Source organism: Alosa alosa, chromosome 10, assembly GCF_017589495.1.
Source record: "Alosa alosa isolate M-15738 ecotype Scorff River chromosome 10, AALO_Geno_1.1, whole genome shotgun sequence".
In the NCBI taxonomy this organism is placed as follows: Eukaryota; Metazoa; Chordata; class Actinopteri; order Clupeiformes; family Clupeidae; genus Alosa; species Alosa alosa.
The window spans coordinates 4,526,078-4,657,729 of NC_063198.1; the positions used below are offsets into that span (position 1 = coordinate 4,526,078).

Below are 131,652 nucleotides of genomic sequence, written 5' to 3' on the forward strand. Positions count from 1 at the left end.
TAAAGACAGACAGCACAGATGCAGTGCAGAGACAATGCACAGCCATATTTCAGTTCTTCTTTTTTTGAGATCAGTCATGGAATTTAAGGGCACAATCACAATAAACACATTTTGCATTTTATGATTCAGTAAGATTAGTGGATGTAAGCCTATGTTTTTCTATGAACATCTTGCATATTAATCATATACCTGGGTCATTCCACGTCAATTCAACCAGGGCCCACGCACTTAGGTCTCAAAAAATTCTGAAAAAATTACCAGGTGTACCTATGTTACCCAGGAAACACACTGTAAAATTACTCTTATGTAAGATCAATACTTTCCAAGATACAGCCAGTTTTACAGGGGGAGGGGGGTGTCGATTTTGTTCGGCCTCTTTTTTTTGTCAAAGTTCACAAGCCCACAGCGCAAGAACTAAACCATGTAGAAGGCTCAAATTTTGTATGCTGGTACATAAATAGGAATAGTATGTAGCAACATCGTCACGTTTGGTCTGGATAATCCTACATGGTCATAGCTGACCCTCAAAGTTGATACAAATTTTATTGGAGTTTTGGATGGGCTCTGTTTAAGCCTTCAGAAGACATATTTGTACTCAACATAGGCTCTTGATTTATTTTCCTTACTGAGATAAGTAGAAACAATGAACAGAAAATAAATTCCTTCAGGGTCTGAACAGCAGACTTTACAAGTCTAAAAAATCATTTTGGTTCTCATTTTCAGAGCACCCAAACACCTTGTGGGAATATACAAAGATTTTTTAAATATTTTTTTCTTACTTTTTTACTGTATTGCAGATCATTTTGAAAGCTACACTGATGTAAATTAAAGAAGCACTATGCAGGTCTGGTTATTCCTTCGCTGTTTCTGGGTTTTCGCCGGATTTGGGCTCACATTTTTCACTACACAGCACCCCCTGCAGCTTCGGTAGCAAGTGACTGCTAAGCTAAACCCCCACTAGCTAGCAAGCTAGCCATCAAGAAACCAAGCTAAGTTCACCCAAGGGTAGGCTACTTACAATTTCAACAGCATCAAAGCCAAGTCGGCGTCCGTTTTGCAGTCTTCTTCGAAACTACAATCGGACTACCTTTTTGAGGCGCGATTGGATACTTCCGCTGAGTCATATCCAATTTACCCGGACCGGGTCCAAAAAGTTGCATATTCGCTTTTTCCGCGGAGAAGCGATAGGGGGAGACGAAACACCCACCAAACGACCCAGAAAGTGTTGTAGAACCATCAGAACGACTCTCAACCTGCATAATTAAGGTCATTTTTGCTAAAATTGTTGCATAGTGCTTCTTCAAAGTTCATAATGTCAGCAAAGTTCATTCGATATTTATGTAATTCCAATTCCAATCAATTTGTATTACATCCTTATTGATGATAATATAATTGAATTAATTGAAAAATATATAATGTCCGCAACACTGCTTTGACTCCCAATTATTTAATGCAACGTTTCGACCCTGCTGGGTCTTCTTCAGGCAAATGGACCACCTGAAGAAGACCCAGCAGGGTCGAAACGTTGCATTAAATAATTGGGAGTCAAAGCAGTGTTGCGGACATTATATTTTGCCTGAAGAAGACCCAGCAGGGTCGAAACGTTGCATTAAATAATTGGGAGTCAAAGCAGTGTTGCGGACATTATATTCTTTCAATTGAGTGTAGTTTTCTTTTGTTCTGCACCTGCCAGAAGGTGGGATGTGCACACTATAACTGTTTGCTAAATATAATTGAATTAAACATTTATTTGCCCTACTCATGCAGCATGGAATGTCAAGTGACCAAAAAAGAAATTGACCACACAGCATTGTTAGTTCTTTGTTCTTTGTCCCCCACCTCGTCAAACAAATGTCATAGGTCTAGACAGACTTACAAATGATCACCTTGGACCGATGACTTCTGCAGCAGGGGTCCAGGTGGGCTTCAGAGTGACTCATGCCATAGTTAATTACACTTCAAAGTTCACACAGCTTACATATGTCCCACAACCCCCCACCCCCTCCAACTAGGCTATACAGAACAAACATGGTCTACCTATTCATTACATGATAGCACAGGGGGGAAAAACATTTAGCCTCAACTGGAATCAATCATGGCCAATTGGCCATGCATAACTGCTTGGCCCTAATCTTCTTTCATTAACTACATAAGCACACAAGATGTACAGACCACCAGAGGTCAATCTGGAGTCATAAATCTTTGCATATTTATGATAATGTGATCAAATATAGAGACAACTAAACTAATATGCACATGTTCCTAATTTCCCCTGACCAATTACAGTGGCATATATACGTTCAACGATGTTTCAGAAAATGAGGTAACAATGAGTTTGTAGCGTGCTTGACAAAATGTATGTCTATGCACACTTGCCATCCTGAGGCATGAGATGTGGTTTAGGAGATCAAACAGCATGTTTACCACTTGTTCTTTCAGCACATTTATGAAACTCCTCTCCGCCTCTCACGCAAGTGCGTTTTGTACGTTGTGTACACAACACAACGAGGGAGAGTGAGAGAGAGTGAGAGAGAGAGAGAAAGAGAGAGAGAGGAGAAAGAGAGAGAGGAGAAAGAGAGAGAGAAAGAGAGAAAGAGAGAGAGAGAGAAAGAGAGAAAGAGAGAGAGAGAGAGAGAAGAGAGAGCGCACACCTTAATTCCATTCAGCACTGTACATGAACGTACAGCCACACAACTCATAATGTCTGGCAGGTAATGTACATCAGAGTTGCCGCAGGCGACAGCTACCCCACACAGGCCACCCGGGCCTCTACGGGGAGAGTCCTCCCTCCGCTGTCAGACAAGGAAGCGGCAGAGTGGTGACAGTCCCACGCCAGCCCGACGCAGGGCATCGGCTCCTCCTCCTCCCCGGCCTCGTGCCAGCGCTGGGACACCCGTGACATTTGATGGCTCCAAGGTAACTGCCAGGCAGCCAGACAAAAGCACCAGGGAGGGGAGCGCGGCAGGGCCAGGGACGAGGAGAGAGAGAGAGAGGGTCACGGTGAGAATGGGAAGGTATAGGGGGAAAGAGAGGGAGGTGTGTCGGAGAGAGGGAATCATAAAAAGAGAGAGGGAATGTGTGTCTCTGTGTCACAGAGAGGGAATCATGTGGCAACTTCTCCTCTTTGATTTGCCTTTCTAGTAATCCTACATGCAGCTCTCTTTGAACGTTTTCTTGGCCTTCCAGACCCCAGTTTAACCACCACCTGGCCTGCTATTTCTTAATGTCATTCTGCATTCTGAGGAAAGAATGCCTGAAAATGTTTTGCTAACAGTTCTCTGACCATGTAGGCATCAATAAATGTTCAGAGTTCTAGGGTAGTTGCTCACAAGACCCCAAGGCTGCTGATTGTTGGAAAGGAAGAGGAGGAGGAGAAACAGGAACAGGAGGAAGTGATGAGGCTGGGATGGAGTATTTGGGCTGTTTGTCAAGCTTAAGTATCTCCTACTCATCAGTGTGGCCTTTTGCGCTCCCTGTCCAGTGAGCATCTGACCGTGAGATCTGGCTCACAGACTGATGGGGCGCCCGCATCTCCAAAGGGCCGACAGGCAGATGCAAGATCACTCTTCTCAAGAGTTAAAGGGTTGTGAAAGTAGCTCTGTGCATGTCAGTAATTTCCTCAACTCAAAGTGACATATAAAGTTTTCTGCCTTGCAAGTGTTCCTTGCTATGCTAACAACAAGGCTCACAAGGGACTGTGTGGGAGTGCTAGCACTGACACGCTGTTCTGAACTAGTACAGCAGATCTCTAAAACATGTCTGTGTTGGAGCATCGGTGTGCATCCTCTCCCACTAGTACACACACACACACACACACACACACACACACACAAGTTATTCCTTGGCACCTTTCCATCAGTTTTCGTGACAATGCAGCCAGTACACAAACAGACGAACAAACCACACCGGAAACCTCCTTGTGAACCCAATGTTCAGTGACAGTTTGAGTGCACACCTACAGCACAACCAAACTATTCAAACGTCAAATCTGAGTTCTTGGCATCTCAATGAAATGGAACATTTGGGTAATTTTGGTACATCCACTAATTATGGGTCAGTGATTGGATCTTGATCTTGATCCAGTGATCAGAAATGCTTGTCCTTGAACAAAGCAAAAGAAAGCACTGATAAATCTCAGTGATAAATCTCAGTGAGTAAATCAGAAGGAGCACAATCTTGGCAATCATTTCACAAGCTAAAGTGACCTTTGCTGATATTTCATTCCCATTGGCGGTTGAGCAGGGCTGTTTATCTGCTGTTGGCTGTGGGTGTGGCCATGGATGACGAGTCGGACTCCCAGGAATAATGATTGACATGTTGTGCCGCGGGTGTTTTACAGTAAGCACTACTCAGATCTCACATTTCTCACATCTGGATCAGCTGCCTGGAAGTCCCGTCTGGTCTCAACATGTCTGTTCACCTCAATGCATTGCACTGGTAGCGGACAACCCTGAGCAGAGGATTCCACAGCAGGAGAGCATGAACAGGAGCAGGAGCGCAGTAGAGTCTACATTTCAAATACATGTTTGTGCTTTGATCACAATGCTTGTATTTAACACCGCACATGAGTAAACATGTGGCTGTGTATGTGAGTGTTTGAGTGCAGACACATACTTGTGAGTGTATCAGTGCAAATGTGAAAGTGCATGTATGGACATGTGTGGGCGTGTGTGCGTGTGTGTGAGGATCTGCGTGTACTGTAGACAGCACAGCTTCAAAGAGACAGCACAGCTTCAAACTCTCCTGAGCCCAGCTTGAGCGTGCAGTCGAGCCTGTGATATAATCAGTGGCTCCAGCCATGAGATAAGCCAGGGCTCTCTTCCCTATTAAAATCAAGTTCTTTTATTTCACCCTGCTACCTAGAGGTAATCTGGAGCAGACGCTGCACTTTCCACAAGCTGTATCTTTTCAAATATATATATGTGTGTGTGAGCAATTGTTTGGATAGTGCTGAGTGCTGTAGCCTCAAATCCCCCTAGCCAAACGAGTGTGGCCAATCTGTGCCTGAAATCTGCTGGGATACAAGTGTGGGCATGAAAACAGAGACAAGAATCCCCAGCAAAATAACTCCCAAAATCTGTTCACAATTCATTGCTTTTGCTCCAATTATGCAAAAACAAAAAAAAACATGTTAAACCATGTTGTGCTAAAGACTTCACATTTCAAATGATATCACCATAACTATAAACGAGAGCTACGTAACTATCTAAGTATATATACTTATCTGTCTAACCTATGACAACGATATAAACAATAGCTTTGCAGCAACCTGGTTTTTCGACCAATCACCTTTCATGGCCAGGCTCTCAACCCAAAAAACTGGCAGCTTCTGCCCACGCCTCCAGAACCACCAATTAGTCAGTGGTGAGGTCACTCTTGCCAACAACCAATGCCTCCATCTGGCCAGCAGATCTGCCATGACTGTGAGTGTGTGTTTTGTCTCTCCTCCGCTTGTCAATCAGCCTTCCCACTCACTGGTCTCCCAGGCCTAGGCCCAGGCCATCATCCAGCAGGGGAGTTTGGAACATTCTAACAAAAGATTCCGCTCCACAACAAGACAAGGTTCTAAAATTCCATGCTGAATTCAATGAACCCAGAGCCAGTACCTTTTTACGGCTCTGAATGAACCCATATTCTTTAGAACATTCATTTTCCAACATTCTTGTCATTCCAGTGTGACGGTACCTGCTGAAGTAAAAGGAACCAGGACACATCTGGCAGACCTGGACGAGCCAGTGACCGGTGCTGCACTATTTGCTGCGAGTGCTTTTCAGGAACTTTCTGTCAGTCCTGGGTTCAGCACGCGCCAACTGTGCCAGCGAGCGGCACGCGGGTGAAGCCACACACGCGTGGCACAGACACACTGGAAATGGGCCTGAGTGACAATCCACATTTCTCAGTGCTCTGCTCGATCCCGCACCTGCAGTCTACAAGCACAGAGTGTGAAACGGGCATCTGAAATTGGTCACATTGAATATCCCCATTTCTCAAAAATTTCAATGAAATTACCTTCAGAGTACAGAATGCATCCCTGAAGGAGGCACTTTGGGTCACTTTGCACACAGGCATGTCACTTAATCAGCTGTCCATGAATGACTAATCAAGTAGTCTTGTTGAATGCTGCTAAATAATTACTTTCAGGCCATTGTGTTTGATGGGGTAATTAAGCCTTTAATTTCAGCACTAGAGCTCTCAAACACAATTCACAGGAAACCTTACAAGTAAACAAGACTATGTAGTTAGAAATGTTTTGAGGAAACTCAGAGACAACTTTAAAATTACTGTTGCACCATTTAAAAAAACACAACTCTTTCCCCAAATATGACGCATAATTGGACGGATAGTCATACCCACACTTCTCCGGAAAGCACCTGGAGCCTGGTGTTTCCTTGCGGATATGGGGAGATGAAGGAAACTGGAATAATGAACTGAAGGACGGTTCTGTTTTCTTTTAATTGCTCTATCCTCCATCTACCTGAAGTCTCAGGCTCTGTTCTCTTCTTGACAGGTGAACAGGGAAAATGAAACATCACTCAACCCTCATTCTAGTCTGATTGAAAGAATCTCTTTCTTTCCTTCTCTCCCTCTCTCTCTCTCTCGCTATCACACACACACACACTGACACACAAAAGCACATATAAAACACAAGGATACAGCACATTCACATGTGAACATACACAACATCTTTCCAACTCCAGAGGTTTGTGCGGGTTTTAATCAAATAAAAAAAAAAAATACATCAATCAATCAACAGGCTTATGTCAGACACACTCACACGATCCCATACCCTTATAAAACAGTGAGCCACTTGAGTAAACACAGACTCAACTGACAGCCACCATAAATAAGATAGGCCTACTTCTGAAGCAGAAAATAGAACAAAAACAATAAAAGTGTTCCGAGCCCAACACTGGAACTCATCCACCACTAGACCAGCAGCTGGATCTGCGTAATGAAAAGCGCCTTCCTGTGGCTAGACTAGCCGTTAATCTTCGGATACTGTGGTGTGGCGTTCTGGGTGCCTTTGCTGGTCATACATCTTTCACTGGCTCACAACATGCGAGAGTAACCATACAGTCCACAGCCATAAGAGTTGGAGAGGCCATAGTAGATTCTGCTCAAAGCTGGCATCCGTTATCAGGGCTTACAAAGCGTGAGAGTATGGCTCCTATACAGTTCACCTTAAAGCACATAAGAGAATGACCCACTAATAGGCCTTATAGAGATCAAATCTATGTATTCATAATAAACCCATGCACATGGTAAGCCCTATTCATAACAAACTACTTCACAATCTGTACCGACAAAAGTATCAGTAACATTATAAACATGAGCTTTTTCTGATACCAGGACATTGATATAGACACATAGGTGAACTACTGTCCACTGATTCAAAAAAACAAGCAAACTAATCAAGGATTCTGTTAGTACATTTCTGAGACATACTTGACTTTTCTTTTGGCATACTTCAGTACCTCTTCAAAACAAAGATCCAGACTCTCGACTTCTCACTTAAACTTTGCCTTGCTACTAGAGATAAGAGCTGCCTTATTGCAGCCATAAAACAAAAACAAATCATTGCACACACTTAGTCATCTTCTGTGCACTGTAAGAAAATCTGGCCTGCCTTAAGATGTTTTAGTGACCAGGTCATGTGAAGTTATCAGAGGAAGTGTATATTGCTGAATGTAAATAGCAGGCAAATAAGAAATGAAGACCTTTTCAAGTCTTTATTTTCAGCTAATTTATATTTATCTTGCCATTCACCATAACAAATTCCAAGGTGTAACTAGTTTGAACAGTACGTTACTGTAGCCTGTGTCTTCTGTTTCTGAGTAGCTAGCCTTGATGGGCAATAAACAAGTCATCCTGGGGCATGACTGAGGGATGAGCTTCATTTTCAGATTTACTGTCGGTTTTCCCGCTGACACAGAGGGTGAGTCAAAGGATGACCATGGTGTACCACCAAGCTGATGATGTTTGGTAATAGTGCGTTTGCATTGTACACAACTCAACATACAGAGAGAGAGAGAGAGAGAGAGAGAGAGAGAGAGAGAGAGAGAGAGAGAGAGAGAGAGAGAGATTATTTTTGGTGTAATGACTGCCCGCAGAATGCGGAATTGAATGCAGCGTGATCTGAGTAGAAAATTCCCTTATTGTTCCCAGTTCTCTACCCTGAAAATCTTAAATTGTCATAAACTACAATGGTCTGTACACATAATGTGACAGTGGCTCTGTTTTGCAAGTGGCAAAGATTCAACCAGAAAAAGGATCGTTTGTCAACCAAAGTTGCCCCACTTGGATTATCCAAGATGCCACCATCAAAGGGAGATGTGCGGTCTTTACTTATCAAATAGACTGAATTTGAATAATGTAAATGTAACCAATTAGGTTAACATCATGAATTCGCTGTGCATGTGCAGAGTTAGGAAAATCAAGCAAGATGACAGCTAAGACAACCAGCCACATGCTGGCTACCACAACTGCATAATCAAAACATTCCGTTACTAGTAACAGTCGGCTCTCTATTCATTGCATTGACGAACAGACGTACCCAACAAGAGCAGTTTCACCTCCCGCGCAGCCTTCTCTCCGTCTTCTCGGAGGTTCTTGTCGATCATTTTGGATCGCTCGGCAGCCAGCTTGTCCTCGGCGCTCACCGTGCAGCCCATGGCTTCCCAAATTTGGAGCGCACACCTGAGCCTTGCGCAATTGAAAAGAAGGTACCAAACACTGAATAACACAGGCTTTCCTCTTCTTCTTACCAGGCACCGATACGAGTTTCGAATTCACACCACGTAGCCAAAGCTACGAATAAAGTGAGAGTAGTAAAAGTAAGCTATTCAATTCCGGTGGCTGAATCTCTCACAAATCCACTTTGCAATGTAAATACAGGCTACTAGCCAACAGTCCATATGCCACCTGACATTAACCAATTAACACGCAGATATAACCCATTCAGTTCATCCCAGTTGCCCAGACTGTTGACCTAGGGTTATTTTTCATTTCATCCAGTTAGGCCTACCATACAGGTAATAGCTAGACTTCTCGAAAGCGGTCGAGCTCGTGAGATGACAAGAACTTAACGATTTGCAGACACTCTATCTAGCGCGTCGAATGGAATCCAGCTGCGGACTGTCGGACATCGAGGTGTCAATGTTGATTAGAACCTCTGGCACGCTGTTGTTCTTTCCGTTAAGCGACACTGTCATCACCTTGAACACATGTTGTTTTGAGTAGGCTGGTTAGACGCGATTTGATTAAACGTAGCCTACTGTTCCGCGTTGCCACGCCCGCTGTCCTCTAAGAAGTTGGCTCATAAATGCTACAGTGCACTCTGTGTTGAAGATTCACAAGGCTTCATGACCAGTTAGCTGATAGTCACGCTTCCACAGAATCCTGGGAAATGTAGTATATTGTTAAACTTGGCAGGCTGTAGCCTACCACACAGGTGTCACATCTCATGCGGCCAAGAGTTTTGATTTGTGATTTTGTTAAACCATCGTCTAAACCTTCAATGTGAGCAACTTTGCGCGGTAACTGCGCATGTATAGGTTGAGTGGGTGTCAAGGTGCACTTGTCAACTGGTGTGATCTATTCAAATACAGGCTTTTACAAGTCATACTGATAATAGGAATGGGACTGTGCTTCCCTCTAGTGTTTGGCTCATGCTAAACACACGAGACGCGTTTGGCAATGGACTCAGCAATGAACTTCCTCCAGCTACAGCTAGGCCTATATAATGTGGAAACACTTCAGTCATCTAGCCTTCATGCATGACGACGAAGTTACTGTTCACGTTGGTTGTTGATTGGCTGCTGTGAAGTCCCTGACCAAGAGCACAAGAAATGCAATGTGTTCCTGTGTAACTGAAATTGTAGGATGTCAGAGAATGGATTATCTCTCATTTTCACCGGTTCAAAGCAACCAATCACCGCGAATTCTGGGCGACCTTACAGTGTTGTCCACAACTTCTCCGAAAATGTGACTAATCATCATCAGTTGCCCGTGAAATTTCACCTACCACAACAGTCCCTCGCGTAGAATATTGAGATAGGTGCCACACTCAGACACCAGTCCTATACTTTCCTTCCTCTGCAGTTTTGATGTCAATACATTGAAGGCTAACGTTGATGATTTGCTTACTTACTTGGCATTGCTAACCTACCTAGGCTATGAAAGTAAGTTGGTTTACTGACATTCGAGTAGGCTAGGCTATGCAACCCATTGGCAAACTTTTACATCTGGAGATGTCCTTGTTAGCGCATGTTAGCTTATAGTTCGTGTAGTGATTACCAAAATCATAGAAATGAAAACATTGCAAGACATTTATCTCTTCTATGTTCCAACAAATATTTCATTCTAGTTATTTTGTAAAATTTATTTTAACTAATGGCATATTAGAAAACATCCCGAATTGTATCCACATTCTAACGCAATATGCAAAAAAATTATTTCCACTAGTAGCCGAAAACAGTTAGGCCAGTCAATCTAGCCCAAAAAGACAAAAAAATTGCAACAGAAATGCAGAAGCTACAGATCCTTGCACACAAAAACAACCAGAAACAAGAACAATTATTTTTCCACCGCCGTCACTCTCCTGAACTGCAGATAAGTGGGGTCATCCCCACTCTGACCATTCACCTGCACATTACATACTTTATCATTCCAAATGCTACTTGCACACTACATTTGCACTCAACATCCCACTCCCATGTGTACTTGTATTGGTATTATGTCTTATTTGTATAGTTGTTTTGTATATTGTGTTGGTATCTGCCACAATGTATTTTGTTGTCTCTATTGTAGGCCTACAGTATGTCTGTCTATTTGTTGAATGTATAGAGCACCTACCAAAGTCAAATTCCTTGTGTTAGTTTACTTGGCTAACACGGAGTCTGATTTATATATATAGTTTTAGACCTTTTATATTTTTTGTATTTTGATAATTTTATATTTTGTATTAAAGTTATAAATCCCATCAATTTTGCCTGTTAATTCCTGCCAATATATAATAATGTATTCCTGCTCATGCAGTTAGTTTAAAGTAATAATAAAATTGGTATGCAAAGGTTGCAACGTTAGGGGAATGTTCTCTAAAGGTTGCAACGTTTAGGAAACTTTCCATGGGAACCAAAACCTACTCAAAAACTAACCTTCAGGGAACGTTTGGGAACGTTCCCGTAACCAAAAACTAAGGGGAACCATAAATTGTTAGCTGGGTAGTTTTTATTGGTCTTTTTTTTGTTTGTTTGTTTGTGTTTGTTTTTTGTTTTGGTCTTTGGTTTTTATCGGTCTTCATACTCTCCTGAATCCTATACTAAAAGTCTTCCGCCGAAGATGGAGTGGAATTTTGTGCCCAACACTAAGTAATACAGGAAAAAAATTAATTAATAGCTATCACTATGAAACTTCTCCAGTTGATTAGTGACATCATACCAAAGAAAAAATGTATTACAAGTTTTTGAGATTTTATGTTTATATATGCAAATTAGGCATTTATTCATAAAATGTACCATAAAACACACACAATCTGAAAATTGGATGAAAAATGTATTGTTTCATTCTTGACACATTAGCTAAAAGACAAAATTAAAGAAGGGACTGTGGCTATGTTTCTACATTATCCCATACATTAGAAAATACTATTTTATCAAAAAATCTGTGTTCGTCATGTTTTTGGTATAAAAGGTTTTTGACCAAAAAAAAACACACACAAACACATACACACAGTAGGCTACAATTCCTGATCTGATGGGACTCTGACATTGGCAGCTCTATCTTACGTAACTATCGTAACTTGAAACAAAAGGTATGTTATTTCTTTATTTCTATCAAACATTATCAACTAGGCTTCTGTTTGGTTGACTATAGGCTGACAGGTTCAACTTTCAGCATCTTTACTCCTGTTAGCTGATGTTCAGTCCCTAAAGTAATTCACAAAAGAAAACATGCAAAAGATTGGAAGCAAAGCATGAGTTTGTTATATATTTTCTAGGATGAGATGGCTGAGTGTGTGTTTTGTGGGAACCAAACGTCTGATAAAGCACTGACAGTCAAATTAATTCAGAGGGGATGTGAAGGTATCCACAGAGCCAGTCAACAATGCAATGCTGACAACTGTAGTCTCTGGCCAAGTCGTTCTTGCAGAGTGCCGGTAGAATAGCACAAAATAAGAAATAGCAGCAAGCAGGGATAGTTGGTTGGTTGTAAGCGGAGGTCCTGCAGCCCCTTCATTTTCATACAAGTAGTATAGTAGTATAGTATACTCTTTTGATCCCGTGAGGGAAATTTGGTCTCTGCATTTATCCCAATTTGTGTAGTGAAACACACTAATCCCGAGCAGTGAGCAGTGAGGGGTTAGGTGCCTTGCTCAAGGGTACTTCAGCCGTTCCTACTGGTCGGGGGTTCGAACCGGCAACTCTTCGGTTACAAGTCCGAAGCACTAACCAGTAGGCCACGGCTGCCCAAATGTGTATGTGCAAATATGCTGGCAAATTTGTATGAGAATATTGATTGAACTTTTTTTGATGTTGCCACAGACTTATGGCCTACTGTACCTCCTGTTTTGTATTAAATTGCCTACTGGACTTTCTCTCCTACATCTGTCTCTTGAGTTGTGGTTTTGCCTACGTATTGTCTATTTACAGATTTCCGCTGAAATATGTATTCCCCTTCACTGTAATCTTTAAAGGGTGTTTTCTCAAAATTAGGTTTCCATACACTATGGAGGAGAAATATCCATTTCAGTAACACTATTATAAACTATTCATTACAGATTTCTTCCTATCTATATGTTGTGTTTGATTAGGGAGGAGTTATTTTCTACATGTTAATGTAGAAAAAGTAAGTTAATTCTACATTCTAGGAGATATTTTCTACATTTTATACCAAAAACATCTGACTCTAAATAGTATTTTCTAATGTATGGGACGATGGAGAAAAATAGCCACAGTCCCTTCTTTAATGTGTCTCAACATAATGAAACAATACATGTTTCTGTTGCAATTTTTTTGTCTTTTTGGGCTAGATTGACTGGCCTATTAGATGCAAGCCTTCCAATCAACTCAGATATGTAATTAGGGTAGCCTACTCTCACTTAGTTACAAATAAAGTGCTTAGTTTTTTGTAATCCTTTACTTTTATTATTATTTTTTAATAAGAATATCAACATGATCAGTGTGATTTTTGTCTTACTATCCTAGTTTCAACTCAATTTAAAAAAAAAGAAAGAAAAATCACAACTGAATCAATGTACAATTTTCACTTCCTCCCGCAATGTCTTTGCAAAAATGCCTAAAAACACAGCAACTTCCATGACAATTTTTTGGAAGATTTGCCGCGAAATCAGGCATTTTAGGCCGCAACAATCTCAAAAAAGGCCCGTGAAATCCTGGAGGGAGTGACTGCTAATACATTGCACATATTTATATTTAATTTATATTGCTGTAAACCATACCACTTTCTTAACTGTATACTACTGTCTACACAGCACTATATGTCTTACACTGTTTATACTTCACCAACTGTCTATAGACCCTTTCAACAATAAAAACAAAGACAATGCTTGAACGTTCTATTTGGGTCCTAATCTACTTCCTCTGCATTAGATAACATATGGAATGTTAAAAAGGAAGTCTTGTGGGACCAACTATGATGCTGATAATGGAACTCTCTTGAAAGGGTCAATACTGTGTACACATTGCACTATTCTGCTTTTTTCACTTCTGGTTAGACGCAAGCTGCATTTTGTTGTCTCTGTAAAGTTAGGTTTTAGTAAAGCAAGGTTTAGTAGAATCCCTGTGTTCCATACAGTCTTGTGTGCAAGCAGATTCCTTCAAATGCGCAGCTGACTATCAAAATACCCATGCGGTGTTTAAAGTTGTGCTGCTTGCTGTTAAAGGGAATGACAGATGTCATTATCATTGGTGTAAAGGATTTTAACCCCAAAACACACCCATGACTGATTAAGAAACATCAAGAACAACCCTTTTACGCCTAGGACATGTTCTCTCTAATAGAATAATGACCCAGAACACAGCTAAAAACACCCAAGAATGGCCAGCAAGTCGCAAAAGAGTGGAGATGAACAACACAAAGGAACACGTTCGGGTTTTTAAAAACAAATACATTTGTTTTTATTGTCAAACTACAACTGCTATTTACACTATACAAGCTAAATATTCTTGAAATATAGAGGCAGTAGTTTTTATATACATGGGACATAATTTACGTATGCAACAGGAGGAACCCAAAGATCCATAAACAATGTTTGTATTCATTTAAAATATATATTTTAAAAAATCAGTTACTAAATGTTGTACATACACAAGATCAATGAGAACAAAAACAGAGAAACATTTTATGAACAGATTATATGCACTCTGAAAAGAAGTGGGGGGAAAAAGTGGGCACGCTTTAAATTAAAAAGAGAATTGGAAGGAAGGTAAGTTCATTTTTTGGCACCACTGAAGACAATCATCAGTAAAGGCAGGTCATAACTGCTTACAGCATGAGGTATAATGACTGAAGTTCCAAAAAAAAGTGTTGAGTTTTTATTACTGGGTTAACAAAGACAACAGCCACTGTGGAGTGGCCATACTGAGCAGCAATGAGACATTTAATAGAACACAAATATACCAATATTTCATTGTACAGCAATCAAATATCCAATTGTGTTACACACTGACAGACCATTAACTGACATACATTTGAAAAAAATGATATCTTCTCCTGAATGTTACATGCAAATATTTTGTGAATGAAATAGCAGACACTGAAATTTGATTTTAGTACTGAGAGCTTTGTTAAACACCAGATACAGGGAGCCTATCATGTAAAAGTAGAGTTGTTATGTGTAAGAGTAACTATACCTGTTGTACATTTAAACAGCTCTACACTGTTGTATAGTCAACTGTGTGAAAAGATGTCAACCGTACCACACATTTGCTCCCCCAATCTGAGCAGTCTAGATCCGAACCTGGGCAGTAGGTGTGTGGAGTTGAACAACCATAAAAGTAGGACGCATCAATATACACAACTCAGTATCCACTGCTGGGACAGAACACATGTTTAGCGCTGCAATTAAAAATATATATATTCCTTAGCCAAAAATAATATTTGTCTGCCTGTCTACAGCCAAAAACTGAACTGGAATTGGGTGCGCATCACCTGCTCCAAGCAAATACTGGCTGGTGAGAGGTTGTTTTGCTTGTGGGCTGATGCCTCTCACAGGGGCCTCAGCAGTCTGGGAGCCCAAAGCAGGTCACCTGATCCTCACCCACCTGGCTACGCAACTCCACAGGTCTTCTATAATACTCTCAGGAGAGGCATCTTTTGCAATCTAGGTATAACACCCCACATCTTCTTACAGAGAAGGCCTTTATCTCACTATCTCTGTGGTTTTTGGGTATCCTGAAGCCAAACCCTTTGACCAGCAAATAATACTGAAGGCTTTTAGGGTCAGTCGTAAAAGTTCTAGATTATGTCTGTTTTTCTGAGACTGTTGTCTTGCACAAAGTGATGCATGTCATGCTCTCTCTTGCCTCTACACAATATACACAACAGGCACTGAAATAGATTATAAAGTATATGATCATAAAGTGCTCTTTACACACTATCTGATGAAATACGTATAACCTGTCTTGATACATATTAAAATAAATAGATATTATGTTTTTGAGGTTTTCATTATTTCTGTTTTTGAATCTCTTGAATAATTTATTATGTAGAGATCAGGAGGGCAAGGGCCTGACTCGGTTTATGATGGTTTAATGCTTAGGCACATAATGCAGTAGGTCTAGGACATATTGACACTGTCACAACTGACACCTCTCTCCCTTTTCTGCAAAAAATAGCATTAACTGAGACACTATTCAGCTAAAAAAATCACATTAGTTTCGATTCTGTAATAATAAAATAATGTAATTTAAGCTTCTGTGTCTATATGTGTGTGCGTATATACATATAAGTACCTAACACGACATACTGTACATACACACGTTGAAACAATAATATGAGTTTCCCTACCAAAAAGAAGTGTACAAAATTCTACTTAAGTTTGTGCTGTGCATGGGTGCTGCACTAGCTGTGGTTTGTGCTCATGTACATCCACAGGTTTGATATGGGGCCAGGGCCGGTGGCTGCCACCAAGAGAATGGGGTTGATGAAATGGTGAATTGGTAGACAGTAAGCAGGGATGTAGTGGTAAAATAAGAGGTGGGTAAACTATGATTTCTGTGATCTTGGTGAGGTGGACTGCGCTATGCTGTATCGGATTTTTTAAAAAGCCATTCAGATCATGTTTGATGATGGTGGAGGTTATTGTCCAATGTTTATATCACCAGTGGTATTAAATGGTTCCTAGAGTGTTGATGAGTGATGAGTCTAATAAGAGGTGGATAAACTCTATTAATGAAATTTCCGAGGTGGATAAACTGTGTTTACTTGCGTTTAGCCTCCACTACATCCCTGTCATTACTTCCCTCCTAGGGACAACCTGATGCTGTCAATGAGCTGTAGACCAGAAAAGCACTTTCTGAATTTTTCATCGTCCAGATCAGCATCATTCCCTACAGGGAAGTTTTGTTTTAATGTAGTGATTGGTGAATTTAAAGATGTGTGTGAGCAGCCCTTTGCAGCCCTTTAAAACATTAGGGAGATTAGAACTGACTTCTTTGTTGTTGTTTGTATTTCTTTGCTTGTTTTGCTATTCATTTCTTTGGCCAGACCTGATTACTGCCGTTTGGTAAGTTTATTTATCCAGGTCTGACAAAGAATTTAAAAGTGCAAGATCAACACTGATTATTCTATAACAGTATATAAAAGGCCTGCCCTAAGAGTGGATTAAGCCCTCTGGAGATTCTGAAAAAAAAATGACTGTTCTCTCTTTAACTGCTTTGGTGAAGAGAACATTCCGTGTGATCAGAGTAAAAACAAAATGCCCATGAAAAATGGGCATTTTGCCCCCAAAATGCCCCCTCAAACCCTTCATCACTGCTTCCATCCACTGACCCATCCCTAGCCCGGCCACTGCGCGTGCGCACACACACACACACACACACACACACACACACACACACACACACACACACACACACACACACACACACACACACACACTCACACATTCTCAGAAGCACTCATACACTTCACGCACGCATACACTTCATGCACACACCAAATGAAGAGCCCCCTAGTGGCCGCCTCCCGCATTGCTGGTGCCTGTTGTCCAGTCAATTATGATGAAGCTCAAGCTCATGGACATGAAGAGGACACCTAGAGCAGCAAAAGCCATTGCCTAGACAACAGAAAAAGAGAGAACAGTTTGAGAAGACCATTCCATGCCAAAATTGTTTTAAACACTTCTAATTGTAATGTCCTTCTATTTGCAGGTGGGTAGTAGCATACTTTTAGAATGTTTAATACATAACTGAACAATACCGAGAGAGAGAGTGAGAGAGAGAGAGAGAGATAGAGAGTGAGAGAGAGATAGAGAGTAAGATGAGAGGATATGTTATTCCTCACCACAATCTTAGGGGTGGAGTTCATGGGCTCTTTGTCTTTGGGAATGATGCGGATGTAGAAAACTGCAGGGAAGATGAAGATCAGGCATGGGGCAGAGGTGGCACCTGGAGAAGGAGAGAGAGGTGAAGACCATACTACATGAAGCCCTCATATGACAATGACTAAAGCGACACATCTGCAGTGACCTGCAGTACTGCATCAGACGTGCTGTACTGCCACACACTGGCACTCAGTCATGTGGAACAAGGGCAAAGGCATAACCGAGGCTTCTGACATAATTTAGTACACTTACAATAGTTGTTCTTAAAGGCACACAGTGGGAAAATTGATTTCTATGCTTCTTTTGGTGTCAATATTCAATGCCACCTCACATCTACACCAAAAGAGTGGCAAAGAAGGCCCAATCTATTGTAGCTGACCCCCGCCATCCCTTGTCCTGCCAGTTTAAGCTACTCCCCAGGCTGTAGGTACTCCATGCCCAGATGCAGGTCCAATAGACTCAGAAACTCTTTTATCCCGACTTCCATTTCCATTTTAAACAATCTGCCAGAACTGTTTTTTACTATAAAACTATATTTGTGTGATATGTATTGTTGTATTGTTATGTATTGTTGTGTGTCTTGTCCTTATGTCTGTCTGCTGGCTGTGCAATTAATTGCCCCTCGGGGACAATAAAGTTACCTTGACCTTGACCTTGACCTGCCATTTAGCATTAGTCAAAAACTGACTAAAAGGGTCACGAACCTAACCCATTCAGAGAGTACACAAATCCACAAAGCCAGCCTGACATGGGAGAGTGTGACCAGTGCTGGAAATGGCATGTATCATAGTACTTCTTGAACTCTGACCGCTTGTACCCTAATGCATGCACCATTTATCTGGGTGATGGCTGCACAAAAATATTGACTCAAAGTGTGTGTTGTTATCTATGCAAACAGGCTGGTCTTGGTCAAGGCTATAGGGAGGGAGTGAGCGAGAGTGGGTTGTCATTGGTGTGTGTCAGTGGCCCGGCAGAGACTCACCCTCTCGCCCCAGAGTGTAAACATGGCCATATGAACCTGCCACGCCAGACAAAACTTACAACGCACCACACAACCGACCAACACTGACCAATACGCTGACATACAGTATTCTGACACACAGGTCATATGTGTTTCTTTGAGTGACACTGACTCATGACTTACCAATAATGCCGAAGATGCCCAGGATGTTGGGTGCAAAGATGACAAGCATGTTGATGAAGGTGAGGAGGATGAGAGCGATGCCGATGTGACGGAGCCAGTTGAAGGCACTCGTCGGGAAGACCATCTGCTGGATCGCTCTACGCACCTGTGAGCCAAAGAACCATGAATTAGGAAGATAAATATGAAAGGATGAATACAAGAAAGAAAGAGAGAGAGATCATTCATGAGAGAGGATAAGAGAGGAAAGAGACGGGTGGAGACGGCAAGAGAGAACACAGTCCAGCCACTCTGAATGGATTATATACATTAGGAAACTACATGACCTAATAAGCCTAAACAGTCTGACATTAGCCAGGGACATCATTACTGCAGTGATGATCACTGTCACTGCCTCACCCCATTACATTACTGTCATCATTATCATCACCATCATCATCATCATCATGTCTACAGAGAATAAGGATTAGCACACCCATTTAGCCTTATGTGAAATAGGCGGTGGGCACACTCACCGGGAACAACACGATTGGCACAGTCAGAGTGACAGCAGTAAGCACAGCCAATCGGACGCACAGGATCAGCGTGTCAAAGGGGTCGATGCGGCTATAAGTGTGCAGCAGCTCTGGCTCTACTTTGTCTGTGGGTGTCAGGGAGAATATTTATATTTCATCATTATTTTAAATGAATTGAAATGTAAAAAAGAACTGAAAGAAAATACAAACTTCAGATCCACTATCAAATTCATAAAGAGACACTCCGCACATAAAAGTAAGATAATCTTTCTTTTTTAACATCATCAGTAGAAATGCAAACCATACTTGTGTGCTATTTTCAACTGTTGAGAAGTTCAAGCAACAATATGCAAGAGTTAGGGCAGCCGTGGCCCACTGGTTAGCACTCTGGACTTGTAACCGGAGGGTTGCTGGTTCGAGCCCCGACCAGTGGGCCGCGGCTGAAGTGCCCTTGAGCAAGGCACCTAACCCCTTACTGCTCCCCGAGTGCCACCGTTGTAGCAGGCAGCTCACTGCGCCGGGATTAGTGTGTGCTTCACCTCACTGTGTGTTCACTGTGTGCTGTTTGTGTTTCACTAATTCACCAATTGGGTTAAATCCAGAGACCAAATTTCCCTCACGGGATCAAAAAAGTATATATACTTAGTTTGCCACTTTTTGAGATATTTGATCAGGGAACTAGTTTTGGGATCATCTTCAGCTTTGATGATATACAGTATGGTCATGTGAAGGACAGATCAACACGTGTCACATGTGGCCACTACAGTTTGAGCATGACCATGACTTTGCCCCCAAAAACATGATCAAATCCCTTGACTTCCCCTGTCTGGAACAGACTTTTCAAATTCCAGTGGGTACCCCGTCACTAAATATCAACTTAAAGTTAAAAGTTCACTGATGTTTAGCAGACGCTTTTATCAAAAGTGTCACATACTTGCAAAGGTGAGTTTGGGAATCAAACATGGGCCAATCAACTGTCAGGCACTAACACTTCTGCACCACCAACTCATTTCAGCACTGTCTATGGTAAGGCATTTAATCCTTTTATGATAAGACATGACACAGCATCTAGTCCCCAAGTCATTGACCCTGGATGGTGTATTTTTACTTGGATATTCTGGCAGACGCAAGACTGACTGAGGCGCCACGTGTACAAGTTAACTTCTAGGACCAGAGAATGAAGACTGACCGTAGAAGGTAAGGTAGCCAAAGAGCGCAGCCAGGAAGTACATAGTGTACATGATGAGGATGGAGATGTTGGACACGTGCTGCATCTTCTTCTGGGTGGGGCTGGGGTCAAAGGTGAGAGGGTAAATGTCAGGCTTTGGAAAGCACCGATTTGTAGGGTGCAGGGTATGTTGAGTTTGTAGGGACTTACAGGCAGGCTACACCAGACACGTAACTGAAGCGATCCGTTAACGGAGCATCTGCTGCAACAATTACCTTCCACTAATGATCAATGGAACTAGCTACATCACACTTGATAGCGGCACATACATAAAAAATAATTAGACCAGTCTTCTAGAACTATTTTTATGTTCCACGAACAGTACGCTTCAATTGCGCACCCGGTGAAGCCCAGCTGTTAGGGTGATGCTCACTTGCGCAGTTCTGTGTAGATGGGCAGCACCTCAGGGTGGCACACAAAAGCAAATGCTAGGATGGGGATTGTGTACGCTGTCTGTAGATACACAATTGAACAACATTAATTCACACACACACACAAATAAATCAAATCTGCCCAATAATATTTGCTTTTAGTTAAATTAAATCTGATGCATACATGCATGCATTGGTTACATGCATCAGAAGAAAAAAGGTCACTGGAGAGGAAAAACTGAGGTTAGTGGCAATACGTATGAAATAATTTCTTTCTCACTACAAAAGAACTAAACCTGACTATTTCCACAATCTCTCCCTATGGTCACTGTGTAAGAAACCTGTGCCTGCTCATCAGTGTAGCTGGGTAGACCAAACCCTGCTCTAAATAACTGTGATGACCTTGGGTTTATTCAGCACATTTTGTACCCAACACATCTCACAGCTTCAAACCTAGTTTGCAGCCATCCACCTTAAAGGGAAGCTCACTGAGATTGCAAACCCAAAAAGTGTTATCACTAACATGATAAGAGGAAAGCCATGTGAGTTATATGGATGACCATAACAGTTGACTGTACAGTAACACTTTTGATTGTGATACATTCATGTGGCTTAAAATGTGTTGAATTACACTGAAGGCATGATTGAGATTAAGGCTTTATAGCAGTCCTAAAGTGAATTTATGCTTTTCTAGCACTTGTTGTTCATGCTTTTCTAGCACAGTCAACAATCTCAAAATGCCCTTGTATTTGATGTACAGTACTTGATGTACTGTATTTATTACTAGTAGTTACTACTTGTGGACTGCTTTGGTGTAAAGCAGCTGCTAAATGAATAGATGTAGAGGTAAAATTAGCACCCGCTCTGCCAGTTCTGGTCTGCTGAATGTTGCCATGGCAATACATGTAAATGCTAATGTATGGCGCATCTTTGTGTCATGGTAACGATCGACTCATTCTCCACGGTTCAGTTCAGCGTCTTGTTGTTGTGGAGACTTATTGATGTGCTACACTGTCACCGATGAGCCTCCCTGTACCTGCGAGTTGACCGTGAACAAGCGCGGGCCGCAGTGGGAGTCGTCCTCCACATGCGCGTTGTGGTAGGCGTGGCCATGGTCAACCAATGAGACGTTGGAGATAACGTGCACATTTGTGGCATTGCTCGTGTAGTCCTCAAAGGGGCAGGGGATCTGGAACTTCTTGTAGATGACCTGCCACAAAAAACAAAAAACAGAGGAGGGGACAGAGTAACAAAGAGAAGGAGGAGAGCAGGAGAGGAGAGGAGGAAAGGAAAACAGAATGAGTCCAGGAGCAGACGGACTGACCAGCACACCCAAATGAGAGGTAGTCACAATCACAAAGGATAAGCTGAGCTGGTCAGAAGACAGCTGCTGTGTGACCCATCTAACGCTATTAAAAGGCCATTTGTTATAATAGATGTCAAAGCGAATAAACACATATAGGGAGGCAGGACCGCAATAAACACCTCCGCAGATGGATGCAACCATAGCCAGGGAGTCTTATGAAACATTTTCCCACAGCGGCAGAGTGGCACGGTGCTCACTTTGAAGTCTGAGCCTGGCCCCCATGATCCTTTACCAGCCTATTCTGACAAGTCAAGGCCCTCCTACACGCCAGTCCCCACTATGATCTCCTGTGCGTGGGTGAAACGCTCAGAATATTTTGCCCAGGGGCTGAGTCCGGTCAGAGATAAGGGATTCGAGGGTAGGAGATTACAGCCAATAAATAAAAGCAGGAGCTGTGTCATAGTTTCTGCTAAGCACATGTAAAAATATGTGTACCCCATGTGTGTGTGTGAGTGTATATGTGAGTATGACTCTCTCTCTCTCTCTCTCTCTCTGTGTCCCCCTGTGTGTGTGTGTGTGGGGGGGTGTATTTGAGTGAGTGTGTGTGTGTGTGTGTGTGTGTGTGTGTGTGTGTGTGAACATACCGCAGTCAGGAAGAAGACCATACAGCTGAGTGAGAAGCCACTGGTGTAGCCCAGGTAACCTGTAAAAAGGAGTGGAAAGCAAAGTGTAAATGAATAGGAAAACCACATGTTATTGTATTTAACTATTCAAAATGCTATTGACTTACCAAGCTGTTTCATGAAGGCCAGAGGAAGAATAATGCAGATAGTGACCAGCACCACGAGGTAATTGCCATTTAAATACCACTCTCTGAAACAAGACAGAAAAGAGGGGGATTCTTTAAAACTACTACTTTTTTCAAACACACTTCACCAGGATATTCCAGAGACTGTTAAGACCATGATATACTGTGATATAAATAAAGACTGATTTATGAAGCATCTTTACGGTGGAGGATGTATGTGACTGTGCTTCTACGTATATTTAGCCGAGCACCAGGCATATGCATGGGTGGTGCATGCTGGCTCTGTGTGTGCGCATGTGAGTCGATGTGGGCATATTTAGCCTGCTGCTGAGTGATTTACGACCATGTCCCCATTAGGACCTCCAGCTAATCCCCGCGGAGGTCATGGAGACCCAGCAGCCGTCTCCATTCCCAGCCTGTATAAGTTCACCCCACGTCCTCCAACTCACGCTGGGGCTGGGCCTGAGCAAATGCTGCTGAGTCTGCCTGTGAACGCCTGGAGACCACGCAAGCCCGATTCACTGCTGATGCACTACACAGCTGTTACTAAATCCTGTCTCTTTCTCCAATGCAATGAGAACTGAGTTCAGCACATGGTCTCTCTAATGCCCATGTGTCTGCCTCACTGCCCATGTGACTCACCAGTGCCACCTCACCCTTTCTCATTCACCTCTGGAACATGGCTGCCTCACTGTTAGCATCCTGTTTCACATCAGTATGAGGTTTACAACAGCACAGGTGCTATTGAAATTATAAACAAGTGACTAGTAGCCCAGTGTATAGGCAATAGTGGCCTGAAATCTCCTAGGCAACCTCCTTATGGTCAGAGAGCTATGTCCTCCTTTGATTGGTCTGTGTCCTCGTGTCCGACGCCCATCAGGGCCTCAGGCCCTGTGAGTCCTGCCTGTACTCTCCTGCTGTATCTGGAGGCTCTTTGATGGAGGGAGAACCCCCCCCCCTTCTTCCAGCCACAGCAGACGTCTGTCATGCGATTCATGATTCACGTACAGAAACACACACATGCTCTAACGCCACGGTTGTCAAACTGGGGTACGCGTAACCCCCAGGGGTACGTGGACTGATTTCAGGGGGTACGCAAAAAAATTAGGGATGGGCAGAACGAGGCTTTGTGAAACAACGAAACGTTCAAAGCAATTGCGCCGAGGTTTCGAAACAATCCGACACGCGTAACTCCATGGTGACATCTAGTGGCCAGTTTTGCTAACATCACATTTTGACCGTGAAGCACAACTGCTTCAGACGAAGAATATAAATAGCCAACATGGAACGCAAGATTTCGGCCCATAGCCACGGTTCAGTGGTTAACACACTTGTATTCGGGCCGGAGCGCCGGTGTTCGACTCCTGCTGGTGCTTAGAAATTTCAGACTAGTATATGCGTTCAGTAACTAGAACATTTTTATATCTGCCAGTTAGATGTTTTGTTATTTCAGTTTCATAGTACATTATCCTTTGGAATATGCTGGAGAGGAAAATGCTAGAATGGTTTTAAAATGTAGGCTATGCTTATGGCCCAGGGTTTTTTTTGGGAACATGTTGTAGGGAAATAAAGGATACATGTGAAGCAGGTTAGACTAATCAGATACAACATGGGAAAAATAAACATTTTTTGTATGTCAACATACATTTTTATTTAGGAATAACAGTTGTTCTGCCGTCTTGGCATTTAATCTGTTTCTTGTTTTTGAATAAACCTCCCCAGCCTTGGAAAAAATTATTTCACAAGGCACACTTGTTGCTGGCATGCACAAATATTTTTTTGCCATCACAGTTAGGTTTGGATAAACCACTCTCCTCTCCTGCCAGTATTTCAAAGGGTCAGCTGTTCTTGAAATAAAGGCATCAGTCATATATTTTTTTTACTTCTGCTACTATCTAAATATTAACGTCACTAGACTATATCTATCTAAACTATCGCTTACTGTCTGTCTCTAGCCTGTCAATTAATCTATATCACTAACCGATCAATCACAAGAATGCACTATAAATCGCTATATCTCTATATGTCTCTATGTCGCTATATCTCTTAAAATCTCTCTCCTCACAAAAAAAACACAAAGATAGGAAGTTTGAATGACTTCTGGGACTTTGTAATTTAGATCAAACAGGTGTTTACTCGGGTAATTGGCTCGCGCGGCAAGTGTGCCACCTGTCCAAACCAAATTGAAACACCACGAAGCCTCACTAAGCCATGGTCACGTGACATGGGCGTTTTGAACCACACTTCGAAACACTGTTCGAAACACTTGCGTTTCGGAAGCTCGACACTGTTTCGAAACGTCAGCTTCGAGCGTCACATCCCTAGAAAAAATATCTAAGTCATATGCCTTTTCAAACGTTTCTCTATCCCACGTTGGTAACTTAACTTCCGCATTTGCACTGCACATTAAAAACTTATTTTCTCCGCATTAACAAAATATTCGAGAGTGGAGACAGAGAGGGTAAAACAGCGTTTCTCAAACGGTGGGCCGCGGAGACAAGCCAGGTGGGGCGCGAACTGACGTGAAAGAGTTTTTTTCTTTCTTTTTTTTATCTGTAGCCTTGGCCCAGGTAGCACCCGATGCGCAATGAACGCACTGTGTTATTCATAGGGAAGCGCTCGTGTCAAGGCAGCTTAGTTAGTCAAGACCTGAATGAGATTTTGAACGAGGTTGTGAGAGTGGTGAATTTCATCAAGACCCGACCCTTAAAAGCGTGTCTATTCTCCGCACTTTGAGAGGAGATGGGAGCTGACCAAAAGGCTGTACTGTTTCACAAGCGAGGCAAGGCTTTCCCGAGGTAAAGTGCTGTCGCGTGTTTGAGCTCCGAGCCGCCTCTTCTTGGAGGAAGAGCGCATGTTTGAATCTGCAAGCACGTTCACTAATGAACATTTCTTGACGAAGCTGGCCTATTTTAGCGTTATATTGGGAAAGCTCAATGAGTTAAATCTCCAGTTACAAGGCAAAGACAAGCACCTAGCAGATAAGATCACTGCATTCAACAAGACGGTTGTGTATGAGATTAGGTGCAGATCTATTTAAAAGCATTATATTCAGCACATTTGTAGGCCTATCATATGTTGACTATTGATGAGATTTGTATCATGTTTAAAGGTGCCATGTGTAATGTCCGCCAAAAAAATCAATTCATCCTCCACATTCCATAAAAAATGGGGGCAGTATACCTCCAGAAAGTAAGATGGTCTACCCTAGAGTAACAACCGGGAAACGTGTCTTGCAGTTTGGCTGGCGGTTATGTTGCCCGCATACTGCCTCCCATGGCCGAAACTGGTATTATGACACCTGTCGGGCTGTGGCTAGTAATTTAGCATGCTAATTCAGGTTGATATATCTGCAGCACTATACCTTGTCATTTTTTTAATGACATAATCGCCCTTATTTCTTCTCATTCTTTTGATGCGTGTAGCTCATTTTTTGGATATTTTTACCTCAATTCTTACACATGGCACCTTTAATGGCGTTTTACAAACGGAAGTTCGGGAGGAGCATGACGGAATTTGCAATGCCTCCTTCTTCAATCAGTCAGGCTATTTATTCGCAGCCTACCTGCTGAAGTTCCAGCATGCGTTACTCCGCTCGCAACCCACCACCTCCCCTCACGCCTCCCGTCTTCCATAGTTAAAGAATAAATGGGGTGTATGGCGGAATCCTCCTGCACGACTCCTGCCTGCGCAGTTGACTCCTGCACGATCCCGCTATTCACTTCAGGACCCTGGCCGGAGACTTCGCCAAACATGCTTTTCTATTACGCTATTATATCTTTTGCAAATTACGGAATGTGAACTAGTGAATGATCCTATTCACTATTCTCGACAAAATTTATAAAAATAAATATTAATAAAACAATTAAAAAAAAACTTGTTAACAATTGGTGGTGTTGGGGGTACTCCAGAAGATCATAATGTCTCAGGGGGTACATGCCTGTTAAAAGTTTGGGAACCACTGCTCTAACGTAAGCATGGACACACACTCTAGCAAGCAGCACTCTTTCTAACACACAAGGATACAAGTTTATTGTCACATGCATATAGTTACTGGATGTAAGAAATGCAGTGAAATTATGTCTGGTGTCAGCCTATTTGTGCATTTATGAGGGGGGGCACCAACAAGGAGCATCCAAGAGCAACAGGGGCAAGGAAAAACTCACACAGACAGACACACACACACACACACACAGACACACACACACACACACACACATGTGGACAGACTACATGCCCTGTGACTGACCCTTTTGTAAACAGTGTTGGGAGATTTCTCTATTAGGGACCACACTCATTAATCCTCCCCAGGCTTACGGTACTCTGTACCAAGCCTCAGACTAAACAGAGACAAGCCCACCTTGTAGCCCTAATCTATACCAGTTTCTGTTTCTGAAACATGTCTACAGACTATAGAAAACACATGCTTATATAAATGCACACATACTGTGTATGTCAACATCTGCAGTGGGTGAAATGTTCTAGGTATGCTATGTACATCTGGACGTATCTGGGGAGAAAGTGCAGTATATGCTGAATAAATCAGGAGGCTCTGTACTACTCTATGCTAATTTACACATAATGTGTAATGTCACACCATGCCTCAAGAGAGAGGCCATAGAGGCGTGCGGGTAATGTTCCTCGAGTCTGAGCTGATTGCATTGTACATGTGTGTGTTGTCAGGTCAAAATGGCTGGCTAGAAAAGATATGTTCCGATCCAGCTGTCACTTTATTTGCAGTCCACTTGAGTCACAAGACTGTCTCCATCACTGTTTGTGTACTGTTGTGCACTGTGTGTGTGTGTGTGTGTGTGTGTGTGTGTGTGTGTGTGTGTGTGTGTGTGACCTCAGATCTACCACAGGGCTCTCAAGACAGCTGTCACCATGTCACTGTGTGTATGTCTGGGTGTGTGCATGTGACAAATAAACAAACATATAAACACACACACACACACACAGATACACAAAATCATATATGTTCACTCTCCAATACTGAAAAAAATATTCATGGAATAAGTAGTGTTAAATAGTGTTACACATATACAGTCACATTGCCAGGGAGACACAATCACACAAGCAGGCATGAGAAGAACTGATTGGAGAGCCACATGGTACCACTCACAGGGTTTGTTTTTAGACACAGAGAGAAGGAGAGAAAGAGAGGAAGAGAACGGAAGAGAGAACAAGAGACAAGAGTCCTGTCCACCATGCCAAAGAAGAGCAATAGAAACACAACACACGTCCTCTGACGTCACAAAGTCGCCACGGCAACTGCCTTGTTTTGACAAAAGGTTGTTGGCAATGAAGGGAGAATGAAAGCTATGCGCTCGCCTGTCGACGGCAATCTCATCCATCCCCCACCACCACTCCCACAACACACACACACACACACACACAGACACACACAAACACACCCCTGCACACACACTTCTTGCAGTCTTTGTTCCACCAATCACATCAAGGTGTTCTGCAACCACCCTCCCTTCCCACATGGCCTCTTAGACATCGCGGAACGCTGAAGTCTGAAGGGTGAATGGGACTCCCTGGTGCTCGGTGTTCCAAAATACGTAAATAACAGCAGGTGGTGTGATTATGGTTTCATTCAGGAGCCTGAAGTAGGAGCGCTCTGACACTACAGTATGTAAAATGGCATTAGTCAGTGCTATCCTTTGCTCCTCTATGCTGCACTGGAGTAGATATTCACAGGCCAATCACAGACACATCAGTTAGGTGAACTAGGCTAGGCTCACTAACATATATGATGAACACATGTGGTGATCACTCTTGATGGGCCAACAAGACTACTCACGTAGATGTGTCTTCCGCCTTCAGGAAAGCCTGGATGACCAGTGGGAACTCAGACTTAACAATGTACAAGTAGCTGGACATGGCTGTTGGGACAAGAAAGAAACTGTCAGGGCAGAGAGAAGTAAATACATTTGGTCACGGCAACATTCTTGAGCATGGCAGTGGTAATGCCAAAGGCTCAGATTTCCCTGTGTACATCTGTGGTATTGTTTATTTTCATTATTGATCGTTGATATTGCATCGACATTATTGTTATCATTATTATTTTCCTTAATGTAGTCTTACCAACTTTTTAAAACTGTTTATTGTCCATTTCTAACAATTGTTTTGTTTTATGCTTTGGACAAAAGCATCTGCTAAATTCCATAACCATAACCATAACCATACATTGCACGGCTACAGTGTACTACTGTACAACTACAGCTGGTAACAGAGCTGTTGTACAAGTCTGTAGAATACCGTAAACACTTCAGGGGTGCGTTTCCCAAAACCATAGATGGTTAGTAATGGGAAATTGCATGGTCTAATTATGCCACATGCTAACTGGAAGTTAGCAACTATGGAAGACAGGGGAAGGTGATGTCATTGTGGCGGGAAAAGGGTAAAAAGAAGAAATGGAGAGGGGGAACAAGAATCCTCTGTCCTGTTGATTGACCTGGGCCCAACACACTGAAGCCATTATGGTTCGTTAAAGGGTGGTATTAGTGAAGTCAGGACAGAATGACGCGCAGGTGAATCATGCTAATTCCCAGATTGCTCTTAACCACTAACATTACACCCATTCAGTAGGGTGATAAACATCAGCGTGGGGTGCCAGTGAGGAGGGGGAGCAAGTGGAAACCAGGTGGAGAGAAAGAGAGGGAAAGGCAAAATATGAGGAGGAGGGAACATTCCAAGGAGAGGGTTTAATCCTCACCTCCAATGTTCTGCAGGGTGATGGCAATGCCAGCGGCCATCTTGCCAGGTGTACCAAAAGCCCTCTGGCCCAGTTGTTCATAGGCCCGGATCCCTACAGGCAAACGGAAAACACAACAGTTGAATAAAACAGAGAGGAAGCACTTTTACTAAACACACGTGGAAACTGCTTGCTGGAGGTTTATTCAGTACAATCACATACCCACAACTCCAGCAGACTTCAACAGCAAATGGACAGAGTACAATGAGAGTAAAGCCACTGCGGTCAGAAGGAACCTGGATATGAGTACACAGACGAGCACACGAGCACACACACACACACACACACACACACACACACACACGCACGCATGCACAGGAAAATTACATTAGACCTCATACATTAACACATTTAAGTTCAACAGTATACAACTAATACCAGGTATCCCTACAGTGCTGTGATCCCCCCAATCAGTACCATCTGTGATAGCGGTTACACTGGTCGCACATGTCAGTGTCAATGTCATCTTGTTTATGAGGCCAGCAGGTTCTAGTAGTCAGTGAGTTCACAGGGTAATATCCATAAACTGAGAGTAAGTTTAGGCAAACTTTCCAGATCCTTCTTTTTAAAACATTTCCATTGCCTAAAGGTACAAAAGGTCCTGTTTACTCTTCTTTAGCAATTTTTTAAATACATAGGAACACACACACGCAGCTCACTACAACCTGTGCTCATTACCTACTGACCCAACCAGTGGACTTGGGTGTAAAAGGGTGCATGGTGACCCTTTTCCCCTGGGCCTCAACTCTTTGAACCCAAACCAAGGATAAACCCACTGTTACAACCATAATCCCTATAGAACTGGACATGAGCCAGGGATAACAAAAAAAAACCTTTTGTTCCAATGTTATAAACCTTCAATAAGAAAAAATCTTCAAGTAGCAGTAACCATGTAAGGATTCCTTTGTGATTGCCTACTGGAAATTCTGACCGATAAAATCATAAAACACGAAACCAGAATCTTATAATTTCAAAAATGTGTTTCTCTATGTCTTTGAGAAAACAGAGCAAGTGCTAAATGTTCTCAGTGGCTAAACTGACCTCTACCCCATAATGACCTCCCAAAAGGGGGTCCATGGGACCTGTCAACACTCAGATCGAGCCTGGGCCAGGGGGCACTTCCACCTGACTTGGCCACTGACTGTAGAATGGATTCTATGTCTATTGACTTGGTGCACCCAACATTCCATATGTTCACAGGTCACAGGGGTCATGGTTGGCCACCCTGCTTCCCCTGACCCCATGCTGAAGGGATGGTGCATAGGCTTGCAGCCAATCCCAGAGTGGAGGTGTGTATGACTGTATGGGGTGGTATCTGGAGATTCTGTAGGCGTACAATGGCTTGGACTTGGGCTCCAACAAGTAGGGGCCAACCCAGGAACTGGACTAGTGAAACTGTGCCTAATTTGTCCTGTAGTATATTTTTTTTCCTGTAGTGTATTGCCGTGCTATATGTCTATTGTCCACCCAAGGAGCAAGGAACCCAGAATTCTGTGCAGGTCAAGTCCATGGACATTAAACCTGAAGCCATCTAGAGTCCCACAAACTGATGCCCTGATAGGGCCCATCTGAGAAATGAAGATGTATAGCTCGGTGCCTCTGAGTGGATGCCAAACAATGACACATCTGAGAGGGCTCCTCTGTGCTCCAGTGCCCTTAATATGTATTACATTTGCTATGTTTTATGGAAACTACACTCTTTGACCATAAGCCTGATAGTTGTTCAGCTGATGTTTGTAAGAAGACCCTCTTCTTTTGAGGACTATTCTGCCCCTTCTGGCTCTACTGCAGTGGGTATTACAAATAAGGCCCTGTTTACATCTCTTTTTAGAATGTGTCTTGGGTCATCCGATCACAAGTGGTCATCCAAGACACATCAGTGTTTACACAACGTGTACAGCCAGAGATGTTGCTGATCACTTGTACTTAGATACTGCTATTGCTGTCCGGCATGCATCAGAACAGAGTGTTTACACTGCAAAAGATATATGGTCAAATGAGTCTCAGACCACGTCCGCAAGTGGTTTGAGGGATTGGACCATCGAATTTGCACCACTGGTGATTGTTTACACTTGTATTTAGAACTGATCACTTTTGATAGGATCATCCAAGATGCATTCTACAAACAACTGTAAATGGAGTCTACCAGACATGGCAATGGCTACTGGCAAATAGTATTAACGATGGTTATTCAGAAGATTACATTGTGTTGATCCAAGTCTTGTGCTCAAAGGTGAATGGAAAAAAACACGGGTAAGGAAGACCTTTCTGAAGTAATCTCACTCCACTTTTGGCTGACCTTATTGGACATGATGAAATCTCATTGCAAGCTAACCCCTCCCCACCCCGTTCTCTTAAAATAAAGTTGTCCACTTAGGCAGCCCATCGGACGTGAGTAAGGCACAGGCTGGTGACACGGCATGGGGTGATAGATTTGAGCTAATTTTGGTTCCGATAGCCATCTGGAAATACTGGCCAGGGATATTTAAAGGCACCCTTAAGAGTTTTTTTTTACCTTAACATAACGTTTCCAAAAGCATTTTGATGGTCCATAACCTCATAACATGACAAACGGCACGTCTGTGCCATTGTCTGAGCTTTAGATTAGATTAGAATAGATTAGATTCAACTTTATTGTCATTGTGCCGAGTATGAGTACAGAGACAACGAGCGGCCCTCTATAAGCGATTACCGACCTAGCAACTTTCTGTGTTCGGGTAGGAACACTGCCCCAGCTCTGAAATCTAAATGAAAACAGCTGCTATGCTACAGGACACAATTCGAAGATCTATTTCTACAGACTGCTGTCGGTGCATTCCCTCTATATTATATTGGAGTTATGTTCATACTTTGTAACTTTATATTGGAGTTATGTTCATACTTTGTTTTGACGCATATTTAGTTTGTTTATTACAGTATTGTGCTTCTCAACTGCAGGGGGACCCTAAGAGCAAATCTTCTTTAGTGCTGCTTTAAAGGTGTTTCGAGTCGTCTCAAGCTTGATGCAATATTGTCCTTCATCACAAACCTCAGTTCATATTGCATAGGGTGTAATAGTATTGAACAAATAAAAAAAATCTGTTTCTGCATAATTCTAGCAGTGGACTGCACTGAGCAAACCCTTAAGCATGACAGTACCAGTTAAGATAAAAGGATGAAATACTTTCTTAGCAGCTCTCTGTGGAAGACAGGAGAAGCACTTAGCTCAGCTTAGAAGGAAAGAGCACTTCAGGAGATACTGTGCTAATTTAAAATTGCTCTGCTTTTGCAGGGAAACTTGGATAGAGGGCAAAATCTTCTGTATCTTATGTCATTTATGTAGAGATAAAGGCATAGCAGACTGAGAGCATTTTTTTTATCCTCTTTGGTTTAGGAAGCCTGGAGCCTTAATAGCCTTATAGTCTTGTAGCTCCCCCACAGCCTCTGAGGCGTCTCCTTCATCACAAACCTCAGTTCAGTTCAGTGTGAGGTACAAGACCAGACCAAACACAACAGTCTATCTATGTTTGGGGGGACAGATACAGAGGCATGGTATGATTGGCTGCGTAAGTGGGCATGGCCATTTGTGTGCGTGGTCGTCCAGAGAGCTTGCCTTTCCTGGGGTGGATGTATCGGTGAGAGGTGCAGCGGGGGTAGGGGGGAGGGGGGGTACACGAGTTTACCACATTCCCAAGCCTCAGGGGAATGTGTGCTGGAATAGGAGGCAGTCTCAGCTCCCAGTTTCCGGGTTCCTATTTCCGACAGGCAGGCCTCTCTAGTGGAACTCACTGTGACTATGGAACATGAATCCACTTGCAATTAAAACTTCTGTCTATACTAAGTGGTGAACAGGTGGGACATGGGACTTTAAAATGACATGTCCGTATTGCTGGATTATGGATTAGCAGACCCTTCCATAACAACACAGTTTGAATACCTCGCCATGGTAGAGACAAGACACACAAGTAATACAATGAATAGTGGACATTGATAATTACAAAAAAAAGTCTTACAGAAACAGCAGGATACCAGTGTTTGCCATGGCGTATGCCAGTCCGAGGATACCACTTCCCATGATGGCGTTGCCCAGATTGAATACAGACATGCCGAACGAGGTCTTCCCTTCAAACTGTCAAACATGAGGAAAGAGACATTAACGCCATGCAGGGTATCTAGTGTGGGACGCATGCATGCTTGAAGTAAGCAACTGGCCAGGTAATTTCAGCAGAGCAAGGGAACATGGGAAACCACAATGGCGTAAAAACAAACACTGAAGCATGACCTCATGTGGACAATTTGCAGTAATTGTTGCATTCTAGTGCGTGCGCGCGCACACACACACACACACGCACACATGCACACACGCACACACACACACACACACACACACACACACACACACACACACACACACACACACACACACACACACACACAGACAGACAGACAGACAGACAGAGAGAGAGAGAAAGAGAAAGAGACTCTCATTCACATAAGCTCCCTCTATCCTATCCTACACACATTGTATCACACTTACGTCAGTGAAGCGTACAGGCTTCTTGCCATCACCGTTGGGCAAGAACTCCTCACTCTCTGCTGTTGCTCCCTCTGGGTCATCAAATCTGCAGAATCAAAACAAAAAAGAAAAAAAACAACAACAGTCAGTTGGCAAAGCACCAGTTTGTCTCTATTACCTGCCATGAGTCCAAGAGCATTCCGTTAGCTTCACATATGTTGTGTAACATCCATGCGGTTGGTTCACATACCTGCTGCTGTGAGTACCATTGCTGAGGGCGGCAGGAAGGGGAGGGAAAGATCCATCATGGCAACAAAAACATAAAGATGAAGTAGACGTGCAGTTAGTAAGGCCCACGTCAACATCACAGTCAAGGCCACTCCATTTGTAACATACAACAGGTCTGGTCAGGAATCCAGGCTTTCAAATCAGGCTGTCAAGAGATCTGAAGCTTTGCAGATCATTTACAGCACATCCACACATACAGGCTGTTTAGGCTGATAACTGATAAATATTTATAGGTAAATCATGGGTCAGAGCAAGGTGCATCTGTATTTATGGAAACACATCTGCGTTATTCTCGGCCAGGAGGCAGGCATGTCTGTTTTCCATGCAAGTTGGCACAGTACCACATCCCAATGTCGAAACTACACACACACACACACACACACACACACACACACACACACACACACACACACACACACACACACATCACAAGTGCTACAACTGCTTCCACTCATACTCACACGCCCAGCAAGCCTGAGTTCAACACTCCAAGCATCTTTGCACTATTGTCATTCCTATTTTGTGTTTTGATTTCCATTCTGGCAGACCCACAATCGAATTACACAACTTGCGTCTACCTAGAGTAATATCTTCACTCCAGCAACATACAGTATGTATTCAAGTCAAATAAGAAAGTCTTGGAACCTATAACTCCAGATGTATGAGAGAAGAATCATAACTGCTAAAGAGCAACAAGGAGAGTGTTGAATATCGATGGATAAAATGACAACAGAGCAAAGAGGTTAGTTCTTACTGCTCCTTCTCAAGCAAGGTCTTCACTGGTACACACATGTCTTCCGCCAGGTCATGACTCTTCCCATTGGGCAGGATGCTCATCTCTGATTGGGCAGGTTCCATGCTGGATAAAAGTTCTCCTAAAATGCTGATCCGGCAAAAGGCTAATCCAATCTCAGTGGTGTCTGGTGGAAGGAAATAGTTTAATTAATGAATAGTTTTAGTATGCAAATAGTTTAGTTAGTTAGTTAGTGTATGTGTGTCTGTGTATTTGTGTGTGTGTGGGCGATGTAGGAATTTTAAGAATCCATGATCAATGTGATTAGTTAGGTTGCACAAATGATTTCAAACATAATGCAAAGACTACACCCATTACAATGCTAGGGTTGGAAACATTTCCCAATTATGGGTACCCAGACTCTTTTCATGAACTGTCTGGTCTGGTCTGGTGAATTCTGGCTAATAGGCCTTTTGCCATTTGCCATTGTCTCTGATAAGACAAAGATCATGGTGTGCCGAACTAGTGTGCCCTGACACTCACTGTGTGTTGAGCACACAACGAACACTGACCCAGATCCTCAAGGGTCAGGCTGCGCTGGGCCCCACTCTCCGTGCCCCACTCCTGGGCTGAGTGGTCGCGGTAAAGTCCTGAACATGTTGAGTAGCTTTCCGTCAATACCTGCCAAGCTGACTTTCACTGTAAAGCATCACTCTCACTGGGAAAAAAAAGATGTGAATGGCGTTGTGACTCAAGAGCCAGAGTCATAGGGATCTATAATGTGACGAGGGAAAACCACCTCTATGGGTTTTCTACCACCCCCAACCCCACCCTCCCTTCCCTGGGTCTAGAGGAGCACCTGCCTTTATATGGTGCGTCACTACTACCTACATCAAATGCCGCTGCTTCACCAACTCTAGTGATGACATCATCATCCAGGCTCAAGTCCAAAGCACTCAGAGCAGTTGAGCTATTGCAAATGACAAATGTTGCAAAGCTTCTCAAAGTCCAGTCAATCATGACGGAGCACACCCACCCACAGACTAAATCGATGTGACTAATCACACGTTGGTTAACACCGATGCAACACTAGTAAACAAATAGTTACTGTAGGTACCATATAATTGTCTAGGGTGATTGTATGGATGACATATTGGATTAAAGAATCTGAGAGAAACAGAGCAAGGAGAAGTGTCTTAAATACCGCAAGCTGAGAACATGTCACCATTGCTTACTGACAAACAGTTCCTCACAATCTTTTCTCCTTTCACCCTCACTCATGCTGGCATGTTTCTGCACTTTGAAATACTATTAAAGGACAAAAACACATTCTTCTCATGTAAAAATGTCTGGGCCGAAAATGATCAATGCAAGAATAACTTCTCAAATCAATGTTAAGATTAACAGAAATTACGTTGACCTAAAATACTTTCCCATTTGCCTTATTCAGATTAAAGCCACAACTCAACTATGGAAAACATATTTGGCAGCCATCATACCTGACTGAAAACCTCTAGTTTGATCTCTAATGTGTTGTGGAACCCCTCTTAAAGATGTCTCCTGCCAAAGCCCAAATCGTATGCCGTTGAGCAGCAGTGGCAGCCATGCATAATGTGGATTAGCTGGTATTTATTTTTGTTTATGAATATAAATATAGCCCTTACTTAACTCAGCAACTAGGCCCAGCTCTATCAATGGCAGAGAGAGTCAACTCCACTGGTAAGAGAAACGGTCAAGCCAGGGTCACCGGAGGAGGGGGTGGGGGTGGTTGCATGTCAATAACATGCAAGCAGCCTTACATGTATAGTGTTGCCGCCCATTTTGTCTAAAAAAAAAATCCATTACTTTTCGATAAACTTTTCAAGACCAAAATTGCTGACTTTATGTCACCGGTGACTTAGGTTACTTTCCAAGTAACTTACACAACGAGATTGGATAACATGTGCTTTCTCCCCCTCCATTCGATATGTATGAAGGAAGCGCTCAATTTTTCTGACATGATGTATGCTAACTTCTAACTACATATCCCTGGTATGACAAAATGACATTTCATGAGTTTTCCAAAACTTTGAATGAGTTTACTGAATTCCTTGATTTCCCCAGGCCTGGAAAATGGGATTTTATAATTCTGTGAGCCGTAATTTGAAAGATGGGCAAAGTGCAAAGTTTTGTGTCTGACTAATGTTAATTTAATAACTAAGTAAAATCAATTGGCTAATTTAACACCATGGGCAAGATTTGAAGCGCAAACATTGATGAGTCAGCTCAAAGCTCCCACATGCCACGTGACAACTAGTTCAGTTGTGAAACCTTTGGTTGTTGACAGACTTTGCCCTTTGCCAACCATTTAAATTAGGGCCCCATGACTTTTCCAGGTTTTCCATGACCGTAGGAACGGTACATATAACATGGAAATTACTTGCTAACATTGGGATTTGGAATTTCATAGTGATTTCCCATAACTGGACAGTAATTCTCGATCACATCAAACAAGGACCTCATGATGCCTGAACAAGAAGCTTTAGTCAATGTGTCCACTCTGAAGCTGGTCTTCATCTCTGAGGGAAACATGACTTTAACTCTAGAATAAAAGTGAATGGCTGCCCATAACTATTTGCAAGTAAACAGCATCGAAATTAACCACAAACAAAAATGGTGTTAACCATCCCAGTAGTCGAGAGTAGGCACCGCAATATGTTTATATAGTATCACGCCTGAAAAATCAATTCCATGACAAGGCATTTGATAGTACAGTTACACTTTACATGACAGTATCGACATAAGAGTGACATGACACTATCATGAACGTGTCATAAACAAGTCATAAACGTTAATGACATAACACTTCTGTTATTAAGTGGCATTCGCTTTTTGTCATAACAAGTTAGGGTAGGATTAGGGTTAGGTTTATGGTTAGGGTTAGGATTAGGGTTAGAGGTTAGGATTAGGGTTAAGTTAGGGGAACATGATATTTGGTGGAGTGGGTGACTGTGAGTGCACTGGCCGATTGGATCCAACCACACCAACAAGGAAGGGAATAAGGGTATGAAAAAGGTAAACTGTCAAAATAAAATAATATAATAATATGTAAATAACCCTAGGTTAGGTTTAGGGATGGGGGTTAGGTTAAGGGGTGGAGGTTAGGTTTAGGGATGGGGGTTAGGTTAAGGGGTGGGGGTTGGAGGTTAGGTTTAGGGATGGGGGTTAGGTTAAGGGGTGGAGGTTAGGTTTAGGGATGGGGGTTAGGTTAAGGGGTGGGGGTTGGAGGTTAGGTTTAGGGATGGGGGTTAGGTTAAGGGGTGGAGGTTAGGTTAAGGGGTGGAGGTTAGGTTTAGGGATTAGGGTTAAGGTTCATGTGTCATCATGACAGTGTCATGTGTTAATGTCAGTGTCATGTCACTCTTATGTCGATACTGTCAAGTAAAGTGTTACCGATAGTACTACCTCTAATTTAATGGTTAAACTTAACTGTTAATCCATGTAAAACAAATCAAACTCTTGCTATTCCTAACAAACAACATATTATATCTTTAGTATATACAGTAAGTATATAAATTTACAGAAATGTCAGGTTTCTGGAGAACAGTCATATTTACACATGCAACAGTGGCAGTTAACTTTTGGCAACTTTTGGCCTCCGTCTGGGTGGCCACACTCTGAGACCAGTGGGCACTAGACTTGTTCACAAGGAGCAGTCGAGATTAATGTGGCTTCAGAGTGAACTGAATACTAGCGTGCCAGAACATCAATAATGAATGACAGCGGGCAGTTCTCATTACAATTCTTCTGCTTCCACTGCCTCCTGGTGGTCCCAGGCATGACAGGAAAGCTCTTTCTCTCCATCAGTTAGGCCCAAGAGGAGATTTGACAAGGTCTAAAAGGGTTAGGCCTACACTTGACCATGTTTCATGACTCAGCAAAAAGGGAAAGCTGTCTAGAAAGTTTCAAGACTTTGTTTTCATTTTATTTTCCAGTGGCAGATGCCCATAGGTTCTTCTTCAGACCTCTAATTCCCACCTCCAGACTGTTGGAATGGCCTCACATTGGACGAGGTAGCATAATGCAAAAACAACTCATATTCAAGCCTTCCATCATCATTGTAATAGTGTACAGTATCTACTGGATTTTGTCCTCTTTTAGTTATGCTATTTGACTATTTTGTTATTTTTATTATTTGACAGCACCTTAAAATGTAAATTAGGTTTCTCAGCCAAGTATACTTGCGTATACAAGGAATTTGCTCTCTGCATTTATCCCATCCCACACAGTGCGGTGAAGCACACACTAACCCGGAGCAGTGAGCTGCCTTACTACAGCGGCGCTCGAAGAGCAGTGAGGGGTTACAGTAGGTGCCTTGCTCAAGGGCACTTCAGCCGTACTGGTCGGGGATTAAACCGGCAACCCGGTTACCAGCCCGAAGCCTAGGCCACGACTGCCCCAAAGCACATTTTAAAACACATTTTCCCCAAATTCTTTGGTATTTAATGGTGAAGCCCAATAATATAAGTGATTAATTCATGTTAAACATTGGGCAACTGATAAATCAAACTCTTGGGAATGCCCCTATGACTACAAACTTGACTTAAAAGTAACCAATCACATATCACCTCTTATCTTTTCAGCTTCAGTTAATTGGATGTTCAAACTTTTCCCAGGTTTTGACACTTTAGTCACTTTTCAGTATAATTTAGATCCAATTTAATTTAGATTTAATCTAATTTAGCAACAATGCCATTTGCATTCTGAACTTCACATCTATAGTTACTGTAAGTCCCTTTCCCACTTGGTGTTCCAGCTAATACGGCAATGACAATATATAATTGCAGACGGGCAAAAAACTCCCACAGGACCTGCAGTATAAAGCAATCATATGGTAATTTCGGCAGGGCAGTTTAAATTGACGTTAAGTGTAGATGCATCTGTGACATTTGTATAGCCAGAGTTGTTGATGTTGATCACGATTTATCATACAGAGCTATGAGAAGGTGCTGAAAGTCCTGCTTGAATTCAATTATCCTGATAGAGCTAATTAAGTTAGTCTACAGACAATGTTCATCCTAATTACCATCATTATGGTGAGTGTTCTTATATGTTTCATTGTTGGTCTTACATCTCCGGTTTATCTAATTGGGGGCCTAGCAGCGAAGCCATTGGAGTCTATGGCAGCCCATAGAACGCCTGACTAAAAAGTGCTAAAATTTGGCAGAAAGCTTCGGGACACTCCACTGACCACTCACGCTCATTTGCGAATCTCTAAACCCAGCCGTCTAGCGCCACCAAGAGGTCAAAATGTGGCCGAAAATTGAACTGCTGGGTCGAAAGTTATGAAATTTGGCTATGAAATTCACTGATTCAGGACCGTCCCATGATCACTCTCACCAATTTACAGAACTCTATGTCTAACACTCTAGCGCCACCAATGGGTTGAAACTGGACTCGCATTCACGCATGTGACCATTGAACGGTGCGACCGATTTTCACAAATCAAGTTTATTTGCCCGTGACAGCCAATCAAATATGGCGATAAAGCTGCCAAACAGGAAGTGAACTCTTATCTCAGCAAGGCTTGGGGGCAGCCGTGGCCTACTGGTACAATCAAATACCGAGTCACTGTACCAAGTACCACTGAACCGAGTACAATCGGTACAATCAAGTACCGAGTCACTGTACCAAGTATGGCTTTAGTACATCAAAGTGTTGCTGAGATACGAGCTCACTTCCTGACAAAGATACGAGATACGAGCTCACTTTCTGACAAACTTGGTACAGTGACTCGGTACTTGATTGTCAGAACGTGCACAGAAATTGACGTAATTTGGCCTCTAGGGGCGCTGTAATGAAATAAATGATCTTATATCTCAGCCATTCTTTATCCAATTGCCATCAAAGTTGCTGTGAGTGCTTGCCCATGCCGTGGCAATGGCATTCCTGCTAGTACTGCTAGGCCCCCACATTGCTGCTTGCAGCTATATTTATATAGTGTTTCTTGTCATTGTACAATCTAAAGTTAACATTCACCAATCATTTTCAAATGGAAGTATCACGTATAACCATGTGTATGATTATTATATAGATAAAGAAATCGCTACCAAAACAAGTGGATATCTTCCAATAAATGTAATAACACTGTCCAACTGTTTACCAAAGAGGCCGGTGTTTGTACCTGCAGTTGGCTTCTTTTATAGGATGGGGGTCAGATGGGTGGATGGGTGTCTCATCTGTGGGTACACATTTAAACTGGAATAGGCCAAACTGACCAGGCTTTCCCAAATTTGTACTGATCTTTAAAATTGGTGAATGACTGGCCAAACCTCCCCTGACAAGACAGTCATGATTACTCAGCAGTATTGGGCAAATATTGGGAGCACGCTGGTACAGAGGAGTTTCACAAACATTGCCCAAGCTCTTCCCTGTCTAGAACATTGCAGTTGGCTAAATTTGTCAACATCATGTCCCAAATAGATTAAACAGCTCATCATTGAGTTCACTGAATCTCAGAGCAAGACTGGAGCTACGTAATGTTATTGAGGTAGGCAGGGCTGGTGACACACCCTTCTACAGTGAAACACCCAATACAAAGCAGCACAGATAAATTTTACATTGGGGCTTGAATAGAATTTGACTTACATTTACTTTTACCGGTATTTATTTAGCAGACACTTTTATCCAAAGCGACTCAGACATTACGTCAGTTATATTAAAAGGGCCACTCTTCCCATGGCAACGTGGGGTTAAGTGCCTAGCTTAAGAGCAAGGGCCGGGTATTGAACCCACAACTTTTCTGGCTGCTGCATGCTAGCTAAATAATAAACAACTAGATGTACTGCAAAGTGGTACAAAACATAACGGCCGCTCAGTCCTGCACATTCTCTCCACAAAAATAAATAACGCTTGTCAATTTGTCTCCATCTCCTACTCCATCCACTACTCTTGCAACTTTTGTGTATGTACATAATTGTGTGCATAGTGTGTGTTTGTTTTTGTGTATATGTGTGCTTCTGTGTGTGTGTGTGTGAGTGTGGGGAGGGGGGGGGATTAATGGGGTGTGCGTACACACACTGAAGAAAAAACTGAGTTGAACCTTTAATAATAAAGTGAACCATAATAAAGTGAAGCAATATTTCATAAGTGCCTGGCCAAATACCATGAGAACAAAGATGTCTAGTCCACAACAATCAACTTGATGTCATTGTCTAGTCCACAACAATCCACTTGATGTCATAAACTTTAATCTTACTTGCTGTGGGTGCCAGACTCCAGAGTGGCCCGCACTTTAACTCTGAAGTTGACTGAGAATAATCACTTAAAATACCAAAGATACCTCACTACAGTTTTTGAATTGTGGTGTGTTATGGGATGGGCCAACCACAGTCAATGATGTGGTTCCTCATTTGACTGTTTTTGACCGCACGGCAGCTGTTCAACTCCAGTTACACATGCACTTCAATTAGAACAAACCACAAGTAGCACATGAGGTCAGGGAGAAATCATATTCCCTCAGATAAAGATAGAGAATTAGATTAGTAGTTCTCATTCTCTTCCAAATCAGTGGACCCTATCCTGAGGCTGAAGTAACCCAATGATTGGAGATCAGCTAACATTGGATGCATCAACATTAACGGCACAAGTGTAACATACTGATCTTACCACTAGGACTTTCCTCCAGAAGGTAGCCCTGCCAAAGACACATCCTGAACTTGCCAAGAAATGCGTCCAGAAATATCAAGTGTGGTTTAGCAACATCTTCCCCTCATCTGTGTCCAACACGTGAGAGGGAACAGCGAAAGGTTACACCAGCGTAGACACCTTTTCACATTCACACCACCCCCTCACCCTGACAAAAGCACAAAGGACATCCTGGAGTGATTTTACTACACAAATCAATTGGCATCATTCAACAGTGTGCAAATGCCAGGGTGCTTCATAGCGACTGCAGAACGGGGGCCACTTGCCCTTTCTCATGGATGGCAAGGTGAGAGTAGGGAGTGGTCACCTGAGGTGAAGGGGAATATTGGGAAAGGGGGGGGAAGCATGTTGCTCTCCCCTACATTCTCAACAGCCGGTAGGAGGCCAGACCACCCCCCACCCAAAAAAAAACAAAAAACACCATGATAGGTTTTCACACCTTCCAGTTCCCACAGCTTTGGTGCTTGGCAATAGCCCTGGCAACCATGTGTTTTCATGCCTGGCTGGACACCTCGTAATCAGGCTGACCCCTCTCCAGTGCACTTCATCTGCCAGGACGGACATGGACGGACCCATCAGCACCACCACCACCCACCTGAGTGTCTGACAGGCTCACAGGACATGCATTACCCCGAAGGACAGTGTGGCCCCACCTGCCAACACCAACTCCCACCCCACCCCACCCCGAGAGCTACATCCATGCAGCACAATGAAATAGTCCGCTGGCAGCTGGCCATGTTCTGAGGGGAGCATGGAAATAACTTCTTGCATTCACAGAATAATAGAGGCAGCTTGGGCCAATTACTGAGCTTTTGTGCTGGATAGATTTATTGACGCCCATCACATATACTGGTAATCTTATATACTGAGCAAAAGTAGTTCTAGTTTTAAAAAAAACGTCAACAGAAATAGGCAGTTTCTAATCTAATATACATTGTGATAGACTTATCTCCAAAATGATCACCTTAGTTACACAATATTGAAGATGATGTCTTCATCCAAACCCATATAAAAACAAATACCTCTGAAATACTGTCATACATAACAGCATGTCTGACATGTCTCAGAAACATTATCTTAATGTAAGCTCTGTCTGATATTGTGCTCAGCACATTAGGATGCTCCTCTAATAAAGAGTCTAAGAGAAAGATGTGTTAAATAATGAAACACTGGCAGCTTATACAAAATACATGGCACCAATCAGACTGAATATAAATGAAAACGAGGAGAGGAATATAAATTGGATTACCACAGGACCCAGGAAGCCAGGCTAGTAATACTCTATTTCAGCTGGAAAAGAGGTCTCATCTGGACCTTTCTCACCACGCAAGGTTGAGGAGAACACTATCAGTGGCCAGTGATGAAATCCTCCTAAAGGACCAAACTGACCAATCCACTACCTTGTTTTTCACCCTTCCCAGGTCTTCAGCCACACGTCACTGAATTTTGCATGTTTGCTCAGAGCAAAGTCTTTGATGGGTAATACTGACCTAAACAAATTCACACACAAAACTTTTCTTAAGAGAGCACCCTCTGCTTCTTTGTAGATATACTTTTTAAAGAGTCTTCCTATACATTACTGGAATATTTCACACACGGTTAAACTGCCCTGTTACTGTTACCATGTTATCTGTAAACAGAGCTTGTCAACATATTTTCTTAAGCATCTCAAAATAGTTCTGTTGAAGTAATTTCATGTCACCATAGAGCTTTCCATCTTTGGGGGGAAAGAAGAAACCTTTGTGCTTAGATTATGGGTGTAAAGGTACACATATTAGTACCATACCGTTGAGGTACAGGACATTAGGTTCAATACAGATGTGTACCGAATGCAGTCTTAAACAGTAATCAACAGTAGGCATTTTTGTGTGCATAGCCTACCATGATTCAAATTAAGAGTTCCCACACAAACATATTAGTGGTGGACCAGTTATCAGTTTAGTTATATAACCTTTTCAAAATATTATTCTTGTTTATCTGTGTTGAGCATCAACAATATTGTCTGTGAATACTCTGTACCGAAAATTAACCGAACCATAACTTCAACACCGAGGTACATACCAAATCGTGATTTTTGTGTATCATTACACCCCTGGCTCAGTTGAATCAATTAGGTCTTCATGCAGATCAACATTTGCACTGACAATATAACCTGATCTGACCATGGAATATTGACAAGCTGATCTGATAATTCACTTGACAAGTGGCTTTCTGAACCATTTTTCCTTGTTGAAATAGATAAGCCAAGGGGGCACTATACTCACACTAACTATAGACTTCAGCTATAAACACTTTATAACTGACAATGCCTGGAGCAGCTTTTACAGTCTGGACCATGGACCACTTGTTGCCTCACTCACTGTATGGACAGAGAGAATCCAGCTGCTTTGATTCTTTAATGATCCATGTTCAAAGAGTGAAGGCTACTAGTAATTACAGTTCTGTGGCTTTGCCAATATGTACACAGATAATGGAGGAAGACATTCAAGAATGCTGTATTGGCTGTCATTGATGATGATGATAATAATAATAATAATAATAATAATAATAATAATAATAACATAAAAGATAATGATTATTAGCGTATTTCCTACCAAAATATTAGATTCATAAGCATTTCGGAAAATACGCTGACGTTTATGAGAAGGGCTTTTCTGTTTAACTCACTCCACGTGGTGAAGTGTCAAATTCCATTCGTAGCTAAATCATTGTAGACATAAACTGACATATCCTAATCCTCCAAACACTGGCGTGTTGAACACCAATTGAAAAGTAGATACTTCGGTTAAGAAACACACTCGATCATACCACGATGTGTATTATATGTTGACAACTGATTGGCATGATAAAATCATCGTCAAATACAGTGCTTCACTGCTGTTGCTGCGCGTAAGACGCGTAAACAGTTGTAAACGTACAGAATAAGACACATTGAAATTACTAGGTTTTCTATGTTCTGTGGTTCTCAAACAAACGAAACGAAGAGATGACTGACAAGGTTTTGTTGCAGCAGTGGTACACATGGAAGTGATATTTGTTCTGAGCGTCTACCATAATTAGAGACATTGTGTTGAGACTCAGCATGGTATGGCGACCATATCCTCCTCATCAATAATCGAGGGCGGCTTTTCACCCCAGGAACATGCACGAAATTAGATATATAGCCCAATGTTGGCTTCAAATGATTCCTTACATATGCATTACGGAACTTCCCATGAAAACCATGAAAACCATGAGACCATAATGATGATTCAAAACAGCAGTAGCTCTGTGTTGTGCCTTGGTGTATCTTACCAGAAAAGGGAGTAGAGGTGCACTTGTTTAAATAAATTCCTCAACAGTCAAAATGTCTTCACTCTTTAACTTTCTTTTCTCCTTTAACTCGACAATCCCCTTTAGCGTTCAGCCGTGTGCGTAATGTTGCTGACAACACAGCTTATGTCAACCGTCTGCCCTTTTCTCTCTTCTGAGATCTGAGAATTTGCCATACAGAGGTTCTGTCGCGCTCGAAGAAGCTATAGAAGGGGACTGTGCAGGTCCCGCCTCAAAAAGACGGCCTCCCAATCCTGTGTCTTTGTTCCAAAGCGCGCGTCTCCAAATGAGTTTCCTTAGTTTCATCGCCCATCCAAACAGATGATTTTTCTCCTTTTGTTGATTTTTGTTGATTGTTAATTGATCAATGAATCATTATGTATACCCAACTATCACTGGGGCACTAACAATATATCCACAGGCGTTTCTGCATATTTATCTGCAGTAATATTTGTTGAATTAATATTAAATAATCGTCAATAATTTTTTTTTTTTTTTTTTTTTAAACGCCTCAAAGATTTCAAATTTGTGCTTTATGCCAACGACCTTTTAAGTGTTATGTGCCCAACCAGAACTGGCAGATTTGTACTATTTTGACATAATCTTTCAATCAGCCAATAACAAAAGAGCTACTTTCCCATAGTGGTAGCCACAAGCCACTTAATCATCTGTATAGGCCTATGTTGGCCAAGTAAAATGTTAGTCTGACAGGTTACTGTATCACTTCAGAAATCTGCCAACTGTGGATAAATTCGTGTAGGTTTGTAGGTTTCTTCATTTTGTCCAAACTCATGTGAATTCATTATCACTTCATCTCAGCCATGTCTTTTGTGACCCCTTCCCCCACATGCTCTCATTTAGACAAAGGTAGGAGCTGAGTCCCCCATGTCATAATAGATACATGTGGCCATTTCTGCAGGAACATTTTTACACATTTGTTTCCATTGTACTTGCTGATGTACAAATTGAATTGTACCCATTGTGTGACACACTAAACATAACTCTAAAACATGAATCAGCTCATCTTCACAACTGTAATGAGGGAGGAGTCCTTAAGAGTCAGGATGTCTAGGCATGATCTTATGTCCTTCTGACCTGACTCGGTTCCTCTGAAGGCTTAACCTGTGTTTATGGCAGCAAATTGAGATCCAGAAGCTATCCGGAAGTTATTATGTTGGGTCCTTTTGTGTGTGTGTGTTTGTGTTTATCTGTACATAATGTGTTGCACATCAGACCTAATGCCTTGGCTTTTCTTTGTTTGTTTGTTTGTTTGTTTGTTTGTTTGTTCGCACAGGTGAAAGATTGTCCAATGTGTGTCTTGTTGAATAGCTATCCCTCTTTCAAGGCTCATGGCTTCTCTCAGGTTTAATTTTAGCATTTAGCAGTGGGAGGAGAGAGAGGGTACACCAGAAGAAGGGGGAGGTATTTGGAAGGGGGGAGGGGTTGATAAACCCATTCAGTCATTGGTTTCTGTTGCAGCTGTTAGTGCTATTTGTGCCATGGAATGCCTGCCTGACATGGAGCACACAGTAGCTGTTGTAGCCTGAGCTACAACTCTACATTCACCAGACCCCATCCACCATCATGGTCTGCATTACCACCCCACAGTCTACTACACCGAATAAGGAACCTGCCTTGTAACTTTCCCCATGCTCCCATCCTGCCAGCTGTCCTGGATGTGTCCAAGACTGCCTACAGCAGCATGCTTTGGCCAGCTTAGCCTCATGGGCTTCTACGGCAAGGCTCCTCAGGCCATGCTGTCCGGTCAACTCAATCTCCTTGTTTAACCAGGGGTGTAGAGACTGAGAGAAAGAGAGAAGACACAACTGGAGAAAGAGAAAGAAACATAAACAGAGAGAGGGAGAGGGAGAGGGAGAGGAGAGAGGAGAGAGGAGAGAGGGAGAGGAGAGAGGCAGAGGAGAGAGGCAGAGGAGAGAGGGAGAGGAGAGAGGCAGAGGGCAGAGTGCTCGGGTAGCAGGACCCTGTCAGATGGAGTTCTGGGCTCCACTACACTGCACTAATGGCTTTAATTGAATGCTTCCGCAGTGGGTGAGGCTGGACCGCTGCTTCTACCCTTCCTGACTCTAAATGCCCAGTGTTTGTGAGTGTGTGCTCGTGGAGAGGATGTTTCCAGGAAAATGTTATTTCAATGACTGGTAAGAATTGGGGATAAATGCTCAGGTAAAATCACTTTGAACGGAGATCTGAAATCACAATTGAGGACATAATGGTTATGGTTATGGTATTTGGCATTTTATCACTACATTTGATTCAAATAAAATTGAAACACCTATAAGCATAACAGTAATAGTAATAACAACAAATAAAAGCAATAACAATATCAACAATGAAATTAATGAGTTTTCATATGAATAAAAACCATAAACATACAAACCATAACACTGCACCATAATTAATGGTACACTCTCCTCAGAGAGTAGCTGTTCAATAGGGGTGCCCCAAGGTTCAATCATGGCCCACTTTTGTTTAGTGTATATCAATGACCTGCCTTCAGTATGCCCTGGTGTGAACATTCAAATGTATGCTGATGACACGGTTATTCATGTACATGCTAAAACAAAACCACAAACTGCTTACAAACTCACGGAGCAATGGACCAAATAGTGGACTGGCTGGATTATTCTTGTTTAACCTTAAATATCACAAAAACACTCTGCATGTAATTTCTCCCCACGAAAAAACACTACTCAGCAGCCTGAAATATAGCTAAAGGGAAACAACTACAAATAGTGGATGATTTTAAATACTTAGACTCAAACCTAACTTTTAAAAAGCACATTAAAAAGTCCATGGAAGAGTCAAATGGAATCTTCTCAATTTTAAGTTGATTAGAAACCAGATGACTACAGAGGCAGCCAAACTGTATTTTCATTCTATGATTTTAGCCGACCTTTTATATTGCTTGACAACCTGGTCTCAGACAAATACAACTACAATGTCACTGATCTATAAAGTATACAAGCAAGCACCCCTTAAGAAATGTGTTAATCAATGCAAAAATAACACAAGGACTCCGAGAGCATCAACAAGGGGGTACTGCTCAAGTCTGTTCAGACACGCTACCTTTAGTCAAACTGCCTTTTCAGTAAAAATATTTTGTCAATGGAATAGTATTCCTGTTAACACAAAGCACTACATTCACAGCTTTTAAAGTAAGTTTTAAGAAATTGTTAAAAAGCAAACCAGCACTGTGAACCTTTTTACTCACCGTTTTTTATGTTTTAGTGTTTCATATTTATATTTTTTTTCCTTCTTTGTCCATCTCACAATTTAATGTCCACATGTTACTCTTAGTCCTAGGAATCTGTGTAAACTGTGATTGTGCTTAATGTACTGCATGTCTGTGATGTTAGCCTTTAATTTTTTCCTTGTAAGAACATTAACTCCTGCCCAGGGACTACAGACATAAATTAGCCTTTGTGCTACAATCTGGTTCAGGTATACTGTGCATTGTCCCGTTAAATATATATGTTAATAATAATAAACATATGAATAAATACATAACTCTGTAAGAAAATTAATCTATAAGTGCAAGGTGAACAGATGAGTATTTAAACACTTCTTGAAAGTCCCAAAACTATTACATGAAAGCAGAACACTAGGCAAGTCATTCCACCAATGAGGGGAAGACTCTTAGCATTAATGGAGGTTGACACAGCAGACATACTTAACAGAGGATCGTAGTAGGTGAGAGGGGACGTAGAGCGCAGTACATCATTCAGGCAGATTAGCACCATCACACCATATTTAAAACATGGTGTGTGTGTGTGAGAGAGAGTATGCGTATCATATTATTTGTGTAGCAGCAGTACAGAAAATTCATGGCTAACCAACTAACATGCAAACTGGATGGACTGTACTTTCTGGGTCCTGTGAACTAAGATTTTATCCTTATTCTAATTTTATATGTGGTGTGAAGATATGGTTGGTGGTTATCTAACACTGCACTTAATATGACCAAACAAAGTATGAAGGTGTAGTAGTCCAAACAAAAACATAATTCTTGGCACAGATCAGTAGCCCACTGGGAGCCAACAGTTAGGGGGCACAACGTTTGTCAAATCAATGATGGTCTACAACTAGTGTGTTATTAAGCATTACATTACTCATCATAGTAGGAAAAAGTTGCAGCACTGTCACTGGAAAATAACATGTGGGAATAAGAGGACCAAATTAGAGTATCTTTTTGAAGAGCTTGGCACACAGTTTACAGGACAGTTAAGGTAAGCAGTAAGAAGACAAAGATGAGACATAGCCCTTATTACAGATCTTCAACCAGCCAATTAACTTGCACTCAGCCCAATGCTGCTTTAATTTTTCTGTTGTGGTTCCTGTTCCGAAATAGCGTTGGGGGTGGGGGCTGATAACTGTCTCTGACTCTGAAGATGAAAACATACACATGTTAACAGTAAGCCAGCTACAGTTACAGACAATACAGCCTTGTTTTGACACTAAACAAACTTTCACAAAATCAGACAAATCTGTTAATTTGTGAATGGATTTGTAACTTCCAGGCTTACCAGTGGCACTGTGTTTGAATAGATCTCTCAGTCAGTTCAACTCTCCATACAGGTCTCTCCAGAGCTTCTTCACTTGTCCTCTTCCCTGTGCTCATCACCGTGCAACTAAATGGTGCTGTTATGTGGTGTGAAAGATTAATGAGCAGTTGCCTGTCTGGATCTCAGACATGTGTCTTGGAATAAATCATGCTTTTGTATTTATTCAATTTCACACTGTTCAGAATGATCTTTTGTCCATACAACGGAGACCAATGAACTTTGGCCATTACTCTGGAGGGTGAAGCAACATGCCTTGCAAACAAGACAAATATACTTTCTAGTTCATGGATTAAAATAGCAATGGAAATTTGCCAGACACAGGTAAGGAACTGGGTATCAGACGTTGATTTCCTATATGTCAGTTTATAATGTTGACTTAAATTACCATACATACACAATAAGGATGACACCATACTTTATTGTTAAAAAAAGATTAAAAAGTGGTTAGTGTTCAAATAAACAAATGCAGTCAGTCGGAGACAGTCAGGGACACAACAGACACCTGAAATGCATCTCATCACCTGTCTTTCCTCTCATTCCCTGCACTGTGGCCTTCATCACCATGGTGATGAGCTTTTACAACCAGCCAGTCCTAGGCTGTGGCAGATTTAGGAGCTGGAACCAAAGCCCGGAGCACCACCTATGTTGGCCATGACATTCACAGCTATATCCAGAGTTATATCTCTGACCTTTCATAAGAAGAGCAAAAACAAATTGATCCACTTTGTGGCGCTCAAAATCAAAGCCAATGACCACAGTGGACCTTGGCTATGGCTAATCCTATTAAAAAATGTGGGAATAAAACATGATATATGAACATTTTACAATGAGATTTCATACAACTAGGGATTCACCTGTCACACATTTTGACTGAACCAAACTGAACGATTGGTCAGGATTGAATAGAATTCAACCTGTTTATATCATTCCAAAATACTGCTTGTTTGAGAGACAGTATACACCTGATGGACATGTAGAACAGTGACCTCTTCACCTACCTGAACATTGAATCTGTTAGGTTAGGAAACAGTTCAAACCCAAGGACAACCCTTTAGGAAGATAATGCAACATTTACGTGACAACATCTGTATTGTGTGTACAATAACAGCAATATAAATACATTGCTTATGCAACTAAATGAAAATATATGTTTTGGTAGATATTGTAAGACCATGGTTTCCTTTCACAGATGCGATTTCACCGCTGACATCATACTTCTCTCTCTGCAGATGACTTTGCAAAATGTTTAATTGAAAAAGATGCTAGGGTTAGTGCCCAGTTTGATGAGCCTTTAAAATGAGCATTGCCTTGTGTAAACATGCAGCATCATTGGACTCTTTCTCTCCTCTTAATGAGGAAGAAGTTTCTTTACTTCTTCAGCGAAGTCGTCCAACAATATGTGCTCTGGATCCCATTGTATCCAGTCTTCTCCAATCCATCAGACCTACTATTCTGTCGGCGGGGTCACGCATGTTACACAGAAGTTCCTTTATCTTTCAAACAAGCAAGGGTTACGCCTTTGTCCAAGAAACATTCAATTCAGCTGATGTGAAGAACTATGAACCTGTCTCCCTTCTTCCTTTCTTGTCAAAGATTCTTGAGAAATTGGTGTTCAAGCACGTCTCTGACTTCCTATCTCAGAAAAACCTACTAGACCCTAAGCTGTCTGGTTTCAAGAGTGCTCACTGTACCAAAACTGCTCCTTTGTCTGTGAATGAGCAGTGGCCTTAGCTACTCTCAATGTTTCGGTCATCAGTTTTACATTTACTTGACTTATCTGCAGCTTTTGCTACTGTATACCATGACATTCTCCTCTCTACATTATATGAGGAATTTCTGTGAAAGCTCTTAATATGTTTGCATCCTACCTCAAAGAACGTTCATTCAGTATGTCTTGGAAATGACATGTATCAAAGTCACATGACCTGAAAACAAGTATGCCTCAAGGATTAGTATTAAGACCCCTTCTTTTCTCTACTTACACCACTTTATTGGATGAGATCCATCTACTCCCATGGATTTACCCATCACTACTATGCAGATGATACGCTTTACCTGTTTTTCCCACCTGAGGACTACCGTTTATGATCGTAATTCTGCATGCCTTAGGGATATTTCAGCCAGGATGAAAAGATCAACACCTTCAGATTAACTTCTCTAAAACAGAGCTTTTGGTGTTCCCAGCTAATGCAGCTATTCCCGAACAGATTAGCATCCAGCTTGGCTCATCTTCACGAAGCTCAGCTAAATCAGCACATAGGTGTCACATTTGATGGCATTTTCAGAGCATGTAGCCTTAGTCACAAAGTCATACTGGTATATCCAGTAACACTTTACTTGACAGTATTGACATAAGAATGACATGAACACATGACACTGTCATGACACATGAACCCTAACCCTAACCTCTAACCCTTCTTGTGCAGACCATGGTTCTTTCCAGCTTGGCTATTGTAATTCATTGTTCATTGGTTTAACCAGCCAAAGAGTACACAATTAACTCCTCTATTAACTGCTAACACATATAAAAACACACACACACACACACACACACACACACACACACACTCACACACACACACACACACACACACAGGTATGCACACACTCACAGTAGACATGTAGGCATATGTACGCACGCATGTACACACACACACAGTAGACATGTAGGCATATGTACGCACGCATGTACACACACACACACACACACACACACACACACAGGCAGGCACACACACACACACGCATACACAAACACACCCACACCCACGCATGCATATACACAAACGCACACATGTACACACTCATTTACATACACAAAAGTGGCAAGAGTAGGGGATGGAGTAGGAGATGGAGACCAATTGACAAGCGAGATTTATTTTTGCGGAGAGAATGTGCAGGACTGAGCGGTGGTCATATTATGTACCGCTTTGTGGTACATCTAGTGTTAACTATAGCCTATAGTGTTCATATACTGTAAGTCACTTTGGACGAAAGCATCTGACAAACACCATAACCATGTCATTTTGATCTTTCAATTTTATTCTGTGTCAGTACCAGGATTTGCAGTTAGTGTGAGGAATGAAAAAGAATGAGCCTGATTGGCCTTTAAACACCCATTATCCATCAGGATGCATTTGTTTCATCATTAAAAAGAACATGGAGTGGTCACAGCTGAACAAGTGCCAGACATTCCAGACTGCTAAATCTCTGCCAAGGTGAAAGCCTGCAGTGCAGTGGCACCATGGCAGTTAGTTTGTAATATGGCAAATCTCTGTGAAAATTTAATCCATGAACTGTTGGGTCACTACATTCTTCACCTCTCTAGTGGTGCATCTCAATTTATGCAATCAGTCACATACTGAGTGGAACACATTGTTTTGGTTAGGGTCGAGTTGAATTCACTGTGTGAGAGAGTTCAGAAATGAAGTACAGTGGATCATGCTTAATGAAGAAAAGGTCTGGGAGAGATGAGAAGTAGTGTTGTTTAAAGACAGAAGAGTAGCTGTGTGTGTGTGTGTGTGTGTGCGTGCGCACGTGCATCACTGAACAAAAACTACCAAATTCAAAGACTCTGCCTTGCATACATGTGTATTTTTTGGTATGAGTTCCAATGTTTTTTGTTTGTCTTTGTTTATTTTTTACTGTAAAATTTGTGTGTGTGTGTGTGCGCGCATTACTGAACAAAAACTACCAAAGTCAAAGACTCTGCATGTGTTTTTTTGTGTGATTTCCAGTGTTTTTTTTTTGTCTTAGTTGTTTTATTTATTTTTACTGTGAAATATGTGTGCATGCGTGTGTGTGTATGCATGTGTGTGACAGAGAGACAGACAGATAGACAGACAGAGAATAAGTGAAGCAGGAGAAAAGAAAAGAAAAGATGGGAAGACTGAGACCTTGAGATGTTGGTGCTAAAACATCCTTTCGCCTGCCAACAGCCATTCAGTGACCCTCTCTACAAAAACGCTACACCTTGGGGAGATTGAGAAGGTCAGAAATAACAAACAGATGTCCAAAATTTCTCATGAAAATGGTGAAAGGTCAAAACACAAACATGTTGAACATGATTATATATTAATGAGAGTGTCTTGTGGGACGAGAGTGGTCATTCCCTAAAGGGCTTTCCCACAAAAGACCAACATTACAACCTCAAAGAGGTTGTCGGTGGAGTACTTGCATTGTTGTAATTTGTCTGGCCCTTGGGCACCTTTGTGAAACCCAATGCCAAAATGCCAAATGCCCCAATGCCAAAATAGGACATTTTAAGAACACACTAGTCTTATGCTAGTCCACACAATGTGTTGCAGTAGGCTTACCTGATTCAAGTTCTCTGTGAGACATATATTTGAGAGGAAAAGTTCACGTTTATTTCAATCTGAGAGTATAAGGACTGAGCTTGGCATATGCTGAACCGTGGGATAAGAAAAAGCTTAACACATGCTTGATTAACTGGACATTTGTGCTTAACAATACCTGGAATGTTCTGCAAACTGCTCTGAGGAATGGCTGGGGAGCTCTTTGTAGAGGAGGATTATGAAACAGAGAAGGTAATTAGAGCCATCTGGGGCTCTGGGATGCTCCTGATGGGATACCTGGAAAAACAGTAACCAACTCTAGGCCCCCCCTTCACGCACTCTGTTCTCAGTAAACACACCACTCCCTCTGCAAGGACTACGAGGAGGCCCGGCACCCCACTGCTAACCAACATGGGCGACAGAAGAAGCTTTTGTAGTGGCCCGTTATGGCTCCCCTGGCCTGCTGGGACTCACCCGGGTCTCTGGGTGGACGAACCCGAGGCAGCCTCTGGGCCAAACCCGAAGGCCTCAAGACACGCACAGACATAGAGCAGGGTCAGCGCCGCTCCCATCACTATCACGTTCCACCTATTTGGTTTAATAAAAAGAGGAGAGGGGTGAGAAGATGGAGTGAAGATATGCACACAGGGGTTGGGGGTTCTCAAAAGCACTTCTGGCACAGGTTCTTGGTATTCCATCCACATGTGAAACAAGGATGAGAAAAGGGCAAAAAAAAATAAACCATTCCACACGGGAATGTGACACGCGGTGTGTACTGGCTATTCAGTCAGGGCTTATGTAACGCACAGCAGATAGCAGGAGAACTCATTCACTCAAGATGCAAGACATTAAAAAAAGTTCAACATTTTGTCAAAATTGTGTGTCAAAGAGAGGTCATAACTAATTTTTTGGAGAGTTGCATTTTTAGTAATACAACGGATTGCCTGAAATATGAAATATGGGCAGTCGTGGCCTACTGGTTAGGGTTTCAGGTTACCGGAGGGTTGACGGTTCGATCCCCGACCACTCACTGCTCCCCGAGCGCCGCTGTAGAAAGGCAGCTCACTGCTCCAGGTTAGTGTGTGCTTCACCTCACTGTGTGCTAACTGTGTGCTCTGTGTGTTCACTAATTCACGGATGGGATAAATGCAGAAATCAAATTCCTTGTATACGCAAGTATACTTTGCCGAGAAACCTGATTTACATTTTCATTAAAAACCAGTGTTTGAAACTACCAACATGCCAGTGTTGATGGGCAATGGAGTGGAGGATTCTTTACATGATCCATGAATCAGACATTTGAACAGACTGTCTCATACGTCATAGGATGACAAAATAGTTTCCTTGTTATCTTCTCTCTCTCCAAGAAAATGACCCACAAAACGACACATTCCTGTCAGGGTCCCTCTTGGGTAAACATACACCGAAACACAAACACGTTTTCCTGCAGGCCTTGATCTGTAAACCCAGGGAGCAATGCTCCTCAAAGCAACTGAGCAAAAAACAAACAGAAGCATTGGAAATGGACAAACACTTAGTTTCCAAAATGTGGCTCACGTCAGGGGGGACATTCGTGTACACAACAGATGCACTTTGAGGGAGCAGTTTACAAATTTAAAATTCAATATAACTTTTCAGATAATTCTGCTTGGATTAACACTTTTGTTTAACTATATCAAAGAATAAATGTTTAAATGCTAATTACACACAGACAATTATGGATATGCATTGTGATATTCATTGGGGACCCACAGTGATCAAACCAATAACTGCCATATGCCAGTACTGATACTGAACAACATAGCCATATATTATTATGTATACGTATACCACAACAAAACAACAACGCCACCTACGCTTACAAAACAACAAGACAGATGCCATTATGACCACTCCATATGGGTTGTCAAGTGGACACCTTCCTTCATCAGTGTTTCATTGAATTAGGTCCAGAAAGTTCAACAGTATTGTCAGTACTGGCAGCCAAGACCCACCCGGGCCCATACTCAAGGATTAGGACACTCATATACGTCAACACCAGAACAACAACAGATACACCACAAGAGACATTTCAGAATGATTTGACATGCATGTTTAAGGGTCTAAACGACACACTGCCTAATTTACTTATTCCTTTGGCAGACACTTTCCTTTAAAGTTACTTACCTGTCAACTATTGCCAGGGCTAGTCTGATTATCTAAGTATGCGTCTTATTATGCTATGCTTATTATGCATGCGATCCAGGGTAAGGGGTGGGCGGGTTGGGGGGATGTTAGGTATGGGAAGAGGTTGGGGGCTGGGAGTGCAGCCCAAGATCACAAACCTGGATTAGTGCAAGAGTCGAAGCTGGGCTATGAACCCTGGTCACCTTAGGCAACCAGTCCCAGACATCTTTTGACAACAGCCTTCTTCACATAACACAGGTCAATGTGTCTCCAAGTTGACTTTGAGCACCTCAGTCATAACCACTGGCTCTCTTTCAGCAGCCTCAGACAAATCCTTTTAAATCTCTACTGAGTGATTGTCCTTAAACCCAGAGGCATTTTGGTTGCTTTAGCTACAAACTAATAGCCTGGCTCTGCCCTCCTACACATACTTCCGCTCAATTTTCATTTTCCTTCGGTACGTAGTCTGGGATTTCGGTATATTCGCAGGTTCTCACACCAAATTTTACCTGTCCAATCAGCGAACACAGGGAGTGGCTGAGAACGATGGCGTTGAGGTTGTGCGCTAGTTTGAGCATGACGTGTGTCACAACCAAACATTAGCGATTAGTTATGGCAGATCCAGAGTGGCTCTGGGCAGATCCAATAGTTTTAAACTTCAACAGAGTACTCGCTTTCAAGGAAGTTAACGCATGGCAATAGAAAGTGGCCAGAGTCTCTGTACATTATGAAATTAGGACCAGGCTAACAAACTAAACCCCTCGGGATGCAAATCCATAGCCGTCATAGCAGTCACACTGTCAAACATGAAATTGCCTTCCAAAATCTAATGACAATTTGCAGCTTCCATCTTCCCGTCCACTGATTGAGGTTCTAGAGCTCTTGAGCGTCAGAGTTGGGAGAACACCACAAGTGGCTTCGACAACCATCCATAGCATACAATTCTTCCCAGCTTATCTTCCCCCTCACCTCTCAACATTATGCCAGTCCATTGATTGCCCTTGCTTTGTTGGAGAAGCTGCTGCTGCTGCTTATCCAGTTTCCTTTTCTTCCAACGGTCACCTTACGCAAACCATGCTCTTCCACTCTGTGCCTGCCCAATAATACCCCTATACTGTAATGCACTTCGATACTGAACCACACCAGTCGGACAGCATCATTTAACTCCTACACCAAGCTGGTCATCGGTAACTCCAAAAAAGGACGTAAATGTCACTTCAAATCATAGCCAATGGCACTCCAAGTAATCTCCTAACTGCATTATTATTGATTCTCTCAAATTTCTCCATCCCTGAAATAGCAACTTCAATCAAAGGACACATTCTGCATGGTACAAACCCAAAGCACAACAATTTAACAGGTAATAAAGGTCTTAAAGGGAAACTTGGCAACTATTTCAACATAATAAACCTGTTTAGAAATACTTTGGATGGTTAAATGACCTGTTCCAGTGAAAATGGTGACTTTCCCCGCTGCCCTAGCGTCCCCAGGCGGAAAACCAACCTTGCAACAGACTACAGTCCCGGAAAGGGAAGTGAGAAACAAGAAACTCATTTTAAATCGTGTTTCTTACCTTGCAACATCCCCATTGTTCTTCCGAACTTATGCTAACCGTTTCGCTAGCTTGTAAACAAATCCATGTGCTTTTCCCACAGTTTGAAAAAGCATAATGCACAATTTCTCCAGCAGAAGGGGAAATAGATAATTCTGCCAAGTTTCCCTTTAACATATTCATTGCCTTACCCACCTTCAAGCTGTCTATGGTCATATAACAGACTGGAGAATTCAATAGACCTCTCCAGAATAAGTCCGCCTCCTAACTTCGTATCCATCAACCTTCGATTCGTCAAATGTCTATGGGAATAACATTGGCGTTTTGAAAGATCGCACCTGTCAAACTCTGTAGGTGACAAAGTAGAAAAAGCTGCTGGGCAGATTTGCCTACACACTTCTGCCATCTAGTTTCCACTGGATTTTTGATTGTCGGGCCGTTTAAACGGCTAATAACAATCAAAAATCCAGTGGAAACTAGATGGCAGAAGTGTGTAGGCCAATCTGCCCACCAGCTTTTTCTACTTCACTACCTACAGATGTTTTACCGGTATGATATTTCGAAACGCCATGTTATTTCCCATAGACAATCGACGCCCGGAAGTTGGATGGATACGGAAGTTTCGGAGGCGGGACTTATTCTGGAGAGGTCTATAGAAGGAATCTACGGAGCCCCAGATATGTCATGGGGAAAAAATAAAAAATAACACAAGTGTCGCGCCGGGCTACCCAAGCAAGTACTAAAATCTAGTCCTCTCTGTGACACACCATACCAGACAAGGTTAAATTTTACAGGTTTTATTGAACAACGGGTTGGCAGCCACACCCCCCAGCGTAATGCAGTGTCTAAGCAGGTGATACACAGCCGGGCCAGGCCAGTCACCAATATCCCGCCCCGGATAATCCCCCACACAGAAGTGGCCGATACACAGATAGCCACACAGACACCAGGTTTAAGGAGGAGCAGGCAGGCAATACAACCTCACGATTTTGGCAGCCGAATAACAGGAAATTAACCACACAGATAACAAAGATAATGTCAATGAGAAAAATAAGTAACAGTAACACCGAATAAGAAAATGACATGCAGATAAAGTTGCCACAGCAGCCCACAGTTCATTTTGTCACTTCACACAAATAGGTTCACACAGCAGTGAATACTACTAATCACACCCAACACTCACTATGGAAGTTTCTTAATCAACGGTAGTCCATTCATAAGGGTATTGCCTGTTTTGCCACTCATGTCACCCCAATAAGAGAGGCTCAGTACACAGCTGCCCAGCTAGATGGGCGCGTGCGCAACCCGCATAAAGAGAAAAAAAAACAAAACTCATAAATCCCACAAAGCACTCAGTCCCTCTAGGCCAATCACGAACCGGAGTTGAGAGAAGGGGCGGGGCACTCCATCACTTTCTGTGATTCCCAGAGTTGAGCCGCTGTGTCTTCCTATTCCGGCTGTGTCACGTCTTCTTCTCCTAGTCACTGCTAAACGAAGGAAAAACACTCAGTGTCCACTCAGTCATCTGCCAGCCCATTCACTGAGCGACAAATTATGATCACTTCCCTTAGCCATGCACTGGAACATCTCGCACTCCATGCCCACATCAGTCGTGCTGCATGCAAACTCTCCCGTCCCAAAGCGCCGATCCTCTTCCTCGCAGGCTGGAAAAGTGACAAGACAAACACTCAGACAGCTACAGGCTAGACAGCGGCCCACTCATAGTAGGTGACTTTGTACCTACTATGGTGCTACTAGGGTGACTTTTAGTACCCCTTTAGTAGGTGACAGCGCGCTTCTCTCTGTCTCTACCCTCGCTGATCCAGACAGTCCCGAACTCCACAGCTCTCCGGAACGACAGACAAAACAATGCACAGCCTTTACAATCGCGGTAGTCCCGACACTGGCCCACTCACTCCCAACAGTAGGAATAGGTAGGTTACTTTCCTTTTGTCGGCATGTACGCATGCATTCATCCTGCAGACACCCGTCGATCTGCTTGCTGCAGCTGCTGCATCTCGGACCGCGTACCCCCTCCGTTGCCAGTTGGAAAGCCACTTTCTCTCTGCCCTCCGTCTTCGTGGGCCTGTATAAAAGCACTTATCCCCGCCCATGTCCCAATCATTCAATTAACCCCAACACCAGTCCATTAGTCCGTGTAATCAGTGCAGAGTTCCTATCCCTCAATATCAGTATTCAGACGCTTTGTTCAGAGTTCAGCCCACCCCAGTCATAGCTTACACAGAAACATACATTTCATAACACCAAAGACATCACGACACAAAGGCTGATATGTGACAATAATAAGTTGTGGCCACGAAATAGAAATTCGTTCCCACAAAATAATAAGTTGTGGCCACGAAATAGCAATTCGTTCCCACACAGTAGGCTACTAATTTGTGGCCACGAAATAGCAGTTCGTTCCCACGAAAAAGGTCATTTGTGGCCTCGAAATATTATTTTGTTCCCACGAAATAGGTAGGCCTATAAGCTGTGCACTGGACAGCTTGATGAGCAAGTCAAGCGCAACTCCTCAAACAGAAACAGTCGCTGTCACACAATGGACAGGGATAGTATGGTAGAGTGCTATTTTAGGCTGGGAATGAAATACAGACATTTTGAAAAGCCTGGCATTGGAGGGATTCATTATTAGCGAGAGGCATCTCCACAGACTATTAAGAGCCAGGTCGCTGCTGCGGCGAGGGTGCGACTTGAGCGTGTCTCTCGCTTTTGTTTTTTTTTATAGGCGGCCGTGAACATTTCCATTAAAACATGCATCAGATAGCTGGAGGTGAATCTTCCCCCCCCCCTCCTCACTCTCTTTTTTTCCCCATCCTCATCTCATCTCACACCTTCTACCCACACACCCATCACTGTTCCATTTCTTTGTTATTATTTGCATACGCCGCGCGCCGATGAAATCATATCTCGGGCACTTCGATCTTTTGTAAAACGTCGCGTCGCAGAGGTGCGCTGACCCGAGGACCTGTGCCGAGATAGATGGACGGTCAGGAGCAACGCCGAGGTTGATGGAGAACCGGGACAAATCAAACACTTTTTAATGAAACGTAATTTAGCCTACAAAGACATTGTAAAACACTGAAAGTTAATATTTTGTCACTAGCAACCTACATCTGTCCTCTGTCAAATACAGTTGCATTTACAGCTCTGAACAAAACCGTTCAAGAGTTATTTAAGGAGAAGTCGAACGTGCGTTATAAATTATGTAAACTTCCCACAACTTCAATATTTGACAACATACCATGAATGGTACTTCAAGTATGTGTTATTTTAGATAGATTGCTGGGCTATATGTCTTGGTTCATGTCTATATGTCTATATGCTATATGTCTTAGTTCAACAACTCATCAACAACTGATGCGCGTATTTCGCGGTTATGGAAATAGCATGCACTATGCCATTAATATAGCTAGAATAATGGTACAAAATGTTATTTCACTCTGTTTTTATGTGGTTAAAGCCACCACACATCCAAATAAGTGCCCTTCATATTTTTGATTGCCTAGCCTTTCACTGCCCCCACCTACCCACACACACACACTGCACACACACACACACACACAGTCACTGCTCCACTCCCCTCCCGCCCACACACACATCTTCACTGTCATCACTCACATACATTACATTACTTGCAATAGTAAGTCCCCCAATACACAGCACATTGTCTCATGAGGAAGCTTCTCCAACACACATATTGCACACTGCCCTCTCCCCACATACACAGCACACTATCCCATCTCCCCTGTCATCCCCCCAACACACACATCAAGACCCCTGGCAGTTGGGTTATCCCCTTGAGCCATGGATCTGCCCAAGGTTTCTTCCTTGGTAAGGGAGTTTTTCCTTGCCCCTGTTGCTCTTGGGTGCTCTTTGTTGGTGCCCCCCACCCAATCCCAATCCTCCCCCACCTTTTTTATGCAGCCCTTGCCACTTAATCTACTAAACCCACAAATGCACAAATAGGCTGACACCAGACATAATTTCACTGCATTTCTTACTTCCAGTAACTATATGCATGTGACAATAAACTTCCTTGTATCCTTGTATCCTTCATGACCCACAGGCCGTCAGTCTCCATAGGTTAACATGGCAAAACTCGACCCCCTACCTGATAGCCCCAAATATATTTGCATCTTTCTAAAACTGCTTTTCCATGTCTCACCTGCATTAAATATAGTATAAACACAGATACGTGTGCATTGAGGTGTTTCAATCGTCCCCCCATAGACATTTAGCATTATAGGCTGTTTTGCATCCATTACAAACAAACATGCAATGTGAACGTCTGGGATTGGGGAGAGCACTAAATGCTCTACTGAATAAGCATGAAGTCAAACCTTTAAATGAAAAACACTCTTTAATAATCAAAAAAAATAAACCGCTAATGAAGTAAACTTGTGACCATCAGAAATCGTTTATCGCCTGTAACTCAGTGATAACAGGACGTAACAGGAAGGCATTTGGCTGAGCAACGGAGGTGAATATGCTCTATGTTTTGTCCAAATGATGTCTGTCCATCATCGTTGCACTCGGAGAAAACCGGAATGTTTCATTCGTTCCCCGTTTCAATCGTCCCGGTTGTACCCTACTGCAAACCAGAGAATTGAGAGCTGGTGGGGAGTGATGAGAAAAGACACGACAGGCTTCTACTGGCGCTCGATTTGCTCACCCAGCTGTCCAGTGCACGTTAGACTATACATATTTCGTGGCCACAAATTACTATTTTGTGGGAACGAATTACTATTTCGTGGGAACTAATTAATATTTTGTGGGAACGAATTAATATTTCGTGGCCACAAATTAGTACTTTGTGGGAACGAATTGCTTTTTGTGGCCACAACTTATTATTTTTTTCCCCCATGACATATCCGAGGCTCCGTAGGAATCACCTCACCATCAATGTAAAAAACTCTTGCACCATGGTAAAATCCAAGGGTGAAATGGTGCCTCCAGCCATGATGCATAACAGAATATCCTCAAAATATGCTGACTAAGATTAAAATCTTCTCAGGGACCTGAATGTAATAGAATACTATCGACAACAGATTGTGTGCATGGTAGTCCAAAAACACCCCATGGAGATCTTTGCATTCTGTCCTCTGACATTGTTGCCATATCATGATACTATGTTCCAAACATACATAGAATCCAGCGATTCCTGGTCTCTGTCTGCACAGAAATACCTAGCTATTTGCCTTGGAATTTAGAAACCAACCCTCCTTGCTGCCATACTAAAGAGGATCTATCCTTCAACTTTAAGAAGACAGGTCAACATTGGAATATGGTCATCATGTTCTCCTCCGGCATTAAAATACAACCACCAGCCTGAGAGAGCCACCAGCTGGAGGTGGATGCTGTTTGGCTGGTTCAACTGAGAGGAGCTCACAAAAGAGAAGGCTTACGCTAGTGCAGATGCTAGTCCAGCAATAGGAGATGGCTAATGTAGGTGCAGAAGCTCTGGAGAAAGAGGCAAGTTCCATGTTACATCTGAGATTGGACTGGCACAGGTACCTGCCACCACCCACCACACTTGTGTGGTGTGAAGTTCTAACCTCCACAGACAGAGAACAAGGAGGAGAGGAGGAGGAAACTGCTTGGCTGGTTTAACCAGAGAGAGGGCTCAAGACAGAAAGCTAATACTACAGACAATAACAGTGGACCCGAGAAACCAGTGGAGAGCAGTGATCCTGCTGAGTCTCCTTCTAAAAAATGATGATGTGTTTGCCCATCTGAACTCATCATTTAAGTATCATGACATCAGAACTCTCCCTTCATCAATATACTCTCATTTCCATTCCGTCTAGGTTGTAAGTCATGCCCTGGTTTAAAAGCAGATTTGTACAAAGCAGATGACCTGATGGTGACTTCACTGTTACAATTGTTTCAAGAGTTCAGCAAAGGGGGCTACAGCCATTTTAGTAAGATTTTAGATGGCTGAATATCATAAAAGACTGAATTTGAACACCTAGGCCTACATTTGGATGTTATTTGATGTGCATCATCTGAACAACAAGGTGGAAAGGTGGAATAATGATGATCCTATGACAGTGAGGGGGGAAGTAGGTCTCATGTCCCTCCAGTCAATGGAACTCCTGTGGCAAGGAACACAAAACAGTGTCTGCCGATTAAGAGTGAGAGATAGCTGTGAATTGTTAAGGCAGAGGCAGGGGTTGGGTTTTATGTAATTGCCAAGTAGTGATGGCATACCGGTAATACTTGTAGAAAATACACTATTCCAGAAGGGTCTGAAAGGGACACATTCTCAAAGCATGTGCCAAGTGCCTGATCTGGGCAGTGAGTGCAAGGAATCTTGTTTGTTCTTTTCTTATAGGGCTCACAGAAAGACAATATTGCATTTGGTTTTGGGGACTGCAGCAAGCATGAACTTCATCTTAAATATGCGGTCATCGATTGTGCAGGAAGTTGTGTTTGTTATGTTAATGTTTACATTTAAAATTATTAGCAGACACTTTTATATATTTTTGGACTTCTTGGCTTTTATTGATAGGACAGCGAAGAGTGACAGGAAGCAAGTGGGAGAGAGAGATGGGGTGGGATGCCCCCACTTTGTTTCCTGTTTTCGGAGCCTGGGCTGCCTACACAGTGTACTCACGGAATAGGTAGCTAGCAGATCGTGAGGAGATAATTGCTAATCCTCCCTTCCATGAGGTTTTTAGAACATAAGTTTTTACTGATATGTGTCATTTTGTAGTCCTCCTCTATAGTATATTTACAAACAATTTCTCAACACTGCAATGCTTGTGGATCATCCCAAACAAAAGAGCCACTCACCCCATGGCACCTTGTAGGCCTGTGACACTTCAGAGCCTTATAGGATATGAGGCCTTGGGCCTCTCAGTGAAGGAGTAGGATCATGTGTTTGTTGTGTTGGAGTGGACATTTCATGCTAACTTGATCAACATGTTTGGATGTTATAATGGGACATGGGAGATTTGATGACAGAAAAAGCCACTGAAACCAAAATAATAGTAGAGTAATAATCCCAAGTAAATTTTCATGGCTAGCACTTCCTTGTCTTCACATTTAAAGCTTTGCCTTGTTATGCCTTGTAACAGCACGGTTTAAAACTTACTGAGAGGAAAATCATCTTCACTCTGTGGCTTGCTTGCAACTACATATAACTTGCAGTGTTTTTTTTTTTCCAGAAATGCAGAACCCTACTGACCATCTCACCGCAAGCGAGTCAGGGAGAGGACCTCAAGAGCTCCGGGTTGTGTTAAGAGTACAGTCCGAACCACATCAAACCAGACTGGAACCCCATGTCCTTAATAGGCCCCTGTAGCTTTTAGCTTTTAGTTGTCCACAGCCAACATTACCCGTAATTTCCAAAGTTTATGCCAACCCGTTCTCCACAAGTTCAGAAAATATAACAGATAAGTAATAATGTGTACTAGTAACATTGTCAAGCTAGTGGGTAAACCAGGTGTTACAGTAGGCCTTGAGAAATAAAGCTATGAGTTCCTCAAGACAACTTAAGAGATGTAATAGGCACCTAAAGTGGATATTAATTAAGACAAACTTAATGATGTGCCTCCATTTTCTTGCACTGAGACAAACACGCCCATTTACTTTCAGGTGGTGACCATTTGTTTTTTTACGTCCAATAAGTTGAAACTTGTACACTTCTTCCTGTTATTGAAGAGGGCCATTTTGTGTCAAATCAGATAGAATTCAAGAAAATGGCTACAGTCTCAATTTTTGCTAAAAGTTTGTCTTCATAATGTTTAGATCCCAATACTACGACCTGTAAAATATTTTTGTCGAATTCCATGTTCACACATTTTTTCACCCTTGATTTTTATAATCACATTTATACTTATCTTAGAGGCCCTGTTTGGAAGTATTATTCCTAGCCTGCCCAAACTAAGTAGGATGGAAGACAAACATGTTCTCAGCATGACGGACGGGACTATAGTTTGTACCCTGCCCATTGTTTTTACATAAGGCCCTAGATTTGTGCGAAACGAGTCATAATGAGTATTTATGACTTATTTTACAATAATGATTTTTTGGAAAAAAGGACTAAAATGGTATGTGGGGTAGTTAGAAGGAACACAACAGGCATGAGTCAGGTTAAAAATGCCCACACATGCACCTGTGTCATGTTGTGAATGAGGAAGTTGACTTGTGTGTAGGTTGAAAGTGCACAGGAAGTAGGCCATCCAGTAAATAGGTCAGGGTACAGATCAGTTTGGGTACAGGGTACAGATCAGTTTGGGTATAAGGTACAGGGTACAGATCAGTTTGGGTATAGGGTACAGATCAGTTTGGGGGTACAGGGTACAGATCAGTTTGGGTATAGGGTACAGATCAGTTTGGGTATAGGGTACAGATCAGTTTGGGTTTGGGATTGGGTACAGGGTACAGATCAGTTTGGGTATAGGGTACAGGGTACAGATCAGTTTGGGTATAGGGTACAGATCAGTTTGGGTACAGGGTACAGATCAGTTTGGGTACAGATCAGTTTGGGTACAGGGTACAGATTAGGAATGGAGGAGGAGGAGGCCTCTAATTGCCTCTAATTTTCATCTACAAAAATATTGAGACACGAGTGTAGATTAGATAGATACAGATACTTTATTGATCCCCAGGGGAAATTCAAGGATTAGACTGTGTTGGTATGCTTATGACCAAAACCACATCTGGCTCAAAGTTAAATAAGAATACATAGAAAAGCAAAAAAAAAAAAAAAGCCATCACTTAACAGCTGTGTCACAAAATGAGAAACTGAGTGGGAAGCTGCTGAAATGAGCAATGCTGCTTCCCTCTGCTGGTGATTATGATCACACCGCTGGTTACAGCAAAACTCTGCTAAACATTGAAATGACAAAAATACTGGAGACCAGCAATGCTGCAAATTAAAGAAACTGTTTTTTTTTTAGCTAAAAACAAACTAACACCAGATGAGAGCTGAGAAGACTATTTTATATTATTTTGACATTTTATGGTTCAATAGACACCATGCAGAGCCACGAGCAGTAGAAGTCAGCCAATATGGCCTGTAAACTACAGCTGGTGGAAGGCTCCCTATTGAAAGTAACATTTCATAGCTGACCAATGAAATAGGGCTTTTTAAAAAAAATAAGGCTTAGACTATTAAGGGTTAATCATTTGCTCCCAGGATCAATGTTGCACTCTTCCAAAGTTCTGGCTGGGCTATGTTGGTAATTTAATTTACACAAGGGGCAGTATGCGTGACATGTTGCACATTTTATCCTCGGACATCGGTCAATCTCTAATGACCAGAGAAAAGTACATTAGAAGCATGAACCTCTGCTTTTCAGTATTTGTCATACAATACCAACAAATACAAAAAGATACATTTCTGTTAGTACATATACATAAAAAAAAAATACTGCTTCTCTATGTGTGCTTAGCAGTGTAATACAACTCCTCTCTCATTGTGGATTGGGATTTGACCGTGATGGCTCAAGGGGCACAATCAAGTTTTTGACATTTTTGTGGTAGTAAAATAGACACTCACTCAGTCCCTGCTTTGGGCTGTTTCCAGAGTTAGGCACTGACGGAGCTGTGACCATTGGCTGGTGACTCAGTGGTCATGCTGCAATAGCCATGGGACAACGCTCTAAGGAGCTGTGGCTCTCCTTCTCTGCTTGCAAAGACCAGCACCTCAGGGTCTGGAGCTGCCGTGAGGAAAGGTGACAAACCTCCCACATTGCCCCACCACCAGGCCTCCCTCCTCAGGGCAAACCTTCTGCCTCTGGGCCCGCGGGCCAGCCGCTCCCTCAGGAGGTGCACGTTCCACAGGACGAAGTGGAACAGGGGCAGGCAGACCAGACTGAACCCCAGCGTGCAGAGGGTGGCGAGGACCGGGTTACCCCCGAAGTCCAGCACGCGGTACACGTACGGCTGCCCGTTCATGTTGGTGAATCCCCCCAACCAGAAGACCAGGACAAAGAGCAGGTAGAGAACCCCGGCTGCCAGCAGGTAGACGTAATGGACCAGGTGCACAGGTGTGGCGGACAGGAAGAGCTCCAGGAGAACCTGAGCACTGTTGACCACGTGGAGGTTGATGCTGAAGGGCCTGATTGGGTGGTGGGACACGGGGTAGTTGATGGACCAGTAGAGGACGGACACCGTGAGGGAGAAGGTGCTCACAATGACCTGCAGGAGCCACTGCAGGCGGAGCGAAAGAGCCAGTGGAGGAGGTGTGAGGCGAAGCAATGTCCACTGCTCAACCCAGAGACGGGAGGACTCCGTGTGGGGGGCCCCCTCTGAGGTGTCCAAACTGTCTGGAACGCAAAGGCGAACTAGCCAACATTATTTGAAGAGATCAGATGCAAAACCCTCTAAATCCATTTTTCTTTTAAATGAGCATTTTCATTTTTTAATTATGCTTCAAGTAATATATCAGTTGATGGCTGAGAAATTACATTTCTGACAAATTCACATTTTGCATCCACATCTTACACCCACCTACCCATCTTCTCATACCTGAGCTCTTCTTTTTAACCTCCCGTCTGCAGAAGCACCTGATGCAAACCAGCATGGCAATGAGGTTAACCAGTGCGATGAGGTAATATACTCCCAGAATGCAGTAGGTCAGGTGACACAACAGGATCAGCCATTTGGGGGAGGCAAATAGCAGGCCAGAATGGATGCACCAGGCCAGCGTGTAGACCAGCGCTGAGAGCCGGTACAGGAGCCAGACCCAAGGAGGGAGGTACCACTGAGGAGAGGAGCAGGGGTGAGGGAGAGAGGTGAGAGACAGGGTGTACCACTGAGGAGAGGAGCAGGGGTGAGGGAGAGAGGTGAGAGACAGGGTGTACCACTGAGGAGAGGAGCGGGAGTGAGGGGGGGAGAGGAGCGGGAGTGAGGGGGGGAGACAGAGACCGTGAGAGAAACACTATCGGGAGTCTAGCAGATTAATAGCTGTTGATCCCATTCCACCTCTGTATCCCTGCCAAATCGATCCTCTTGACACAAGTTAATAGGTTCTATTTTAAGTTGTTGACCAGAAGAGCATTCAAATATGCAAAAATAGCGTTCACTTTTGTTTTCTAGTTTTTAGCATAATGCAACACTTAAAAACAATGTCAAAACGCCCAAAGGCCAGTCAGCTGGTAAAAAAGTAGTAAGTATTAAGTCCCTTGCATTTCTTCATATGTACTCACCCGAGGTTCAAGTAAGAGTTCAAGTGTAGCTGGAAAAAGAGGAAGCTTCTTCAACTGGAACTCTTTCCTAAAGCTTCGTGTCCAGCTGGCTCCCATCAGAGCTACTGCCACTCTGGCCTTAAAGTGCTAGGCAATGCAGGACAAAAATTATGACTTTGTGCGGAGTTTTCCCAAGCTGCAGAGTGAGTACGGCTCTGCGATGTAGACACAAAGGCATCCATTCAAAAACAACTGTCGCAACAATGGAAAACACTAGAGAATATTTCAAATTAACTTTGTAAAAGGGTTTAAAGGATCATGGGTCACAGCACACTAACCTTTAGTGTGAACACCAGACTAATAGTTCTTCGTATGAAAAATGCAGAGACATCAACAAACTTTCCAAGTGAACGAGTGCAGACTCATAGCTGAAGTGTACAAGCCTTGCAGCCTACTGCCAGTGACGATGCGGTTAATGCAGCCGTCGTGACTCCGTTCAGGACAAACATTACAGCACTTATGTAAACGGAGCACAACAACATCATTGTGTTATACCAAATGCATAATTGCTTACATGTGAACAGCTAGCATCCACCCACATATTAGAAAAAGTTGTTTTCCCTGTGACCTATAGCCATTGATGGACTGACCACTGTAAATGAGAAATTGTAAATAAGGTACCTGTTCATGCCAATACCAATAAAATAAAAACAAGGATACTAGGTTGACCGGTTGTGTGAAGTGATACTGCAGAAATGTTAATCCAATAGCTAAATTAAAATACAAGGCAGACAGTACTCCGGTGCCAACAACAATAAACTGCAAAGCCTGAAGTGAAACAGTGTTGAGAATTTTGGGATTATGGAAATACAACTACTATACAAACAAGATGCAAAACTATTTAGATCCAGATTTGAACTGCCTTTCCCTCGATAAGAAATGTATGACTATACTGTATTAAGGCATGCAAAAAAAAAAAAAAAAAAAACACTGACCAAGGCACATGGTAAAGTTACGTCTCTTTTATTCTCTGTACAAAAACGAGACCATACCAGTATCATACAAACTCTACAATATGCCAAATCATACCAACATAGGAGTTTCCCACGCCAAAACAAATTTTTTTTCACCCACATCATTTCCACATTTTAAGGGACAATCACACTCTGTACATATATACAACAAAATAATCTCAGGGACCCGTTAAACTATTGCATCATGAAGAGTTCGAGGCGTGGTCCTGTGTTTCATGAGACAGAATGGAGAGCTCATGGGAAGAACAATCAAGGTTCAAATAAGGTTCAGGAGGTTAAGTCATTCATTCAATCTCAGTGAAGCGTGCGAACATGGCTTTGCGCACCGCGTCCTTGTAGGAGGCCCCGTCTGCCACACCGTAGTGGCTGCCTTTGGTGCCAAGCCCTGCCCCCTTCATCCGCATCTGGGCCTGCAGAGGGCAGTGGAAACACATGCCACATTTGAGCCATAATGCAAATGGATTTCCAGGTCTTTTGTGTATGTATGCATGCAGCATATTGACAAAACCAACCATTGCTGTGTGAAATCTTATTGGGTTTTTCAGCCTTGTTGTACATGCACAAGACACACTTTGCCTGTGTGTGTGTGCGCGTGTGTGTGTGTGTGTGACATGCTCTCACCTCGATGGGGGCAGTGATTCCCTGACGGTTTCTGCCCAGGCCACACCCTTCTTTCCAGCCCATGGCTTGCAGCATTTTGTTGCCAATGTTGTCGCTGTTCAGGCCATCCTTTGTGGGTTGCTCGTAGTTCCTGTGGCAGAACAAACCAAAACATTTTCAAACCTAGTAGAGGCCTCTAGGGTTCAACAACATGGCTTTAAGCTAATATTTAGGAACTACACACATTATTGCTTGCACGCAAACGCAAATGCGATAAAGGACAGTATCAGATTCAGAACTTACACCACAGGCTGAGGTGGGGTGAACTTCCTCTTCTTGGGGACTGGGGGTTCTGGGATACCGTATTTTTCTCTCCTCTCGGCTGCTCTATCTCTGTATTTCATCTATTTATAGAAAGGTGGGGAGTTGTTCACATAATCACTTTTGACAGGAATAATAATAATGAAAAGCTTTGGTTCCAAAACCTTGACATACAAACCCATCACCACACACTTAAGCCTTTGTCTCAAAATGGATAAGGATACTAACCTCAGTTTCTTTCCTCTCCAGTTCCTCTAGCTCTTCTTCACTCAGCTTTGAGCGCCTGTGCACCTCCAGATTTTGCTGAAAGGAAAGAGGACACAGATGTGAAATAAATGTCAAAAGACACACAGCACTGCCAAGCATCTGTAAGCTGAGAGCTGTTAAAATCAGGATTAGAATGGAACATCATCTGTCCATTAGAATGGATAGAGAATGGAACATCATCTGTCCACTGGAGTTGGTGGATTAGCTGTACAGCTCTAAAACACTAGTCCCATAAAAGGGGACTCACATCATCTGGTGCAGATCAAGTAGGAAACATGAACACAGGAGAGTAGCTGATTGCAGGACTATCTGGATTTAGCAGGGAATGGATCAATGGAAGTGATCGGAGTACCTTGTGGAGATCAGAAAGCTGCTGGTGGCGGAGCAATGCCTCTTTGTTGGGGAACTGCCTCCTGCACAGCAGGCAGGCCAGCTTTTTCCAGTCGGTCAGCTTGTCTGAGCCGTCCTCGCCTCGTTCTGGCTCAGCCGCCTCCTCAGGCTCGCTGTCACCACTGTAGGCCGCCACCAGCCCAACCTACATGCAGACACAGACAGAGGGCTTATATTCTTAACTGCTCCAAATCTTGTGTGGCAAAGCTTCATGTCTAAACTGTGACGCAAAGCTTCATGTCTAAACTGGAGTAAGACAGCAAATAAAAAACATTTGGATCTACTTTGTATGACATCTTAATAGTCCTTCCCCAATCTCATGTATTTATTTTCATCAGCTTCTCAAAAGGCTCTAAATGCCTACTGCATTCTGAACATAAACCCAGAGGGCTCTTAATGGTGACCCAGAGAGCGGAAATACTGACCTTGGATGTGGTGGGAGGAGGCTGCTGCGGTTGTGGCTTTTCCTCCTCTGCGGCCCTGGCTGACTCACACACCAGTCGGTCCAGGGCTCCTGTTTGCTGCACAAAGAGAGCATACAGAGCACTCAAAAACCCACTCAAGTACAAACTCAAAACCACACTCGACTCACTTAACTCTGCTCTGGGAATGGCTCTGGGAATGGAGATTCTGACATCATAAATTGTTTAAGTGGACAACCCCTCTGTGACACCGAATGAAATGAGGCTATGGGAATCGGCATGTTTGTTATGCTAGCTGCTCCGAACCAAGTAAATATGTAAGTGAATCCATGTCAGCTGTGAAGTTGGACATTTTAACATGGGAAGTCTATGCATATTGCTTGTTTTTGGAGCGACCCCCTATGGATACGCAAGGTACTGTGGATGTCATTAATCGGTTTCCAATGTTACTGCTTGTCTACTACTATCGTTACTGCTACTCAATCCCAACCCTAGCAATCTCCCTCAGGCACCTCTCCCACCATGATCTTACCTTCTTTTCAAACAGTGTGAATCCGGCGTCGGCCGCTGCCGCCTCCTTCCTCTCCTCCTGGCTGATGGGCTGGAAGCTGCCCCTGAAATTATCCTTCTGTTTGTTTAAGCTCTTGGCCCAGCGCTCCATGTCCTTGGCAATCTGCAGGTACAATGACATTAAAAACAGAAGGTAAGGGCCTGCACACATGAATATGCTAGACAACACCGAGAGTTATGGGTACAAAAATCATGTACTGACATCGAAAAAAAACACTGTTCAGAGGATCACGGGTCACTTCACCTATCTAAGTGAGGCCTAGAAGTAAGACTATGATCGAACATGAACAAGTTATTCTATGAATAAAACATTTAAAATGTAATGGGATCTGGGAAAACTCATGACATGGTGAAATCTCACCAACTTATGATTCTGACACCATCCTACCAACGTTGATAGGGGACGTTATCCAGGATGTTGTTAGACTGGTATCAGAATCTTAAGGTTGAAACAGAGCAAAAAAAAAAGGTTCTCCCCAGATCCAGTCACAAATAACAATAGATAGGGCCATCCTTAAAAATATTTTCGTTTGCCGTAACCCGACCGACCCTGTCAATTTAGAACCGACCCAAATATATATATATTTTTCCCCCCTTTTAGTCCGACCGACTTGCCAGTTGTAAACTTGCGTTAGGACCGACCGATTTTTTTTTTTAACTCTAAACAACCAATACAAATAAAATACTATTTATTTTAGTAGGCCTAAGTATTGAGTGAATATAAATTGACTACATACAAAGGTAGGCTCTCAAATAAAACCCTGTGGTGTCATCTCCATCACACCATTGGTTTATGCATCTCACACTATGGCCTATACGCTTTGTTTCATTGACAAACATCTCGACAACACTTTTACTTGGCACGAAGTTCTGGAAGAACTGTGCCAGATCTTTTCCCATCCCTTCTCCCCTCTAGTCTAACGGTGACCGTGTTGAAGAATTGAAATTGGTAGTGGTCTATTCAGCATCTCTCAAAATATGGGTCCGCAGCGTGAAGACTCCTGGTCCGCAGAGTCGTGGAGTGAAATTAGGCCCGGTGCTTCGTCTGATAATTTGCTGCGCAGTACATCAAGATACTACGGACCGACAAAAAAAGAAAACAAACGTTTCTGCTATCGATGTCATTAAACATGGAGTCATACAATAAAGTGGTGGTATGAGCGTTCATTCAATGCAGAAACTGAAACTAATCGGTAACGTTGGTATCAAAGCTCCGCTTCAACCTGTTGAATGCTATTTAATTGTTTAACGACACATAATAGAACGACGTTGATTTTTGGAACTTCCACAGAAACAGAGCACTGTATAATACACTGTATAGCACTGAGTATTGTATAGTCACATTTGAATATAACGTGGCCAAAAGCTATTGTAGCCTTCTTTCTATCTATTAAAGATCAACAGATCAGTGATTCACACCAATCCTTACATTCAGGCATTCAAATTAAACTTCATTAAAAAAACATGTATTTTTTTTCTCCCTTCCCTACCAGTGTATGATGCTTGCATGAGGGAAACATCCCAAAACGATAGCACCCATTGAGAAGTATTTCTTTTCTTATGCAAGCATCATGCAACCATGCAAAAGCAATGAAACTAATTATATCTTACATTAGTAAAGCAGTCCTCTGATGCGCATGTCACAAAACATTTAAGTGAAAGTGCATGTATAACAATATAGGCATAATAATGATTGTGATAATAATGACAATTTGATTGGGGGTTGGGTATGTGTAGATGAGCCCTATGACCCCAAAGTCTGTCATGACTGGGCCTCAGGTCAAAGAAGATTGAGAAAGGCTGGTCTACATAACCTGCATCAGATTGAGGATGCGCTTGAAGGCACGGGTTAAGGACCCAGTCAGTTACATCACAATATGCACATTTGTTTAAATTCATACCTACGTAATCACCATGACCACATTTGTACTGTTCTTTGAATCTTGAAAAAAATATTGACCTACCTACCGACCCATTTGTTTTTTTTTGGCTGTTACTGCAAACAAGAATATTTTTAAGGATGGCCTAGAAATCAAGACAGTACAACAACAAGGCAGCCTGTGGCTGTGAATCGGTACTTCAGTATTTCCATGTAACTAAAACACCCCTCACAAGCATGTTCAGACAGGCTACATATTTTGGCACTATGCTCCAGTAAACGGTCATAGTGACACAGCTTTGTGGAATGCCCACGTCACTGATCCTTTTTTGACATCAACCCTCCCTTTTCTCTTTTGTCGTTTTGTGGTAATAGCAGATAGTATCTGTGACCGTGAGCGGCACGCAGCGCGGGCTAACCTGCTGAGCAGTCTTGCTCTTGGGCTTGTCCTTCTTCTCCTTGGGTTCTTTGCCAGGGGTGCCAGACGCCGAGGCTGCTGCCTGGGCAGAGCCGTCCGCTGCCGGCACATAGCTCTGTTTGTCACTGTCCCAGTACAGGTACTGCTGCGTCTGAGAGTTGTAGTAGTACTGCAAGCAGGGTGGAAATCAATGTGAACAACACTGACAAGCCGTGGACTGGTTCACCAATCCAAGATTTTCCATACACCTAAATAAAATGTATATTTATATATTAAAAATGAGCGAGAGGAAGACGTACCTGCGAGTTGGGATCATAATAAAGGCCACTCTGAGGGTCGTAGTAATAACCCGACGATTCATCGTACTGGTAGGTGGATGTGTCGGGAGCTGGTGTGTGACAAGACAATAATGAACTCCACAAACACAAACACAAACACATTTGTTCATTAACTTGTTCATCTGGTAGGTGCTCATGGCTCTGATAACTCACCTGATTTGTCACCAGCAGATGTGTTGGTGGCTGCAGCTGCTACCATGGCAGCAGAGGCCGCAGGCGTGGAGACACTGGCAGAGATGACCGGTTGGGGCTTACCCTCCACCTGAGGCACACCGAGCAATGACTACATGGTGCAAAGCAAGAAGAAAATAAATAAATAAAATATATATGCAAGCAGCAATGTGGGGGCCTAGCAGTACACTAGCAGGAATGGTGTTGCAATGGCATGACAACTACCAACTTTCATGGCAATTGGATAAAGAATGGCTGAGCTGATGGCTGAGCTCACTTCCTTTGTAACTTTGTTCGAGATGAGCTGCGTCTGACTTTGTCTGGCTTTCTACGTGAACGTGAACTTCAGAGGCTAGCTGGAAGGAGCTACAACAGACGGCAGCTCATCCCGGACCGACCTGCTACAGTCTGCCTGACGGGATCTTTTACTGTCTATGGACGTGACTCGTGGGAGACTCACTTTCATTCTTACTCATTAAAATGAGCATGATGACTGACAAAATAAATTCTTATGATGTAATTTAAATAAACCACTGTTGTCATACAGTTAACAGGCCTGCATTGTAGCACATAAATTCAATATCAAGTGTTGTCCCTATATGTGTGTATCTATTTAACCAACAGCAGAAAATAACAGAATATCCAAACGTTTTCAGTAGGCTAGCCTACCATTGTTGTAGAAATCACATATAATAAGGTATCCCTTCGATTTCGGTTCATTTTCACATATTCCAACATAAGGAAGCAGCATGACACCCGTCAAAATCGTCATGAGGAGATTCCTCCCAAATGGCCCCATCACGTCTTTGAACTGACGGGGGGTTTCCGGTAGTGCAGACCGTGGAAGGCAACTGCAAGATCTGCAGGCTAAGACTCCCGCGATATTTTAAGGTCATGTGACATGGTTACACGGTGGTAAGTCCCTCCCTGGCTGAAAGAAGTCGGACAGGATTTCTAACCAGTAAGCATTGCGTCCATCCCAGTATGCATTGTGTTCAACCCAGCATGCATCACATCAAGTCAGATCTGCATCAAGTCGAACAAGCCTTTTGACTTTATACATCGAAGCCTTGCTGAGATATAAGCTCACTTCCTGTATTGCAGCCTAATGCCAATTTCCTATGGACTAGTTGCACGAAAGGCTCTCGGTGAGCTCATTTGTTTCCTGTGGAGCCAGGTGTGTTTGAACCTGTCGCTTTTCTGAACACACAAATATCGAAACTAGCTAGAACTAGCTTTTGTGAGGCTTGGTCTGAAGATCATCTGTGCCAAGTTTCGTGAAAATCGGACAAAATTTGTGACCCCTGAAAACGTTTTTAGTGTTTTCGATACAATCCAATATGGCGGCAGATCCAACATGGCGGAAATTGACGTCATTGGGTGCGTTGAACTCGGCAACATCAAAATGGGCATACGGTTCAAAAGTTAATCGCATGAATGTAATGGCAACTTTGACCCATTGATGGCGCTAGAGTGCTTGAAGTGCAAACATGAAATGAACTGGGGACTGTCCCCAATCAGTGTAGCAAATTTCAAAACTTTTTACCAGACGCTTCTAAGTATATATACTTTTTTGATCCCGTGAGGGAAATTTGGTCTCTGCATTTATCCCAATCCGTGAATTAGTGAAACACACACAACACACAGTGTACACACAGTGAGGTGAAGCACACACTAATCCCGGCGCAGTGAGCTGCCTGCATCAACAGCGGCGCTCGGGGAACAGTGAGGGGTTAGGTGCCTTGCTCAAGGGCACTTCAGCCGTGCCTACTGGTCGGGGTTCGAAACGGCAACCCTCCGGTTACAGCCGAAGTGCTAACCAGTAGGCCACGGCTGCCTCAATGGGCTGCCATAGACTCCCATGGCAGAAGAAAGTATAATAAGAAGAATACATAGAAACATAATGGGGTCCTGAACCTTCGGTGCTAGGCCTCCAATAAGTAAGTAAGTGTGACCGACTGTAAAGAAGCTTCACAAGTTCACATGGCAGAGCACGTGGTCATTAATCACCATGTCAGTATTGAGATGATGATGGGAGTCGGACACCACATTAGCTACTACAGAGAGGTTAACGCGTCTCACCTGGCTGGCCTGACCGACAAGTAGTGGCTGCTGGTACACCTGAGCAGTCTGCGAAATCACCACCGAGGTTGCGGGGACCACTTTCACCCCTGGGGCAGCTGGGGGAACAACAGAACAACACTTAAATACTGCATATTTGGAGCACTAGCGCATGGTTTACATCACTGAGAGTCTCAATGCCAGAATAAAAGGAGGACCCACCTCCCAGGATGCCGTTGCCCTGGCTGAGCTCTACTGCTCCGGCAGCCTGCTGGTAATAGGCCTGGTATTCCTGACACAACAGAACACAACACAACACACCATATATTAACACTACAATATTCAGACCACCAATTCTCTAGGCCATATCTGTTCATTTCTTATATCTTGATGGTAAATGGTGTAAAGGTGAGTATCATATGTAGAGAATGTTCTGTGGAGGTAGGTAGTCTCACCGGTGTAAAAGGCACATAACCCTCCTCCAGGTAGCTGTACTCAGAGCCTACATCCACCTGCTGAGGCTGGGGTGAGACAGACAGACAGACAGACCATGTGAACACATAATCCTTATCAGTACTGTTCTACTAATACCCACAATGTATATACCGCATTTCATACACAAGGGTAATTCAATGTGCTTTATATAAACAAAAGCAGATAAAAGCATAAAAGGGCAATCAGGGCTCTACAGTGCGCCCATTTCACTCGCACATGCGAGTAAAAATGATGGCGTGCGAGTGCAAAAAAATATTTAGGCGGACTGGTGCGAATGACTTCTAACCATGTCAGTGTTTGTCTACAAAATACACCGCAATATCGAGAAACATTACTGGTGCAAACCATAGAATCACGTCGCGAATGCAGCATAAAAACTACACCTCCCATCAACGTTAGCAGTTTCGCGCTAGTAGTCGCTTCTATCAAATCCAGGAGCGCGCAGAAAAAGCGGAAAGTTAGACTAGCCAGCCAAGATGCAAAGATCGAAGAAATTAGTGCTTCTATCCACCAAATTCATCGGATATAGGAGGAACAGGATGAGATTCTGAGAATGCAGTGAGAGAAGGAAAGGTAATCTAACATGCCTTTTAGCCCAGTTGACATATTGGCTGCAATATGCAAAATATAGCTGTAGCGAACAGGCACAAAAGTAGCCTCCCGTAAGACTCCATTTTATTCAAAGGTAGAACGCTACTGACAACTGCAGGCTTCCACACATGCTTGTTTGTTTACACCGAACACAAGCTGAAGTGCAAAATGAAAGTAGGCCTAACGTTTGCCTACTGCCCCCATCAATGCAGATATTTCAAATAAAAAATAAAAGAATAAAAAAAAAAATATATCCTTTATTGGCCTATGTTGGGTTTTGTGGAAGAGAAAATGGACTGTTTTAGTAGTAGTATTAGGCAGTATGCAGTCAGCCATGGGCATATTAGCTACAGATGGATTCACAAATAAATAAATTAGCCTACATTTGGCAGGACACTTGATATACAAGCTAAATGCAAATATGGCAATGTATTATATTATTTTACATTAACAAAATGTAGGAAAATAGAACAGACTGAAAATAAAGTAGGCACTGATCTTTAAAATCCTGCTTCCTGTAGCCTAAATGTTGCCAGTCATTCTTAATATTCGCAATTGGTGCACTGGCATGTTTAACTGTTAGCTGGAGTGTAATGTTAGATTATGTGTAAGTTAAGTACAGAACTGACTGTGCGCCCAAATTTTTGTCTGTGCTCCTACATTTTTTAACTTGGGCGCACAAGTGCTCCTGGAAAAAAAATGTTAGTGTAAAGCCCTAGCAATAGTTAAAAAAAAAAAAAGCATAGAGAATATAATAATAAAAAAAGGGATGCTTTTAGAGGAACTGTTGGTTTGGGGAGGCCTACCTGACTGGATGACCACTGGGCTGCAGCGATGGCCGTGCTGGCCACAGAGAACGCACTGACACGGTTCCCATCCGGCAACAGCAGATCCCTAAAATGCCATCAGGTAAAAGAAAATTATCAAAGAATTCCCAAACTTGGTTATTTGCATGCCACATTTCATAAAAACAGGAGACAGGTCAAAAACAAACAAACATACATATCTGAACAGACAACCGTAGAAAAACAACTGTTCACACATACTTGCGAGCACTCTTTGCATAGTCCACGCCTATGGTCTTGCCATCTAGCTTGAGTGGCGGCTGCAAACCCTGCAGAATTGTGAGCAGCTGGGAGGCCTCCTGAAGAAGCAAAATATGATGGGTAGAGTAAGGAGTAGTAGAATATGATGGGTAGAGTAAGTAGAATATGATGGGTAGTGTAAGGAGTAGTAGAATATGATGGGTAGAGTAAGGAGTAGTAGAATATGATGGGTAGAGTAAGGAGTAGTAGAATATGATGGGTAGAGTAAGGAGCTATGCTCTGTTCCCTCATGTATAAAACCACTATAGTTCATCAAGTCTAAACAAGTTTGTTTAGCTGTGCATAGGGTTGGTATCGTTTGGGTTTTATCCGATACCAGTGCTAAATAAATAATACTTTTAAAATGATGCGGGTGCCAAAACGGTGCTTGAACCGGTACTTTGTTTTTACAATAAAATGCCCAAACCAATGGGAACGGAATAGCTTTTTTTTTTTATTTATAAGACGCATTTGAACATGAAATTGAACTATATATTTAGTTTATTATCAATATCTGTAGTTTCATTGCTTCTAGGCATAATTCTAATTGCAGATGGCTTGCCGTAACTTTAAATGTTGTTGTGCGGCCCGCCGGCCAATTTTCAAAACCCAATGTGGCCCTTGAGCCAAAAAGTTTGCCCACCCCTGAACTAGGCTATGCGCAAAACATTATGCTACCTCCCGTCAGAGAAGCTTAATTAGCGATATCGTGCGGTGATGGTTCCGTAGCCTCTTTGACAGCTCGGAAACATCAATGCAGCTGAGGTATACGTCACCTACATATTTATGTTTTTACAAGCAAACTTTCAGCATGAGCTTCAAATTCATTGTGATTCTATATGGGCCTCATGCATATATAAAAGATTAATGTCACTATGTAAGTTTGGAAGTTTAGAACATAACGTAAAACAAAGCTCTTACATTACAATTTTGCTGATAACATTTTAAATAGATGCCAGTTAGCGCATTAGCAAGTTTTTGCTGTTGGTGTTGTTTAAGAGCCTTTTGCTTGTGTGTAGTAATTTGCTAGATTTAGACAAGTGCTTGTGACATTGCTTTAAAGTAGGCTACTTGGCAATGGCATTGGCTCAAGCAAGCTGTCAAACACGGTCCACTAGCCTATGTGGTGCACCCCTCTGCTTTAAGCTTATCTTGAAGTGTTTATGTTAGCTAACTGTATATAGAGTGTGGTGCTATCAAAGCAAGATGCTACAGAAGGTGTATGACATGCAGTGATGGTTCGTATTAAAAAAAAGCGCCAGAGACTTAAGTGGCATTGAAATGAGACACCGAAATTCACATTGTTATTCGATGTCGTTACTACCGTCTGCCTCAGCGCTGGTTACCTATTGGAACAGAGTTTCGGTGCCCAACCCTGGCTGTGCAGCTTGTGCAGCTATGTGCCAGGAAGCAGTCGATGCAAAGGTTTGCAGGAGGGCCTTTTTTTGCAAAAGAAATTATTTGAATGTAAATGGTAAAAGGTTAGAATGGGTGATGTACCAGGGGCGAAGAGAGCTGGACGAAAGCAAAGCCGCGGTTCTGGCCCGTCTGCTTGTCCTTGATGAGCCGGATGTTTCCTGCCGACAGGTTGGCATAGGGCGCCAGGGCGGTCATGATCCCCTCCACCGTGGACAAAGAACCAATGTTCCTCAGGATAATTGCTGACACGCACACACACAAATTCACAATTCAGCACTCAACTTGAAAAAGGTCCTTTCCCAATGCAGTTAGGACACTTGACACACGTGTATACTTGAATGTGTGAACACTACATTCTACTGAACGTTTCCTCTCCACTGCAGTTATGCAAATATTAACCACACTGTTTGAGTATGATTATGCAAAACTTCAATGCATAATAACGTTAAAGGTGCAGTCAGGGATTTTCGGCGATTTCAAGTCCATAACATTTGTCACATTCAACAATCATCACAACCGCTAGCTGCCCATTCCGTGAGCACACTGTAATAAACTCCAGTCTCTGTAGGCAGCCCAGGCTCCGAAAACTGGAAACAAAGTGCGGGCTGCCTGTCACCCAAAACAAAAACAAAACCATGCGTGGAGTTTCTCTGGGAATACTGAAGGTAGGGGTGAGCTACCTCTCTAGTGCGTTTCGTTTGGTCCTTGGATAAAATATAATGTAATTTATTTTGCACAATAGTGTCTGCTAATAAATCTAAATATAAACATAAACACAAACAACAATGTGACTTCCGGCACAATCCTTGACTGCACCTTTAACGCGATAAACAAAAAATATGTATATACAGATAAAGGCAGCAAGATCGCTTACTGTCGCCATAATAATCTCCACTGGGCTGCGCATCCGTGGTGCCAGTGGTACTCGGGGTGTCAGCATCTGAGGACGCAAACAGAGACAAGACACCTCAACCTCACCGCAGCTTTACAACGCTGCTCTGTCAAACCAGAGGACATGGCCGCCTCAGTCAAGCACATTGCTGCTAATGCTAACAAATGACTGAGGCATCATCAGCTGGCTGCCTACTGAAATGAGTGTGGATCATAAATGGTAGTTAGCCTAAGCATTAGCAGTGAATGCTAGAGTGTTTTAGAATAGCCCTTTTCAGAGGATTGGTTAACATTTGTGTCAATAAAGATCAAGGCCCTGATGACAGAGAAATATGGGAACTGACAATGACACCAGGGCATGGCTGAGACTGACTTGACAGTAGTGGAGTGGAGGACATAGCGATGGGTGTGGCCTCCAAGTCGGACTCTACTTACCTGCTTTGGCAGCGCCACACCTGAAGCACTTCAGCCTTCTCCGGAAATTGTACAGGCCGCACTGCAAGTAACCGGTCAGAGCGTTTTTTTAATTGACAACAGCAGCTACTGGCTAACTCTCAGGTCTTCTCTCAGGAACACAGTACTTACCTTAGGTTCAATATAGGGGTGGGTGGGCAAGGTTACCTGGGAAAAGGCTAGTGGAACTGCAGGTACAACCCTGCCTCATACCAGATCTCTCAGAGTAAGTTTGCCCACCCTTTTGTCCACACAAACCCCTACTTCTACCAAAGCAGTAACACCTGGCTACAACAATATTTATATAGTCCTGGAATACAACCTCACCTAAGCATCACCTGCAATACTATTTACTGTAAATAGCATTGGGAAATTCTGGAACATTTAGACTTGACATTACAAGATTTTTTTAACGGCAAATAACTGGATTTTAGCTAACCAGCACTGATGTAAAAACTGTTTTTCAATACTGGTACAAAGACCATACCCTTATCAATACACATTTTGATAATGTAGTGTAATTTTAACACTGCCTTTTCATTCAGGTTGTTGACCGAAGTAGCAATTTTACCAACCTGATTAACTACATTCTGACAGAGCTCACACCCACATAACTGCATGACTGATGAGATTAAGGACATGCCAGCCTACTGCATTTTGAAAACACACCTGTTATAAGTACAGACTGTACACTTGACTACCAGACTGCTTTCTTCCCTGTGGTTGTGTGTGTGAGTGACTGGGGTAGAGAGATGCATGTAGCCAACTTAGCAGTAGTTTCCACTTACTGAGTTGCAGAGCCAATCCTCAAACTTGTGGCGGGGGTTGCTGTACTGCATGGCCACGCTCTTCCCCTGGATGATCAGCAGTTTCTGTGGAGGGAAGTCAGAGGCCATGGTCATTCAGGATTCTTGGCATGTGCCTTCCAACTCTCAGCCCAAGAACAGCCACTACTAGGCAGGCAAGGCAGGGTTGGGGGGTGAGGGACCCCCTTGCTGGCTGAACTGTGTGTGTGTGTGTGTGTGTGCGTGTGTGTGCACGCATGTGTGCATGAGGTGCATGTGTTTACGGTGTTTGGGACCCGAGTGTCCGGAAGGAGCCGGAACAGAGTGTACAAAAAAGGGTACGTCCTAGACTCTCACTTTCCTGGGAGCTCACACAACCCCGTCAGGTCTATATAAGCACAAGCTATGAATGCATACAGAAAGGGCTAATTACAAAATTATCTTGCAAAAGTCTTTTTGAGTGACCCAAAGCTTAACATGAGACCATGAGAAACAGATTTTGTAGATTGGGGACATATTCAAAATAGTGCATTTTGATAGATGCACACTACTAAGAGAGGCTTTCCAAGTAGTCTAACACCCTAGAATAGTTCTGATAATGGTCTTGAAAGCCATGAGAAGAGACATTACTAATAGTAATGAGTCTTCATTTAACAAATTCCCCAGACAACACTTTTGTCATCATGCGTATTTGAAGGTTTTGGTTAGCTAGCAACTTATCCACTAACACTTCAGAGAAAAAGACTTCCCAAGAAACTTCCAAAAATCTTAACACAGTCCATTCTTTTCATGGGGTTTCAGTCTTTGATTCACTTTTTTCCCTTTCTTGACTTTTTTTTTGATAGTTGTATTTTTGATCCCCAAGGTATAACACTAGACTTGGTGATTAGGAAGCAACCTGATTGGTCTCCATCCATCTGGTAGCATCTTGCAAGTGATAAAACTCCACGAAGGCGAAACCTCGGCTTATACCTAGAGAAGGCATTCAGATATAGACGGGAGGCGTGTTAGTTCAAGAGCTCATTGGCATAACATTCAAACTGTCACAAACTGCTTCGTAAAACCCCTCCGAGCCTGATACAGGCCAAAACGGTGGAGGAGTAACGGATCAATCGTTTGCCATAGCAACAAAGTCTTGGTTATCCATTAGGAGAAAAAAAAAACTGTACACTGTCCAACTTCATGTTGTCTACAAAGGAAATCAAAGAGGTCAGTTCAACGCAAGCACACAGCTGTACATGCTTATTCTGATATTTATTGGTGAGGTATTTCTAAGGCACAGCAGTTCAAAGGACAGAAAGCTGTTTTTCTTTTGGCAATTTTTATTACTAAATAAACTTAATACATCTAATAAAAAACCCAAAGTTGAACTGACATCTGATTAAATGTGCAATTCCCACTCCCACACCTAACTCCATAAATGTGACTACTCTGACCATTAAGAAAAAGAACACCCTCTTCTTATAATGGGTCTGCTTGCATCGAACTACACACAGAAACTTACCTTTGGCAGAACCATAAATGGAGGACCATGTTTACAATGTCACGTGTTTCCCTTAGAGAATGAACTTAATTTGTACAAGGTGGTCCTGATATCTTTTTTGCTATGGCAAAACAGATTGGGAATGGAAGCAGATTGGCCCAGTGGACACAGGATTTGGGAGAGAAAGGAACCTCGCAGCGCCAAAGCCTCACCTGTTCTCTTCTTCATCAGGCGGATGTCCATGGGTTGGGGTCCCTCCAGCTGCTCAAGGGCGGACCGAATCTAACACCAACCAACAAAAAGAAATATTTACCAATTAAAATAACTACACTGGAGTGGAGCTGCATAACACCCAGCACCCAAAGGCCCCAAGTTAGAATGAACTCTATTCTTGTCTGAAGATGATCTTAAAGGCACCACCATGTTGAAAATCTAAGTGACTGTTAGGGAATGAGGAAACTTACATCTTGCTCAGTTACGTTGAGCGACAGGCCCCGCAGCATGATGGTTTTGCTCTCCTTCTCTTCGCCAGGCTCACCCCTGTAGTCCTGCTCACAGTAATCTCCATCCGAATGGTGGCCATCATCTGAGCCATCGCTGTTACGCCTTTTTCTCCCCCTCTGCAAACACAAGAGTACATTTACATTTATTTACATTCACTGATTTTAGTAGACGCTTTTATCCAAAGCAACATACAAAAATGAGGAATAACAATCAAGCTACAATACAGGACACTTTTGGTAATAATAGTCAAATAAACAAATTTCAGTGAGACTGACAGAGCACCAACCTCAGGACTGTCCCGACCCCACCATCTTTCTCCATCTCCATGACGGTCACTGCGACGGTCATCACCCCAGCGATGAGAGTCATAGCCCCTGTCCTGATCTCTGTCTCGTCGATCCCTCCAGCCACCCTCGTCCCGGGACTGCTCTGAGCCGTATCGCCCACTGCGTTCAGAGCGACTCACCCTGAAATAAATTATATTTACATGATTTTATTCCATTAAACTGAAAGTTTAGTGAAAGGTTATGTAAAGGCACTGGAGACCATGTTGACTTAGCGCTCACCGTTTATCTCCTCCCATTCCTTGCAAATGGTAGGCAATGAATGAAAACTGAAGATGGAAGAGGAAGAGAAGCTGTTAAAAGCTGTAAAACTGACACCAAAAATGTATCTACTAGGGCTGAAACGATTCATCGAGTTACTCAAATAACTCGATTACAAAAATTACTCGAGGCAAAAACCCTGCCTCAAAGCCTCGTTAAATTCCTATGATGCACACTATACGCGCAGGGATCTGATTGTTCCACACGGACCGTTGTTCAGGAAGCACACCACTAGCGCGTGAATCGTGATACAGTCTGAATCTAGCTGGCGTGATTGTGGAGTCAAGATGTCCATAAATGACAGAGAATGTCTGAAGTTTTTAAGTAAAGTTTTGGGATCATTACATACTCAAAAAGGAAAAGAACAAGCATCTGAACCGAAAACATCCACTCCATGCTGTTTCATCAAGCGTCAATAAAGTAGGCTATCTATCTACGTAGCCTATAGCCTACACTGATGTTGGCTGATTTTAATCATTATTCACGTTCAATTGCAAGACAGTATGCCTAAAAAAGAACCCCTCACATGCATGCACCCTCATCTTCCCTTACGCACCGCATGCGCACACACACACACACACAGGTTGCTAGGTCACCATAGCAAATAGGCTCACACCAAAAATTTTCTTTTAGTAGCCGAATGGTAAAATTATTTGTTAGTAGCCTAATGCCAAATGCTGCAGGTGTAGAAATCTACATAAAACAGATATTTACTTTGATGTCAGGTCTAGATAATAGCATGAAACTTGTTGTGCATATTAATACATTAAATTGCTTTCCCTCTTCTCCCTCCCAACACTTCACAACATAGTATGGACAGCTTTGTTTGCCCAGCTAAGTCATGCACAAGAGGTTGCAATTTTACAGAGAGCATTTTGAACATTATTTAATTGTTGGCACTGGCACTTATAAACACTAAATGGGTAAATTGCAATAAATGGGCTCAGTTTTGGAGCCAAATGTTGGAGTTAAAATAAACACCTCTGTGCCAATTGCTTGATCATTTTACAGCAATGTCATTTTTGTTATGTCATTATTTGTTTTGGTCGTTTAAAAATGCTAAAAAATCTGATTAATCGATCGATAAAGTGTTAGATTAATCGATTACAAAAAGAATCGATAGCTGCAGCCCTAGTATCTACCCAACTATTGCAAGCAGACACAAAAGTTAAACATTAAGGCTTGTCCAATTATTTATCAACAGTTCCTTTTTTTTTTTTTATCATATTTTACTGAATGAAATGTGCATTACAATTGTATTTTTACAAAAAAGCCGACATTGTTAGCTAACACTACCTAAATAGCCTTAAATTTACATTTCCTGCTTCACAAGCACCTTCAACTCTCCAAAGCACTTTGGTAGCTACTGTAACGCTAGGCCTGCAGACGTTGATCATGCTAAATCCTTTGCCATTTGATTGAGATTGAGATTGAGTGATTACAGTAGACTGAGAAGTTGAAATTCCGTGCGGAGGCCTCCAAGATGAGCAGTAGGCCAAACTAAACATTCGGTAATTGTCAACTGTTATATCAAACTTTAGATATATGTAGAAGCCGGTCTGTATGAACATATTTGTATCTTAACCTGTCTGACCAGCAGGAAAACAACTTTAACGTTAACGATGAAATGTTGGTAACGTTAGTCATGGCCTAGCGTTAGCTGCTACGTTTAAACTATATTGACGACGTTAACAGCGACTACTGCACTGGCACAATATCTCGCTCGCTTATTTCTCCATTCTTGGTTAACGTTGCATTTAGGGAGATCATTCTTACAATAGCTAACCAAAACACCAACAAAGTTAACGTTACCGCTATAAAGTTACCGCTATAAAGTTATAGGCTTAACGTTACAGCTGTCTGCTATCATACGAATGTTAGCTGCCTGAAACAGTAGAAGCGCTAGCTGCTAACGTTAACGTTAATCATCAGAGATCATATTACCGATGTTTGTCCACGTTAGCACATTAAACAACAAGGTTTGAAATTTGTCATTACACTAAATCTGTGTATAAATACTGTTACACGTATATTATGTCCATATTAAAGGATATGGTAAACAGCTACTAAGCTTGTCTGGTCGCCAGTTAACAAGCTAACATAAAACATTAAAGTCGCGCGCAGGGCCCAGGCAATCAAGATGGAGACGTCCTGTTGTAACCACAAGCGCGTTCGGATTCTACCTTTCTCAATTTGCAAATGAACCATACGTTTCAGCATGTTACGACTTACCCTTATTTCAAATTATTATATGCAAATTCTGTTATGCTTCACTGTCGGACGCAACTTGAAGCCCTGCAAAAAGCCACGTCTAGGCTTACGCGTTTGCATGTAAATGCTTGATCCTAAAGCTAACGATAGTAGCCTACTAGCTAAGAGAGAAAATGGTTCACACTTCTCTTTCCCAGAGTTCTCTTGGTGAATGTCCCTCTTGCCGCATAGGTTGATGGGCAATGGAGTTCTTTGTTGCGTTGTTGCTAAAAAGTAATTTGGTCCCAGTCAAATCTACCACAGGGGTATTTCACAAAACCTAGATAAGGGATTAAGCTTGGATTTTTATGTTATCCTGGATGAATTTAGCCTTGATTTAGCCTAGAAATCTAGACGAGTCCCTAGCGGGCTAGTCTAGCAACTCTCCGTTGGCTTGTTGTGAGCTCCAGAAATCGAAACTCAATCAGGCCAATGAAATCATGTATAGAGTCGTTAGGTGGGCTTAACATAACGATTGATGGCAGAGTTGCAACGGTTTGGCTTGAATTCCCTGCTACTTGAAAACAAATAAGATGGATGTTGCTGTTGGCGAACAGTGTGACACGAGTTAAGCTTTTATTAAGTTGGCAAACGTTTGAACTAGCCAACTAGCTACGCTGGTGGGAAACACATGGGACTCATAGCGTTGCCGCCATAGACATAATATACATAGACGCCGCATCGACCGCTACTCCTTACTAACGCTGACGAGATTTGGAACCGCCATCTTGGACCGGTCATCCACTCCACTCAGTGTAATCTGTTTGGCCGGTGAGATGAGCTGTCAGCGCACTTAATTAATCATATCTCACTGAATACCGAACAGATTCTCACGCGGTTTTTTTTGCTGCAAAGGTCATACATGTAGCTATGATACAGGACACATGATTTAGCGTATTTTAATATTCATAGTGGGTTTAACAGTGATAGAATATTCTGATATATGATAAAGTGACCAGACTGGAAAACTGGGAACATAATCCATGTTTGACAGCATAGACAAAACTAGTTTGATACAAGTTTAATGAGTTAAATATAGTTCACAGTTGACAGAGTTCAAAGTTCCATCAACAGCATTATTCACAGTCCACAGAAAGGTTCCATAAACATTTAAGTGAGATCAGTGCCATTCAGACATCTGAGGGGTATTCCAAGTAGGCCTATGTGGTTTAGTGACAAACTTGGGTAAATTGACTCAGAATAAGTTGTAACCCTCCCAGTAGAAAAGCTGTATGATACAGGAAACATGGTTGTGTGTATTTTAATATTCATAGTGGGCTTAACAGTAATAGAATATTCTGATATATGATATATTATAAAGTGATGACATCCAATATAAAAACTGGGAACATAACTAATCCACGTTTGACAGCATAGACAAAAACTGGTTTGATACAAGTTTTAATTAGTTAAATTTACAGAAAAAAATCCATTAACATTTTCAGTTCAGTGCCATCAAAAATAAAGTGATGAACAGACATTGGTGTGGCATAAAGGAAATGGAGTAACTGGGTTCAATATCAACAGCATTTGTTAGACAAGTTCCATAAATATCGTAAAAGTGCAAGTTTGTAGGTTTGTTTCTGATCCTTAAAAAACAGACATTGGTTTGGCATAGTAAGTGTAACAGTTCATCAATTCAAGACAAAAAGGTGACTTGTCACTTGCACAGTGTCAATGGGTTCATCAACAGCATCTGTTATTTACAGTTCACAGAAAGGTTCCAGCCCCAATGAAGAGATTAAATAAAAAGGAATTAAGAAACATTTTAGAAACTGCTAAGATCAACCCGTTCATTGCAATCAGTAAAGAATCAGGGAGTGTCTTCACAGGCTCAGTGAGACAGAGTTACCGTCATGCAGTTGGTTCTATGATTTCGACAACTGGTGCATGTCATTTTGTATGTTCCCACCTTGCTAAAATTGCTTGGGTACACTTTGGCTGAGAACAAAAGTGCTTCAGACAGCAGGTGGGCAAATAAGATGGCATAGTAAACTGGGTAAACTCCATAAAAGAGGACTGAGTCAACCAGACGATGGGAAAATGGGACACAGAGTGGCTTAATGCAGGTGATGAAGGTGGAGCTCATAAATCAAACATTCAGTCACAGTGTAGCAGATGCCCTGCAGTACTGCAATGAAGAGCTGCACCTTCCTCAGTTCCAGGGGTGTGAGGTTCATTCAGTTCATTCACAGTCTTCTTGAACAAGGCAGTTGTTCTGGAGATACAAAATAATAAATAAATGAATGAAAAGGAATTTGAGAGGCATCTTATTCTTGTTAGGGTAAATGACATGTGAATAATACAGTGTTGGGCAAGCTACTTCGAAATTTTAGTGAGCTAAACTATCAGTTACTCTGCCATGAATAAAACACTACACAAAACCACCACCCAGTCAAATGTATTAGTAGCCTAACACAAACACAGCAGTAGGCTAGTTCACTACATAGGAAGCTACTTTAAATTGAGCTAATTTCACATGACAAGAAAAGTGTAGCTTGTCTGGCTAAGCTACTTGATAAATAAAGAAGTTGAGCTATTGAAAAGTTACTTTATTCAGGAAATAGTGAGGCTACCACCAACACACTTAGGCTACAAGTAGCAGCTAGCGATTGCCCAATAGGCTAGTCTGTGCCACTTGTGTAAAATTCACCGGCCAAATCTAGTATGATTTATTTCTACAATAGCCTTCTTGTGTCAGTTGTAATCTAAGTCAGTGTTATGGAATATGACTTATCAAGTCTCAGTTCATAGCCGGGTGAACACCGAGTAAACATAGCCTAGCTAGATGGCTACGATTTTCATTCAGTAATATCAAAGATTGCTCCTTCTCAGCTCTCTGGTAATATTCTATTCACAAAATACAACCAATAGTACGGTTATGTTAAATCTTACTTGTGAAAAGTAAAAATCCCAGTATGGTCCGCCCGATTTGAGAAGGAACATGCTGCACAGTGCTGTCATCTTGTGTCTTCTGCTGCAACCGGTCCAAGTATGACCGGTCCAAGATGGCGGCCGCATTTCTTGTTTCCAGCAGCCAATGCGGCGTCTATGTATATTATGTCTATGGTTGCCGCTGTCCTATTGCGTGCAGAGGGAATTTGAAAGACAACTGATTATCCCGCCCCTCGGACTGAGCACTGCGAACGGTGAGTGCCCAGACCCTACATTTTAATGTGGGTCTGGCTCGTCAGGCTAGCCTTGACTTGGTTCCACAAAAGAGGTAGGTAGGTATTTTCATCTATAATATTAAGGTAGGCTATATCATACTATGTGCATCTTTGCAGTGGCAAGCACTTTCTTAATGACGTTGCGTGCCGAGACAAGGAAGCACTCACACGTGGGTGCATAGCCTACGTAAATTTGCATTCAGTTGGTCTACCACGCCTACTCCTGCTGTTTTACAGAAATAGCCATGATTCCCTAACCTGACTCTCGCCAGATGAATTTCGTTCCGCCTAGCTCCACTCACATCCATCTGGGATCGCTTCCATTGGGAGTGATTTCGGCACCAGATTTTATGATAGAGCCAATCAGGACGCAGGGTGGGAGTTTCATAGATGTGACGTAGAGCGACTGTGAGACTGTTTTTCCTTCAGCCTTCTGAAACACCTCTCCAATGGAGCAATCCCAGATGGATGAGTGGAGCTAGGCGGAATGAAATTCATCTGGCGAGAGTCAGGTTAATGATTCCCCATTCCAAAAAGGACAACTTTACTTCATTGTTAGTCTATATCAAAAGCGGTTGTTCACTTTGTGTGAATGACTCTATTTTCCGCGTCTTTTTTATTCCAACCGTGGGGACTTTGGAGCAGAAACGAGAACGTGCACACATCCTGAATTACTTACACCTGACTTGACAGTCGCTTCTACCAAAGTCCTTTTAGGCAAGTCCCTCCACTCGGCGGCCATATGGCAACACTTTTTGGGCACTCATCGGGCATCCATCTCGGCAGAAATGCGCATGCGCAAGGCTTCACTACACCAATCTACTGCAATCTTGCTCCAGCGGCGAGATCACAACACATGATTGGCACGATGTCTTCACAACACACCACATTATTGGCTCAATGTATTCACAACATAGCACATGATTGGCTCAATGTATTCACTTGTCAACGTTTTGCCGCGGAAGGGGTGTGATATGCATAGACAACTGCCATATTGGCGTTACAAACTAAGCCCATGCATTTCTGGATGTCTTAATTCTGCCTTTGTGAAATACCCCACAGTAAAACACATAGAACTTACTGTAGATGTTAGTACAGTGTTCATTTTAGGACATCCTGACAGCGGTTTTCCTGAGTCCCGACTCATTTTCATCTGATGTCTGATACCTGACTCTGATAACTTTTCATCTGAGACTTTTTCGTCTGACTCTGTTTTTTCTGACAGCATTTTTTCGGAGACCTGACTCCACTTTTTCTGACAGCGTTTTTTCTGAGACCTGACTCCTTTGAGATGTTTTTCTGAGGCCGTTTGGTTTGAAGCAGTTTTATCTGAGGATGACAGAGGTTTTTCTGACGCTGAGGCCGTTTTGTCTGAAGATGACAGAGGTTTTTCTGAAGCTGAGGCAGTTTTGTCTGAAGATGACAGATGTTTTTCTGAGTCTGATACCTGAGTCTGGTTTTTCTGATGCTGATGCAGTTTTTTCTGTAGCCTGGCTAACGTCATACCCTCATCTCAAATGAGACGGGGTCTGGGAACTAGGCATTCATTTTCTCGTATTTGAAACGTGGTTTACGAATGCCCAGAGCCGTTTATTGGGCGCTACGAATGTCTATCAAATGCGTCTGTACGTAGCTCATAACGGCTTTGGTGTGTCGTCATCGTCTTGCTGCCCTCCCTCCGTTCTGTGATTGGTCCCCTAACTGAGGCGAAAATTTGCTCCATGGGATCCAGGCTGCCTAGCAGCGTGAATTACATCGATTGATTGATTGATTGATATTGGGGATGTCAAGGTTAACCCGATAATTAAGTAAGGGATAATGTAAGCTATAGAACGCTGGTCATTATTAGGAAAATAAGTCCTGACAGGGTGAACCGGCCTGTTCCGCCATGAAGGGACTTATTTTCCCAATATGACCGGCGTTCTATACATTATCCCGCTTATTACACGGCTACTTGCCAAAACGAAATAATAAACTTCCCACGATATGACTTATGCCTACATAGCCTAGCCCTAGCCTATTTGTTGCCGTTCATCGTGGCATTTGCTGAGAAACATAGTTCGCAGCAACACACGTTGAACTTGAATCAAACATTCTTTAAAACACAGCTGATCAACTGTCTGCTTTCACTTTTGAATGAAGTTCCAGTTCTTGCGTAGTGAAATGAAATACCTGAAGTAGAAGCACAAACTCCGTTGCCATTGACAGCGGTAATTATATGTTTGCAGCGGTAATTACATGAAAATATTTTACCGTAGAACTTTGGGAAAGCCCATTCAAGTCAATGGAGTGTTCTACTTACCTTGTGAAGAGTCGTGTAATAAGGACCAATCATATAACGCCAAAGATTTTTTATTTTAGGCTACACCGTCACTTGTTCTGTTATCAACAATCCTCTTTGGCTGGTAAAAACAATAGTACAGAATAAAAACAGTAAAACATGCAAATAAAAAAAATAAAAGTAATAATGATAATAACAGAATAAAAAACAGAATAAAAATAGTCAAACATGCAAATGAAATAAAATAACATAAAAGAGCAAGGGAAGTCTCGGGAGGAAGTAAAAGCGAGAGAGAAGAGGTAGGTCTTCTCTCTGTGGGACAGGACTGTGTGGTGGGAGAGAGTTCCAGAGCCTTGGGGCAACTACAGAGAAGGCCAGGTCGCCTCTTGTTTCACAGTAAGTCTTGAATGAGGAACTGTGAGAAGCTGTTTAAGACCTGAATGATCTAGATGCAGAATGAGGGGATAGCATGTCTGAGATATAAGAAGGAGCTAGTCCATTTAAGCCTTAAGGCTTTAAAAACAAAGAGTAACGTTTTAAAATCTATTCTGCTTTACAGGTAGCCAGTGCAATTTAGCCAGGACAGGTGTAATGTGCTCTCTCTTCTTAGTGCCTGTTAAGAGTCTAGCAGCTGCATTTTGTACCATTTGCAATCTGGCAATGTTAGATTGGGTCACTCATGCTAGTGAGTTACACAGTGATTCAGCGATGAAATTCAGCGATTAATCATGATAAAAAAAAATTAAATTCAGTGATTAATCATGATTAAAAAAAACAACCATTTGACAGCCCTAATTGATATATAGGTAGACACACACACACACATATTTCACATACATACTGTAAAAATCACTCACAGATATATAAAAAATGAAAGAGCATGTGAAGTGATTACAAAGGTCTGGACTGACCATGTGATGCATTGACCATGATAAGGTGCTATGGTAGAGTGTGTGCAATGGTGGTAGTGCAAAAGTAAACAGTACAGGGATTGAACAGTGCAATAACTTTGCTTGTTATTAAATATTAACTATGACAATGAAAAGACAAAAGTGTAAACATAATAGAATTGCTTAACAAACAAGAAAAAGAATATACTTTAAGAAAAATATGTAACAATAAGTTATAAGGTAGATATTATGACCACAGTCCAGATTGTGTAGAAGGGCTAATATAGCCAGTAAAACAGTCAGGTGGACAGCACACAAAGTGATATGATGGAAAAGTCCATTTCTCCCCTCCCCTTTTGTGTGGCATTGAAAAGTATAAGTATATACTGTATACTCTTTTGATCCCGTGAGGGAAATTTGGTCTCTGCATTTATCCCAATCCATGAATTAGTGAAACACACACAGCACACAAACACACTAACCCAGAGCAGTGAGCTGCCTGCTATAGTGGCGCTCAGGGAGCAGTGAGGGGTTAGGTGCCTTGCTCAAGGGCACTTCAGCCGTGGATGTGGGCACGGGAGAGCAGTGCTCAACCACTTCCCCTGCCCACATTTTTCATACTGGTCGGGGATCATCCGGCAACCCTTCGGTTACAAGCTTGAAGCCCTAACCAGTAGGCCACGGCTGCCCCCAGTTGGAAGTTGGATGGCCCAGGGGACAAAGGACCTCCTCAACCTGACCTGAAATCTGCCACTGAACACGCTCCTCTGTTTATTGAGCGTGCTGTGTAGTGGGTGGCAGTCATTGTCCATGATCGCCAGCATCCTGCTCATGGTCCGTTTCTCTGCAATTGTTGTGAGTGACTCCAGCTCAATGCAGAGCCAGCTTTCCTTACCAGCCTGTTCAGTCGGCCAGCGTCCCTCTTCTTAACCCGAAATATTGGTTGTAAATCTCACCCGCCCCCGCCCAACCCGCAGGTCAACCCACAGGTGCCGCCGGTTCATAAGCCGGCCCGCGCAACACTACTGTCAACCCTGTGTCTTTACATTTGACAAAAAACATGTAGACAGCCATTTGGTGTTTCCCAAAGTTGAGCATGCTTCCTTGCTTCTAAAAATGAGATTAGAGGCCTCCCTAGCGTTCTCGGACTCTACTTTGGAACAGGCTAGCTAGTGTGAATGTGCACGTCACCACGGTTCCACCTGAGCACTTCCACTTTTAACTGCACGCTTCTGTTTCAGTAGAGGCACTGCTCCGATGTATGTCAACGCAGAGGATTATGGGTATTTTTGTTCACCTGAGGATTCACAGATGCATCCTTGAAAAATCTCAGAATGAAGGACGCGCATTTTGGACATTGGAACAGTGCTTGGCGTTCGATGACGTGGCGTCCTTGAAAAGGCGGCCGTTGAGTATACTGAATGCTTCCTTGACTTTGGGAAACGGCTATTGTCATGTTCAGAGCCCGTGCACCTGTACAAAGCTGTGTTAAATCAAGTAGCCTAACCCACAGCATTAGCTCGGCAGACATATACTATACTAATATACTAAAAGGCAGTTGAAATAGGGTAGTCTACCTTAAAACACCTACATGTAGGGCTCTATTTTAATGGTCTAAAACGGAAGTGTCTTTGCACAAAATGCAAGTCACTTTGTGGGTGGATCTTGGGCGCTGATGTTATTTTACCAGAGGGATAACTGACTGTTGCGCCCGACGCAAATCTAAAATGGGGTGGTCTGAAGTAGCTACATTAATCATGGGTGTGGTTTGGGTGTAACGTGCAATAAACCAATCAGAGCGTCATCTCACATTCCCTTTAACAACAGGCACACTTGTTCCATAGATGATTGCTATTATGGTGGCGTATTTGCCAGGCGCAGCAGGAGCGTTCACAGTGAAAATCACTGTTCAGTTGGGAACAGTTAGCTATTGATTTTTCCTCTTGACAAAATGTAATACAGAATTGTCACAAAGACATACTTTCCGATGTTTTGGGATCATTCTCACTGAATCACGAGGTTATGAATGCATGGTGATATATTTGCAATGTACAATGTAATCTAACATTACCTCTCTATATAGACAATGCATATCTTCTGTCAGTTAATCTCTTATCTCCCGTGCTGCCGTCTTAGGCATTTGGGTTAAATGGCATCGGCATGCAATTCAACATCACGTCTCCTTAAGTCCTCTAATATTTCCTAATTTATGTCATCAACACATCAGTGATTCGTGAAAATGTGTATGCTAGATTTATGCCTATTTTTTCACATGGACACCACACTGATTTCCCTTGAGTGGTCATATTTTTCTTTTAAATTATGTATGGTAAGTGTGCGTTGCGCAGCACAGGCAGCCAAGCAAGGGCTCCTTCAGGCAACTCAACAACGAGAAACAGTTTCCAAGTTGACCTAACTTTCAACTCTGCACAGTATCCCATTAACTGCATGACAGTAGGCTATTTACAATATTTTCTGTAAAGTAGAGTTTGTAAACACGTTATCATCAACTTAATGCACGCACAACATTTGTTTGAGCAGGAGAGAGAATAACAATGAATGGATGCAGCAACTACAGAAATTGTAGCCATACTTGCTGCTTTCTTGTACTATCTATGGTTGCTGATTAACAGCACATAAAAAGCTGATTTAAGCTAATTCACTAACTCAAGGCCATCATGTATATATATAACGTTTTTTTTTTATAATAACGAAAGGATGGAGGGAACATAGCAAAGCTTGGAGTTATTTCAGATGGGCTACGCGCTAGGGGCGCGTCTAGATTTCTAGGCTAATGGGCTACAACAAGGTAGGCAAAATTATGGTGCTTAAAACCTTAGCGCAGCTGGAATAATGCTTAGGCTGATGTTAAAGTGCGCGCCATGTTTAAAGCCATACACAACGTAAATTGGAACAAAACTAAAGGTAACTTTAGCCTTTATAGGGCTGTATAACGTTGTCCAAATTAATAGGTCGTAATTAGGCGTTGTTGTTGATAAAGATATTGCATGTAGATGTTATATATAAAAGATATTGCATGTAGATGTTATACTATAGGCTACAAAATTTTTAGGTCACCAATGCACGAACAAAACTGGGAAATGGACAAATATTATCAAGGCGTTGATGTGTGTGTAACGCATTCATAGACCTCTCCAGAATAAGTCCCGCCTCCGTAACTTCCGTATCCGTCCAACTTCCGGTCGTCAAATGTCTATGGGAAATAACATGGCGTTTCTAAAGATCGTACCTGTCAAACTCTGTAGGCTCTGGTGTCACGAACTCCATTTCGGTGAAGACAAACTATGAAACATTGCCGTTGCTAGGCAACCTTGACTGGGGGAGTCACGGCGTCGAAAGCGTGCGTTAGCTTAGTGCTTCTTACTGATATATTTCTACTTTAACAGCACTGACAATAAAAAAACCCAGTGGAAACTAGATGGCAGAAGTGTGTAGGCCAATCGGCCCACCATTTTTTTCTACTTCGCCACCTACAGATGTTTTACCGGTATGATATTTCGAAACGCCATGTTATTTCCCATAGACATTCGACGCCCGGAAGTTTGATGGATACGGACTTTACGGAGGCGGGATTTATTCTGGAGAGGTCTATTCATGCAGGCCTGTGGGCATAGCCTGGAAACTGACTTTGCAGAGAGTCTGGCCTAGATCCATAGGCGTACGTTTATTTCTGGGTGGGAGGGCACAGTTTGAGGTTTACAATCATTGGAGTTCCTTTGAACCGCTTTGAACCAATCACTAACAACCGGCGTTTCGTCATACAGAGAAGTTTCTCTGCATCACGCCCATAACAAGCACGGGTGCATCTTATCAGCAAACAATCACACGTTTCATCAGCGTAACTCTTGCCAAAATGCATCATATAGTGTTTTGTGAATGTACCCAGGTGAAACTTTCATATAAATGCATAAGTACGTCCAAAGCGCCACTTTTAATCCTTTTGGGAATCCTATAGGGCCACTACTTTTTTGATACAATCGCGTCAAAATCGCTATTTTTAACACTACGAAGGCTTGACACAACATGAAACTTTGATCGAAGTATCATCAGTGTCTCTACACATGAACTAGAGCATTGAGAACATTGTTGGTGTAGCCTACATAGAGTTTACTAAAAGAGAGGTTTTGAACAACTCACTTTTCAAGTTTTTTCTGCTTGCTGCCATCTTGCCATCTTGCAAGGAGTGAGTTGTCCAAAATCTTTCTTTTTAGTAAACTATGTGTACACGAACAATGTTCTTAATGCTCGAGTTCATATGTAGGCTAGAGACACTGATGATGCTTCGACCAGTGTCAAGTTATGTCGAGCCTTCTTAGTGTTTGAAAAATAGCGATTTTGATGCGACCATGTAGCCTACTAAACTAAAGTTTGACTCGGGTACGTTCGTAGCCTATTTCAAGTGACAAAATCTATGACTAAAGTTTAGCTGACGATATAACATCCTATTCCACTGTGACTTTGTTCGTGACACTCCTGTTAATAGGCTAAACTATTATTCACATTTGCTCAAAGATTTCATAAGTATAAGCCCTTTTCGCTCGTTGATGTATTCCAAGCGATCTGCTTCGGGGGCGGGGACGTAGTAATTGAAACACCATGCCTGGAGTGCGTAATGCAGCTCTCAGGACGCCCTCTGTTAAGCTGGTTGGTCGGCTGCCCAACCTCGAAAACGCAGCGAATCAACCTATTCCAGACGGAGTACTGTAGGGAAAAGAAATCGACCGGAAGTACGTAGGCAGGCCGAGGCCAGGCTACTGTGGTCATGCATGCGCCCTTAAAATAGCATCTGAATTTGCGCCACAGACTTTAGACTAGGATCCAGGGAGTTCCAGGGGGTTCCAGCGGAATTGTTTTCTGAAACTGCAAAATATCAAAAGTGAACGTTAGGCCGAACCGCCCGTCTTTTAAGCTGAACCGCCCGTGGTATAATCGAATTCTAATTTACAGGCATGTACCCGTGGAGGGAAAATTCCAATATGCGCTGACTGCAAAATAGGAAAGACAAAAGCGCGAGTATACAAAGTCAATTGCGCTGGGACGCAAGAAAGAGCCCCTAGTGTTTGTGGTCTTATACCAAATATTAATCAACCTTTTGATTAAAAAAAAATCTTCCCCACTAGAGCCAACTAGAATGGCAATAAGTTAAATGAGTTGTGAACTTACTTTGAATCCGTCTGCCATGCTTAGTTATGTGGCCCATGTGATAGCACATCCTGGCTGGCGAAAAACAACCATTTAAGACATCATTCAAGACTTGAATTAAGTTATGAAATAGTCTATTGTTGTGTTGTTTGTAAATCATTAAATTTTCTGTTATTTGTTTCATAATTATTATGACCGCCCGGCGCATGGCCGGGCGATCATATAGGTTTAGTCAGATTTTTTTTTTTTTTTTTTTTTTTTTTTTTTTTTTTTCTTTTTATGTCCAAATTTCCGTCAATGATTCCGGGACACTGAAAGACCGGGGTAGACAAACTTGGTGGGCATGTAACCCCACATGGATAGCATGGAACCATCGTTTTCGTTTTGATCTGTAGCCCCACGCTGGACTGCACCCCGAAAGGAGGGTAGGGCAGACACAGTTTTCTGTGAATATCTCGAAAACCGTAGGGTTTAGGAGGACCATTTTTTTTGTATGTTGATCTCAGGGGCCATGTCAACCCATTCCATAACCACTCATTTCATGTATAGCGCCACCTAGTTAAACACAAAAAGTAAAAATGAGGTGGTGTAATTGAAGGTATCTGTGACCTAACATAGTCAAAACTGCACGAAATTGGAAGTGTAGGATCATTATGACACCCTCTGTATGCACGCCAAGTTTTGTGGAATTCCGTTCATGGGGGGCCACACAATAAATTAATTTATGTTACTATACACCAACTGGCCTGTAGGTGGCGGAGACAGTTTTCTGTGAATATCTCGAGAACCGTAGGGCCTAGGAGGTCCAATTTTTTTTGTATGTTGGTCTTAAGGGGGCATGTCAACCCATCCCATTACCACTTATTTCATGTATAGCGCCACCTAGTTAAAATTAAAAGCAAAAAATTAGGTGTTTTTCATCTCAATATCTCTGGCTGACAAGGTCAAAACTGCACGAAATTAAAAGTGTAGGATCATTATGACACCCTCTGAATGCATGCCAAGTTTTGTGTACTTTCGTTCATGGGGGCCTTACAATAAAATAATTTATGTGTACATTTAGTGACATACACCAACAAGGATTCCCGGGACACTGAAAGACCGTCATCAAAACTTGGTGGGCATGTACCCCCACATGGATAGCATGGAACCGTCATTTTTCGTTTTCATCTGCAGCCCCCGCTGGACTGGACCCCGAAAAGGAGGGTGGGGGCAGACACAGTTCTCTGTGAATCTTTTTATGGTATGTTGGTCTCAAGGGCCCACATCAACCTGGCTCATAATCACTCATTTGTGATTTGCCCCGGTAAAAAATGAAAATCAGTAGGATTAAAAGAAAGCCAAAATAAATATTCATCATCATCATCATGGCTGCATTTTCAGTATTGGCTTAGAAGTAGTCGTTTGTCCACTAGATGGCGATCGTTGCAGTGAGGCGTAATTTTGTTGGAAGTTAAAAGTGGGTTGGAAAAACAATGGACGCTTCATGCAAGGACTGTAATTTACACCGCAGCGAACATCTAATAAGGATAGGGCGATGTTCACATGAAGTGTAATTCCCATTTCTTCTTGAAGCCGAAATAAATCTGAGGATGTTTATCGGACATGCTTGGTTTTACTGCAGGAATGCGTTAATCTTGTAATATCAATAAGGACCTAGGTAATGTTACGTTAGCGTTGGTTGAGTGATGGAGGCATTTGATTTATTGCATTTGTAGAAAACTATAAAATGCGGTTATACCAAGCAAATGTATAGCAGCACTGTTTGTATCTTTCGACTGTCATTTATTGCACGTGCTACAAAATCATTCTGTGCAATGGAAGATTTACCAACGTTACACCCGGTCTGATACAGTTTTGCCTATACATGCGTGAGACTGAGGCGCCTGTTTATTTTGTTTTAAGTGCGTGCAGGGTGTGAGAGGGGAATCGATGTGCTTTGATTACAGCTTGGTAGTTGTAGTCTGTGAAATTAAAAAAGCATGTGTGTGAAGTATCCAAACAATGACACCTTCATTTCATTATGGCTGCTTTAGCAAAACACCTTAAGCTACTGTGTAGTGGGTCCCATTTAGAAGTGGCTACTTCATTGCCGCTTTCCTTGACTCATGGAGCTGCGTGAATGTTATTACGATACGATATGACAGTTTAAGTCCAGCTTGATACTGTAAAGTAGTAAGCCATTGGTTTTCAAAGGAGATTTTATTTGTGTAAGCCAGCATAGCCTATTGACAATTTATGTTGTCAATAGGCCTACTATAATCCTACCTGTAGCTTAGGGAAGCTAACAGCTTTCTATTAGGATCTAGTTTGTTAGTTACCGTTTTGTCATAACTCCCTGATGCATTTTTGCATTTAGAATAGCCAGAGCGTGTAGGCTATATCTCAATCGGGAAAATTAAACAATATCGGTGCCTATGGACTAGGCTGGGTGAACCCAGCCTGATCTGCCGCTATTTATTTTTTGATTTCTTAAAGATTGAGCTTGGTCTGATGAAAGCCAGACTAGCCATGGACCTCAGTTAAACAATGCAAGGGAACATGAATCAGCCTATATTTGCACTAACAATAGCGGACAAAAGCTCTTCAACTTTGGCCCGTTAAAATGTGTATGAACAGTCTAGCGGCGCATTTCATCAAGGCCCATTTGGACATGTCAGTTATTTGGACCACTGGTTAGATGTAAAACAGCATTTCGTTTCAGACTAGGCTACTGTTACTTAATTTGTGCATTAACAATAACGTTTCAGACTACTGTTACTTAATTTGTGCATTGACAATAAAGTATTACATGAACTAAAGATGACTAAAATCTTATGTAGAAGAAGAAACATTCACAAAAAATCCATCCATCCAAAATGACCTTTGTTTTGATAGCTGTTGAAAACGGCATGGAACTGACAGAGATGTTTTTGTTTAAAAAATAAAAATAAAAAATAAATAAATAAATAACATTATGCTGATACCTTTTGCTTTTTCCCAAATACAATGTAGCCTACAGGTGTAAGTGACCTTTCATCAATCCAGTTGCAATGGATGAACTGTGATGAACTGCCCTACTTGTGATTGTTTAGAGATTTTAAAGGTTTTATAACAATTCTACATCTTCTTTGGCTATTCTACAATCTATTCACCTTTTCAGCACCAGTAGGGTACTTTCTGTGCAGCCGCACACACACACTCAGGCATGCCAAATAAGCATACACAAAAGTTTCAAGAGTGGGGATGGAGTAAAATGTGGAGACAAATTGAAGTGTGATTTATTTTCGCTGAACGGATGTACAGGACTGAGCGGCGGTCATATTTTGTACCGCTATGCGGTACATCTAGTTTATGATTATTTAGACTATGGAAAAATGGAATGAAAAAATGATGATAGGCTACATGAGGCAACCTTTTGACCAATGTGGTTGAGCAATGTTCTTGAATAGGCCTATTGTGAACCAGACATAGAACCAGTTCTGTGGTTGTCCAGCAACAGTGTTCAAAGAGTTTCTGTAGCATCTCCTTAAAAGCACAAACAATTATTTTAGTCTAGGCCTGCTCCATAAACCAGCACAAAGGGGTAGATATTCTAGATTCTGGATTAATTTAGGCCTTCCCTCTTTTAATATTTGCCTTCAGTTGGAAAAGTGGTGACATGGTGTTTGGCTACTGAATACTCTTCCAATTTAATTTCAAAATAGTAACCTCCGATTAGTCATGAGGGAATGGCACATTTATTCTGAATCTTCATGCACATTAATTCAGCTTTTCATCAAACAGATACAATAATGGCAACTGTGTCCTAGCTGTTCAGCAGCAGGGAGTAGATATGGAAATTCACTGTTTGTTCAAGAAAACCGGCTAGCAAGCAGGTTGGTTCACAAAGTCAGTTAGGCTGGCTGTGACAACTAACCCAAAGTTTGTGTTAAGCCTCGTTCCGTAACGTAAAGCCCACAGTTTCCCAAATCTCAGAGTTAACAGACTTTTACAAAACCCATTTTCTGATTTTCTGCTGTCATCAGGCCCAGAAACCTCAGACACTGCCATACTGTACATTGCCATTCCTTTACATTTACATTTATCCATTCAGCTGGTGCTTTCATCCAAAGTCACTTACAATGAAGAATAAGGTGTGTTTAAAGGGGTATAAAAGAGCAAACAGAAAAATAAAACAAATAAGTAAACCTCTGCACACTGATATACCGTAGAATTTACTCTGGTTTATTTCAAGCGAACAACATGCATGGAGCGTCATCAGGTTTGCTCAGGTATGGTCTAAGCATTCTCAAGTGTGCCGAAATGCGTACTGGTCACGACATGACATATATGCGAGTCTTAGTCTTTTACAATTGCCATATTTTAAATAGTTTCAGCAACGTGAACACACTTCCCAGTATACAAAATATCCTAATACAAATTTAAATACAAATATACAAATATCTAAGAATACAGAATACAATCAAATACTGTATAAACATTGGCAGGTCAAAAATTAAGCAAGTACAGATACTATCTAAAATATTTTAGATATCCATCTACTTAGCCTGTACCAATTTATACTTCTTTCTGAGCACACTGAAAAATAAAACAATTTAAAAATATAAAAAGGGTACAAGTGACTAAGCAAGCTGTGCAAGCTGGTTCCCAGACCAAAGATACCTATCAGACAAGACACAATACAGCTATGGTTACATATAACACAAGACAAACAGCTACACATTACACACAGAACAAGCAGATAAAAAAAGAAAGGATATTGAAAGAAAAACATATTGTTAAGACCAGTACAGTCTAGATAATGTAAATATTGACGGTTTGGAAAAGGAACTAGATGTACCGCAGAGTGGTACAAAATATGACCGCCGCACAGTCCTGCACATTCTCTCCGCAAAAATAAATCACACTTGTTAATCTGTCTCCATCTCCTACTCCATCCCCTACTTTTGTGTACATAAATGAGTGTGTGCATAGTGTGTGTTTGTTATTGTGTATATGTGTGCGTCTTTGTGTGTGTGTGGGGGTAATGGGTGTGTGTGTGCGTATAAGTGCGTGTGTATATGTGCCTTTATGTGTGTGTGTGCGTGCGTGCCTGTGTGTGTTTATGATTAAGTTCATGTGTTCATAATGCAGTTTTGAACATGTCAGCCAAAATACAATTACAACGCCTCGTTTTTGCTTTTTTATTTTTTAACTAGGTGGCGCTATACTCCAAATTAGTGGTTATGTAACAATACAATGCTAAAACCTTTAAGCCGGGTTCACATTGTACGTGGTATGCGCTGCGTTCCTGACTGGTTGACTGACTGGTAACACATCCAGAGGAGCTTACTACAGACATTGAATGACTGCAGCCTCCTCAGGAAGTAAAGCTGACTCTGCCCTTTCCAATACAGCACATCTGTGTTAGCTGACCAGTCCAGTTTATTGTCCATGTGTACCCCCAGGTACTTATATGCTGACCACCTTCACACTGACCCCTTCAATGGAGACTGGTAGCATATGTGGCTTAGATCTCTTGAAGTCCACCACCAACTCCTTGATCTTTGTGACATTCAGCTGCAGATCTCCGATAAAAGCCCTACCTGACCAGCACACGTTTTTTCGTACCAGTGGAGTTTGTACTGCTACCAAAGATTCTAGAGTGCTACATGCCCCACTCTAAATCTTTGAACCTGCTTGCTGTCGACACAGGTGAAATGCACCGAAGATTCACTTAACCGTGATCACATAACATTTTGAACCATGTTTTGAAAAAATAATTGCATTCATTCCTCCCAAGATGTAACTGTCATTGACAACTAAGACTTACAGTAAGCACCTAGACAAGACAAATTTCATTTAACTACAACTTGTCATTTTTCATCAAAATAGACCTCCAGTAAACACCTTTTGTACTGTTTTCTTCACCAAATAGGCTGTACAATAATTTCTCTAAATGTGCCTTAGATCCATAGCCTACTTGCAAATAGCAACACAGAACAGGCATCTCTTATGGATAATGAATGATTGCCTATTGAATAATTGTGCAAAGGAGTTTCACACAGGTGTATCAGAGATTCAGACTTGTGCAAGGAATCTCTACCACCTGTGAAAAGATGATTTTCCTTTTGTTTAGCAAGGTTTGGGGTCTTTGAATGACATCTGTGTTAACTGTTTTGCAAAAGGATGTGGGAAATGTGTGAACCCAATGTGTGACTGTGAACACATTCACAAGAGATGACTTCTGCTGCAAAGAAGGTGTTCATGAAGACCAAGTGGATCCCAGTTTCTTTAAGCTGGTCAAAGCAATCAAGAAAAACTGTAATTATAGACTAATATATTATAATATAATATTCAGTTCATTATTGAATGCTTAGCTAGAATGATGTTTTTCCCTATCATTCTATTTTCAAAGCAGGCATTGCAGGCATGTAATTGGACTACAGGTTTTCTAGGAATGACATGTTTGAACAGGCACTGTACTAGTCACTTCTAATTCTAAGGAATCCCAAACGTATCAGAGGACTGGCTAGGCATGCAGACTGTGTGATCAGGTTAAGATGGTGTGTACCATAATGCTTAATACAATGCCATTGGTTGTTCAGAATCAGAAATTATGAATTTTATCTTCATAATCAGTTCATGTCTACCTATGTGTTCTTCCACATATGAGATGACTGGTTTTATTTCATTCTGTTCCTGTACTGTATGTGTTTATCAGTGTGTGGTAACAGCATCACATGTCTGACCCCTTAAATAAGGCATGACAGATTTAAGCCTCAAAAGAACCTCCATCCTAAAAAGAACCTCCATAGTAGGGTTGGGCACCGAAACACGGTTGCACCGGTGCCGACGCAAACGGTAGTAACTGCATCGAATAACAACGTGGATTTCGGTGCCTCATTTCGGTGCTTAAATCAGGTTTTTTTTTTGTATGAGGCATCACTGTCATGCGCTATCTCTAACGTCTTGCTCTGATAGGACACATCCAGATACAGTTAGCTACCATAAACACTGGATGTATAAACCAGAGGGGTGCATACACTATAGGCGAGTGGACAGTGTTTGGCAGCTTGCGGGAGCCCATGTAGCTTTAAAGCGATATCACGAGCTCCTGTCAAAATCTAGCAGTGGGCCTAACTACACACAAGCAAAAGGCTATGAAACAACATCAACAGTACGTTACACAATATAAGTTGTAAGGTGAAAACTTTATTTCACGGTGTGTTCTAAACAACATAATGACATGATATTAATATTTCATGTGCATGAGGCCCATATAACATCACAATGAATATGAAGATAAAAGTTAGCTGGCAAAAGCATAAATATGTAGGTTACATACCTGATGTCACTGAGCTGTCAAAGAGGCTACGGAACCATCTCTGTACTTTATCACTAATTAAACTCAGCTGACTGGTATAGCGCATACCATGCTGTTAAAATGCCTATAGCGCTGGGAATCTAAACACTTCAACACTGACAGCCTAACATGTTCAAATTGCGTGTTATGGGGGAAGACATGAAATTTCTTGAAGCATTTGGGAACACACTAAATTAACTGGAAAGTAATTCAGGAAGAGTCCCTGTTAGATTAGCTGCTTGCAAATGCTGTTGTCCATGACCTGGCAGTTCTATGGCAAGCGGTTTTAACATACCTTATGGCAAACCGCCTACATCCATGGCAAGTTGTTTTAACATTTAAATGTAGACTATTATGCGTAGGAGCAATGAGATATTGATAGTAAATTGAATATAACAGTTAAATTTCCTGTTCAAATTTGTCTTATCAATAAAAAAAGCAATTCATGATTTAGACCATTTTAATTTAAATACAAAGTACCCAGACAGCACACATACATCTGCCCGATGTCGGTTTCAGATCAGCATGGAATCCTCCCATATAATAATGTCGCAGGGGTATCGGCCTGAAGCTGCTTCCATGTATGTTGGCTTTTGATCGTTCCTACTATCCAAAGCAGATCCCGCTATCTTGTTTTTTTTACCCCAGCTTCCATCTATGTTGGCTTTTGATCGTTCCTACTACCAGACGCAGATCCCGCTCTATCTGTTCTTTTTCTGCGTGTGTAGCAGGCAGCCAGGCACGTCAGATCAGCCTCCTGGAGCAGCGATTTTCAGGTTGGTAAATTCACTCATGTAAATTGTCAGAAAATAGGCATTGTGTCAATTGTATGACTGTTTATGCCTGCTAGGCTAAGCCATAACTTGGTGTACATTACTTTATAAAGAGCTGTTTTGGGGTAATTACAACTTCGTTGTGAACTAATTCACGTTAGCTAGTTGAGCTAACACTGGAAAATATGTTAAACCTAGCTAGCGGCTATGTATTTAAATGTTAACACTACAGCCTCCATGATTACCGGTACAAGGACAGCAATATGCTTGGGTGTAAGAATAGCAAGTTATTATTTGACCGTGAGACTTAACCCAGGAAAGGCTGGTCTACATAACCTGCATCAGATTGAGTGATGCGCCTGAAGGCACGGGTTAAGGACCCAGTCAGTTACATCACAATATGCACATTTGTTTAAATTCATACCTAAGTAATCACCATGACCAAAATTGTTTTTTTTTTTTACTTTGAATCTTGAAAAAAAAAAAATATTGACCTACCTACCTACCTACCCTTTTTTTTTTTTTTTTTTGGCTGTTACTGCAAACAAGAATATTTTTAAGAATGGCCTCATGACTTTGACAATGGCTGAACCACAGTGCTTTAAATGGGAGCCCCCAGTATCAGTCATCAAGGCATCAAAATCTGCCACAAACACTTACAACACACAACATCACTCATAAACACACACACACACACACACACACACACACACACACACACACAGAACCACCACTGTTCAAAAGACCATTTTGGGGCTAAATGTGCTTTTTCTCATTTGGTTGTTTTCTGTTTGACAAAAACAAAGTCTCACTCCTTGCAAAATTCAAAACTTGAGAGCCCTGGCATACTTAAGCGCCGAGGCTTGTTGGACTGTTTTGTTGGTTCCTCTCCTGTTTTCCCGGTCTGTGTGCGCGCTTGAGTGTGTGTGTGTGGGCGTGAGTGTTTGTGTCTCCCGCTCCCTCTCTGTGTCATATTATGTGTCAGTTCCGATGTGTTTTGATTGGGGGGAGGTGTACGCATATAGCATAGCATACTATAGCCTATATGTTTTTATTTCGGCCTATGCGTAGAGTGTTTGTCTAGTTTTTTTTTCGATAATTTGATAATGGATAATTGTTTTTTTTTTGTTTTGTTTTTTTACATCTTACACCCATGCAGTGCAGTGTGTTGCAAGTTCTGAAGTTAATAAACACCGCGTTGTTTTTTTTGTTTTTTTGTTTAGTCAGAGCTATGTACGCAGGTTTTTGTTGTTGTTGGTCAGTAACCTCAACTCCCCGTTTTGAGTCGCCGGATCCCCCCCGCCTTTGCGCTCCGGCACCTCCCACTTTACAAATTAAGCACTATACACTCTACAAAACTAGATGTACCGCATAGCGGTACAAAATATGACCGCCGCTCAGTCCTGTACATCCGTTCCGCGAAAATAAATCACACTTCAATTTGTCTCCATATTTTACTCCATCCCCCACTCTTGAAACTTTTGTGTATGCTTGTTTGGCATGCCTGAGTGTGTGTGTGCGGCTGCACAGAAAGTACCCTACTGGTGCTGAAAAGGTGAATAGATTGTAGAATAGCCAAAGAAGATGTAGAATTGTTATAAAACCTTTAAAATCTCTAAACAATCACAAGTAGGGCAGTTCATCACAGTTCATCCATTGCAACTGGATTGATGAAAGGTCACTTACACCTGTAGGCTACATTGTATTTGGGAAAAGCAAAAGGTATCAGCATAATGTTATTTATTTATTTATTTTTTATGTATTTATAAACAAAAAACATCTCTGTCAGTTCCATGCCGTTTTCAACAGCTATCAAAAACAAAGGTCATTTTTTGGATGGATGGATTTTTTGTGAATGTTTCTTCTTCTACATAAGATTTTAGTCATCTTTAGTTCATGTAATACTTTATTGTCAATGCACAAATTAAGTAACAGTAGTCTGAAAGCGTTATTGTTAATGCACAAATTAAGTAACAGTAGCCTAGTCTGAAACGAAATGCTGTTTTACATCTAACCAGTGGTGCAAATAACTGACATGTCCAAATGGGCCTTGATGAAATGCGTCGCTAGACTGTTCATACACATTTTAGCAGGGCCAAAGTTGAAAAGCTTTTGTCCGTTATTGTTAGGTGCAAATATAGGCTGATTCATGTTCCCTTGCATTGTTTAACTGAGGTCCATGGCTAGTCTGGCTTTCATCAGACCAAGCTCAATCTTTTAAGAAATCAAAAATAAATAGCGGGCAGATCAGGCTGGGTTCACCCAGCCTAGTCCATAGGCACCGATATTGTTTTAATTTTCCGATTGAGATATACACGCTCTGGCTATTCTAAATGCAAAAATGCATCAGGGAGTTATGACAAAGCGGTAACTAACAAACTAGATCCTAATAGAAAGTTGTTAGCTTCCCTAAGCTACAGGTAGGATTATAAGGTAGGCCTATTGACAACATAAATTGTCAATAGGCTATGCTGGCGACACAAATAAAATCTCCTTTGAAACCAATGGCTTTACGCCTTACAGTATCAAGCGGACTTAAACTGTCATATCGTGGCGAAAAGTTGTAATAACATTCACGCAGCTCCATGAGTCAAGGAAAGCGAATGAAGTAGCCACTTCTAAATGGGACCCACTAAACACAGTAGCTTAAGGTGTTTTGCTAAAGCAGCCATAATGAAATGAAGGTGTCATTGTTTGGATACTTCACACACGTGCTTTTTAATTTCACAGACTACAACTACCAAGCTGTAATCAAAGCACATCGATTCCCCTCTCACACCCTGCACGCGACTTAAAAAACAAAATAAACAGGCGTCTCAGTCTCGCATGTATAGGCAAAACTGTATCAGGCCGATTGTAGCGTTGGTAAATCTTCCATTGCACAGAATGATTTTTTGTAGCGATGCAATAAATGACAGTCGAAAGATACAAACAGTGCTGCTATCAATTTGGCGGTATAACCGCATTTATAGTTTTCTACAAATGCAATCAATCAAATGCCTCCATCACTCAACCAACGCTAACGGTAACATTACCTAGGTCCTTATTGATATTACAAGATTAACGCATTACCCTGCAGTAAAAACCAAGCATGTCCGAAACATCCTTAGATTTATTTGGCTTCAAGAAGAAATGGAATTACACTTCATGTGAACATCGTCCTATCCTTATTAGATGTTAAGCTGCGGTAAATTACAGTCCTTGTATAGGCGTCCATTGTTTTTTTCCAACCCACTTTAACTTCCAACAAAATTATCGTCTCACTGCAACGATCGCCATCTAGTGGACAAGCGACTACTTCGCCAATACTGAAAATGCAGCCATGATGATGATGATGAATATTTATTTTGGCTTTCTTTTTAATCCTACTGATTTTCATTTTTTTTACCGGGGCAAATCACAAATGAGTGATTATGAGCCAGGTTGATGTGGGCCCTTGAGACCAACATACCATAAAAGATTCACAGAGAACTGTGTCTGCCCTACCCCTCCTTCGGGGTCCAGTCCAGCTGGGGGGGGCTGCAGATGAAAATGAAAAATAGCGGTTCCATGCTATCCATGTGGGGTACATGCTCACCAAGTTTTTGTGTACCCGGTCTTTCAGTGTCCGGGAATCCTTGTTGGTGTCGTCACTAAATGTACACATAAATTATTTTATTGTAAGGCCCCCCATGAACGAAAGTACACAAAACTTGGCATGCATTCAGAGGGTGTCATAATGATCCTACTCTTTTAATTTCGTGCAGTTTTGACCTTGTCAGCCAGAGATATTGAGATGAAAACACCTCATTTTTGCTTTTTTAATTTTTTAACTAGGTGGCGCTATACATGAAATAAGTGGTAATGGGATGGGTTGACATGCCCCTATAAGACCAACATACAAAAAAAAAAGGTGGACCTCCTAGGCCCTACGGTTCTCGAGATATTCACAGAAAACTGTCTCCGGCCACCTACAGGCCAGTTGGTGTATAGTAACATAAATTAATTTATTGTGGCCCCCCATGAACGTAATTCCACAAAACTTGGCGTGCATACATAGGGTGTCATAATGATCCTACACTTCAATTTTGTGCAGTTTTGACTATGTTGGGTCATAGATACCTTCAATTACACCACCTCATTTTTTTTACTTTTTTGTGTTTAACTAGGTGGCGCTATACATGAAATGAGTGGTTATGGAATGGGTTGACATGGCCCCTTGAGATCAACATACAAAAAAAAATGGTCCTCCTAAACCCTCACGGTTTCGAGATATTCACAGAAAACTGTGTCTGCCCTACCCTCCTCCTCGGGGTCCAATTCATTCAGGGGGGGCTACAGATCAAAACGAAAACGATGGTTCCATGCTATCCATGTGGGTTACATGTCCACCAAGTTTCGTGTACCCCGGTCTTTCAGTGTCGGGAATCATTGACGGAAATTTGGGCATCTTGAAAAAAAAAAAAAAAAAAAAAAAAAAACTGATTAAACCTATATGACCGCCGCTTCGCTGTGCGGCGGTCATAATAAAGGTGCTTAAGAGGTTATTTTCATCACTATAGGTTCATCATCCTACATGTTTGCCTTTTCCTAAAATTGCCTGGAGGGCACCAACCTTTAACCTTTAATAGCTGATAGGCTATTTTGGCACAGTCTTAGGATTTTTTATTTCAGGAAGGCTCTGGCCAAATAACAGTAGTCAGGACAACTAGCCTAATGCAGTTTTTTTCTGAAATCAATGCAGTAACATTATTTCATCAGGAAGCTTCTCCAACACACATCCCCAACATACTTATAGCACACTGTCCCCCCATACACAGCACAATGTCTCATGAGGAAGCTACTCCAACACACATATTGCACACTGCCCTCTCCCCACACATACACAGCACACTATCCCATCTCCCTTGTCATCCCCCAACACACACACCAAGACCCTGGCAGTTGGGTTAGCCCTTGAGCCGTGGATCTGCCCAAGGTTTCTTCCTTGGTAAGGGGAGTTTTTCCTTGCCCCCTGTTGCTCTTAGGTGCTCCTTGTTGGTGCCGCCCCCATCCCAATCCTCCCCCACCTTTCTTATGCAGCCCTTGCCACTTAACCTACTAAACCCCTCTTTTACTGCACTTTTTAACCCCCCCCCCCCCCATAAATACACCAGACATAATTTCACTGCATTTCTTACATCTAGTAACTATATGCATGTGACAATAAACTTCATTGTATCCTTGTATCCTTGTAATATGCTCGTCTAAACGTTCGCTTTGGACAATAACCAAATTATTGCATTTGTGCAATAAAGTGCAGTAGTTCAATGCCGTTTCTTTTGTGTCCAAAACATATTACTAGCATAGGACTACAAACGGCAAATACTTCCTCCAACTTTTGATACTCAAAAAACAGCAGTTTTGCCATTTGAAGTTGTCCAGTTATTTTTGTAAGGGCAGCTTCAGTGACTTACAGAGTTGTCCAGTCCAGTCCTTATTGTGTTTTAGTGTCATGAGCTCTCTCTCTGCCTGGTAACACGCGCTGATTAAAGTCTGATGACCTCCACCTGTTCCTGCTCTGCTCTGCCTCACCCTCGTTTACCTACCAGCTGCACTGCATTCACCACTCATCATGCCCGGTATATAAAGCCTTGCTTTTCAGTCCCACATTTGTCAGATCGCCTGCAAACCCGCACCAGTTACCTGCCTGTCTTGGAAAAATCGACTCTTACTCTTTGCCTGTGAACCCAGACCCGACGACTACTTCTTTGATCTCCAGCCCGGTAATCTTGACCTGCCTTCCGTCTCTCTTCTCTGAATACAGCCTAGCCCTTGACTGTACTGCTGCTTCGTTTCAATTGCTGTTTGTGTGTGTGTTTCCCCAGGACTTCCCGGATCATCCAGCTCCTGCCATTGCTGCTTTCGGCTATTGGGGAATACACACACGCAGACTCTTGGAACTCCCCGAACCCCTGAAACCCCTGTAACCCCAAACCCTTAAATAAACATTCTAACGTGGACGCTTTTGTGGTCCTCGTCCTGTTTGGTGTCTGACAGTACGATCTGACCAAACATGGACCCAGCGCGACGGTCGAACCAGCATGGAAACCGGCCGAACCAGAACCACCCACCGCCATGCAACGCCTGGAAGAGACTGAGAGAGAGGCAAACCGCCAACACTGCTGACACTGCCTCCCTACTTCAAGCCGCCTACCAACAGCTTCAGCAGTTCCAGCAGCAACAGCAACAACTTGCAATGATCATTCAACTTCTCACCGCCCAGCACCCGAAGTCTCCTGCCCAGTCCACTGCTGCGTGGCTGCGGAGCCCCAGAACCCAGGATCGGCAACCCAGAGCGGTTCAGCGGCGACCCAACCCAGGTACGGGCGTTCCTGACGAGCTGCCGTGTCCAGTTTACCCTGCAACCCAGGACTTTTGCCACTGAAGGGGCGAGGGTGTTATTCGTGATCACTCACCTGGCGGGCCGAAGCTCGACTCTGGGGAACGGCGGAGTTCGAGCGCCAGACCCCAGCATGTGCAACCTTCAACCTATTCGCAGAGGAGATGCTCAAGGTATTCGATTTGGAATCCACCACAGCCGAGGCATCTCGGACCCTGATGAGTATTCGCCAAGGCAGAAGGACTGTGCTGCGGATTACTCCATTGACTTCGAACTGTGGCAAGTCGGAGCTCCTGGAACATGGAAGCATTGGTGGATGCCTTCCTCCACAGCCTGGCGGACTACATAAAGGACGAGCTGGTTTCCCATGATCAACCCCCACTCTTGATGACGCCATTGCTCTGGCTGTCCGCATCGACCCGCAGGATCCAGGTCCGTCGTGCCGAGAGAGGCGCCAGAGTCCATCCACCAGCACACGGAGTGTCCCAACTGCCCTTCTGTCCGCACCTGCCACACCGTCTAACCAGCCGGACCAGTCTGAACCGATGGAGATCGGCCGCGCCTCCCTAACCCCTGCAGAGCGCCAGCGACGCATCACCTCCAACTTGTGCCTGTACTGTGGTGGTGATGGTCATCGAAGTCGCCACCTGTCCAGCAAAAGGCCGGAGCTCACCAGATGTAGGAGGAATCCGGATGAGCTCAATGAACATTCCGCCCTCCATCAGCCGTAAACCCCTCATCCAAGTCTGTCTTTACCTGTCTGATTCCACCCACACCCTGGCAGCCCTGGTGGACTCTGGCGCAGAAGCAAACATTATTGACACAGGACTTGCTCGTCAGCTGGGCTTGGAAAGCCATCGCTTGTCCACTCCTGTTCCAGCCCGGGCCCTGGGACGGTCACGTAGTGGCACAGTTACCAGCATCACAGCCCCCATCTCAATGATGGTGTCAGGGAAACCACCGAGACCATCCGCTTCCACCTGCTCAGCTCCCCAGGCCAACCCTAATCCTGGGCTACCCTTGGCTCCGTCTCCACAATCCTCACCTCGATTGGGCCTCGGAACTGTGAAAGAGTGGGGAAATGCCTGCCACCTGACCTGTTTGCGTGCTGCCTCGCTGCCCTCGCTCAGTACTCCCCCCCAGCACTGCCCCGACATTTCTAATGTCCCTGAATGTTACCATGGCCTCCCGAGAGGTGTTCAACAAGACCAAAGCCACATCTCTGCCCCCCACACCGCCCCGTGCGACTGTGCCATTGATCTCCTCCCTGGGACTGCTCCACCCAAAGGTCACCTCTACTCACTATCCCCTCCTGAAAGAAAAACTATGGAGGTTTACATCAGGGACTCCCTGGCAGCTGGACTCATCCGCCCGTCTTCCTCGCCAGCTGGTGCCGGGTTCTTCTTTGTGGGAAAGAAAGATGGTTCTCTTAAGCCCTGCATTGATTATCGAGGTCTGAACGATGTCACAGTGAAGAACCGGTACCCTCTGCCTTTACTCACCTCTGCTTTTGAGTTGCTCCAGGGATCCACTATTTTCACCAAACTGGACCTTAGAAATGCTTACCACCTAGTCCGGTAAGGGAGGGTGACGAGTGGAAGACTGCATTCAACACCCACACCGGCCATTATGAGTACCTGGTAATGCCATTTGGCCTCACCAACGCCCCAGCGGTATTCCAGGCGCTGGTGAATGATGTGCTGCGGGACATGCTGAATAAATTAGCCTTCGTGTACCTGGACGACATCTTAATTTTCTCCAGAACTCTGTCCCAACACACTCGTCATGTCCAGCTGGTTCTTCAACGGCTCCTGGAGAACTCCCTTTATGTCAAAGCGATAAATGCGAGTTCCACGCTCAGACTGTGTCGTTCTGGGATACATTGTCGCTGAAGGCAATATCCAGATGGACCCCGCAAAGGTCTCGGCAGTTACCTCCTGGCCAGTTCCGGGGAATAGAAGAAGTTGCAGCAATTCCTCGGTTTTTGCCAATTTCTACCGGAGATTCATCCGAACTACAGCTCCGTCGCCGCTCCCCTCACAGCTCTGACCAGCATCAAACACCCTTTTCCTGGACCCCAGAGGCCAACACAGCCTTTCATACCCTCAAGGCCCCGGTTCACCACTGCCCCATCCTCCAGATGCGGATTCAGACCCGGCAGTTCGTTGTCGAGGTGGATGCCTCAGGCGGGAGTCGGGGCCATACTCTCTCAACGGGCAGAGGAGGACAACAAGTTGCACCCTGTGCATTTTTCTCTCGCCGGCTTTCACCTGCAGAGCGCAATTATGATGTTGGAGACCATGAGCTGTTGGCAGTCAAGCTTGCCCTGGAGGAGTGGCGTCACTGGCTGGAGGGGTCCACAGTTCGTTCCTGGTCTGGACCCGATCACAAAACCTCGAATACATCCGCAACGCCCAAACGTCTTAACCCCAGACAGTCCCGCTGGGCCTTGTTTTTTCACCAGATTCAACTTCACCCTGTCATACCGCCCAGGTTCTCGGAACACCAAGCCGGACGCTCTCTCCCGTCAGTTTCATAAGGATGACGCCCCTTCCCAGGAACCTGCATCAATTCTGCCCGATCCCTGCGTCGTAGCTGCCCTGACCTGGGATATCGAGGAGGAAATTCAGGAGGCCCTCCGTGACCATCCCAGTCCCAGTGCATGCCCAGACCACCATGCACGGGTGCGTCTCTTTGTCCCAGAGAATTTGAGGTCCCGGGTCATACAGTGGGGACACAACTCCCGCCTTGCCTGCCACCCGGGCTCCGCCCGCACCTGCCATCTCCTTGCCCAGCGCTTCTGGTGGTCTGCTTTGAGAAGGGATGTCCGAGAATTCGTCCGTGCCTGCCCCACCTGCAATCAGAACAAGTCCTCCACTTTCGGCCCCGGCTGGTTTACTCCAGCCCTTGCCTGTGCCCACACCGACCCTGGTCCCACGTCTCCTTGGACTTTGTAACTGGCCTCCCACCATCAGGTGGGATGACTGTCATTCTCACTGTGGTTGACCCGGTTCAGCAAGATGGCACACTTCATTCCCCTCCCTAAACTGCCATCTGCCAGAGAGACTGCCCAGGCTGTTCTTGATCATGTCTTCCGTCTACGGGCTGCCCAGGGATGTTGTCTCTGACCCAGGTCTGCAATTCACCTCCACATTCTGGAAGGAGTTCTGCTGTCTTCTAGGGGCCACAGTGAGTCTCACCTCTGGGTTCCACCCCAGTCCATTGGTCAATCCGGCGGGCAAACCAGGAGCTGGAGAAGGCGCTGCGGTGCATGGTTTTTCGCAAACCCCAGGCTTGGGCACAACAACTGGCGTGGATAGAGTATGCTCACAACTCCCTCACCTGCTCTGCCACTGGTATGTCACCTTTCCAGTGTGTGTATGGCTACCAGCCCCCCCCTGTTCCCCAGCCAGGAGGGAGATGTGTCCTGCCCATCTGCCCTCGCCTATGCCCGCCCGTTGCCGTCGTACCTGGTCAAGCTTCGTGCCCGCTTCTCTCAAGTCAGCTGTCAGCTATGCCACTGGGGCTAACCGCCCGAAGATCGCCGGCACCCCGCCACCGTGTTGGCCAGAAGGTGTGGCTGTCAGCCAAGGACCTCCCACTGCGGGTGGAATGGCGTAAACTGGCACCTCGATTCCTCGGCCCGTTCCTATCCAGAGGGTCATCAGCCCAACCGCAGTCCGGCTCAGTTGCCAACCTCCATGAGGGTGCACCCTACTTTCCATGTTTGAAAGTCAAGCCGACGCATGAAAGCCGCTGGTCCCCGTGCGGCTTCCTCCTCCTCCTCCCTCGCCTCGTTGGCCCGGTGGGCTGGTGTACACCGTTCGGCGCCTGCTTCGGTCCAGGCGGCGAGGTAGGGGCCTCCAGTATCTCGTCGACTGGGAGGGCTATGGGCCTGAGGAGAGAACCTGGGTGCCAGCCAGTCGGATTGTGGACCGGACACTCATCGCCGACTTCCACCGTCTGCATCCTGATCAACCTGCAATCCGTAGGGGCCGCCCCAGAGGGGTCCCTAACCGTCCTGCCCGCCCGGCTTCCTGTCCTGTGCCTGACCCTGACCCTGTCTCGGTACCTGTCCCGTCTTCTGTCCACGACCCTCCAGCTCCCTCCGAGGATGAGGATGTTCACTCGGACCGCTCGGAGGAATTCTAGCCCTCCACCGGCTCCCCTCCGCCCTCCGGGCGTGGTGTCACTCTTGGGGACTTCTGGGGCCGCCCCTTTAGGGGGTTCTGTCATGAGCTCTCTCTCTGCCTGGTAACACGAAGCTGATTAAAGTCTGATGACCTCCACCTGTTCCTGCTCTGCTCTGCCTCACCCTCGTTTACCTACCAGCTGCACTGCATTCACCACTCATCATGCCCGGTATATAAAGCCTTGCTTTTCAGTCCACACTTGTCAGATCGTCTGCAAACCCGCACCAGTTACCTGCCTGTCTTGGAAAACGACTCTTACTCTTTGCCTGTGAACCCAGACCCGCTCGACTACTTCTTTGATCTCCAGCCCGGTAATCTTGACCTGCCTTTCCGTCTCTCTTTCTTTGAATACAGCCTAGCCCTTGACTGTACTGCTGCTTCGTTTCAATTGCTGTTGTGTGTGTGTTTCCCCAGGACTTCCCGGATCATCCAGCTCCTGCCATTGCTGCTTTCGGCTATTGGGGAATACACACACGCAGACTCTTGGAACTCCGGAACCCCTGAAACCCCTGTAACCCCCAAACCCTTAAATAAACATTCTAACGTGATGCTTTTGTGGTCCTCGTCCTGTTTGGTGTCTGACATTTAGGCTTTTAACGAAATGAATAGCCTACAATTGAGTAATCAATGTACACAAAAAGAATTCCAACCTAAGTTACAGAGAACAACATCTATTATTCAGGTGTGCGGACAGACGCATTTGTCTGCCGCCATCCTATTTGATAGTTCAAGCTTCCTCAAATTTTCCAAATCATTCCCCAAGGAGCTCTTGAAAAAAACTGCCCTTTTACGTGTATGTGTCACTTAATATTAATTTCTATACAAACCACGGTGGACACGCAAGCACTCATTCATACACACAGAATATTTACCTTTTTAATGAATAGCCTACTTTTAATTTACTCTTTAAAGTTGAGCTGGCTCTTGAACACAATCATTTCGTTACTTATAATTATGACCGCCGCGCATTATTTCCAATGTGAATAACCTTTCACTTCACAAGTCATTGGTTCTCTGTGGAACCTATAGTGATGAAAATAACCTCTTAAGCACCTTTATTATGACCGCTGCACAGCGAAGCGGCGGTCATATAGGTTTAGTCAGATTTTTTTTTTTTTTTTTTTTTTTTTTTTTTCGCATGCCCAAATTTCCGTCAATGAGTCGGGACACTGAAAGACCGGGTACCACGAAACTTGGTGGGCATGTAACCCCACATGGATAGCATGGAACCATCGTTTTTTCGTTTTGATCTGTAGCCCCCCCGCTGGACTGGACCCCCCGAAAGGAGGGTAGGGCAGACATAGTTTTCTGTGAATATCTCAAAAACCGTAGGGTTTAGGAGGACCATTTTTTTTTGTATGTTGATCTCAAGGGGCCATGTCAACCCATTCCATAACCACTCATTTCATGTATAGCGCCACCTAGTTAAACACACAAAAAGTAAAAAATGAGGTGTTGTAATTGAAGGTATCTGTGACCCTAACATAGTCAAAACTGCACGAAATTGGAAGTGTAGGATCATTATGACACCCTCTGTATGCACGCCAAGTTTTGTGGAATTACGTTCATGGGGGCCACACAATAAATTAATTTATGTTACTATACACCAACTGGCCTGTAGGTGGCGGAGACAGTTTTCTGTGAATATCTCGAGAACCCGTGGGGCCTAGGAGGTCCACCTTTTTTTATGTATGTTGGTCTTAAGGGGGCATGTCAACCCATCCCATTACCACTTATTTCATGTATAGCGCCACCTAGTTAAAAATTAAAAAGCAAAAAAAATTAGGTGTTTTCATCACAATATCTCTGGCTGACAAGGTCAAAACTGCACGAAATTAAAAGTGTAGGATCATTATGACACCCTCGAATGCATGCCAAGTTTTGTGAACTTTTCGTTCATGGGGGCCTTACAATAAAATAATTTATGTGTACATTTAGTGATCATTACACCAACAAGGATTCGGGACACTGAAAGACCGGGGTACACAAAACTTGGTGGGCATGTACCCCACATGGATAGCATTGAACCGTCATTCTTCGTTTTGATCTGTAGCCCCCGCTGGACTGGACCCCGAAAAGGAGAGTAGGGCAGACATAGTTCTCTGTGAATATCTTGAGAACTGTAGGGCCTAGGATGACCAATTTTTTCTGTATGTTTGCCTCCAGGGGTCATGTTACTGCAGGTACGTTAATCTTGTAATATCAATAAGGACCTAGGTAATGTTACCGTTAGCGTTGGTTGAGTGATGGAGGCATTTGATTGATTGCATTTGTAGAAAACTATAAATGCGGTTATACCAAGCAAATGTATAGCAGCACTGTTTGTATCTTTCGACTGTCATTTATTGCACGTGCTACAAAATCATTCTGTGCAATGGAAGATTTACCAACGTTACACGGTCTGATACAGTTTTGCATATACATCGCGTGAGACTGAGGCGCCTGTTTATTTTGTTTTAAGTGCGTGCAGGGTGTGCGAGGGGAATCAATGTGCTTTGATTACAGCTTGGTAGTTGTAGTCTGTGAAATTAAAAAGCACGTGTGTGAAGTATCCAAACAATGACACCTTCATTTCATTATGGCTGCTTTAGCAAAACACCTTAAGCTACTGTGTAGTGGGTCCCATTTAGAAGTGGCTACTTCATTCGCCCTTTCCTTGACTCATGGAGCTGCGTGAATGTTATTACAACTTTTAAGCCGCGATATGACAGTTTAAGTCCGCTTGATACTGTAAGGCGTAAGCCATTGGTTTCAAAGGAGATTTTATTTATTATTAAGCCAGCATAGCCTATTTACAATTTATGTTGTAAATAGGCCTACCTTTATAATCCTACCTGTAGCTTAGGGAAGCTAACAGCTTTCTATTAGGATCTAGTTTGTTAGTTACCGTTTTGTCATAACTCCCTGATGCATTTTTGCATTTAGAATAGCCAGAGCGTGTATATATCAATCGGAAAATTAAACAATATCGGGTGCCTATGGACAAGGCTGGGTTCTGCCCGCTATTTATTTTTTGATTTCTTAAAAGATTGAGCTTGGTCTGATGAAAGCCAGACTAGCCATGGACCTCAGTTAAACAATGCAAAGGAACATGAATCAGCCTATATTTTGCACGAACAATAACGGACAAAAGCTCTTCAACTTTGGCCCGTTAAAATGTGTATGAACAGTCTAGCGGCGCATTTCATTCATCAAGGCCCATTTGGACATGTCAGTTATTTGCCCCACTGGTTAGATGTAAAAAACAGCATTTCGTTTCAGACTAGGCTACTGTTACTTAATTTGTGCATTAACAATAACGTTTTCAGACTACTGTTACTTAATTTGTGCATTGACAATAAAAGTATTACATGAACTAAAGATGACTAAAATCTTATGTAGAAGAAGAAACATTCACAAAAAATCCATCCATCCAAAAATGACCTTTGTTTTTGATAGCTGTTGAAAACGGCATGGAACTGACAGAGATGTTTTTGTTTATAAATACATAATTAATTAATAAATAAATAAATAAATAACATTATGCTGATACCTTTTGCTTTTCCCAAATACAATGTAGCCTACAGGTGTAAGTGACCTTTCATCAATCCAGTTGCAATGGATGAACTGTGATGAACTGCCCTACTTGTGATTGTTTAGAGATTTTGAAGGTTTTATAACAATGCTACATATTCTTTGGCTATTCTACAATCTATTCACCTTTTCAGCACCAGTAGGCTACTTTCTGTGCAGCCGCACACACACACTCAGGCATGCCAAACAAGCATACACAAAAGTTTCAAGAGTGGGGGATGGAGTAAAATATGGAGACAAATTGAAGTGTGATTTATTTTCGCGGAACGGATGTACAGGACTGAGCGGCGGTCATATTTTGTACCGCTATGCGGTACATCTAGTTTCTTTTATGAGTAGTCTAGGCCTACATAAACAACTTAAACTTGACTATGAGAGCTGAGTGGTGTAAGGCGGCGTGAAGCCTAGCCTACACTTGGAGCTCTAGTGGAATTTTGTTTCGAATTCTCGGTTATTTGTTTCCCTCTTGAGTTTTCCCCCAAAAGTAGTTCTCCACTGATCAGGGCCCACTTCCCCGATAACGACGGAGACACGCTCAAGAGGATTTTCTACGATTCATCTTACGATCGTTCGTTTGGTTTTTCCGACTGTTTCCCGAACATGCTCGTAGCGTGAACGCGCATGCACTGCTCTTAAGATGCTCTTAAGGGGAGCTGTCCACGTTATAGTTCTGAAATATCCTCTGATTTGACGGTGATGTCAGGTGACTGCACGTCACAGCTATAGGCCTACCATTTAAACTTCGGATCTACACATTAATTCACATCAATGCGAAAATAGAAACACTTTGACATCTGCATGTAAGCATCCCAAGTAGGTTATATACCACACAGAGACATAAATAATTCTAATTAGGCTATTTTAAGATTAGATTGTTCCACCATGCAATAATTTTTCAAGGTGCCACTTAAGAACACGTTTGAAGATAAGAAAGAAGTCGAGTAAGAAAGAAAGGAAATAGGCTTAGATTTTTGATGCAGTAGGCTACAGACTAAACCACATGTTGCTTTCTCTTTTTTTTTTACCTCATAGGCCTAATGAAATATTCACTTAGCAAAGATAATGTCAAACTATTCTGCAGCGTCTCGTTTCATAACTTGATTGCATTTTTGTCCTTTTCATCACATTATTATGACCATTAAATGTAGGCTATTTTGCACGCTAAAATCTGATTCATCACAGGTAAACACAATAAAGAATGGGAACGTAAATTGGATTATGTATTCTAACTTGTAATTCCTCTGTATGTCCTGTTGGTGACCTCAGTGAGAAGTACTGTTAAGGCGCTCTTAGCCGTAAACGAGTAGGCTACTCTGGAGCACTCGTGAGATCTCACGAGTGTTTTCCGATGCTCTTAAGCTACGATGGTTTCGGAAACAGTCGGCAAATCTTAAGACGTTCGTAAGAGGGACTTTACGACGCTCTTAGGCTTAAGATGCTTTCGGGGAAGTGGTAATTGTAATTCCTCTGTATGTCCTGTTGGTGACCTCAGTGAGAAGTAGGGGAGACCGGGTATGGTCGTAACATGGGGGGAGTTGTAACATCACCAATTCCACCAATCAGGGATAAGATATGAGCCATGTGACAGTTTCTGACTCCTCAGACTTCCTTAACGATCACACATGGACATTTTCAAGTTGTTAGCGCCATTTCTCCTGGAGTAAAGAGAAAAATTCAACATCTGAGGTAAGAAAGTAACTTTAGATTTTTTTTAGATTTATTTTTTTCTAGTGCTTTTACCATTGTAGATACAGTTGTATGAGTTACATCAGGTCAAACTATAGTTTCTCTAGTAAAGAATGGTGTAGCTCTCTCTTGCTAATGTCAAAGCACCATGCTAATACAGCTAGCTAAACAATGGATGACAGTGGTGGGGTAGGTTGTAACACATTTTCTGAAAATGTTACAACCTGTGGAATGGGGCTAGTAGACCCATTTAATGTCTGTTTAATTTCATCTTTGTGTGTGTGACTGTTCAGCCCTCTCTCTCTTTCCATGAGAGACACAAATACATACACACACAAAAGTATAAACGTTGTGGTTTTTATATTTAGTTTAAAACGTTAATATGATCTCCATTCTCTATGTGAAGAACCGATTGTATGGTATACAATATGTTGGTGAATCTATTTTCACACCCTGTGTACCCTGTTTATGCAATAAATCAGTATATCAAATGGAATTCCATTGTTTTTCTGCATTTTTTTTACCTGTTACAATCTACCCCAATAGGTGTTACAATCTACCCCAGTAGTGGGGTAGGTTGTAACAAAGATACACACTATTATTTGTCATAATCTCACAAATTCTGTAATATAGTTGAAGAGATTTAAATGGTTGCCACTTGTAGTAGACAAATGTGGGTACTTTGCCAAAAAGTTCCAGAACTGTAGCTTTAAAAGAAATGGTAGTTTTAGGTGCTGAAGAAAAATGTGTTACAACCATACCCGGTCTCCCCTACTGTTAAGACGCTCTTAGCCGGTAATGAGTAGGCTACTCTGGAGCACTTTCGTAGATCTGAGTGTTTTCCGCGATGCTCTTAAGCTCACGATGGTTTGGGAAACAGTCGGCAAATCTTAAGACGTTAAGTAAGAGGGACTTTCTGGCGCTCTTAGGCTTCAGATGCTTTCGGGAGATACAGTTGTATGAGTTACATCAGGTCAAACTATAGTTTCTCTAGTAAAGAATGGTGTAGCTCTCTCTTGCTAATGTCAAAGCACCATGCTAATACAGCTAGCTAAACAATGGATGACAGTGGTGGGGTAGGTTGTAACACATTTTCTGAAAATGTTACAACCTGTGGAATGGGGCTAGTAGACCCATTTAATGTCTGTTTAATTTCATCTTTTTGTGTGTGTGACTGTTCAGCCCTCTCTCTCTTTCCATGAGAGACACAAATACATACACACACAAAAGTATAAACGTTGTGGTTTTTATATTTAGTTTAAAACATTAATATGATCTCCATTCTCTATGTGAAGAACCATTGTATGGTATACAATATGTTGGTGAATCTATTTTCACACCCTGTGTACCCTGTTTATGCAATAAATCAGTATATCAAATGGAATTCCATTGTTTTCTGCATTTTTTTACCTGTTACAATCTACCCCAATAGGTGTTACAATCTACCCCAGTAGTGGGGTAGGTTGTAACAAAGATACACACTGTATTAATGGTTGCCACTTGTAGTAGACAAATGTGGGTACTTTGCCAAAAAGTTCCAGAACTGTAGCTTTAAAAGAAATGGTAGTTTTAGGTGCTGAAGAAAAATGTGTTACAACCATACCCGGTCTCCCCTACTGTTAAGACGCTCTTAGCCGGTAATGAGTAGGCTACTCTGGAGCACTCGTAGATCTACGAGTGTTTTCACGATGCTCTTAAGCTACGATGGTTTCGGGAAACAGTCGGCAAATCTTAAGACGTTCGTAAGAGGGACTTTACGACGCTCTTAGGCTTCAGATGCTTTCGGGGAAGCATTACAATCTTTAATTGTAATTACGTAATTGTAACGTAATTACAATTACGTTAGCATCCCTCGTAAGAGCGTGTCTCCGTCGTTATCGGGAAACTGGTCCCTGAGCTAATGAGCTGATTACCGGTACCTACATTGTAGCTTTTATTTGTCTGGAATCTCAACATTTTAAACTTCACTTCTTATGAATAAAATAACATTAAGTAGGCTAACATAGGTTAATAATGCATGAACAAAACGGTATTTTGACCGCAAGTGGTAACATTATGGAATTCCATTCCCCAGATTTCGCTCATAGCCTAGCCATAGAAAGAAAGAGTCGTACAAATGAACAAAATCTCCGTGGACCGCCCTTGTGCGTCCAGCTGCCGGTGACCTGGAACTATGCCAATTTCCTAAACTTGATCAACAGACTCTGCCCCGCCTATTTGTCAACCCAGGAGCCGCTACTGTGTGCGGATACACGCTCATAGCTTCAGCTTCTGCAGAATTTAACAAGAATACCACCAAGCGTTGGTTATAATGACAGTTTCCTGCAGGAGATTGACGATGCCAAACAAGCCAGTTAAAAGCGTATCATACCGCACGTAGTTCAGAAACACATGGACCGTCTGCGCATTGTGCGCAATGTCCCAACTCGACGATTGTCCTCCTCTGGTTCAAAGGAAATAATGCACCAGTTTCTAGCCGAGGATTTATGGAGAAATTGAGCAGGTACAGACACAGTCTCTATGTTGTGAAGAACATGACAGGTAAGTCAATTAATATACCCGGTTGGAAAAAAATGTAACGGCTGAAGTGTTAAGCTACTGCGTTGTGGCAAACAAAAGGGAAACAATTTGACTTAAGCAGAAAAGTTACTGACATTGCGTTACAATATTTTTTTAAACTAGGCCTACGGGAAAGTAGTCTGATTAATTATGGACCCATAGCAGTTTGTAATAGCAATAACATTTTACTGGATAGAGCGAATGCATCAGGACCTTAGTTCGTTTCGATTTCCATATAATTTGCATAGCAGTGTCAAATGGGTTGCTATCAACGAATGTTTTATTAGCCTATGCCTGAGACAATGTGGAATTTTTCCTCATTTCGAGGGTGAACAATCAGTATAATTTCGAATGAGTGTTCCACTTCCAGGTTCAACTGCATGTTTAGATCAGGTACAAAACATAATCATTTCAAACCAGCAAGTCTTCAGTTACTGTAGGCCTGCAGTAAAACTCTTCCTCATTCACTACGAAACAAACCCCCTTAATTTAACCCCTTATAAATGTCTTACTTTTGACCTTAAAACCCTTCTAGTAGGCCTAGTTTTTAAGTAGAAATGTGCATATATTAAGGTCGATTAAGGAGAACATCTTACTTTTACTTTTTTGAATTCCCCTTAATTTCGGCCATCTTAATCAAAGAATCCCTGAATTAACACATTCAAATAAAATTAAGATATCTTAAATTGTCCTTAATTACCTCCTTAATCACAACAAATAAAGTAAACCCCTGACTTGGCACCTTAAATGTAATAGATTACGGGTTTCACACTCACACCTTAAAATGGCATTTTAACCTGTTGAAGAGTATGGTCACAAATTATATGATCAGACGCAGCTGGGCCCCTGGGAGTACGATCACAAATATGTGATTAGAAAGTTTTCTAAAAAAGTTCCATACTATGATGCAACAATTACCCTCAGGGACTCTTCACCAAAGATTCTAGAACAGCTCTAGAATCTTTGCTCTTCACTGAAACTATAGAATGTTTGCATAGAATTCTAGAAGGAGCCAGGAAAATAATCACTCTCTCGGGAACGGCATTGTCTTAAAGAATTCACTCCTCAACAGGTTAAAGTAAAATTAAGGGCCTGTGGCCGGTTGCACAAAGCACCTTAAGTTAAGTTTTTCCCTTAAAATCTGATTTAAGGGTCCCTTAAAATAAAAACGGTTGCACAAACACCCTTAACTTTTCTCCTTAAGGGTTCCTTAACATTTTCCCTGCGCGTCGGGGTCCGGTTCGCCCTGTCGGGACTTATTTTCCCAGTAATGACCGGCGTTCCCCTGAAAACGTACCAAAACCACTTAATTTAAATTAAGGGGCCTTTAATTTGTGAAACTGTGGCCAACCGTCTCTGAACACACGCTGCTGAACTTGAATTTAACATTCTTTAGAACACAGCTGATCAACCGTCTGCTTTCACGTTTGAATGAAGTTCCAGTCCTTGCGTAGTGATATGAAAGACGTATCAGAAGCACAAAACCCGTTGCCATTGACAGCGGTAATTATATGTTTGCAGCGGTAATTACATTAATTTATTTACCGCTAGAACTTTGGGAAATCCCATTCAAGTCAATGGAGCGTTCTACTAGCATTGTGAAGAGCCGTATAATAAATACAAATATATTTTAATATATTTTTATATTTTTTAAATATAATCCTGCCACATAGAGCATGGGTGTAAGGTTTCTCCTAACTACTTTCCTAATCACTTTTCCCTCACAGAACATGTTAGTGACATTTCCTCCTCAGTCCTTTGGCAAACCACTCCACCAGACCTCCTCCTTGCTCAACACTTCTGGGTTACCTGAGCAGCAAACATGTTCAGCAGGATGCAACAGCGATCAGAACTTCAAGTGCATGGCCTATACAGTGACTTACTGCATAGTATTTCCCATTGCCTTTTTATGTAACTCAGTGGCACTCTTTGTCTTCCTGCGGCTCACCCGTAAACACTCGGCCAACAGTGTGTTCATGATTAACCTGGCGCTGTCGGACACGGTCTTCTCACTCACACTGCCCTTCCGCCTGGTCTACTACTTCCGAGACAGTGAGTGGGACTTCCCAGACTGGCTGTGCCGCATATGTGTCTTTGCCTTCTACATGAACCTGTACACCAGCGTGCTGTTCCTTACAGGACTCAGTGTGCTGCGCTACATCGCCATCGTGCATCCACTTCTAAACCGCAGCCTGGTGACAGTGAAACGGGGTGTATGTGTTTGCGTGGGGATCTGGGTTGGTGTGGCATTGCTCTCAAGCCCCTTCCTCATGACCGGAACCCTGGAGAGGGAGGGCAAGACCCGCTGCTTTGAGCCAGGAGCCATCACGTCCTGGTACCGCATCCTGGTCCTGAACTATGTCGCCCTGGTGCTGGGTTTCCTCCTGCCGTTCACCACCATCTTGGGCTGCTACGGCTCCATCATGTTCAAGCTGGTGAGCAGGAAGAAGAGGCCGAGCCGAAGCCGGCAGAACCGCCAGCGCGCTGTCTACCTGGTGACAGTGATCCTGAGCAGTCTCCTGCTGTGCTTCCTGCCGTACCACCTGCTGCGCTCGCTGCACCTCCACGCTGTGGTGCATCGCTGGAACTGTTGCATCACCGGGTGGCTTCTGCGCATGCTGGTGATCTCGCTCTGCCTGGCCGCGTCAAACAGCTGCCTCAACCCACTGATGTACTACTTTGCCGGAGAATCCTTCCGCACCACGGTGCGCACCACTGTCCGCTCCACCCTCAGGTCGACCTCCTTCAGCTCCATTGGTCAGAGTAGCTGGAAGAGCAGGAGGAAGCGATCACAGTACCCCTTGTCCCACATTGCTGAGGGACTGCCAGAGATTAGCCTCAGACCACAGGATTGAGATGGGCTGTGATGATGGATTACAGATACAAGATACAAGGAAGTTTATTGTCACATGCATATAGTTACTGGAAGTAAGAAATGCAGTGAAATTATGTCTGGTGTCAGCCTATTTGTGCATTTATGGGGGGTAGATTAGTTTAGTAGATTAAGTGGCAAGGGCTGCATAAGAAGGTGGGGGAGGATTGGGATTGGGGGCACCAACAAGGAGCACCCAAGAGCAACAGGGGCAAGGAAAAACCCTTATCAAGGAAGAAACCTTGGGCAGATCCACGGCTCAAGGGGCTAACCCAACTGCCAGGGGTCTTGGTGTGTGTGTTGGGGGGATTACAAGGGAGGGGGGCAGAAAGGCTAGGCAATCAAGGACATGGGTAGATAGATGGAGGAGAAATCAAAAATAATAAATAAACAGTTCTATGGAGATGTGCAAAAGTTGGAGAAAGTCAGATATGTGTGTGTGTGTGTGTTGACGTGTGATGAAATAAGAAAATAAATAAAAGGTCTGTAGCATAGGGAGAGGGATGTAAAAGTGCTAAAAGTCATGTAGGTGTGTGTTATGGAACTCATGTTATAGAATTCATTTTATGGAAAAAGAGGCAATATAAGTCATGTTAAGGAACTCTTGGGAATAGATTGGTTACTGCAGCTGAAATTATACGTAATGTTGAAGCCTGAATGGTCATTTATGGTTTACAGTTTTTCTCAATCGTTTTGATGCTTGTGTCAACTCTTATATCACATTCTCAAAACAGTTAATACCCGTGTCTGAACAAAAGCACTCTGGCTTGCAAAAGGCTGTTACTCTATCAAAACATTTAAAACATGCAGCAAAAGCAAATCAATCATTACACACTGGACAACAAAATGAGCATTATTGCTATGTCTGTTCCATTTCTTTCTCATTTTTCTGGTATCAGAGAAAACTGTGAAAAGACAAAATGTAATGAATTACAGTGTAAAAATAATTTACTCATTCCTCCCAAGATGTAACTGTCATTGACATGTAAGACCTGCAGCAAACACCTAGGCAAGACAAATTTCATTGAACTAGTCATTTTTCATCGAAATAGACATACAGTAAACACCTTTTGTAGGCTACTGTTTTCTTCACCAAATAGGCAATACAGTACTTTGTCTAAATGTGCATTAGATCCATACTTGCAAATAGCAACACAGTAGGCTACAGACATGGCATCTCTTTTGGATAATGAATGATTGCTGATTGAAGATGTGCAAAGGAGTTTCACACAGGTGTATCGGAGATTCAGACTTATGCAAGGAATCTATACCACCTGTGAAAAGATGTTTTCATTTTGTTTAGCACGGGAAAACCAATAGAGTTTGGGGTTTTTGAATGACATCTGTGTTAGCTGTTTTGCAAAAGGGTGTGAGAAATGTGTGAACACATTAACAAGAGATGACTTTTGCTGCAAAGAAAGTGTTCATGAAGACCAAGTGGATCCCAGTTTCCTTAAGCAGGTCAAAGCTATCGAGAAAAACTGTAATTAAATATGAAGTAGGCCTAGAACACTGTGAAGACCATGAAGGTGTAGCCTGCTGTTAGGGGGAATTTGTACTATTCATTTGGCCTGGCTACCAAACCAACTGTCATAAGAGAATTGATCTGGAATTTCTTGGTTCATGTCCAGTTTCCAAGAGGTGTAACCAGCGCTATAAAATTAAACTTAACTTGATACATTAAACTCTTACCGAAGGATTTCAGAAGTACAACAAACACATCTTTTTTGTAAATGAAAACATGAAAATCATTTCCTCTGAAGTTCAAAATTGGGGGTCTAGGAACAGAAACAAATGTGCCTATCCAA

At 42.7% G+C, this 131,652-nt stretch overlaps 5 protein-coding genes across 14 annotated transcripts in view; 1 reads left to right on the forward strand and 4 right to left on the reverse strand.

Annotated features, from left to right (window-relative positions):
• The window catches only part of gnai2b (guanine nucleotide binding protein (G protein), alpha inhibiting activity polypeptide 2b), a 40,866-nt gene extending 31,468 nt beyond the window's left edge, over positions 1 to 9,398 (reverse strand). Inside the window, exon 1 of the mRNA XM_048254901.1 lies at positions 8,555 to 9,398. Within this exon, the coding sequence (XP_048110858.1) occupies positions 8,555 to 8,672 (118 nt within the window). The 5' untranslated portion in view covers positions 8,673 to 9,398. The remainder of the gene's footprint in view (positions 1 to 8,554) is intronic.
• Positions 9,399 to 16,446: 7,048 nt separating this feature from the next.
• On the reverse strand, positions 16,447 to 46,419 carry slc38a3b (solute carrier family 38 member 3b). 6 transcript variants are annotated; one of them, XM_048254906.1, is made up of 17 exons: positions 46,195 to 46,419; positions 35,236 to 35,401; positions 34,444 to 34,464; positions 34,215 to 34,299; positions 33,691 to 33,806; positions 29,861 to 29,934; positions 29,660 to 29,752; positions 28,745 to 28,826; positions 22,918 to 23,000; positions 22,772 to 22,830; positions 21,858 to 22,031; positions 20,824 to 20,903; positions 20,412 to 20,512; positions 19,223 to 19,347; positions 18,711 to 18,855; positions 17,527 to 17,630; positions 16,447 to 17,299 (listed from the first exon to the last, which is right to left on the reverse strand). In XM_048254906.1, the coding sequence occupies exons 2-17, from the start codon at positions 35,337 to 35,339 to the stop codon at positions 17,195 to 17,197; spliced, it is 1,551 nt and encodes a 516-aa protein (XP_048110863.1). In that variant the 5' UTR covers positions 35,340 to 35,401; positions 46,195 to 46,419; the 3' UTR covers positions 16,447 to 17,194. The 6 variants fall into 6 exon arrangements, with proteins under 6 accessions (XP_048110863.1, XP_048110864.1, XP_048110861.1 ...); XM_048254907.1 differs by lacking the exon at positions 46,195 to 46,419 and adding an exon at positions 44,150 to 44,253; XM_048254904.1 differs by lacking the exon at positions 46,195 to 46,419 and adding an exon at positions 42,862 to 42,919 and having other exon boundaries at positions 35,272 to 35,401.
• Positions 46,420 to 67,447: 21,028 nt separating this feature from the next.
• Positions 67,448 to 70,132, reverse strand: LOC125302258. 2 transcript variants are annotated; one of them, XM_048255366.1, is made up of 3 exons: positions 69,986 to 70,132; positions 69,306 to 69,540; positions 67,448 to 69,103 (listed from the first exon to the last, which is right to left on the reverse strand). In XM_048255366.1, the coding sequence occupies exons 1-3, from the start codon at positions 70,079 to 70,081 to the stop codon at positions 68,364 to 68,366; spliced, it is 1,071 nt and encodes a 356-aa protein (XP_048111323.1). In that variant the 5' UTR covers positions 70,082 to 70,132; the 3' UTR covers positions 67,448 to 68,363. The 2 variants fall into 2 exon arrangements, with proteins under 2 accessions (XP_048111323.1, XP_048111324.1); XM_048255367.1 differs by lacking the exon at positions 69,986 to 70,132 and having other exon boundaries at positions 69,292 to 69,370.
• An 839-nt stretch (positions 70,133 to 70,971) lies between these two features.
• rbm5 (RNA binding motif protein 5) lies at positions 70,972 to 89,140 on the reverse strand. 3 transcript variants are annotated; one of them, XM_048254593.1, is made up of 25 exons: positions 88,979 to 89,140; positions 86,708 to 86,754; positions 86,428 to 86,608; positions 86,102 to 86,257; positions 85,850 to 85,919; positions 85,053 to 85,126; positions 84,158 to 84,241; positions 83,352 to 83,412; positions 82,900 to 82,965; positions 82,107 to 82,267; positions 80,568 to 80,665; positions 80,328 to 80,415; positions 78,891 to 78,956; positions 78,658 to 78,727; positions 78,457 to 78,554; positions 76,357 to 76,465; positions 76,165 to 76,253; positions 75,867 to 76,034; positions 73,531 to 73,671; positions 73,002 to 73,097; positions 72,539 to 72,721; positions 72,148 to 72,222; positions 71,902 to 72,002; positions 71,620 to 71,749; positions 70,972 to 71,408 (listed from the first exon to the last, which is right to left on the reverse strand). In XM_048254593.1, exons 2-25 carry the CDS (start codon positions 86,722 to 86,724, stop codon positions 71,283 to 71,285), a joined length of 2,508 nt encoding a protein of 835 aa, XP_048110550.1. In that variant the 5' UTR covers positions 86,725 to 86,754; positions 88,979 to 89,140; the 3' UTR covers positions 70,972 to 71,282. The 3 variants fall into 3 exon arrangements, with proteins under 3 accessions (XP_048110550.1, XP_048110548.1, XP_048110549.1); XM_048254591.1 differs by having other exon boundaries at positions 76,357 to 76,486; positions 88,979 to 89,139; XM_048254592.1 differs by lacking the exon at positions 88,979 to 89,140 and adding an exon at positions 88,691 to 88,817 and having other exon boundaries at positions 76,357 to 76,486.
• Positions 89,141 to 126,629: 37,489 nt separating this feature from the next.
• On the forward strand, positions 126,630 to 129,939 carry cysltr3 (cysteinyl leukotriene receptor 3). Of its 2 annotated transcripts, none has more exons than XM_048255204.1 (2): positions 126,630 to 126,954; positions 128,700 to 129,939. In XM_048255204.1, exon 2 carries the CDS (start codon positions 128,703 to 128,705, stop codon positions 129,825 to 129,827), a length of 1,125 nt encoding a protein of 374 aa, XP_048111161.1. In that variant the 5' UTR covers positions 126,630 to 126,954; positions 128,700 to 128,702; the 3' UTR covers positions 129,828 to 129,939. The 2 variants fall into 2 exon arrangements, with proteins under 2 accessions (XP_048111161.1, XP_048111162.1); XM_048255205.1 differs by having other exon boundaries at positions 126,630 to 126,916.
• Positions 129,940 to 131,652: the final 1,713 nt, after the last annotated feature.

Coding starts and splice junctions, on each gene's coding strand:
- rbm5 (XM_048254591.1), bottom strand. Junction 83,413..84,157: donor AGGATTGGCTCTGCAACTCA/GTAAGTGGAAAC, acceptor GGTTACTTGCAG/TGCGGCCTGTACAATTTCCG. Junction 71,409..71,619: donor GAATCACTGCCCCCATCGAG/GTGAGAGCATGT, acceptor TGCCCTCTGCAG/GCCCAGATGCGGATGAAGGG.
- LOC125302258 (XM_048255366.1), bottom strand. CDS start 70,081: ATGGGAGCCAGCTGGACACGAAGCTTTAGGAAAGAGTTCCAGTTGAAG. Junction 69,541..69,985: donor AACTCTTACTTGAACCTCGG/GTGAGTACATAT, acceptor TCCTCTCCTCAG/TGGTACCTCCCTCCTTGGGT. Junction 69,104..69,305: donor GGTTAAAAAGAAGAGCTCAG/GTATGAGAAGAT, acceptor TTTGCGTTCCAG/ACAGTTTGGACACCTCAGAG.
- slc38a3b (XM_048254903.1), bottom strand. CDS start 42,904: ATGTGTCTTTGGCAGGGCTACCTTCTGGAGGAAAGTCCTAGTG. Junction 19,348..20,411: donor TGGCTACCTTACCTTCTACG/GTCAGTCTTCAT, acceptor TGACACCCACAG/ACAAAGTAGAGCCAGAGCTG. Junction 17,631..18,710: donor GGGCATCTTCGGCATTATTG/GTAAGTCATGAG, acceptor CTCCTTCTCCAG/GTGCCACCTCTGCCCCATGC.
- cysltr3 (XM_048255204.1), top strand. CDS start 128,703: ATGTTAGTGACATTTCCTCCTCAGTCCTTTGGCAAACCACTCCACCAG.